At 44.4% G+C, this 144,179-nt stretch overlaps 1 protein-coding gene across 4 annotated transcripts; it reads right to left on the minus strand.

The window, feature by feature from the left end:
* Positions 1–1,238: 1,238 nt before the first annotated feature.
* GNE (glucosamine (UDP-N-acetyl)-2-epimerase/N-acetylmannosamine kinase) lies at positions 1,239–103,558 on the minus strand. Of its 4 annotated transcripts, none has more exons than XM_068234252.1 (12): positions 103,360–103,558; positions 48,092–48,294; positions 39,007–39,458; positions 34,349–34,501; positions 33,713–33,925; positions 26,687–26,774; positions 23,502–23,712; positions 12,149–12,278; positions 11,666–11,887; positions 10,250–10,432; positions 7,310–7,426; positions 1,239–5,382 (listed from the first exon to the last, which is right to left on the minus strand). In XM_068234252.1, the coding sequence occupies exons 1-12, from the start codon at positions 103,411–103,413 to the stop codon at positions 5,147–5,149; spliced, it is 2,262 nt and encodes a 753-aa protein (XP_068090353.1). In that variant the 5' UTR covers positions 103,414–103,558; the 3' UTR covers positions 1,239–5,146. The 4 variants fall into 4 exon arrangements, with proteins under 4 accessions (XP_068090353.1, XP_068090355.1, XP_068090356.1 ...); XM_068234254.1 differs by lacking the exon at positions 103,360–103,558 and adding an exon at positions 65,427–65,527; XM_068234255.1 differs by lacking the exon at positions 103,360–103,558 and adding an exon at positions 65,438–65,525.
* Positions 103,559–144,179: the final 40,621 nt, after the last annotated feature.

The raw sequence follows: 144,179 nt of genomic DNA on the forward strand, positions 1-144,179 counted from the left end.
TTGGAAAGCAAATCAAATATGTTGGAAATAATCGATCTGACAGTAAATCGACCAGAAAATCTCATAGTGTGTACCCAGCATTACTTACTGTACAGCCCTTCTACCTGCCTTTCTGGATTGGATACTGTGATGCAAGAAACTACAATCAGTTTTATAAATGGTGTTCAAGCTTTTAGGGATAACTGAAGCGAGAGGGATAGGGAGGCTGCCATATTTATATCCTTTTAAGCAATACCGGTTGCCTGGCTAGCCTGCTGATCATCTGCCTCTAATACGTTCAGCCATAGACCCTGAACAAGCATGCAGCAGATCAGGTGCTTCTGACATTGTCAGAGATGTGAAGATTAGCAGCGATGCGTACAGCATTGCACTGTTGCTGCCCATGGTGGAGTACTATTTTGTGTAATGTGGAAGGGTGGAGATGCCTAACAGATGTATCAAGATATTTGTTGCATGGAAAATAAAATATATTAAATATCTTACCTCTCTAGGTGACACAACCCAAACAGAAAAGGGTTTATATCAGGTAAGTTAATATAAGAACGATATAAAAAGACAACACGTTTCACGGGCCTCTGCCCGCTTCTATACGGTGGTTACAGGTTCTGCAACCCACCTTTGTGAGTAAAATTACTTGTCTACTTGCCTATCCAGTATCTTATGTTACAGCACCATTTGGCTCCTGGTCTCACAGGCTACCATGCTTCCCCTACAGTGACCGTCCCTTCTTGTAGCCTAATGCAATACAGGTGAGTGGGGCTGCCTGACTACACTGTGATGCAGACGCCATACAACCTGTTGCAGGAATGTCTCCTTATCAGTGAAGGGGGCGCTTCAGCAGCAGGCCCTTATTGTATCCACAGTATTACACTTCTGCTGCATGCCATTGGAAATGGGCTGAAGACTGAAACACTTAAGGCTAGTACACACTAGCAATTTTGATTGACCAATGATTGCTCAATTTTACCATCTCCATGTAGTATGAGGGCCAAAGAGATTTTCAATTCTATGCAGATTATATAGGTAAATGGTCATACTACATGGAGGTGGTAAAATTGAGCAATCATTGGTCAATCAAAATTGCTAGTGTGTACTAGCCTTTAGCTGTGGAAAGTTGATAAAAGCAAAGTATTATAAACATTTCTTGGACAGAAATCACCAGTTATGAGTAATGCTCATTGGGTACAGAGGACGTTTCAGTACCTCTAGTAGTACAACAGAATAAAATAGGCAACAAAGAATTTACAAGGTTATTTTACTGCCCTAGCTTGCAGGTTACCATTGACAGAAACATTTATAAAGGTGGGTCAGCCTTTACAGAACTGCAAATAGAAATAAAATGGTTCATAAATAATATATGTTTGTGAGGATTCCAAATGTACATAATAGCATAAATATTTATATCTACACTGTATTTATATGACAAGGTAAACAAATTATTGCACAATCCTGCCCTTACTGATCATGAACTTTGGAAAACACGGATATAAAAACAAAAAAACATTTAAATTTATACAATACATATAAATAGTATATTATACCAGAGAAACAGATATATTTCATTGGTTTGGTTAACAAAAAGGCAAATGTTCATTGAAAAGAAACAAGGGGGAAGAAGAAAAAAATAAGATACAAGAAAACTTTTCTCCTGACTTTTCCGGCAGATGGTTTCTCATCTTCACTACAAAATATTTTTTCAGCGTTTAGCAAGTGAAGAATTTCACTTACCTGTGGCTTCTACCGGGCCCCTGCAGACGTCCTGTGCCGGCGTCGTCACGGAATGATCCCCTGCAGTGGCCGAGTTACGTTTTCGGCGACTAAACCAGGTGGATGGCCACTGCGCCTACAAGGCCTTGGCTAAACACTTACTCGATCACACTCCCTTTACCAGGAGCATCCTGCGCATGCGCAGTACGGGAAAATCACTGCACAGGCGCAGTGGCCATCAACTAGTCTAATCGCCGAAAACTAAACTCAGCTGCGGGGGACCGGAAAATCGTTCCGTGACAGCACGGGCACAGTATAACTGCAGGGGGCTGTTAGAAGCCCCAGGTAAGTGAAACTTATTTTTTGCTTTCATTTTTAGGTTCCCTTCAAAAGGAACATAAAGTGGTAAAAAAAACCCAGCAGTTTAACTTACCTGGGCTTCTTCCAGCCCCCCTGCAGTCGTTCTGTGCCCTCACAGTGATCCTGCGACTCTCCAGTCAACTGCAGCATCACTCTGCCAGCTGAATGCATGGTTCAGGCTCTCTTGCCTCCTGATCACACTCCTGTGAACGAAAGCCCTCTGCGTGAGCAGAAGGGTAGCTCAATCAAGGATGTGTGCAGCCAGCGACTCGCCCAGCTGACAGAGGGAGGTGTGGCCGATTAGAGAATCGTGGAATAATGGTGAGGGCAAAGGAGGACGGCAGGGGACTGTTAAAAGCCCCAAGTAAGTTAAATTTCAGTTTTTTTCTGTTTTCTTTTCACAATATGTCCGTTGCAATGCAATGATATTCCTAAGGGGGTATCACATTAATAATCTTATTGTAACGCAACATGCACTTTGTGAAAGGAGCCTATGAGTACTTACACTAAGAAAAATCAAGAGAATAATTTACTGAATCAAGGACATAGACATCTATAGTGAGCAAAAAATAAATTAATAATACAGGGTGATAAGACACATGGTTATTTTTTAAACAGCCCTTGTTTCTTACTTGCCCCATTATTAGCCTGTCACTTCTGTGAAGTCAAGAAGCGACTGGGACAAAACCGTTTGCTGCAGGAGACACAGTCATGGTAATACCTGTCTTGTGATGTTTGCAGAGCAGTCTCCCCTGCACTCCACATTGTTGCAATACACAAGCCAATGTGTAACAATGCAATTAAATAGCTTTCCCTATTCAGTCTGCAGCTGCTTCAACATTCCTAGTAATCCTCCTGGAAATCACTGCAACATTATGTGGCTTGGTATAAAAGATAGAGAATTTGGGTTGTCTTTTTGGTTCACAAGTTTGCCAAAAGCATGAAGTAAAATGTATTGTATCCCCATGCACCACCACAGCTTTGCCTTCTTGAGTTTATTGCAATGACATTTATTCCAGGGAGAAATAGGAGTCCAGCACAGACAATGGGATGCTGGGTATGTGAAATATCCTTGCAGACTTTCCTTTTGATAATGCTGCTTGCCTGGCTGTTGTGCTGACCCTCCACCTTTAACACTTTCTGATTCACTGCCCTAAAACAAGTATGCAGATTATTGTTCCAGGTGTGACACAGACGTCACTGAGAAAGATTAGCAACCATGTAACTGGCACTTTAAAGGACACCTTAACTGAAAAGGATATGGAGCCTGCTAACGTTGTTTCCTTTAAAGGAGCCCACAGGTTTTGGGAAAGTACAGTTTACCCACGAAGCCAATGCATTATCAATATCTCCCAGGACAGTCCTGAAGAAGAAGAGGCAGCTCTCACCGAAAGGCAGTGATTGAGGACTGGCATAGCCTCAGTTTGAAATAGGAGGACATGAAAAACTTCTATATCTGTTCAGGGCTATTGCACAGCAGACATTTTATCACTGAAAGCTGCATTGTCTGAGTTGTGGCCTAGGGGGAGGAGGAGGTGTAGTGAGTGTGTCTGGTGTTTCACTAGCCCAGCAGTAGTAAAACATTATGGAATGCCCAGCAAACTTCTTCTAAAAGCATCCCTGGAGGACAGTGGATGGGATTGTCACCTGCAAGAAATAATGTAATCATCCTCACAATAGACTCAGGAGAAATGAAGGGACAAATTTGGTGAAAAGAGTAATGCTGGGAATACACGGTTCGTTTTTGCCTTCGTTTAAACCTTCGTTTCGATTTTGCCTTTTGTCCTTTTCGATCCCGAAATAATCGGTCTTACGGTTAATATCACCACCCACGGTTTCGTTTTTTTTTTCGATTCTGATGGTTTCGTTTTTCCAATAGTCGAAGGCTGCAAAGAAACGAAACGAAAATCCCTTTTTACAGGGACGGACTAGCATAAACGAATATATAATCGATCTGAACAGCCATCAAGCCTACCAATGGCTCGATTAGATGGATAAAGAGAGATAATATCAAACATGTTCGATCACTAGTCGTTCGTTTTTGGGGTCTATTAATCGAAACTATAATGAGATTATGACTATTTTCACATACGTTTTCAACACTCGATTCGTTTACCGAACGAATCGAAGGTTTAAACGAAGGCAAAAACGAACCGTGTATTCCCAGCATAAGAATAAACACCTATCTACAATAGTCACATGGGATATCAAGCAACTTTTTTCTTTTCTTATTACAGTGGTCCTTTGCAGTACTGATTAGAAACTAAAGCGTTAAATGACTTGCCAGCCTTTGGAATTATATGGACTGTGCTGATGGCATCTTCATTCACATTTCTGCTGAGTTTTGTCACTAGGTATGGTCAATGAGATGCAAATAATTTCTTCTTGCATTCAAAGTTCATGTAAAATATTATGCTGCTGGAACATGGGCCAATAAAAACTGACAGGAAGTTATTCCGATTGGTCTAATTTCAAGCTCTATATAAATTTCCATGAAATCTGAATGCAAGGAGGAATGCTTTGCTACAGTCGACTGCTCTCAATATGGAGACTCCATCACATTGTTCCGTCTTTTTGGATTTACACCACCACTTTTTGATGTACAACAGCCATGCTTGTGAGCTAGAGGCAAAAATCTCAGCAGGGGTATTTTGACAGCAGCGTTTCAGGGCAAAGGATAACAAAATGATGACCTCTGAAACATTATACATTTTGGGTAGACTTGGTAATTTGCATCGTTTCTGAAGAAACTGAAGTCCTCTTGGTTTCTTTCTTAAAGCAAGACACATATGGCAAAACATTTAAATACAGAAAGAGTCTAAATGTTGACGTGATCTTTTTCAATTACATATTACAGTTCAGTTTCTGCACTGCAAACTTAAAAATGAAAAAAATCCCATCAGTGTCAATATCACTTTTAAAATGTGAATATAAAAAAAATATTAAAAAGTCAGAGATGAATAAGTACACCAGAAATTAATAAAAAAAATGTCTGATCCCTCCCGATCAGCTTCCTTCCAACCAAAAATGTGAGCTTGCCCATCAGGGTGTAAAGTTACCAGGGTTAAATGCTGCAAGATCAGAATGTTCTACGAGTGGTATAATCTAACACCATGCTTGCTGCCCCCAGGAGGGCAGGATCAGATAAATTGGATACAACCACATCCACATCCTGGACCGATGCCAATCCTCTCTGACGAATCACTTCTTTCACCGTAGTGACATACTGGTTTGCCAGGACTCCAGAAAGCACGACTAGTGATGGGTTAAGTGTGTGCAGAATGTTCACAATGCCAATTCCAAGAGCTGTGCCAGCTATAGGGACAGAAAACAAGTTTATTTTGCAGTATGAGCACACATTAGCAATATTAATGATAAAGAAACAAACTGCTCACTAAGCACTGTTTGCCTTAACCTGCCCATGGTATATACAGAAGTGTCAAGAGAGGAAGCCCGTGGTAGGCAACACATCAGTGGGCACGGTTCCTGAACACCCGATGAGTGCGTGTTTCTCCCATACATTTTTATCATGCCACGTGACTGAATGCCACAAGAACTGTGGCAGTTGGGAGACCAGAGCCAGGATTAAAAGTGAAAGCTAACAAGCTAGAAGCAGCAAGTTGCCTAGAGTAAGGGCTAGGGTTGCCTCGGTATACCACAGTTTGATTGTGCATGGTAATCATACCATGCAAAATCTCGTTATATCAGTTTCCGCCATCGGGGAACACAGCAGAGGCGGGGTTGTGATGCAACGCGTGCGCAGTTCAACACATACTCACTTGCCAGGCATCCTGCGCCGGTACTACTTCTTCTTCCTTCCTTTACTTGCTTTACATCTCTCTGTAACAGCGTCCCCTGGGCGCTGTTACAAGGAGATGGAACGCAAGATCAGCAAGGAGGAAGAAGGAAGTACACGCGTGCAGGATGCCCGGCAAGTGAGTATGTGTTTAACCCCGCCGCTACGTCTCTGTCTCCCCCCCCTCAACTCCCCTATACCGCAGGCACCTATCCTGGCTACACCTATCCCTGGCTACTTATACTGCGGCCACCTATTTCTGGCTACCCTATCCCTGGCTACCTATACTGCGGCCACCTACTACTGGCTACACCTATCTCTAATGCCACCAGGACTTTTGCAGGAGCAGGGTGAGCTTTTTTACACCTTCACCCAGCGCCCCAATCCCCCGGTGGCTTAATCATATGTATGCCGAGGGTTGGGGCACCCCACATTGGGCTGTTTAGGGCGCACATTATTTAGTGTGTGTGTGTGTGTCGGGTCCAAATAATTGTATAATACCGTATACAATAATACTGCAGTATTAATTATTTTTTACGGTTATCATACCGAGGAATTTCATACCGTTGCAACCCTAGTAAGGGCCAATTTCCACTACGTCTGATTTGCAGAGTTTCCGTGCATGCAAAATTGGAAAGGGAAAATCAATAGGGTGCCATCTGATTTGCCTGAGTGGGGAAGGGGGTGGGGGAATTGGATGGCATACAGCAAAAATACATAGTGGCTGCTATCCTGTCTGGTTGTAATGACTAAGACATCTGTCCATTTCCACATTTGTTTCCAAGTAAATCCTGTACATGTTCGTTTTACACTCTTAACCTTTACCATTGCTTTGTGTAAATGTACTCTACATATAGTATCCCTCTTTCATTGGTTGATTTTAAGGTGATCTTTATATTCAACATAATTCTTGTTTGGCCTGGGTTTTTGTATTTTCCATGATCCAGCCATACTGGTCCAGAAGTGGGGACACAATTGACTTGTTTGGTCACTGAGGAAGTGTAGGCACGAAACATGCATCAGGCACTACCCACATATTGGCATTCTCACAATTAGTGTTATGATTATGTACTATTTTACCTCATAAAGACTTAGATTATTATATGTAAAAGTATATTTAAAGACCGTCAGGTTTAGAATTCTAATAATACATCATTTACAGACAAAGATTAACACCAAACCAACAGATGTTTAATCTGGTCATGGTCTTTGGAGTGATCTTACTTTCTTCCTTAGCATGTATTTGCACAAAGATCTAGTACACTAGTAATGAGTCCAAAAACCATGTTAATAATCCCAAAGCACTTCCAGCATGCATGAGCAATCTGTTGAGGTAATATTTCTGCTCCTTTATTCACAAGGAACCTCACTTATCAAGCAGGGAAAATCAGATCAAACAAAACCACTAAATGAAATATCAAATAGTAAATTGATTCATATCGGTACCTGTTTTGAGAACGTTGTTGGCTTTTGTGTTGCCGAGCTTTGCTGCTTGGATAAGATGAACAGCTGTAACAGTCTCATCATTCTTCATGCACATGCCTTCTACTAAAAGGGAATCCTCTGTCGAAACAAACATTAAAAGAAGAACGTGACTTTAGCAAAAGGAATGGCAATCACTCACAAAAAAACAAACAAATCCTGCCATCCCATGTTAAACCAGAGATTGGTAGGTTCCCTACCTAAAATGTACGCAGATACTACTTAGGTTTTTAAATAGAGAACAGATTTCTTTTTCATTATGCTGGATCCACAGTCCTACTACAGAGGTCTTGTAGAACAGCCTCTATAGCAGGGGTCTCAAACTCAATTTACCTGGAGGCTACAGGAGGCAAAGTCAGGATAAGGCTGGGCCGCCGCATAAGGGATTTCACAAAAAAAGTCAATCAGCAGCGCCTACCACCCATACCCCCTCCCCCCCCCCCCCTCGTCCCTTGCATTGATTTTTAATTCAAAATCAAATTCACACTGAAGCGACCTATTTTGCCTATTTTAGCTTATAGTTCGCTTCAGTGCTACCATTACTAGTAATCCGCCATGTCCCCGCCGCAAAACGAGGGCTGCAGACCCCCCAAATCGCCCGGGGGGCAATCCGCCGGCATTTCCTGGAAGGGGCAGAGCTTTCAACTTCAGCTCTGCCCCTCCTGATGTCAATCGCGGCACATCGCCGCCTCTCCCTGCCCCTCTCTGTGAAGGAAGAGTGAGAGGGGCGGGCAGAGGCGGCGATGCGCCGCGATTGATGTCAGGAGGGGCAGAGCTGAAGCTGAAAGCTCTGCCCCTTCCAGGAAATGTCGGCGGATTGCCCCCCGGGCGATTTGAGGGCTCTGCAGCCCTCGTTTAACGGATGTGATGTGGCGGATTACTTGGGAGCACTGAAGCGAACTATAAGGAAGCTTTTGCCGGCGTGGGCCACAAAATATTGTATCAAGGGCCGCAAATGGCCCGTGGGCCGCGAGTTTGAGACCCCTGCTCTATAGGAAGGTGCAACCGATTACATGCACATTCCTGATGTTACAATTTTTGTACAGTCAAATGGGTAATTCTGTAGATGTAACAGAAGTAGTAATGGGCGAAGAAACTGAATGAAACTTACAATAATCCACACATGTGGATTACAATAGTCCACACATATACAAATTAATGTGGCTGAGCCAATTAGGAATGAGAAGAAGGCCCTTAAAAACTAGAAAAACTTCCTAAATGTTGGGTCTCTTATTACTGAGAGGTGAGCTGTGAATCAAACAAAACTAGCAAGTGATTTAAAAAAAACACACAAAAAAAAAAAAACAACCACCACTTTCATAAACTTTAAACTGTAGGTTGTGAAGAAAGTATGCGGCTGAATGGTAGGTGGCTCTTACAGGATGAATGAGAGTGCTGTGCTGCCTCTTCACTGTAAGCAGATCTCAGGAATGTCACCTCAGACTGAGCTTAAAGAGAACCCGAGGTGGGTTTGAAGAATATTATCTGCATACAGAGGCTGGATCTGCCTATACAGCCCAGCCTCTGTTGCTATCCCAAACCCCCCTAAGGTCCCCCTGCACTCTGCAATCCCTCATAAATCACAGCCACGCTGCTGACAAACAGCTTGTCAGAGCTGGCTGTGTTTATCTCTATAGTGTCAGTCTGCTGCTCTCCCCGCCTCCTGCAGAACTCCAGTCCCCGCCTGCATCCCTTCTCTCCCTGCTGATTGGAGGGAAGGGATGGGGGCAGGGACCGGAGCTATGAAGGAGGCGGGGGAGCAGCCGAGACTGACACTACAGATGTAAACACAGCCTCACAGCACGGTTGTGATTTATGAGGGATTGCAGAGTGCAGGGGGACCTTAGTGGGGTTTGGGATAGCAACAGAGGCTGGGCTGTATAGGCAGATCCAGCCTCTGTATGCAGATAACATTCTTTAAACACACCTCGTGTTCTCTTTAAAGAGAACCAGAGGCGGGGTTCTGACAATGCAATCCACGTACAGAGGCTGGGTCTGCCTATACTGCCCAGCCTTTGTTGCTATTTCAATCCCCCCTAAGTTCCCCCTGCGCTCTGCAATCCCCCATAAATCACAGCCGCGCTGTGCGGGCTGTGTTTACATCTGTACTGTCACTCTGCATGCTCCCCCCGCCTCCTGCATAGCTCCGGTCCCGCCCACGTCCCTTCACTCCAATCAGGGAGCGCGGCTGTGATTTATGAGGGATAGCAGAGCGCAGGGGGGGGGGGGGGGGGGCTTGAAATAGCAACAGAGGCTGGGCAGTATAGGCAGACCCAGCCTCTGTATGTGGATTGCATTGTCAGAACCCCACCTCGGGTTCTCTTTAAGAGAGCTCAATTGAACAGCCATCTTAAAGAACTTTTCTATCAATTTTTTTTTATAGCAAAATGATGCATGAAGCTACACACAATTCTTTGAAGCCCACACATTTTATTAACCTTCACCCTTATAAATAATGCATATCAGATGTGAAAACATACCAGTACTCAAAAGTTTGAGTTAGGCCCGGTTCACATTAGTGTTAAAAAATGGTTTGTTAACCTTTGGATCCGTTCACAGTGGCCTGTTAAAACGGATCCATTCAGCACAATCCGCAGATTTTGTTCTGCAGCAATTTTTCCGGATCGCTGAGTCCAACAAAATGGAAATGGAAGCTCGTGGGGGAATTCGAAAACAGAACACTAGTGAAGAAACGGAACGTTCTAGCCAGCAAAGTTCACTTTGGTGATGGGAGTCTGGGGGAAACGGATCAGCAGAAGCAGCTGAAAGGAGTGAAAACTTATCCGATCGACCTGTAATAAGATCCGTTTTCACGGATCCGTTTGCCACTAATTGCCAGTGTGAACCAGGCCTTAAAGACAAAATGATATGGCGTCATAAATGTTACAGAAGAGGTGTATGTACCATCATGCAATTTCTTTGCTTCTCTCTGCAGGGCAATTCCTGAAGCATATGCTTCAATACAGCCACGACTTCCACACATACAGTCCGGTCCATCAAACGACACCATGATGTGTCCCAGCTCACCAGCACAGTAAGAACTGCCATGTATAAGTTCATTACGATGCACCACTCCTCCTCCAATACCTGGAACAATTCAGAAGAGAACATATTATTATTATTTATTGAATGTATAAAGCGCCAACATATTACGCAGCGCTGGACAATAAATATATACAATGATACAAGGATGACAGACATAAGGTTATACAACATAGAACAAAGTTAAACATGCAAATTGTTCAAAATACATGATTGTGTGATATGGGCTGGTTAAATAGGCCCAGTAATACCAGTACAGGCTGTCATAGGACAGGAGCACACAATCCTGTAGATTACACTAGGGAGTGGAGGACCCTGCCAGAGGCTTACAATCTAAAGGGTGGGGTGGAAACACTAGGTGGGGCTGTTAAATACTCAGAGAGTTACTGTGCGGTAGGAGGTGGGTAGGCCATCCTAAAGAGGTAGGTTTTAAGGGCTTGCTTGAATGTGTTGAAAGAGGGAGAAAGTCTGATGGGCGGTGGAAGGGCATTCCAGAGGGTGGGGGCAGCCCTTGAGAAATCCTGCAGGCGGGCATGGGAGTGTGAAATGCGTGGGGTGGTGAGGTGAAGGTCGTTGGAGGAACGGAGGGGGCGACCTGGTGTATACCTGTGAACAAGCTCCGAGATGTAGGTAGGGCAGGTTTTGTGCACAGATTTATACGCCAGGCATAGAATCTTGAAAGTTATCCTGAAACGGATAGGGAGCCAGTGCAGGGATTCACAAAGGGGAGATGAGGATGCAGAGCGGTGCGAGGAATGGATGAGTCTTGCAGCCGTGTTCATCACTGATTGAAGGGGGGCAGTGCGTTTCAGGGGGAGGCCAGAAAGGAGGGAGTTACAGTAATCAAGGCGGGTATAAAAATACAAATGTGCTGCAACAAGGATGTATGTGAAGGCTTCTGTGTAATTATTTTGGAGCTTCAGAAATGATTCACAGTGAAAAAAAACATTGAGGCTAGGTTCACAGTGATCTGTTGCATAACACACTTGTTAATACAAAGCCTGCATGCAGCAAGTGATAACACGATCAGTTACAACGCAGTACTGTGAGCACCATAGAGTTGTATGGGCAGTGAATTGACGTGCAGAGTTATTATGCAACACAACTGAGCACTGTGATCCACAGATGTGCGGTTGTGTGCGATCCACAAATGGCTAGCGATCAGATTTTTTAATCGCATTGCAGCTAATGGAAAAAGGCTCTTCGATTTTTTTTTGTGAAGCTTTTTTTATGCATTTGCTAGGTTATCAACTAAATTCTACACAACTGAAGGCATACCTGTTCCTGTAATAACCGTAACAAAATCTTCCACTCCTTTGCCTTGCCCAAACTTTCTCTCTGCCAGAGCAGCACAATTGCCATCATTATCCACCCACACTGGAAGGTGCAGTGTATCTGACAGCGGGGTTCTCAGGTCCACAGAGCTCCACTCTTGAATCAGTTTCGTGGAATGCAGAACAACACCTTCATGAGGGTTTACACGACCACCTGTCGAGATACCTGAACAGCAAAAAGGTAAGAAGAAATAGAAGTATTCATTAATTACAAAACTCTGCAAATGTTCCCTGCATAACATAGAACTCTGTATAATAGATCTGGTAGCTGTGATTATATATAATTGCATACTCTATACACACACACACACACACACACACACACACACACACACACACACACACACGCAAAGCTATTCTCGTCACATGCAGCTAGAAAGAAAAAGGAATTGTTAAATTACACGAATTAAAAGCACATGAAACCTACCCACTCCAAGTATTCTGCAATTCAGTGTAATGGCTTCTGAAGCGGCTTCCACACACATCTTTAGAATTAGTGTAATTCTATCCTCGTATGTTTTAGGATTGGGCTGCATATACTTCTTAAGGATTTCTCCCTGCAAAGAAATTAAATGCATGAATAAATCTTAATTTCTGTCACTGACCCTAAAATCTAGTTGGCTGGGAAGCTGAAAAGTAAACAAAAGCTAAAAGGATTCTACAACACCTGCAATGGCTACCCCTTCTTCCCTGGATCCATTGCATTTATCCTGTGAACATTTTGCTGGTCCTATCGTGCTACCAACCTGCCCTCCATGCAATGTTGCTCCTTCCTTATGAATGGCAACCAGGTTGTGGGCACATGTTCCTACCCTGGCAGCCAGAGAGTGTGCCACATGCAATGATGACATCGCACATACCTAGGACAAACTGAGTAAAGTGGAGTCCATGGACAGTTTCCTAGAATAACTCTGTGGCTGGGTGTGGATTCAACATCACCTACCCAAAAGACTAGCCACCACGAACCCATATTTATCAGCCTTGGGTACTTCATTTAGGGTTAGGCAACAGGAAGAGGCGAAAGTTAGGGAGGGAGGTTAGAGTTAGGTAACAGGAAGAGTATTGTGTTGGTACCGACTGGGATTAAGTAGTTGATGGAGAGATGGACCAAAAACAATGCATTAGTAATTGCTTTGATGAAACTGCTTATTGAAATTAGGTGCCCCAACTCACCACAATAAATTCATATGTACACCTTTGTTACATGAACCTCTCACTTTAGGTCTTTACACAACATTACAATTGTATTAACGTCAGATATTTGACGTCCTTCTCAGATCACTTTATTCTTATTTAACCATGCTTTAGTAAAACAACGTCTGTTTAGCATCGTTGCCTTGTTGCATGACTCATGGTTTCTGCAGATTGACTTTATAGACAAACATCTTGACAGTTTTCTTTACAATTATCTGGTTTAGTTCAGATTCATTGTTTCATCAATGACAGCAAGTTATCCAGGCCCAGATTCAGCAGAACAGGCCCAAACCAGAACACTTCCACCACCAGAATTCACAAATGGGATAAGGTGCTTATGCTGAAATACAGTACTTTTCTTGTATCTCCAAATATAATGCTCCTCATTTAAGACAGAAAGTTCTATTTTGGGTTCATCCATCCAGAAAACATTCTTCCGATATTCTCATGGTTTGTTTGTTTGGTTTTTGTTGGTTTGACTCTTAGCAAACTGTAGACAGTTAGGAATATTTTTGGGGGGAGAGCAGTGGCCTTCTCCTTGCTACCCTGCTATACACACCATAGCCAGTTCAAAGTTCTCCCGGTGAACATCTAATCAAAATTTGCTAATGTGAGACAATCCTTCAGTTTGTTTAAAAGTACCCTGGGTTCCTTTGTAACCTTTTAAGGCACGTACACACGCCTGGTTTATTCAAACAATGGGTTGTAAGACGCGCCCACGGAGCGGCCATTGTAGTGACAGCAGCCCTTATTCAATTCATCTTTTCTCCTAAGTTTTCTCCTGGGTGATAATTTTACATCTTATCAATAAAATGCCTTTTAACCACTGTATCCACCACTACAGTATATCTACGTCCTCTGTGACTCCATCTAAGCCACAAGTCAGTAGATATACAGTACAGACCAAAAGTTTGGACACACCTTCTCATTCAAAGAGTTTTCTTTATTTTCATGACTATGAACATTGTAGATTCACACTGAAGGCATCCAAACTATTAATGAATACATGTGGAAGTATAGTACATAACTAAAAAGTGTGAAACAACTGAAAATATGTCTTATTCTAGGTTCTTCAAAGTAGCCACCTTTTGCTTTGATTACTGCTTTGCACACTCTTGGCATTCTCTTCATGAGCTTCAAGAGGTAGTCACCTGAAATGGTTTTCACTTCACAGGTGTGCCCTGTCAGGTTTAATAAGTGGGATTTCTTGCCTTATAAATGCGGTTGGGACCATCAGTTGCGTTGTGGAGAAGTCATGTATATACACAGCTGATAATCCTACTGAATAGACTGTTAGAATTTGTATTATGGCAAGAAAAAAGCAGCTAAGTAAACAAAAACGAGTGGCCATCATTACTTTAAGAAATGAAGGTCAGTTAGTCCGAAAAATTGGGAAAAACTTTGAAAGTGTCCCCAAGTGCAGTCTCAAAACCCATCAAACGCTACAAAGAAACTGGCTCACATGCGGACCGCCCCCAGGAAAGGAAAACCAACAGTCACCTCTGCTGCGAAGGATAAGTTCATCCAAGTCACCAGCCTCAGAAATCGCAGGTTAACAGCAGCTCACATTAGAGACCAGGTCAATGCCACACAGAGTTCTAGCAACAGACATCTCTAGAACAAATGTTAAGACGAGACTGTGTGAATCAGGCCTTCATGGTAGAATATCTGCTAGGAAACCACTGCTAAGGACAGGTAACAAGCAGAAGAGACTTGTTTGAGCTAAAGAACACAAGGACAAGACAAATAAGACAAATCACATTTAAATTGCGCTTTTCTCCTGGCGGACTCAAAGCGCCACATTAGATCAGTGGAAATCTGTGCTTGGGTCTGATGAGTCCAAATTTGAGATTTTTGGTTCCAACCAACGTGTCTTTGTGCGACGCAGAAAAGGTGAACAGATGGTCTCTACGTGCCTGGTTCCCACCGTGAAGCATGGAGGAGGTGGTGTGATGGTGTGGGGGTGCTTTGCTGGTGACACGGTTTGGGATTTATTCAAAATTGAAGGCATACTGAACCAGCATGGCTACCACAGCATCTTGCAGCAGCATGCTATTTCGTCCGGTTTTCGTTTAGTTGGACCATCATTTATTTTTCAACAGGACAATGACCCCAAACACACCTCCAGGCTGTGTAAGGGCTATTTGACCAGGAAGGAGAGTGAGGGGGTGCTGCGCCAGATGACCTGGCCTCCACAGTCACCAGACCTGAGCCCAATCGAGATGGTTTGGGGTGAGCTGGACCGCAGAGTGAAGGCAAAAGGGCCAACAAGTGCTAAGCATCTCTGGGAACTCCTTCAAGACTGTTGGAAGACCATTTCAGGTGACTATCTCTTGAAGCTCATCAAGAGAATGGCAAGAGTGTGCAAAGCAGTAATCAAAGCAAAAGGTGGCTACTTTGAAGAACCTAGAATATGATATATTTTCAGTTGTTTCACACTTTTTAGTTATGTACTATACTTCCACAAGTGTTAATTCATAGCTTGGATGCCTTCATTGTGAATCTACAATGTTCATAGTCATGAAAATAAAGAAAACTCTTTGAATGAGAAGGTGTGTCCAAACTTTTGGTCTGTACTGTACATCTTGTAGCAGAAGCAGTGCTGTGCAGGATTGGGCTTACTCCTGTGCACATTTCTGGCACTATCTGATGCAGCACTAATTTGAGAACGGGAATATATGTTTCCTGAGCTAATGAGATTGATTACCATTAAAAATACTTCTATTTTCTCAGTTCATAGTGAAAAATACACACTGTAGCATTATTTAATAATCAAAAATCTTCACCATAAACTGTGACAGGAACATAATCTAAGTTTTGTAATAAGCGGTAAGAATAGCCAAACAAAATTTGTGTTTTTTTATCTACAGTAGCACTTCTTATTTTTAAACTTTTCTTCCTGAATAAAATGAGCCATAACTTACTTTTCTCCGATGTTGCTGTCACTTACAATAGGTAGTAGAAATCTGAAAGAACCGACAGGTTTTAGACTAGCTCATCTCCTCATGGGGGATTCTCATTATGGCCTTGAGGCAGGGAACACACTTGACTGTTTTCGTGCACGTTTTCTGCACAGAAAAACTGAGAACTCATGTTAATCAATGGGCTAGTCCACACTTAGGCCTCTTGCACACTGCAAGCAATTCAGATTCAGATTCCGCTTTTTAATCAGTTTTTACCTCCGATTCAGATTCAGATTTGCAGTGTGCAAGGAGCAAACTGCAAATCTGAATCTGAATCGGAAGTAAAAACAGATTAAAAAGCGGAATCTGAATCTGAATTGCTTGCAGTGTGCAAGAGGCCTTAACATGTTGTTCGCGCGCAGAAAAAAAAACTGACATTTTGCATCCTGATTCTGCACATTTTGTCAGTTTTCTCTATCAATTACATCAGCTGCTGTGAAAAAACACGTGCGTTTTCCTGCATAGAAACACACTTGGTGTGCAGAAAAAGTATGCAGGAAAACGCGCGCAGAAAACTGAAAGACAAGTGTGTTGCCTGCCTCAGTCTTTATAAAGACGCTCTCTGAAAAGGATTTATACAAATAGGCTGGCCAGCCTTCCTGCTTACCGCACACTGATTTGGCAGTTGGATGAAGCAACTGCCATTCAATAAGTGATTTTGAAAATAAAGAAAACCCTGAGAACTCTCCATGAGGAGATGAGCTAGTCCAAAACCTGTCGGTTCTGTCAGATTTCTACTACTTAAAGTTACAGCAACATAGGAGAAAAGTCATTTATAGCACATTTTACTTTGGGAGAAATGTACTTCTTATTTGTATAGGTTTACATGTACTTTAAATTTTACAATTTATTGAGATAGTGGTCCTTTAAGCCACCAGCAAGGAAAGAAAACACATAGAACATTTTTGACAGTACATTTTCAATTGCAGAGTGCTGAAAATTTATTTTAAACAGAGGAAGAAAAATTATCTACTAGGAGAAAGCTTAAAGGAAAGAGTGAATTGAATAAGGGCCAGCATCTCTACACTGATTGTGAGCTCCTCTGCAGGACAGTTAGTGACATGAATTATTCAGTGTACTGCTGAAAAGCTCGATATAAAATAGTAATAGCAAATAGTTTAGCAAAGTGCTATGAACTACCGTATTTTTCGGACTATAAGACGCACCTAGGTTTAGAGGACAAAACCCATGGAAAAAATTAATCTTAACCTGGTGCCTCCATGGTCCAGGGGCGTCTTGTGGAGCTTTTTTCAGCATATACAAATTCAGAGAAAAGTGGTGTGGAAAGGCAATCCAGTGACTTAGAATACAGGTGCTGCTTGTCTTTGTAATCTAAAGTGTAGAAGGTGACAAAAAGAGGGGGATTCTCACTATATGTAAATTAACCACTTAAGGACCGAGGTGATAGAGATCTACGCCCTGTTTTGATGGGCTCCTGGCTGGCAGGGCGTAGATCTCTATCACCGGCGCCGCCGCTCCCCGCCGCGATCGCGCGCACCGAACCGGCTGCACTTAGCTGTCTTATGACAGCTAAGGCTTCCGGGTATCGGCAGGAGCCGTCACTGATTGGCTCCCTGCCGTGTGATCGCTGTGAGCCAATCACAGCGATCACCCTCCGAAAGGCAACATAGTTGCCGTTCCGCCTTCCTCTCCGCCTCCCTCTCCCTGTCACTGTGGATCTTGTGTGACAGGGAGAGACGCACAGCCTGCAGCCGTGACAGGCTGTGCGATTTTAGTGTAAAAAAAATCCAGATCTCCCCCCCATGTATCCCTTGATCCCCTCCCAACCACCTATATATAGATATATATAGATCTATATATATATATATATATATATATATATATATATATATATATATATATATATATATATATATATATATATATATATATATATATATATATATATATATAGATCTATATAGATAGATCTGTATATATATATATATATATATATATATATATATAGATATATATATATATATATATATATAGATATATATATAGATAGATCTATATATATATATATAGATAGATCTATATATATATATATATATATAGATCTATATCTATATATATATCTATATATCTATATATATATATATCTATATATCTATATATCTATATCTATATCTATATATATATCTATATATATATATATATATATATATATATATAGATCTATATATATTTTACTGGATTGTGATTTTAACCACTTGCCGACCGCCCCTACCTAGGCGGCAAAGTGGAGCCCGCAACGACCGTAATACGCCGATCGGCGGCGGCTCGTTGCGGACTAGCTGGCCGGGGATCGCACGCTGGATGTGCCCACCCGCGACGTCAACCCTCCAGCCAATTAGCAGCGGCGGCGGGTTGTTAACCCCCGATCTGCCGCAAGTAAAGCGGATAATACGCTTTGTAATGTATACAAAGCGTACTATACAGGCTGCCTCCTGCCCTGGTGGTCCCAGTGATTGAGGGACCACCAGGGCAGGTTGCAGCCCTCCTTGTAAGTACCCAAGCACACTGATCCTGCCCCCTGATCACCCACTGCACCCATCAGACCCCCCCTGCCCACCCCTCAGACACCTGTTTGCACCCAATCACCCCCCTAATCACCCATTAATCACTCCCTGTCACTATCTCAACACTATTTTTTAGATTAGGTCCTAAACTGCCCCCTGGGGGCTCCTGAACACCCCCCCCCCCCCCCCACACCCTCAGATCCTCCCTAGACCCTCCCCCCTGTGTACTGTATACATCTATTCTTCCCTATAATCACCCACTGATCACCTGTCAATCACCCATCAATCACCCCCTGTCACTGCCACCCATCAGATCAGACCCTAACCTGCCTTTTGTGGGCACCTGATCACCCACCCACACCCTCAGATTGCGTGCAGACCCACCCTCAAATCACCTCCGACAGTGCATCGTTTACATCTGTTCTCCCCTCTAATCATCCACTGATCACCCATCAATCACCCCGTCACCAACTGTCTTTGCTACCCATCAGATCAGACACTAATCTGCCCCTTGCGGGCACCCAATCACCCGCCCACACCCTCAATTAGCCCCCCAGACCCTCTCTGATCAACTCGCCAGTGCATTGCTTGCATATATTCGCCTCTGTAATCACCTACTGATCACCTATCAACCACCCCGTCACCCCCTGTCACTGCTACCCATCAGATCAGGCCCTAATATGCCCCCTGCGGGCTTCTGATCACCCGGCCAAACCCTCACCCGCCCCACCGCAGTGACAGAATTTTTTTTTCTGATCACTGCTGGTACGACTTAATTGCCATGTCCAGGTCACGATTTGAGAACATTCCTGCACTTCAGTGCCAATACAACCTGTCATCTAAGAAGCCACCCTGCTTATTCCACAAAATTCGGCCCCTCATAGACCACCTGTCATCAAAATTTGCAGATGCTTATACCCCTGAACAGTCATTTTGAGGCATTAGGTTTCCAGACTACTCCTCGTGGTTTTGGGCCCCTAAAATGCCAGGGCAGTATAGGAACCCCACAAGTGACCCCATTTTAGAAAGAAGACACCCCAAGGTACTCCGTTAGGTGTATGACGAGTTCATAGAAGATTTTATTTTTTGTCAAAAGTTAGTGGAAATTGATTTGTATTGTTTTTTTTCACAAAGTGCCATTTTCCACTAACTTGTGACAAAAAATAAAATCTTCTATGAACTCACCATACACCTAACGGAATACCTTGGGGTGTCTTCTTTCTAAAATGGGGTCACTTGTGGGGTTTCTATACTGCCCTGGCATTTTAGGGGCCCTAAACCGTAAGGAGTAGTCTAGAAACCAAATGCCTCAAAATGACCTGTGAATAGGACGTTGGGCCCCTTAGCGCACCTAGGCTGCAAAAAAGTGTCACACATGTGATATCGCCGTACTCAGGAGAAGTAGTATAATGTGTTTTGGGGTGTATTTTTACACATACCCATGCTGGGTGGGAGAAATATCTCTGTAAAGGGACAATTGTGTGTTAAAAAAATCAAAACATTTTAATTTACAGAGATATTTCTCCCACCCAGCATGGGTATGTGTAAAAATACACCCCAAAACACATTATACTACTTCTCCTGAGTACGGCGATACCACGTGTGACACTTTTTTGCAACCTAGGTGCGCTAAGAGGCCCAACGTCCTATGAGTACCTTTAGAATTTCACAGGTCATTTTGAGGCATTTGGTTTCTAGACTACTCCTCACGGTTTAGGGCCCCTAAAATGCCAGGGCATTATAGGAACCCCACAAGTGACCCCATTTTAGAAAGAAGACACCCCAAGGTATTCAATTAGGTGTATGGGGAATTCATAGAAGATTTTATTTTTTGTCACAAGTTAGTGGAAAATGACACTTTGTGAAAAAAACAATAAAAATCAATTTCCGCTAACTTGTGAAAAAAAAATGAAATCTTCTATGAACTCCCCATACTACTAACGGAATACCTTGGGGTGTCTTCTTTCTAAAATGGGGTCACTTGTAGGGTTCCTATACTGTCCTGGCATTTTAGGGGCCCTAAACCGTGAGGAGTAGTCTAGAAAATAAATGCCTTAAAATGACCTGTGAAAATCCTAAAGGTACTCATAGGACTTTGGGCCCCTTAGCGCAGTTAGGGTGCAAAAAAGTGTCACACATGTGGTATCGCCGTACTCAGGAGAAGTAGTATAATGTGTTTTGGGGTGTATTTTTACACATACCCATGCTGGGTGGGAGAAATATCTCTGTAAATGGACAATTGTGTGTAAAAAAAATCAAAAGAAATCTCATTTACAGAGATATTTCTCCCACCCATCATGGGTATGTGTAAAAATACACCCCAAAACACATTATACTATTTCTCCTGAGTAAGGCGATACCACGTGTGACATTTCTTTTGCAGCCTAGGTGCGCTAAGGGGCCCAAAGTCCTATGAGCACCTTTAGGCTTTACAGGGGTGCTTACAATTTAGCACCCCCCAAAATGCCAGGACAGTAAACACACCCCACAAATGACCCCATTTTGGAAACTAGACACTTCAAGGTATTCAGAGAGGGGCATGGTGAGTCCATGGCAGATTTCATTTTTTTTTGTCACCAGTTAGCAGAAATGGAAACTTTTTTTAATTTATTTTTTTTGTCACAAAGTGTCATTTTCCGCTAACTTGTGACAAAAGATAAAATCTTCTATGAACTCACCATGCCTCTTAGTGAATACTTTGGGGTGTCTTCTTTCCAAAATGGGGTCATTTGGGGGGTGTTTATACTATCCTGGAATTCTAGCACCTCATGAAACCTGACAGGTGCTCAGAAATGAGAGAGATGCTTCAAAATGGGAAAATTCAATTTTTGCACCATAGTTTGTAAACGCTATAACTTTTACCCAAACCAATAAATATACACTGAATGGGTTTTTTTAATCAAAAACATGTTTGTCCACATTTTTCGCGCTGCATGTATACAGAAATTTTACTTTATTTGAAAAATGTCAGCACAGAAAGTTAAAAAAATCATTTTTTTGCCAAAATTCATGTCTTTTTTGATGAATATAATAAAAAGTAAAAATCGCTGCAGCAATCAAATAGCACCAAAAGAAAGCTGTATTAGTGACAAGAAAAGGAGGTAAAATTCATTTAGATGGTAGCTTGTATGACTGAGCAATAAACCATTAAAGCTGCAGTGGTCTGAATGGAAAAAAGGCTCTGGTCCTTAAGGGGTGAAAAGACTGCGGTCCTTAAGTGGTTAAAGGTGGCTATGGCTCAGTAAATAGACCTCACCTGATGAGGTGGGCTTTGCATAGGAGATAGCCTTTAGAGCTGTGTCTCAACTTTCAGATTCAGACTAGGCATGTGGCAGATCCAAAATCCATAGAATGCAGTCCGGGATCCTGTGGTACTGCCTGCCGGTCACCGAAACTCCAGGTAGTAGTAAAGCTGTTCTGCAGCTTTCATGATTTTCCTGGCTGAGGGTGACTGCATGGAAGTGTGTGAGCTGCCAGAAGAATGGGTGGGGGCTGGAGAGGCTACAATGGCTGCCAGGTAGTGTGGGCTGCACCTGAAGCAGCATGTGCCTGGATGGTACCCCTTGATCACTGACAGAAGGTGTTGTATCAACTAGAAGGGGAGCTGTATGCGTGGGGCTTACTGGAAGGAGCTAACGGCTGCATTCAGGGCTGCTGATAAGCAGTGTAGTGGAGGCTCACAAGTGGCAGTTCCAGCGTTAAAAAAGCCCCGTTATCCGTGTAAGGAAGTTCCCTCCCCGCAATCCCAGTACGTGTGGGGCTATCAGAGGAAGCCAACTGGGTTATGCTATGCAGAAGAGCAGAGTGGTGAAGACACACAGATCACGGTGCTCGTGGCAGCTGCAGTGTTAAAAAAAGCCCCGATAGCCGTGTAAGGAAGCTTCATCCCCCTCCCCACAATCCCAGGGTAGAGCGAGTACCTCTTCCAACAACGGAGATTTCCAAGACGAACCGCTCTGCAAAGTCGCGGCAACTACACCAAGTGCATCAGCCGCGGGTTCCGGTCTACTTCCGGTCTAGAAGAAGGGGCCTAAATTAGCGTCCACATGCTGCCTGCGCACCACATGTTGCCTGCGCAGGACTTTGCAGAGCGGTTCGTCTTGGGAATCTCCGTTGTTGGAAGAGGTACTCGCTCTACCCTGGGATTGTGGGGAGGGGGATGAAGCTTCCTTACACGGCTATCGGGGCTTTTTTAACACTGCAGCTGCCACAAGCACCGCGATCTGTGTGTCTTCACCACTCTGCTCTTCTGCATAGCATAACCCAGTTGGCTTCCTCTGATAGCCCCACACGTACTGGGATTGCGGGGAGGGAACTTCCTTACACGGATAACGGGGCTTTTTTTAACGCTGGAACTGCCACTTGTGAGCCTCCACTACACTGCTTATCAGCAGCCCTGAATGCAGCCGTTAGCTGCTTCCAGTAAGCCCCACGCATTCATCTGATAAGCTACATCTGACCGCACATTCGGACCATAAGACGCATTGCCTTTTCCCCCCCACTTTAGGGGGAGAAAAAGTGCGTCTCATGGTCCGAAAAATACGGTACTTAAAAGACAGCAGGGCTAGTGTACACGGGTGTAGCACTGTAGCAAAATCAGAATTAATTTTTCTTGCATTCACAAATATAACTATCTATGTGTTTCATTGGAATTAAATTTTCATAGGTTCACAGATATAAATTATATATATGCTTCATCAGAATTCATTTTTCTTGTAATGTAGCACTGCACCCAGATCCCCCCCATTTTCTCTAGGTATTGGAGTGTGCAGTCTCCTCCCCACTGACAGGTGTCCGCTTGGCCAGGACCACGGCACAGCTTTCAGTTCCTAGAATTCCTAGCTCTCCCAAGAACACTTGGAGAAGTGCACATGCATTGCTGATCATTAATCTATGGGGAATAAAATCAGGAAAATTGACCCAAGTCCTGGCCAAGGGCAGAGATGAACAACTGGCGGAGGATGGCTATACATACAAAAACTAATGACAAGGGGCTGTAAGTTGCAGGGTAGTGCTACATTAGTTAGCACTAGTCCTAATTTTTGTTTTAGCATTTTAATAAGGTGTTCAAGAAAAACAAATGCTATGACAAATATACCTTCATGCTGACAATTGCTACCCTGAGATTTGTTCCTCCCAAGTCAACAGCCAAGGCACTTAGAGTTTCCAAGATGTGATCAATGTCTTGAGAGATACTCTCTTTTACTGGAGGGAAGCAGAACTTCTTCTGCAGCGGTTGAGATAAGCTTATCGATTTGAGAAACTTCACAATTCTGGGCACAGAACTGCCATCGCCATAAATTTTTGAACTGTGGAAAATATAATCTAAGTAAATCGGGTGCTCTATTTGCTTCAGCATTAAAATGTCAGACAATCAAAGGTATAATTAAAATATTTAGTGCAGACTTAACAAATACGATATTACAATACATAGTAGACCAAGAAATTAATGTAAATGAAACAAGTTGATATATACGGTATGTAAACACACTGATTTTATAGACAGATAAGTGTTGTCTGATGAGAAATAGCGGCATACCGGTAACTAGTCACACAAGCTTTTTGTTGCCAATAAAGCGAGGTTTTCCCCAGCCTACAGCCCACCCACCTCCTCTTACTGCTGAAAAATCCTGAATAGCTATTTTTCAAATACAACTGCCCTGTATCTCAACGGGAAATTGCTTGATTGATTGATTGGATCTGTGGCTAATACTAGGTACACACTATGAGAATTTTCTGGCAGATTTACTGTCAGATCGATTATTTCCAACACGTCCGATCTGAATTCTGATCGATTTTCAAGCATTTTCAGATCGATTTCCGACCATTTTCCATTCACTTCAATAGGAAATCGGTCAGAAGATGCTCAGAAATCAGATTGGACATGTTGGAAATAATCGATCTGACAGTGAATCTGCCAGAAAATCTCATAGTGTGTACCTAGCATTAGAAGATTAGAGGCAGCTGCCAGGCAAAGTGCAATGTTTAAAAGAAAATAAATATGTCAGCCTTCATATCCCTCTCACTACAAGTGTCCTTTAAAGAGCACACAAACAATAAGGGCATATTAGCACTATGCACAAATCAGAGCCACATCTTCAACATTTCCCCACATACGAAAGGGGCGGGGGTAACACTGCCTAACTAGTGGCTTGCTGTCCAGATGGCACTGAGGTGCAAATCTGGGTGGCATGATGCGGCTGAATCCCTACAGCAGTGCATGGCATGGCTTAGCGATTCAGGCTGTCTATGCAGCAGGCAAATAATGGCCATGGATCCACGTGGAAACCGGCCCTTACTGTCGTCCACAGCTATTGGGACTTGATAGGACTATAGTTCTGGCTAACTAAAGTGCCAATAGACATGTTGCTTGGAGAAGGAGGAGGAATAACAATGATGCTGCACACAATAGAGTAGTATTTGGCAGGCAGAGTAAGTAGAGGAACAATGCACTTATTCATCACTGTCATTTAAAGATCTGGTTTGCCAGATCTTTAAAGTGTACCAGAGATGAAGAATAGTGAAAGTTTTATACACACCTGGGGCTTCCTCCAGCCCCATCCGCGCGAATCGCTCCCACGCCGCCGTCCTCAGTCTTCTGTAGCGCCGTTACCGGGTCCCGTAACTTCGGCCAGTCACAGCCAGTCTGAGCATGCGCAGTGCGCTCTCTCCGTCTCACTTAGGCGGAGAATAGTACTACACAAGCAGTATAAATCTTTCACTATTCTTTGTCTCTGCTTTTCTTTAAGCATCATCAGTGCAGTTGTACATCTAGATTCTTGGCTGAGCTAAACTTGAATGGCTACCTCAGTTGAGTTTTGTTTTAAAGCGTTTTAACTCAGAACTTCCTCTCTGCTCTAAAAGATACACAACAGCAATTCTTTGCTACAGCTGGTACAAATCCTAAAATAAATCTGCACTTTCTACTTCTTAATTCATGGAGACATATTGTTAACATCCTGTCCTTTCAAATGAGCTTATCTGCCTTATCTGCCATGGCAGTCATGTAACACAGGGGAGAGATCAAATTACAACTTGTGATTAGACACAAATGAGGGAATAAAACAGGCTAAACTCTAAATACATTGAACCTAAATGCCTAAAAAACAGGCTAAACTCTAAATACAGTGAACCTGAACTCTCGCACAGGACAGAAGGAAAACAGAGAAATGCACTCTGTATGTATTTAGAGTTTAGCCTGTTTCATTCCCCCTCATTTGTGTCTAATCACAAGTTGTAGTTTAATCTCTCCTGTGTCACCTGACTGCCATGGCAGAGATGGCAGATAAGCTCATTTGAAAGCACAGACGGTTAACAATATGTCCATGCTTCCATGAATAGAAGCAGAAACAGTGCAGATTTATTTTAGGATTTGTATCAGCTGTAACAAAGAAATGTTTTTGTTTAAAGGTTATTATGCTGTTGTGTATCTTTTAGAGCAGAGAGGACATTCTGCGTTCAAGTCCACTTTAAACAGGCTAAAGTCTCTAAATACATACAGGGTTTATTTCTCTCTGTTTCCCTTCTGTCCTATACAAGAGTTCAGGTTCACTTTAAGTGTGTACAAGGCTTTAGGCCTGCTATATAGATTTCTGTGGGATACTTAATAGTTAAAGATGTCTGAGAGTAGCTTAAAGAGAAACTCCGACCAAGAATTGAACTTTATCCCAATCAGTGGCTGATACCCCCTTTTACATGAGAAATCTATTCCTTTTCACAAACCATCAGGGGTCACTGTATGACTGATATTGTGGTGAAACCCCTCCCACAAGAAACTGAGGACCGTGGTACTCCTGGCAGTTTCCTGTCTGTGAACCTTGTTGCATTGTGGGAAATAGCTATGTCACTATGACTATGTAATAAATGTCAAATGTCACTATGTAATAAATGTCAGAATGTAAATAAGGGATTTAAAAGATTTTACAATGGGCAAAAAACGATCATTTATACATAATTATTGTAAAAATGAAGTACTTTTTATTACATTATTTTTACTGGAGTTCCTCTTTAAACCAAAGAAATACAAAAAAAAATAAGACTTAACAGAGCGGCAGTGGACCAGCAAATAAAAGATACATTTGATGCACTAGAAAGCAACACTTTTGACAATAAATTCTTCTGAAAATGGGTAATGTTACAGCAGTTTTAACATTGCTGAAGAAGTGTGCTCCGAAACATTCTACCACTCTGTAATATGAGCCAATCACTGGCTGTATTGGCTACAACTGGATTACAGATTTTAGATTTTATACTAATCACTGAGAGATGAAAATAGCCACTTACCATGGGTAACGTTTTCCAAACTGAAGCTGAAGTGCGTGAATTATTTTGTTTTCTGTGTCAGCATCTCTAACATGGAGAACATTCTCACCTGGCAATTCATAAACATATTACACAGTTACACATTTGTAAAAGATAGTAGAACTTAAAGCAAACCTATGAGGTTTGTCTCCGTGTATTTTGGATACTTCGGAGGCTTACCTCCCCTTACCCCCCCCCCCCCCATACAGCCAGGCTGCTCAAACAATGACTGACCTCCCCCCCCCCCCCCCAAGTGCTGCAAGAAGGCTTGCTTGTGCATGCACAGCCCCAATCAAGCGTGGCTTATTACCCTGAAGCCTGAGCGGGCCCGTGCTAGTGCGCAGGTTGTCGACAAGCAGCTTTTCGGAGTCCAAGCACTGAAAAGAGCCAGTGGAGGAGGACAGGAGAGAAGCCTCTCCAGGATCCAGAGGCTTCCCCCTCCCGAGGTGAGTACCCCGTGGGTACTAAACTACATGGGACATTAAACTATGAATATGGAAAGGGAAATTACATTGACGGACATGAACGTTTTTCTTTTTTTGTACTCTGTAAAGTGCTGCAGAAAATATGAGTGCTACATAAATGCATAATACTGGCTGTGAAAAATGCAGGCCTAGACTTCTACAGAAGCTAGGCAGACAAAGCCCAGCTAACTGGGAGGATTAATACCTCTGCTGGGTCTGGGTGAGAAGTTGCTGCATCTGACTGGGCCATTTCCAAGCGGCATATATTTGCATAAAATTAGCATGAACGCCTACTCTTGTGTTCTAAATCCCAGTACTTATTTGTAGAATTCAAAATTATACACTACTTACATTGCAGACTATTACATTGGTACTTTATAAAAGATTATGGGTGCGATCCAATTCACTTTTTCTCCCGAGTTTTCTCCTAGGTGATATTTTCTCATCTTATCAAAATACCTTTTAAGGGACAACTGAAGCGAGAAGTATATGGAGGCTGCCATATTAATTTCCTTTTAGTCAATACCAGTTGCTGGCTGAGCTACTTGGCTGCAGTAGTATCTTATTAACACACCAGAACCAAGCATGCAGCTAATCCTGTCAGATCTGACAATGTCAGAAACACCTGATCTGCTGCATGCTTGTTCAGGGTCTATGGCTAAAGGTACTAGAGCAGAGGATCAGCAGGATAGCCAGGCAACTGGTTATTGCCTAAAAGGAAATAAATATTCCAGCCTCTATATCCCTCTTGCTTCAGTTGTCCTTTAAGCTACCAGCAAGCAAGATACTCAATACTTGTATTGACAGTACTTTTTCACCTTTTGGTACTATTTCAAATGCTGAAAGTTTTTTTAACCACTTGAGGACCACAGTGGTAAACCCCCCTAAAGACCAGGCAATTTTTTTTCATAATTGGCCGCTGCAGCTTTAAGGTTAAGCTGCAGGGCCGCACAACACAGCACACTAGTTACACCCCCCCCCCCCCCCCCCCCCCGCCCCTCTCCCTATTTCTCCCTACCAACAGAACTCTCTGTTGGAGGGTCTGATTGCCCCCTTGTGTTTATTTTATTTTTTTTAAATAAATATTGTTTGAATATTTTTTTTACTATTTCTGTTATTTTTTTTTTTAATCCCCTCCCTCCCCCAGCCGGCCAATCCTGGCGATCGGCTGTCATAGGCTTCAGACTATGACAGCCAATCGCTCTCCTGTGTGGCGGCTGTGTCACACGGCTGTCCCCAGTACAGCACTGCTGCTGATCGCAGCGCATTACAGCATAATTACAGCGCATTACAGCGGTTTCGCTGACAAACAGTCTCCGAGCGGCGATCGCCGCTCGGAGACTGAAGGCGGGGCAGAGCTCCGCCCCCCGAGCAGGAGATTTGATCTCCTGCATTAGCTGGCCCCAGGACTTGACGCCAATTGGCGTCAGGTGGTCCTGGGGTTGCCGCCGCGGCCACGCCCATGGGCGTGGAGCGGTCTTTAGGTAGTTAAACAGAGATAAAAAACGATCTAGGGGAGAGCTTAACCACTTGAGGACCACAGTCTTTCTACCCCTTAAGGACCAGGCACTTTTTTTCCATTCAGACCACTGCAGCTTTCACGGTTTATTGCTCGCTCATACAACCTACCACCTAAATGAATTTTGGCTCCTTTTCTTGTCACTAATAAAGCTTTCTTTTGGTGCTATTTGATTGCTCCTGCGATTTTTACTTTTTATTATATTCATCAAAAAAGACATGAATTTTGGCAAAAAAAATGATTTTTTTAACTTTCTGTGCTGACATTTTTCAAATAAAGTAAAATTTCTGTATACATGCAGCGCAAAAAATGTGGACAAACATGTTTTTGATGAAAAAAAAACCCATTCAGTGTATATTTATTGGTTTGGGTAAAAGTTATAGCGTTTACAAACTATGGTGCAAAAAGTGAATTTTCCCATTTTCAAGCATCTATGACTTTTCTGACCCCCTGTCATGTTTCATGAGGGGCTAGAATTCCAGGATAGTATAAACACCCCCCAAATGACCCCATTTTGGAAAAAAGACATCCCAAAGTATTCACTGAGAGGCATAGTGAGTTCATAGAAGATATTTTTTGTCACAAGTAAGCGGAAAATGACACTTTGTGACCAAAAAAAAAAAAAAAAGTTTCCATTTCTGCTAACTTGCGACAAAAAAAAAAATGAAATCTGCCACGGACTCACCATGCCCCCCTCTGAATACCTTGAAGTGTCTACTTTCCAAAATGGGGTCATTTGTGGGGTGTGTTCACTGTCCTGGCATTTTGGGGGCTGCTAAATTGTAAGCACCCCTGTAAAGCCTAAAGGTGCTCATTGGACTTTGGACCCCTTAGCGCAGTTAGGCTGCAAAAAAGTGCCACACATGTGGTATTGCCATACTCAGTAGAAGTACTATAATGTGTTTTGGGGTGTATTTTTACACATACCCATGCTGGGTGGGAGAAATATCTCTGTGAATGACAATGTTTTCATTTTTTTTTACACACAATTGTCCATTTACAGAGTTATTTCTCCCACCCAGCATGGGTATGTGTAAAAATACACCACAAACCACATTATACTACTTCTCCTGAGTACGGCGATACCACATGTGTGGCACTTTTTTGCACCCTAACTGCGCTAAAGGGCCCAAAGTCCAATGAGTACCTTTAGGATTTCACAGGTCATTTTGCGACATTTGGTTTCAAGACTACTCCTCATGGTTTAGGGCCCCTAAAATGCCAGGGCAGTATAGGAACCCCACAAATGACCCCATTTTAGAAAGAAGACACCACAAGGTATTCCGTTAGGAGTATGGTGAGTTCATAGAAGATTTTATTTTTTGTCACAAGTTAGCGGAACATGACACTTTGTGAAAAAAAACAATTAAAATCAATTTCCGCTAACTTGTGACAAAAAAATAAAATCTTCTATGAACTCACCATACTCCTAACGGAATACCTTTGGGTGTCTTCTTTCTAAAATGGGGTCATTTGTGGGGTTCCTATACTGCCCTGGCATTTTAGGGGCCCTAAACCATGAGGAGTAGTCTTGAAACCAAATGTCGCAAAATGACCTGTGAAATCCTAAAGGTACTCATTGGACTTTGGGCCCTTTAGCGCAGTTAGGGTGCAAAAAAGTGCCACACATGTGGTATCGCCGTACTCGGGAGAAGTAGTACAATGTGTTTTGGGGTGTATTTTTACACATACCCATGCTGGGTGGGAGAAATATCTCTGTAAATGGACAATTGTGTGTAAAAAAAAATGAAAACATTGTCATTCACAGAGATATTTCTCCCACCCAGCATGGGTATGTGTAAAAATACACCCCAAAACACATTATACTACTTCTCCCGAGTACGGCAATACCACATGTGTGGCACTTTTTTGCACCCTAACTGCGCTAAAGGGCCCAAAGTCCAATGAGTACCTTTAGGATTTCACAGGTCATTTTTGTTTCAAGACTACTCCTCACGGTTTAGGGCCCCTAAAATGCCAGGGCAGTATAGGAACCCCACTAATGACCCCATTTTACAAAGAAGACACCCCAAGGTAGTCCGTTAGGAGTATGGTGAGTTCATAGAAGATTTAATTTTTTGCCACAAGTTGGCAGAAATTGATTTGAATTGTTTTTCTTCACAAAGTGTCATATTCCGCTAACTTGTGACAAAAAATAAAATCTTCTATGACCTCGCCATACACCTAATGGAATACCTTTGGGTGTCTCCTTTCTAGAATGGGGTCATTTGTGGGGTTCCTATACTGCCCTGGCATTTTAGGGGCCCTAAACCGTGAGTAGTCTTGAAACCAAATGTCGCAAAATGACCTGTGAAATCCTAAAGGTACTCATTGGACTTTGGGCCCCTTAGCGCACTTAGGGTGTAAAAAAGTGCCACACATGTGGTACCGCCGTACTCAGGAGAAGAAGTATAATGTGTTTTGGGGTGTATTTTTACACATACCCATGCTGGGTGGTAGAAATATCTCTGTACATGACAATTGTTTGATTTTTTTTACACACAATTGTCCATTTACAGAGAGATTTCTCCCACCCAGCATGGGTATGTGTAAAAATACACCCCAAAACACATTATAATACTTCTCCTGAGTACGGCGATACCACGTGTGACACTTTTTTTGCAGCCTAGGTGCGCTAAGGGGCCCAACGTCCTATTCACAGGTCATTTTGAGGCATTTGTTTTCTAGACTACTCCTCACGGTTTAGGGCCCCTAAAATGCCAGGGCAGTATAGGAACCCCACAAGTGACCCCATTTTAGAAAGAAGACACCCCAAGGTATTCCATTAGGTGTATGGCGAGGTCATAGAAGATTTTACTTTTAGTCACAAGTAAGTGAAAAATGACACTTTGTGAAAAAAACCCAATAAAAATCAATTTCCGCTAACTTTTGACAAAAAATAAAATCTTCTATGAACTCGTCATACACCTAACAGAATACCTTGGGATGTCTTTTTTCTAAAATGGGGTCACTTGTGGGGTTCCTATACCGCACTGGCATTTTACGGGCCCAAAACCGTGAGGAGTCTGGAAACCAAATGTCTCAAAATGACTGTTCAGGGGTATAAGCATCTGCAAATTTTGATGACAGGTGGTCTATGAGGGGCCGAATTTTGTGGAACCGGTCATAAGCAGGGTGGCCTTTTAGATGACAGGTTGTATTGGGCCTGATCTGATGGATAGGAGTGCTAGGGGGGTGACAGGAGGTGATTGATGGGTGTCTCAGGGGGTGGTTAGAGGGGAAAATAGATGCAATCAATGCACTGGGGAGGTGATCGGAAGGGGGTCTGAGGGGGATCTGAGGGTTTGGCCGAGTGATCAGGAGCCCACACGGGGCAAATTAGGGCCTGATCTGATGGGTAGGTGTGCTAGGGGGTGACAGGTAGTGACAGGAGGTGATTGATGGGTGTCTCAAGGTGTGATTAGTGGGGGGAATAGATGCAAGTAATGCAATGGCGAGGTGATCAGGGCTGGGGTCTGAGGGTGTGGGCGGGTGATTGGGTGCCCTAGGGGCAGATGGGGGTCTAATCTGATGGGTAGCAGTGACAGGGGGTGATTGATGGGTAATTAGTGGGTGTTTAGAGGAGAGAACAGATGCAATGCACTTGGGAGGTGATCTGACTGCGGGTCTGCAGGCGATCGGATGGTGTGGGTGGGTGATCAGATTGCCCGCAAGGGGCAGGTTAGGGACTGATTGATGGGTGGCAGTGACAGGGGGTGATTGATGGGTGGCAGTGACGGGGTGACAGGGGGTGATTGATGGGTGATAGGTGATTGGCAGGTGATTGACAGGTGATCAGTGGGTTATTACAGGGAAGAACAGATGTAATAAATGCACTGGCGAATTGATAAGGGGGGGTCAGAGGGCAATCTGAGCGTGTTGGCGGGTGATTGGGTGCCCGCAAGGGGCAGATTAGGGTCTGATCTGATAGGTAAAAGTGACAGGTGGTGATAGGGGGTGATTGATGGGTAATTAGTGGGTGTTTAGAGGAGAGAATAGATGTAAACAATGGATTTGGGAGGTGATCTGATATCGGATCTGCGGGCGATCTATTGGTGTGGGTGGGTGATCAGATTGCCCGCAAGGGGCAGGTTAGGGGCTGATTGTTGGGTGGCAGTGACAGGGGGTGATTGATGGGTGATTGACAGGTTATCAGGGGGGATAGATGCATACAGTACACAGGGGGGGGGGGGGTCTGGGGGGGGGTCCTGGGGAGAATCTGAGGGGTGGGGGGGGGGTGATCAGGAGGGGGCAGGGGGGGGGGGATAAAAAAAAATAGCGTTGACAGATAGTGACAGGGAGTGATTGATGGGTTATTAGGGGGGTGATTGGGTGCAAACAGGGGTCTGGGGGGTGGGCAGGGGGGGGGGGGGGTCTGAGGGGTGCTGTGGGCGATCAGTGGGCGGGGGGCAGATCAGTGTGTTTGGGTGCAGACTAGGGTGGCTGCAGCCTGCCCTGGTGGTCCCTCGGACACTGGGACCACCAGGGCAGGAGGCAGCCTGTATAATACACTTTGTATACATTACAAAGTGTATTATACACTTTGTAGCGGCGATCGCGGGGTTAACATCCCGCCGGCGCTTCCGTATGGCCGGCGGGATGTTACGTCGGGTGGGCGGAGCCAGTTGCCGGGGGAAGCGCGCGTCATCAATGACGCGATCACTCCCCCGGCATAGGAAAAGGACGCAACGCCCTAAGGCGTATTGCGGTCCTTAAGGCATCCACTTTGCCGCCGCCCATGGGCTGTGGGCGGTCGGCAAGTGGTTAAGAATAAAAGTGAATTGTATTGGGCCCACTGGTCCCTTTTCAAGTTCTCTCCTAAGAGATAATTTTTCATCTTTTCTTTACAATAACTTTTCAGCAGTCTGCAATTGAAAAAGTAGGAGCAAACGTACTGCCAAAATTATTCTGAGTATTTTCTTGCTTGCTGGTGGCTTAAAAGGCATTTTATTGATCAGGTGTGAAATTATCACCTAGGAGGAAACTTAGGAGAAAAAGTCAGCTGAATAAGAGCCAATGACTTACCTGTTTCTCTGCCCGTTTGACGTGTGCCCAAGTTGATGACAGGTGTGCCGAACGCTCCAGCCTCCCGCACACCACAGCTGCTGTTTCCAATCATACATCCAGCATGAGCAACTAGCTGTATGAACTGTTCAAAGGGAACATGCTTCACGGCACTGAAGTTGGGATGGTGCTCCACACCTTTCTTCCTTATTACTCGCACCATTTCTTTGCTTCCTGTAAGAGAATAGGCATGTCAAATCATGGTGCACTGTTTAAAGAAAATGCAATTTCCCTTCTGAATCCATAGCAGATTTGGCACGCCACAAGTCTCACTGTATTTGCTTGTGACCGCTAAGGGTGCGAAAAACCTGGTACACTCTTCACTTCTATGCAGCACAAGTATCTCTCGTACATGCAAGGAGAGGTTGTTACGAAACACACTGCCTTGCCTGTATTTTTCAGATGAAACCAAATGCAGAAACAGCAAGAAATTCATTACTCTTTTCATAATTGGACTTCCTCATGACCTCCATGACAGAAGGTTGACTGAGAGAAAATGCTCTATATTCACAACTAATATAGAACTCATATGTGCTTTTAAAATATATGGCATTAGGTTTGAACAAAGCGTATCACTATACTTATACAGCATCTCACCTGCATCGATGTTTGGAAAAAGCACCAGGGTTTTCTTGTTGAATGAGATAAGCGCATCCAGGGTGAACTCGAACATCTTGATTGAATGCTTGATATTTGTGGTGACTGGATGCTGGAGTGCAACAATGTATTCCCCAGGTTTCACATCATCTCCTGCAGAAAGAAGGAGAAAATTTGCCCATCAACATCTGGATTAAGGAGAAGCCCAGCTCAGACTTTATTTGCTCTGAATGGAACAATAGGTTACAACATATCTGTTTTTGGAATGCTGTATCAATATCATCTACTATATCATCACCTATTACATATGCCATAGCTGACTAGTGACCTTGTCACTAGTCAGCTATGGCATATGGCATATGTAACATGTCTGTTTTATTGCTTTGTCTCCGTGTTGGAAAGATTCTCCTACAGTTCCAGAAAAAGACCGTTGGAATCTTTACAACCTGGAGGCTGGCAGAGCAATAAAGGTGGTAACCTATTAAGTTTTTATTATGTGGTCAGGTTAGGGAGATTTCCTGTGAACCTGTGTTATCCTAAACAGCAATAATAAAAAAAAAAAAACTGAAGGGCCTGTTAGCATCAGGGCTGTGGAGTCGGTACAAAAATCTTCCGACTCCTCAGTTTCTGAAACTACGACTCCGACTCCAACTCCAACTGCGGGTGCCCAAAATTGCCCCGACTGACTCCTCAACTCCGACTCCACAGCCCTGGTTAGCATTGCTCTGCGATTAACGTGCAATGAAGCAGGTTTTCACTGCTTAATTGTGGCACGATTTCTGATGGAAAAAAAAAGCGGGAAAAGTTTTAAAATGAAAGATTGCAAGGCAATCGCGTAGTACCATATTTGCTATGCAATTTTCTTGTGTTACCATTGACTTAACCCAAACAAAGGAAAAATGCTGTGCACACTACCTCTATACTTGTGTGACAATCAAATTGCACCAGTGTGACAAGGGTACTAATGCTGGGGATACGTGGTACGTTTCTGTACCGTGTATCGACCAGCTGATCTGGCCAGCTGATAATATTCAGCTGGCCCGATCAAGCCGCTTGATCCGCGCCCGCTCGATTCCCGCCGGCGGACAATGGCAGGGAATCGAGCGGCTGATAAGGACCACCGGCGGGGACGAGCGGGAATCGATCCGCGCGGACGAGCGGGGATCGATCCGGCGGCTAATCGGCCGCCGGATCGACCCATGTATGCCCAGCATAAGATTACCATGGTAATCACAGTGCCCTTGTGATCAGCAAAAAAATTAAAACAGAAGCTCATGCACTGAAAGCTTGTTGAAACTGCACCCCAGCACCTTCTGCTTCTTTGTGTCTTATGCTGGGCATAGACGGGTTGACACCTCCTTATCAATCGAGCCGCTGATTGCTCTATTGATAATATCCGACAGGTCCGATGACCCGCCGGATCAATTCCCCGCTCAATCCCCGCGGGGACGAGTGGGAATCGATCCGGCCGGCCGCGGCGGGAGTCGATCCAGCGGCTAATCGAGCCGCCGGGTTGACTCGTCTGTGCCCAGCGTTAGTGCAGATTGAGCTGGAGGCAGATTCTCTCCAGGTTTCTGCTTTCAGAGTTCATACACTCCCATATTGCAACACTGTAATGGTGTAGATTGGTACTTCGGAGTCCTTGTTTCCATCTGTAAGCTTCTTATCAGAACATCAATGTTACAGATTGATACATGTAACTGAAAAACGAACAGAAGCACACAGATGGAAACAAGGCCTGAAGGAAGTAGAAAAGCTAGGTGAAAAAAAAATCTTATTCAGCTTGTTTCCACTGCCCTATAGAAATGAACACATACTAATAAAGTTCTGTATAACAGGGCTCAATAAGCAATAAAAACAGTAATTAAGAGAGTATTCATTAACAATGCTGTAATTACAACTAGGAGTATTAGATACAGAGTTCAAACAGAGGTTGCGACACTATCCAAAACTTGAATGGTGTTCTATGTTGAGGGAAGTTTAAATTACATTAAAGCGGAATATAACCCAGAATTTCTTCCTTGCTCTAAAACAGGGGAAAACAGGGGTAGGGAACCTATGGCTCGGGAGCCAGAAGTGGCTCTTTCGAAGGCTACATCTGTCTCCCAGAAAAATCAGTAGGGGTTGATTCACTAAGCTACACTGCTCAAGCAGCACAGCTTATTGTGGCAGCAAAAAGTAACATTTTCAAAGTAGTGCACGCTACTGCTGTAGCATGCACTACTAACTTACTCGCGCTACCCCAAAACGAACAGCTGCTCCGATTATCCCACTCTGGACCTTGTCAAGTCCAGTGACTTTGTAGAACGAGAGCACCGCACTTTGATTGGCCCAGTAGGCTGCCTGTCACTTGACAGGCAGCCTATTGAGCCAAAGTGCGGGGATCTCATTCTACAACGTGAATCAACCCCCAAGTCAGCTAGCTAATTGTACAAGCTGTGAATGGGTATTTCTCCTGTCTGGCTCTCGGAGAAATTTCTGATGTTGCTGAAACCCAAGAGAAGCTGAAGACGTATCTGACACTTCCGCTGCCCGGTGGATCAACTGTATACACATTACCATGGCAACAGGGACGTGAGCCCTGCTGTCCCAGTTTGAAACATATTGTATGGCTCTTACGGAATTACATTTTAAAATATGTGGCGTTTATGGCTCTCTCAGACAAAAAGGTTCCTGACCCCTGCTCTAAAAGATTATTTACAGCATATAATATACTAACACAATGTTTTTTTTTAGTAAAACAGCATTCAAAGGGTTACATCACAGGGCTGACTTTCTTCTGCAGGGAGAACCCACATCCGAACTGCTTATAATCTTATCTTGTGTACACATTCTTTACTTGATACATTTATGTAAACATTCTCTGGCTGTGCAGGACTTTAGCTGATGAGTGCTGAAGTGAAAAACAGATCAGAAATAACTGCTGGCAGCATTTTCAACAGAATGACAAGTTATAAATAAAATGCAACAGCAGCTTTCAAAGTAAATTAACTGAACTTTGGGAAGTTATAATATCTAAATGAATATTAATACTTGTGCACAAAAGCAAATATGATAATTGTATGGGCTATAAAAAGTGGGAAAACACATTTTTGTTGAAAATTTTGTCAGAGTTTTAAACCGCTTTAATAGAAATGAGGATAAGGGCTCGTTTCCACTAGGAGCGGTGCGATGCGGCTACATAGCCGCATCGCACCGCAGGTGTGCTGAAACACATGCACGCCAGTGGAACAGTTTTCATGGTGTGCGGAGCGGTATGATCCGATAATCTGCAGCATGCTGCAGATTTTCACACGCCCGCATCCGCCCGCAGCCGTGTCCCATCTCCTCAATACACTTCTGCATCGGAGATGCGGAAGTGATGCGGCCGGCGGCAGAAGTGATGTGATGCGGCTGCGTAGCCACACTCGCATCACTTCGCAAATGGAAACCCGCCCTAAGAGATTGAGAAGTTCATTTTACATTAAAAAAAACAACAGTTGGGGAATTTTGCAACGAGCCTTTATACTCCCCTACACAGCCACTATCCCCAGTTCCTCAAATCCATAGACTCAGCTGGAAAGTGCTTCTGACACCTGCATATTGCCCCACAATCTACTTAAAGGGGGGGGGGGGGGTAAGAAATATGGACACTATCATCTTCATTCTCCTTTACAAAGATGCCCATTGGCTGCCTACAAAGATGTCTATGCTTTTCTTTGGGAAATGTGTAGACCATTTGTGACTAGCAGCCCCAGGTTTACACTATGTTTCCATGAATGCGTGTCAATGTGGTAAAAGAGCCTAGTACTGAATAATCTGTGCGCAAACTGTTTTTGGAAGCGAACGTCCACCATTCGCTTTATCGGTTTTGAATGCAAGTTGTGTAATCTGCCCGTGTTTTGGGCTCTGCACATCTATGCAGCTGGTCAACTCTGGTGCAGCCTTCATTTGAAAGCACCAACATTTTCTCCTGTTGTACAAAAATGTAAGACTACTTGTGGCTAGCTGCATTCATGTGTATCGGTTTGCATTCAATTTAATTAGATTAGTGTTTAGTGCATAGCTTGCATCGGATTTGTATTCAAGGTGTGTATTGAATTCTCTGAAGGGTGCTGCACACCTCTGTTGGTTTAATTTCAGTTGCAGGCTAATTAGGAGCACTGCCAATTTTTTGCGGTTTTGTTGAAAATACCCATCTTTAGACTTTTGTATTTTCCATGACAAACCTGGAACAAGCATGCAGTCAGTAAAGTAAAATGTTAACATTTGTAGAGTGCTTTTCTCCTGTGTGATCAAAGCACTGTGCAGTACACCTGGAAAGCTGAAGTTCAGCATCCAAAGCGATGCTTGCTATGGGATTCTAATCAAAATTGTATTAACCACATTTAGGATAGCCCCAATTTTAACAATACTTAAAATTCAAAGCTCAGCCTACAGCAGCACTGCCTTTGCCGCCTGACATAGATAGCCCTGCGGAGGATCCCCCGATGCGCCCCGTCCGGGACAGAAAAACAAACTGAGGACTCAGGGTGAGTTACAGATATTTATGCTGCCTGCCTGTTATGCTATTTTTTTTTAATCTTTTAGCTTCCTGTCCAACTTGGGAAAGAGAGAAGTCTCAAGGAGGGGTGCTGTCCTGGGGAAAAAAAAAAAAGTTATTGCTGAATGACACATACCAAGCCACATCTTGATAACACTTATATAATCCTTGTTTTTCACATTGAGAAGCTTGTCATAAGAAGGGCATCCTGCCAGCAGGATGCGGTCATGGTCCTCACACATGGCGATCAGATGCTGTTCTGCACTCCGGGTGCAACATACGTGGTAATGGGCTAGTTTAGTAATGGCATGTCTGATTGAGTCATCTATGGTGCCACTGACTTCCCCTCCTTCTATGTGTAGAATCCTTATGTTCATCAACGCTGCAGTTGTAGCCAATGCCAAGGCATCAAATCGATCCCCGTGGACAACTATTATATCGGGTTTCAACCGGTTCAAAACATCCGGTAATTTTACCAAAGCAAGGCCTACAGACTCCACCATAGCAGCTTCATCTTCTCCCCTCACAATTGTATGAAGTCTGGCTTGGATATCAAAATCATCTTGTTCAATCATACGATATGTATTCCTAAACAAAGTAAAACGGACAGAAAATTCATATGAAGGGCAACATCTGAGATACTCAAACTAAAAACATTTTTTTAAATGATAAGATATTTATCTCTCTGTCTATCTCTCTCCCCATTATACACCTCTGCTCGGTTCTGCATCATGAAATACCCCAGCAAGCAGTATTACGGTTGGTTTGTTTTAATGATAAAAACATGTATGCATGCTCAGTTACTGTCACCTGTAATGATGTGGTGACAGTTTTGAAAATGAGCGCTGTACAAGCAGTAGATGAGCAGGACATGCTGAAAAACAGCACTCATCCAGAGTACTGCCAAGTAATGCTGTGTAACTTCTGTATAACGACGATCATAAATTGTCAAAAATCTCTACATAGATAAACTGTATGTGTATTTCTGTACACAATCATCTGTCTCTCAAAAGTGCATTGGAAAAACTGTACCGCCTATCTAAACATCTAGACATACTAATCTTGCAAGTGCAGCCCAGTGTACCTGCAAGTCATGCTGTAAGTTGTTAAAGGGAACCAAAACTGAGAAGGGTATGGATATTTTCTTTTTAAAGAGAAACGGTCATGAAAATCTTCCAATTTAAAACATGTACAAATAAGAAGTACATTTCTTCCAGAGCCATAAATTACTAAATTCTCTTATGTTGCTGACATTACTAACAGGTTTTGGGTTAGTCAATCTCTTCATGTAGTATTCTCAGCATGGCCTTTATCATTTATAAAGACATTCCCTGAAAAAGATTTATACAAAGATGCTGGCCAGCCTCCCTGCACACTTATTTGGCATTTGGATGGAGCAACTGCCATTCACTAAGTGCTTTTAAAAATAAAGAAAACCCTGAGAACCCCCCATGAGAAGATGGGCTAGTCCAAAATCTACAAAAATTATAATATACAACACGTGCTCAATGTGTAAAACTGACTTTTTATTTACTATAAATAAAAATGAATGTACATTTAGAATCTCTCATACGTTGTACGTCACACATCCACACTACATTCACAACTCGCTTTCTTCAACAGAAGGGCCCTTCTGACTAGTAGCGTTTTCTTAAATATAGTTCTCAATGCCTTCAATAGCCCATGGGTTTATAGCCCTGTGTTAGAAAAGCAAATTTATTTCATCTCCCACGAGACGATCCACCTCTCCTCATCAACCTTCCAACGACTGAGGATCTGCCTGCCTTACCAATAACTTTGACTCTACTATAGTCCGACATCATTCCGCGGACAGCCCTTAAAGGCTTCGGAAGCTAGGAAGCTTGCTGGTCATCCACAGGGAAGAAGAGAAGTCAATTCCTAAAGGTTTACTGGCAATATATGCCATTGCTTCTCCCTCCTAAGCAGGAACTTAAATCCCCACTAAAGTGGGATTCGTTACATGTGATGGAGTTAGTCCATCACTCACCTGTGATTATCTCTTATGCCTGCAAGTTTCTCAATAGTTATAGCAGTTATGTTGTCATTTTGTTCTTACGTTCATGGGGTCTTGCTCTCTCTATCTGGGTCCACATTACATTATCTTGGCTGCCACAGGTAGCTATTGTATGTCATCTGATATATATCTTATCTGCTTTTGCTCACCGACGCCTAAGGTTCCTATAGCATGAAAATTATATCCTGGAACGTTAAGGGACTACGCTCCCCCATAAAAAGGTCTCAAATACTCCGGCATCTAAAATCTTTAGACGCCGATATTGCCTTACTACAGGAGACCCATCTTGGCTCTTCCGAAATACAATACTTAAAAAAAAATTGGGTATCCCACTGCTTTGGAACACCCGCAATCAACAAAAAAGCCGGAGTGATAATCCTAATCAGCAAACACCTTAAAGGCGCCGTTGAGCAAACATATGCAGACTTATCAGGTCGATGTGTAGCAATCAAAGTTACGCTGCCAGGGGATGTCTTTACCATTTATAATGTTTATGGGCCACACGAAGGGAAAAAAAGCTTCTTCCAACACCTAGGTACTCACTATCTGAACCACAACATTTGATAGTGGGAGGTGACTTTAATGAGGTCATGCACCCCCTCGAAGATAGAAGGATTGAAGGCCGTGGGCCTCCCTCTCACAGAGCCCAAGACACTTGCCTTTCTCAATTTAGTACTCTCCTAACACTGCAAGATACCTGGAGATACCTCTCCCCGAGTGAAAGGGAATTTTCGTTTTATTCCCACCCCCATAGATCTTTCTCGAGGATAGACTATCTGTTCACCACTTCAGATTTTATCCCCAGACTATCAAAAGCCACCATACACGATGCAGTAATCTCTGATCATTCTACTATCTCAATAGCCTTTAACGAGACCACCCCTAGAGGCTCTGACTATATTTGGAGATTTCCGTCCCACCTTTATAGTGATGAGGAATTCCACCCTCTATTACAGAGCTGGTGGCTTGAATTCTGTGAGGATAACAAAATCCATAAAAATGATCCTCATCTATTCTGGGACACTGCCAAAGCCGTCCTTAGAGGACGCATTATAGCCTATGTTAGTTCCAAAAAAAAGAAAGTAGCAAAAGAATACTCTGCCCAGGTTAGGAAAGTTAGACAGGCTTTGCTAGAATATCAGAGCTCCCATTCACCATCTTCCAGAGAACAGTGGCTCAAGGCCAAAGTAATAGCAGACAAATGGTTCAAACAAAGAGAGCTTCTCACCCAACCTTACAAAAAACTACAATTTTTTAAGTTTGGCAATAAATCCGGCAGACTATTAGCCAGACTCGCCAAAGGAGGATACGATCCCTCCCTCATCTCAGGCCTCCAGAATGAACTAGGGGAAATTAAGAATCATCCAAAGGACATCAATGATATTTTCCTTTCTTACTATAGGAACCTCTATACAAATTCCCACACCTTTAATGAAATTAACAGTGCCAGGTGGTTAGACTCTGCTCCCCTCAAAAAGCTAAACGAGGAAGACCTTAATACCCTCAATGCCCCTATTACCACTTCTGAAATAACCCAAACTATCAAAAGTCTGGCCAATAATAAAGCACCAGGCCCTGATGGTCTCTCCTCAGAGTTTTTTAAAATATTACAAACGGAGATTTCCCCCTCCCTTTCTGAAGTCTACAACAGGATTCTGCGTGGTGAGCAGTTTCCGTCTTCTGGAAACGATACCTACATCAAAGTAATTCACAAAAAAACAAAAGATCCCTCATTAGCTGAATCATACAGACCCATCTCATTAATTAATCAAGATCTCAAGATCTTAACCAAATTAATGGCCAACCGTTTGGCCATCTTCATGCCTAAACTAATCCATCCTAATCAAGTGGGCTTTGTGAGAGGCAGGTCTGCGGTCACTAACATTCGGAAGTTACTCTTAATCCTAGAACAGGTAAAAGCGTACCCTGTCACTAACCAGCAGAGTGCGCTTCTACTACTCGATGCACATAAGGCTTTTGACGAAGTCAACTGGCAATGGTTGGACATGGTCTTATTAAAAATGGGCTTCACTAGTAGTTTTCTTAATCTTTTAAGACTAATGTATCAAGCCCCTAAGGCACGTGTTTACACTCCAGGTTTCTTATCCGCCTCTTTTCCCCTTCAAAAGGGAACAAGACAAGGGTGTCCCCTATCCCCCCTTCTCTTCAACCTAGCTCTTGAACCTCTTGCCAGACTATTAGACAGAGTGATCAGCGGAATTAGGGTGGGGGGTGTCAGAACCACTCAGGCTCTTTTTGCAGATGATATTCTGCTATTTCTTGATGATCCTTTGACACAAGTACCTAAGGTCTTACAGCTTATAACAGAAATAGGTAGAGAATCGGGTTTTAAAGTCAATAAAACAAAAAGTGAACTTATGTGTTTCTATCTAGCAAATGTAATCTATCAACAGATACTGACCTAAGGGTCAAGATCACCAAAGGACCAATCACATACCTGGGAGTGCAGGTGGGTAGAGACCCCCACTCACTATACAACCTCAACATAACTCCACTTATCCAAAAACTAGTCAACCAACTACACAGTTGGGAAAATCTTCCTCTTAGTCTCTCTGGTAGAGCAGCCTTATTTAAGATGATTACTTTTGGTAGGCTCTTATACCCCTTGCAAGTGCTCCCTTTTCTTCTGAAACATTCTGACATACAAGCGTTAAATAGAGCAACTTCGCTTTTCCTATGGAGAAACAAGCGATCAAGGATTAAATTAAGTAGACTTCAAATACCCAAGAGCCTGGGTGGTCTTGCCCTCCCTAACATTAGACTATACAACTTAGCCTGTATGATACGTCACATTCGTGACTGGGTATCCCAAACCTCAGGTTTCTCAAATTATAAGCTTGAGGCGGCCCTAGTAGAACCCTGGACTCCAGTGGGCCTGCTACACTCTAAATGGTCCACTCTCCCTGTTCGTCTCAAACACAACATTATAGTAAAAGACACCATTGCCACATGGAAAGAATGTAGGAAACTGTTTCACCTACCATGGAAGATCACTAAATACATGCCACTTTGGGGCGCCCCTGACTTCTCCCCAGGTATGCAACATGGCACTTTCCTTGGTTGGGAAGACAGGGGCGTCACTAGGCTTAGCCAGCTCTTCAACTTCAAAAGTAAACGTTGGTGGAGTCTATCAGAGCTACACACTCTATACAACATCCCTAAAACTGACTTTCTAGCCTATTACCAAAAAAAGTCTTATGTCAAAGCACACCTAATCAATACCTCCTGCCTAATGGAGATTACTCCATTTGACAGGTTCCTTAAACCAGGAACCGAGAGACTATCCCTTTCAATGTTACACAATGGCTTATTAACTATTAATGCCGGAAAAATAGCACAAGATAACTTTAAAAGATGGAGCAAATACTTTGAGATTCCTTCAATAGAAAAGCTCATTATAGAAGGCATTTCAACATATAGAAAAACATTATATGTGAGAGTTGGAGAGACTCTCACCTCCTCCTCCTCTTTCATGCAAAATATGCATTTAATATTAAATATTCCATTCCCCCCCAGGGATACTCCCCAGAATGCCCCAAGTGCAAACATCCCAACGCGGACATGGTACATTGCATATGGCAATGCCCGGCCATTTCTCACTTCTGGGATCAAGTCTCTCGCTTTCTCAAAAGGCTTAAATGTAAACACCCTGAGAAGGACCCCATGCTTTACCTATTTCATAACAGAACTCCTTCACCAACAATGTCAGATAGAACCCCCTCTGACTCTGATATAACACACGTGACACTTGCAGCAGCAAAAAAAGCCATATTAAATAGATGGATATACCTGACTAGCCCGACTATTCAGGATGTAAAAGATGAAATGCTAGATCTATATTCCATGGACAGATATGACACACTCCTTCATAAAGAAAAAAGAGCCAAACGCTTTTTCAGTAAATGGAAACCTTTTATTTTATGCATGTTTAGCCAGGAAGAAATCACCAATTTGGTTGAACCATTCAAATACTCTTCTTGGTACTGTAATGAGGATCTTTTTGGAACCCTGGGACCATTTAAACTTCATGCCTAAATTACCTAATAGTTTAATGTGAATTCCTGGCCTCCATTTCCTTAAAATCAGCTACGGCGGACCCAGAGGAGAGAGCACCCCTGGGGGAGGTGGGAGGGGGGAAGAGAGGGTGGGAATGTTGGGGGTTTAAAAGGTTTTATAGTGTTTAGTTGCTACTTCCTTACAATAGATTTCATCCGGACTCGGACACAAATAACCTGTAGGCCGGTACGTCACATGGCCTCCCAAGATGGAAGGACTTTCTACACTCTCAGGGGGGGGAATACCCTCTCAATCCTGTGATCCTGAGGTGATGTTGTTTATACCCCTTACATCTTGGTGTTATATGATGAATCTGTAATTTTGAGAAAACCAAATAAAAATTGTTTTAGAAAAAAAGAAAAGCAAATTTATGAAATGTTTCTTGTGAAAAAAAAGGCTCAATTTCTCAGCACTGTTTTTACCCAATAGCATCAATATCTCCGTAAAAGTTCCAATAGACTCATAATCTCAAATGTCTCTGTATCCTAGGAGTTGTATCTCTTAGGCCTCGTTCACATCAGGGCCGTTTCTGTGCGCTTTTTACAGCGCACTGCCCTGTGCGATCAGCAAGGTATTTACTTTCCCATGTAACTAAATGTAGCTGGTTCACATCTATGCGCTGCGCTGAGCAGCGTTACAGAAACGTAGGGTTGCATGCATTTCTGTGCGTTGAGCTGGAAAGCGCACATCAATGCAAGTGAATGGGTGCGCTTTTTTAGCGCATAGAAGCGCGTACAATCGCATATAAGCGCGTGCGTTTTTTACCCCTAATTGGAGAAAAAAATACATTTACATACAAAAACAAAGTTTTATTGACAACTGCTGCTGGTACAACAAGCAAAACGTGCTTTAAAGAAGCGCAGCGTAACGCACAGAAACGCGCACTAAAGCACGCACAAGCGCATGCGGTTTTTACCACGCGCTTTCACATGTTTTTCAGCGCAGCAGATGTGAACGAGGCTTTATCAACTAGTCTCTTTATGTGGATATTTGACTCACCATTAATTCTCCCCAAAAAAGCTGTTACCTGAGGTGGCTATCTTGGAGCGTTAGTCTCCACCGATCGTTGCCCTGCCTCTCACTGCCAGCTTATCCGTGACTCGGCTGCTCCACATAAAGAGACTGGTTGAGAAATTGAGCCTTTTTTTCACAAGAAACATTTCATAAATTTGCTTGTCTAACACAGGGCTATAAACCCATGTGTTATTGAAGGCATTGAGAACTATTTTTAAGAAAACGCTACTAGTCAGAAGGGCCCTTCTGTTGAAGAAAGTAAGTTGTGAATGTAGTGTGGATGTGCGACGTACAACATATGAGAGATCCTAAATGTACATTCATTTTTATTTATTATTATGCACCGTATGAATGCTTTTTATATTATGTAGCTCACTGCAGTACTGTATTTTTTGCCTTTGTCCACAGTTTTGTCCCCCGTTTTATTGCCTGATGAAGCGGGCTTGGTCCTGCGAAACGCGTTGCATCTATTTGGGTACTAATAAAGTGTTTATTTATGTCAGACTAGTAGTCTAGTCTGCTTTCGGAGGTAAGTCCACCACTGCCTCCCCAGCATATTTTAAAACTTTTAATTATTGTTTTTATTCTGCTGGCGCCTCTGTTCATCAAAGTCATTATAGGGTCCACCCTTGGTGGAAGGGGGACCCACCCCTACCTTTCGTCTATCTACAGAAAGCGACTTCTTAACCCTGAGTGAGGACAGGTCTAATCTCCTCACCTGCATACACAGTGGTTGCCTCAGCGGTAACCCTCGTTTGTGAGTATAACCTTCTCACATTACATTATTCACTATTGTCCTGAGCATACTACACCATATTGGGCTCTCGGTGTCTTTTTCTTATTCATTTTTATTTATAGTAAATAAAAAGTCAGTTTTACACATTGAGCGCGTGTTGTATATTTTAATTTTTGTGGAATAATCTTTGATTGGAGGGTTGAAGTTGTCCCTCCACAACACGCAGCTTGAGTATACCTACCAGCGCCATTTTGCCTATATATAGTCCAAAACCTGTCGGTTCTGTCAAATTTCTACTACTTACTGTACGTGACAGCAACATAGGAGAAAAGTAATCTATGGCTCATTTTACTCTGGAAGAAACGACTTCTCAATTGTATATGTTTACACGTATTTTAAATTTTACTATTTTTGCGACAGAGGTCTTTTAAATAATAGCAGTTACCTGACTCTCCTGCTGATCCTGTGTCTCTAAGGGCTCGTTCCCACTATCGCGAATCTGCATGCGTCCAATGCATGCGGATTCGCACATGTAATGCAAGTGGATGGGCCTGTTTCCACTGTAGCGTTGTTGAGGTGCGTTTTTTTCAGCGGTAAAAAAAACGCACAAAAGAGCCAACGAATTTGCCTGCGAGTGGAATGCATGCGAATCGCCGCTAATGTATTTAATAGGAAATTCGCATGCGGCTATGGTATGCGAATTTTCATGCGAATTCGCAAGCGAATTCGCATAAGGAACCAATGTAAATTCACACAGGCAGTGACATGGTTAAAATCGCATATACCTTGACCTATGCGAATTCGCATGCGAATTCGCGGCAAAAAACGCATGGGAAACCGCATCCGCATGCGATTTCATCAGCGGTGGAATCCAGGCGATTCCGCACCGCAATAGTGGAAACAAGCCCTCATACTTTTAGCCACAGCCCATCAACAAGCATGCAGATCAGGTGCTCTGACTGAAGTCGGACTGGATTAGCTGCATGCTTGTTTCAGGTGTGTGAATCAGCCACTACTGCAGCCAAAGAGATCATCAGGACTGCCAAGTAACTTATTGTTTAAAAGGAAACATCTATATCCCTCCCAGTTCAGGTTCCCTTTAACAGGGACGTACTACAGGCATTTGGCTCAAAGTTACCTCTGTGTGCTCAAGACATTAACAGTGTGACCCCATTGCCTAAAGTGAAACTGGCAGCTTGTCAGTTTTGCATATGCAGAGGTAGCTGTATGTTACCGATCTTTGCAAGTGGTCCCCAACTATGTACTATACGTACCAAATATTTTCAACATAACATTTTAAACAGCCATTTTTATTTGACACGGAATATAAAATTCAAAAAAAGTATGTAAGTATCTTACCCATAATCATCAATCAAGTGAGATCCTATGACCACTACACTCAAGTCGAAATGCTCTGGCTCTGCTTTGATGCCAAACATAATGGGAGCCAACTTGGAATAATCTGCTCTGTTGCAGGTGGCCACACATACTCGAAGTTTTCTTTGGTTGTCATGTTTCTCCATGTTTACCCTCTGCCTTGATAAATTCTCAAAATACTGTGCCTGAAAAAGACAACAGGAATTAAAAAAGTTTAAGCTTTTCTTAAAAGGATGGAACTAGATGGTCTATATATTGAAAAATACTTTGCATACCATCTTTCAAATAAAGCATTGGACACATAGTAAATGATATGTGTTTTGGCATTATATACAATTAACATAATAAGTGACAGTACTTAAAACAATACAAAAATCAACTGATCCAATCTTTTTCCAGTTGATTGCTACAATATTCCTAGCCTAGGGAGGGCTTCTGCTCATCCCCTTACCCCAGCAATGTACATCCCACCCAGGTCAACCAAATGTGTCTACCCAAAGGCTGATCTCTGCAGATAGTAAGTAATCAGCAAGGATCAAGAAGGCTGCCATCTTTATGTATTTTTTTTATTTTTTATGCCAGTTTGTAAACTTTCAGGTTAATCTTTTGACATCAGTAAAGTGCAAGTTGAACAGCTGGAACACGTGAGAACTGGGAGGTGTCAGGACAGCTGATTTACATACTTTTTTGTAATCTACAAACGTTTAAGTATGTCTGAATGCCTTATTTTTTAAAAACGTGCATCCTCTGGGCTACACGAGTTTGATAAAACTCACAGAAATTCTCGGTATGAAGTCTACGCATATCCACAGTCTCAATAACCGTGTAGCATGCTGTGCGATTGTTGCATTTCTTTTATACTTTTTACACATATTACCATAATTCTAATAGGTGCTTCAGTGACTCCTACAAAGCACTTTTTGGTGCAAGGTCTGCTTTAAAGAAAACTTTCGGGAATTGCATTGATCATGTTGCTTCAGTTACATGGTACCTGTTAATACCTCAGCTGTATTGCTGAGAGTTTTTGTGTGAGCAGAGGATCCTATGTGATATAAAGCCTCATACACATGTATGAGGACTGTCATTGAGTGACAGTTGAAGTCCAAGTGCTGTACTGGCGTGTTGCTAGCCTGCTGTTGACAGGGATTGTGGGATGGCAACATAGCCCATGAAGGCCGAGTGTGGAAAAGGAGGGTTGAAGAGGAGAGCTATAGCCTCAACCTGCGCTCAGGCAGGATAAACTATAACTAATGACTGGGGAATTATTTCCGTGGTCAGCGCACAAGATGTGCGCTGACACTGCGGAAATCCTCCATAAGCGTATAACACAACAGAACCCAGCTTTGGTGCAATGCACCTGTAGAGGGAAATTCCCACCGGCAGATGGAGCTCTGGAGTGCAGAGGAATAACCCTCTGCACTGCCACAGATGTCAGGTGGGAATTGTACGAGGTGAAGCAATGCAGAGTGAGCACAGGGACAGAATGTATGTGTCCACCAATCTAGTCGCCACCCGGCGACGGTGAATACACAACAGCGAAGACCAAGTGGGAACGCAATCGCAAGAATGGCGATTGCTATTAGCGACACAAGACTGAGCAAGACAGAGCAAAGGAACAGAATAAAGACAGAACTGATAAACTGATCCAACACACAGGAGCAGACAGGACTAACTACACGCGGTCACCACACGTTAAGCGCAATAGCGACAAAGCGCGTGTACGGCACGGTTGCCACACGAGAAGCGCAATAGCGACAATGCGTACCAACCCTGGCTAACCAAAGAAACACGAAAACAAAAGAGAACGCGAACGCTTGCTAAACGGTTACCTCACCGAGACGACAGCAAGCGTTCGTTCCAGACAGACAGATGGAGCAACCAGTAGCAACTGCTACTCTGGCTACACTCGTAAGGCAGAATACAGAAGGAACCACCGCCTCCACAGCTAGGGCGAATGCGATCCCAACAGACAGAACGATTTCCTGTTGACCGCCGCTGGCGACAAGATAATCGCAACAGATAAGAAAGAACTAGGCAATACAGATAATTAACAACCTAACTACGCTAGAAGGAATGCTAGTGCACTCCCAAGGATTATTCTAAGATAATCTTAGCAAACAATATGCAGAGGGCTGAGACTCAAGGTAAGTCTAGCAGGATCAAACCTTTATGACCAGCAAGGAATTCTGGGAGGAAATGGTATTTATACTGCAAGCTATCAAAGGAAGCAGCTAAGCAATTTGCATGCCAAGTGGATGCAAATTCCTCACCAGAGAAGCAGCTCAGCAAGTTGCAGAGTGAAGACAGGTCTCCTTTCCAGGGACCTGCAGCACTCAGACAAAATGGTCAAAAAGCTGTCTGCCTGTGCAGACAGCAGAGCAGATCATTACAATAACCTAATGGCACAAATGTTACTGTACTTTCTGGCTATGGCAAACAATAAAATATTGTGAACACAAAAGGTCCAAGATGGACAAACAGTGTCCTCCCCAGACATTTTTTCCAGCTAGGTGGCATGAACAATGAGCCGGGTGGCATGAAAAAGTAGCCGGGTGGGGAGAGATGAGAGAATGCAGGGCTGGTGCTTATGTGCGCACCTCTGCTTACAGCATAGGAGGAGGTGAGATGTTAAAAGCCGGGTGCTCACCAAAACTAGCCGGGTGGAGCACCCGGCTAAAAGAACCTGGGGAGAACACTGGACAAAGCATTTGATTTAGGTTTACTGTGCTAGTAATCTCCATGACTACTAGGCACAAAGAATACTAGAGCTAGGTAACAGGTAGGCAGACATAGCTTCTACAAGGACGCCTGGCCTGATTGCACTCTATTCAGCAGATTGGCAGCAGGCCTGGCCACTGCCATTATTTGTATTCCATAATCCTGTAACCAAGTTTAAAATCTGAGCTTTTAAAGCCCAGTTCCAGGTGAATTTGTCCAATGGTAACATTGGCAGGATTTAAACCATGGTAAAGGTTATGACAAAGAAGGTGAAACAAATGTGATCTAATCTTTCACCGATCCATTCAAAAGGGAAAAAAATGCTTTGGCACAAGTTGTTTACATATACATAAAAAATTCCACATATAAAACTTCCGTATTTGTAATGGAACTATGAATCATGTTGACTGCCAGGAAAGGAACTATTTACCCATATTTAAAATCCACACCCAAGATTAGATGTTTACGTAGGATAAAACCATGGCATCGCTTCACACTCTCATTCCACACAGCAAAATGTACTGGCACTCACTGACAGCCAATTACTCAACACAGTTACGTCCTTGCCATTGCTGCAGACATTACTTCATGAACCAGAACATTTACTTCACTGCTAAATGCAAGCAGATTATACTTAAATCAGGACAAATTCATCAGGAACAAGTCTGTCTGGTTAAGGAGCCATAGTAAATGTTTAGGAGTAAGCTCCATTAGCAACAATTAGACAACTGCAAAGCAAGTTGATGGTGTAGAAACAAATACAAGATGTTTGGCAAGAGACAGGACAGTGAATGGTTTGTGACATGTTGCTTTAAAAACTCATTTCTACCCATTGCTTCCAAAGAAAACAGGCGATGGTCTATTTACTTCTGCTGGCAGAACTGGCACTGCAGAACAGGAAATGAACAGTTCTTCAAACATGAAACATGATACTAATCATGGAGAAATATTGAAGGGGACATGAAGAAAGAAAAACATGGAGGCTGACATTTAATTTTAAACAATACCAGTTGCATAGCTGTCCTGCTGATCCTCTGCCTCTGATACTTTTAGCCATAGACCCTGAACAAGCATGCAACAGATCAGACAAGATTAGCTGAATGCTTATTTCAGGTATACGATTCACACACTACTAATGCCAGAATGATCAGTACAACTGCCAGGCAACTGGTGTTGCTTAAAATAAAATAAATATGGCAGCCCCCATATTCCCCTAACTTTAGGTTCCTATCTACCATGTTTTTTTTGAAGGAGGTCTACCATTCTGGCAGTGGCGCATCTGTTTAGGGGACACTGTGTTTGTATGAGGGATATTGGGGGATGGGGGGCAGGGGACAGTGATGCATTTCTTTTGGGGGCATTGTGTGTATATATTAAGGCAGCAATTGTTTTGGGGGTTACTATGGGAGCAGAGATGCATTTGTATGAAGGGACATTTATGGAAGTATGGAATATTAAGGCAGCATTTGTCTTTGGGGGGCTGTTATTGATTTATAACATGCTGTATTTATTTAGGGACACATGTTGGGGGGATAATAACTGATTGCAGACCATAGTCTCTGTACAGACACAATGTTACAGTCTGCTAGGGAGCCTGTTCTGTACTATGCAGAGGGGAAAGTGAGCAGGAGGTGCACCACTGCAGCAAGAACTGATCGGCTGAGTATTATTCAACTTAAGCTGGCCACTAACGGTCCAATTTCTAGCGAAAAATCGTTCGAGCGATCAGAAATTCTGATCAGATTGGTTGTAAATAATCTCCATTGGTGGACACAATCGATTATGAACGAGTGAAAAAAATGTCGCCCGAATGAATTTTCGTCGAACGAAAATTTGGATTTTCTTGGTGGTCGTGATAGATAGGAAGCAATGATTGGTTAGTTGATGGTGTAGTGAACGATTTTTCATCCGATCAGAATTTCTGATCGCTCGAACGATTTTTCGCTAGAAATTGGACTGTTAGTGGCCAGCTTCAGCAAATCATAGAAGAGGAGGAAGCGGACATTTGGGGATACCTGTACACATTACCAATGTTTTTCACAACAATCACCTTTCTTAACCACTTGCCTACCCGGCATCACTGGCCCCTTAAAGGGGTTCTGTGGGCTATTAAAAAAGAAAAGAAAAAGTGTCACTTACCTGGGGCTTCTACCGGCCCTTTTCAGCTATTATTATTGAAAATAAAAATATGAGACTAGTTTCTAATTTACTGCTTACCATTACAATTAACATTTTTCTGCCCAAAAAAAAAACACCTTTTCTCCCCCAAAAGTCTGTGTTGGGCAGAATCAGTGCGCCGTATGGTCCGAATTATACAATTCAGACCAGCACCAGGTGTCCCAGGTTTCCCTCCCACAAAAACATACAGCAGCGGTCTGCTGCTGCCCGACCTACCAAGTCTGCAAGTGGAAGACCCATCGTTTGCAACAGCCAATCAGTGCGCAGCTTCCCATATCACAGTGATCGGGACACTGAGCCTAACCGGTCCAGCCGGAGACACTGAACGGCTCTGATACCTCCGTGAGTGGGCCATAGATTGGTTGCCTCAGCCAATCCCCAGCCAGCAAGGGGTTGACAGCCAATCACCTAGACCCACCAATCACTTCTGCCTGATGCTCCATGCTATGACTGGTGCCGATGATCTCGCGGGCGGGACCACAGCACTGTCATTAGGGCAAATTGGTGCTGTGGTCTCACCCACAAGGGCTGACAAAGTGCTGGGTTGCTTTAGGTAGAGTACACACATCCAATTTTTATTGACCAACTTAACCTCTGTGTAGTATGGGAGCTTACCGACACAATCTGCTCATAGTATTCAAAATCTGTTGGCCCTCAAACTACATGGAAGTGGTAAAATTGGCCAGTCATTGAAAATTCTAAATTGGAAGTACACACATTCAATTTTGATTGGCCAATCACCGTGCACAGTTCTTTCGTCTGTTGAAACCAGCCATGTTTTTTCATAGATGATATTTCATGTATAATGTGCGCTTTAACGTGCAACCAAAGATCAGCTTGCAGCAGCTGATGTTCAGCTACAGAAATCGTACACAGTGAGCGATATCATGCTACAGGGTACCTTTTCAAGCAACAAAAACTGTATGGCAATTACCATGTGATTTCAGATGTGGAGAAATGCATGCAATTTCTTTAAGAGTGGTCCCAGCATAAATGAAAAATATCTGCAAGATCTGGTTGGTATATACGGCAGATAAAGATTCATTCACACTGTCACAAGCCTACACATCAGTCTCATTGTAATTCCAGTAGGTGGCACCATTAGTCAAGGAGAGTTGCAGTGGCAAGGTGCTCACCCACGTAGCAGTCTCAGCTTTTAACCTGCTGCCAGGTGAACAGAGAGCACATTATAAATGCATTTTACATAACAGCTCTGTACTAAATAGTCCATTGTCTCAGCATGTAGAATGGTAATCTAGATTTACTGGTCTAATTTATTCAGGTATGGTCTCTCTGGGAGGCCACTGGTAAATAGATATGTAAATAATAGATACATGTATAGATACCAGTAAATAGAAACACTAAACGCCAAAGACTAGGTCACACGTACAGAAATGTGTAGTAACAACCATGTCTAGCAAACAAGCACAATTGCTGCTATTATACAATGGGAGTGTCTATCTACTATGTCACATTAGCAGCAACTTCCATTCAAGCACAACTGCTGCTATTATACAATGGTACAATGCTCGTAATTTGCGAAATCAGAGAAGTGTCACAATTTCATTGCGATTCCTGGAGCGATCGCAATTTGGCTACTGTAAATACTGATGCGATTACTCCGTGATCTCTCCCAAAATGTGTTTTACAATTGCAAAACTGTTTGTGGAACCAACCCAACTGGTCTAGCACTTTGCTGATTGCCAGAAATCGGCAAGCACTGCAAAAGCACTCTCAGGGCCAGATTTATCAAAGCATTACTGACAGTTTTTTCTTCTTAAACTGTTCTAACTAGCAGGGGGAACTGTTCTGCATGATAAGAAACTTCTCAAATACTACATAATAGCAACAGTTTAAGGTGGATTTCTAGTGCTGCACTACAGTTAAGAAAAGTGCAAATCCATCCTTGAACTGTCACAGATTAAGAAGTGCTTAATAGCAGTTCTACAGATACTGCAGTAGTGCAGGCTAGGCATGTTTTGTTAAGTGCTCCTCCCTCTGCCGCTCGGTGTCCTGTGAAGCTGTTCAGTGCTTAACCCTTCCAGTGCTCAGTATTGATGCAATATAGCAGAAGTATTGGATACCTCGGCAACAGCAATTTCCCTCACTCACTGCACTTCCTAAAAGACCTTCCTAACCTCTTATTCCTAACAGTTCAAGAAGGAATCTGCACTAATTAGTGATTTCTTATGATGTCTGAGTCAATTCTGCTTGGATTTCTAAAAACCTACCAAAATTTTGTCTCAGACATTCTTGATAAATGTCCTCAGTGTGACCCAGGCCTAAGGGTGTGTACATGCCACAGCCATTGGACAAATAGTAAATTATTAAAGAGGAACTGTAGCGAAAAGGGGAAAACAAACCCATGCATTGCAAAATGAAGTTAAAAAATGGAAGAGATTAAAAAAAATAAATTGATATTTGCCATGTAATTTGTTCATATTATTTGATGCACAATGCAACACGGCTCAGAGACAGCAAACTGTCAGGACCTAGGTGCTGACATCACACCAGGGGTGGGGCTTTACCACAATACACCACATACACCCCCCCCCCCCCCCCCCCACGCCGATGATCTATTTGAGAAAAGGTAAAAAGATTTCTAATGGGAAAAGGGGTATCAGCTACTGATTGGGATGAAGTTCAATCCTTGGTTACAGTTCCTCTTTAAGATTCCAGTAACTTTTGATATGGCCTGATGTGACCCAGAGAAGAGCTATAAGCTTTGCTGCTTAGACAATATTTTCATTAAAACCAGGAAATCAATATCCCTTATGTTCTATGAAGACTTTAACCTTGGGAGAAGATACACTGTATCAGTTTCAAGCAGTAACAAGCTGAGTAGTAGAATATTGGACTTTGCTTATTTGAGAAAGTGGGCAAACAATTACATTCACAGAGTTGTAACTTTACTATGACCTTACTGTGGAAATATACAGCAATACTTTGAGTTTCCAGTGGCAGTAGTTACAATTAAGTGTCACATTACTGAGGGGCAGGCAACATAACAGACCAGGATATAAGTTTGAAATGTCCACAGAACTTTATGAAGAAGACAAAATACAGTACACAAAAAAGAAAATTTGGAGTAACCCAGAACATTTGCCCATGTTTGATTTTGAAGGAACATCAGATGGAATGAAATAAATAAAAAACTACCAGCATTTGCCTTATTTTACCACTTAATGTTGCATTGCAATATCCCTTTGGCTGAAAGAATGGCCAAAATAAATTAAGGGCCTGTTTCCACTAAACGCAGATTGGATGCAGAATGGATGCAGAAAAACTGACTCCAATGAATTCCTATGGGCCTGTTTCCACTAAACGCGATTATTCTGATGCAGATTTTCCCATAGTCATTCATTCGAGTCAGTTTTTCTGCATCCATTCTGCATCCAATCTGCATCAAATCTGCGTGTAGTGGAAACAGGCCCTAAGGGCCCATTCACACTTACAATCGCAGAACGCCGGCGATTACCGCCGGCGTTCTGCGGGAGTGATTTTCCCGCGATTAGCGCGGAAAAATCACTGGACACTGCGGCGGTTTTGGAGCGATCACGATTAGCGTGCTATGCACGCTAATCACGATCGCAAATCGCGGAACGCTCGTCGCCGGCAAACCGCTGCATGCAACGCGGTTGCGGTTATCGCTAACCGCAACCGCGGCAGTGAGAACACGGCCACTGGCTACAATGTGTAGCGGTTCTTGCAGAACCGCTAGCGGTTTGCCGCGAGCGGGAATCGTGCGATTCCCGCTCAGGTGTGAATGGGCCCTAAAGAGTACCTAAAGCCCAATTGACAAAGCCTAAAATGACAGGAGGTTTTCAAAGACCTTTGGCAGCCTTCGGAGAAACGTCCACTGCCGCACTGTCGGGGTGGGAAAGGGAGGGTGGGGGCAGAGCGTCGTCAGGACAGTACCGTATTTAACCCTGTGACCCCTACCCCCATGCAATTTCATTCAGACAGAGCCGGTCACTTTAACCTCAAGTACTCTTTAAATATAGTGATAGCCAGGCTCTCCTTAAAAAAGAAAAAAAAATCTCCTTCAAAAAACCCACCAGGGCTGTGGAGTCAGTACAAAAATCATCCAACCACCGACTCCAACTCCAGGTACCCAAACTGGCTCCGACTCCACAGCCCATCTAGTTTACTAAATAAAAATAATAAAAAGTACTATCAACATTATTTTGAGTTTGTTCTTGCTTGCTGGTGGTAAAGGGCATTTTATGACAAGATGTAACACTATCACCTAGGACAGTGCTGTCCAACTGGCGGCCCGCATCCGGCCCGCCAGGCCTTCTGCTGCGGCCCCCCTGCTGTGGCAGTGTTAGCGAGAGCTGAGGGAACTTTTTTTTTTTATATCTTTTGCCCCATGCCTCGGGTGCTATAATGTAAATTTACAGCCCCCCTCCGCTTCCCTCGTTCCCCCGATGCTGCTGCCGCCGACTCACCTCAGATCGGTGGTGGGCAGGAGATAGGAACCCAGCCACACAGGCGCATGGCAGCCACACGGGGGACTTTAAATGCTGGACGTGACCGATGATGTCACTTCCTGCATTTAAATTCACCGCGCGGCAGCCGTGTGCTGGTCTGGCTGGTTGCGATCTCCTGCCTGGTCCGATCTGAGAGGTGAGGTGGCAGCAGCAGCACGGGGGAAACGAGGGGAGGGGAGCGGAGAGGGGCTGTAAATATTACATTGTAGCAGTTGATCTGACTGCATTTTGTGGGCGAATCTACAGCCAATCTGACTGTATTTTGTGGCCGATCTGACTGCATTTTGTGGGCGAATCTGCAGCCGATCTGACTGCATTTTGTGGGCGAATCTGCGGCTGATCTGACTGCATTTTGTGGGCGAATCTGCGGCCAATCTGACTGCATTTTGTGGGCGAATCTACGGCCAATCTGACTGCATTTTGTAGGCGAATCTGCGGCCGATCTGACTGCATTTTGTGGGCGAATCGGCGGCCGATCTGACTGCATTTTGTGGGCGAATCTGCGGCCAATCTGACTGCATTTTGTGGGCGAATCTGCGGCCAATCTGACTGCATTTTGTGGGCGAATCTGCGGCCAATCTGACTGCATTTTGTGGGCGAATCTGCGGCCAATCTGACTGCATTTTGTGGGCGAATCTGCGGCCAATCTGACTGCATTTTGTGGGCGAATCTGCGGCCAATCTGACTGCATTTTGTGGGCGAATCTGCGGCCAATCTGACTGCATTTTGTGGGCGAATCTGCGGCCAATCTGACTGCATTTTGTGGGCGAATCTGCGGCCAATCTGACTGCATTTTGTGGGCGAATCGGCGGCCAATCTGACTGCATTTTGTGGGCGAATCGGCGGCCAATCTGACTGCATTTTGTGGGCGAATCTGCGGCCAATCTGACTGCATTTTGTGGGCGAATCGGCGGTCGATCTGGCTGAATTTTGTGGGCAAATCTGCGGTAAATCTGATTGCATTTTGTGGACAATCTGCGGCCAATCTGGTTGAACTTTGTGGGGAATCTGATAACACTCATTGCATTTTGTGCTAGATTTTTTTTCTTCCCCTGGGGTGGGGGTCCGGAGGTCTGCCGGCCCTCCACCATGTGGTCTGGGAAAAAAACGGCCCTCCATGCCCGCGAAGTTGGACAGCACTGACCTAGGAGAAAACTTGGGGAAAAAGTGAATTGCAAATGGGCCAGTATGTGAAAATGGAGAAAAAGACATAGCAATAAGAAACAGAATGAGTCCAGCCTTTAACCTCCGTGGCGTTACGCAGTTTCAATGACTGCGTCCGCGGGAGGATTTTTGCCTATAAAATGTTATTTATACCCTTCAGCTATTACTGCGCTACCTAAGTATGCCCCCAAGTGCCTCCGGTCCCCTCTGATCCCCCCGATCGCTGCCGGTAATATTTACCCATCCGCGATACCGCGAGAGCCGCAGCTTCACTGTCGCTATGGCGACGATTGGACATGACGTCATGCGCAGTCCCGATCCTCCCCATAGCGAAGCCGGGAGATGATTGGGAGGCTGCACCATCGCGGGATCCCTGGGGGGTTCGTATACCGGCGGCAATCAGCAGTGATCAGAGGGGACGGGAGGCACTTGGGGGGCATACTTAGGTAGCGCAGTAATAGCTGAAGGGTATAAATAACATTTTATAGGCAAAAATCCTCCCGAGGCCATGTGATCCCCTGCGTCGGCTAGCCCGACACTGTGTTAGGCTTACCGCCAGGGAGGTTAAAGAGAATCTGTAACTAAAAACAATCCCCTGGGGGGTACCCACCCGGGTGAGGGAAACCTCTGGATCCGATGGAGGCTTCCCCCATCCTCCTGTGTCCCACGCGGTTTCGCTGTGCCCATCCGAACAGCGGGGATGTAAATATTTACCTTACCCAGCCCAGCCCAGGATCGGCTCTCCACACGGAAATAGGCGAGAATAGCCGATCTCTGTCAGTCCGCTCTACTGCGCCGTCACAAGTCTCCTGCGCAGTAGAGAGGACCCGACAGAGATCGTCTATTTCCGCCTATTTCTGAGCAGAGAGCTGCAACAGCTCCCCCGCTGGAGCCAGAAAAAGTAAATATTGCCAGGGCTGTGGAGTCGGAGTCGAGGAGTCAGAGCAATTTTGGGTACCCAGAGTCGGAGTTGAAGATTTCATAAACTGAGAAGTCGGAGTCGGATGATTTTGTACAAAATCCACAGCCCTGTTAAGTATCAGACTAAGGAGTCGGAGAGTCTGAGCCATTTTGGGTACCCGGAGTCGGAGTCTGTTTCATAAACTGAGGAGTCGGAAGATTTTTGTACCGACTCCACAGCCTTGAATATTGCACAGCTTGACAAATTGTCAGCTGTGCGTTCCGTGGGCTGCAGCGAGACCGCCGTGGGACACAGGAGGATGGGGGAAGCCTTGACAGGATCCAGAGGCTTTCCCCTACCGAGGTGAGTAGGCCCCAGGGGAACTTTTTCCGTTAGAGCGTCTCTTTAAATAATCATTTAAAGGAAACTCAAAAAAGGTAGAATGACTTGCCAAAAATTCTATAATGTTACCTTCAAAATATTCAAAGACTATAGCACAGTTAAGGCAGAGGAAATGTTCAGCTCTATCATGTACGTTTTCAGTCGCTGTTATTCTGGTCAGCAGATGGGTTTTGCTCACAATAATAAAAATGGTATTCACTCTCCTGTATCCGGAGAGCAACATTCCTAAGATTCTTTTACAAGAGTTTCACTCTTGAAGGAGTTTTTTTTTTTTTTAAACTGCTACACAAGTTCTCTATAGAAATTGGACCAGTATAGGTTTCATTGTGAACAGGCTGAAAACTATTAAGCCTATTACAGGGTATATGGGATATTTTTATAAGACACTCCAATTAAAGTATTAAACAAAAACTGCCAATGACTTCGTCATGCCAACCTATACGTTACTAGCTACTAAATAAGCAGACGAGAGAAACAATGTGTACAAAAGGACCCTTTCTTAAAATGACTATTGATTCATAAAGTGCCACCATCTTCCAGATGATTCTCAGATTCTCCTGGTACCCACCATAGTAGTCCTGGAACCCTTGTGAATATGTTCTTGTGGACATAATACAATAAAATAACATTTCTATAGCGCTTTTCTCCCATAAGACTCAGTGCATAGGCTCTCTCAGAATTATTAGTTGGTAGTTGAAGTATTCACACAACAAAAGTTATATTTCTGCAAATGCCAAACTGAACAGGTGGGGTTTCAGTCTGGATTTAAACACGTCCAGTGATGGTCGTGGTAAGGAGTTCCAAAACATAGGAGCAGCATGACATAAGGCTCTGGGACCAAAAGTTTCCAAGTGGACTCTAGGTATGACTAGATTATTAGAACTTGTGGATCTGAGAATGCAGGGATTGCTACACAGCTGTAACATTTCTTTCATGTATCCAGGGCCCAGATTATTTAGTGATTTAAATATCAGTAGGCCAATCTTGAATAGGACCCTCCATTCTATAGGTAGCCAGTGAAGGGAGTGTAGGACTGGCGTTGTGTGGCAGTGACGGGGTTGGTTGGTTATTAGTCTAGCAGCAGTATTCTGTATCAGCTGTAGGCGGTACAAGTCCTTTTTTGGAAGGCCAGTGCATCTGTGAGCAAGCATGGCCATCAGGGCTGTGGAGTCGGTGTCGGAGTGTCGGAGTTGTGGAGTCGGGCAATTTTGGGTGCCTGGAGTCGGAAAAAAATGCACCAACTCCGACTCCTAATGAATTTGTAACTGTAATTAAAATAGAAAATATGATAAAGTGTTCTATTTCTCAGATAATAGTCATTAAAAATAATGTATATATACAGTAATAGCTGTGCTTAGTCCACAAAAATGAAATAAACCAATCAAAATTAGTTACTCGTGCTGCTTCAATAAAGCAGTCCCCGTATTTTTAAGGTCAGATATACATATTTGATTGTGACTGTATATATGATGTGTACACAGGAATCTTTTATATATACACTAAATAACATCTATGATGTAAGAATAAAGCCTGATATGTAGCTGTGTCACTAATAGAGATGGTCAATGAGATGGAAATAATTCTGCATTGATGCTGATTTATGCAAATGTATGCACTCCCTTTGCTGATGAAATCAAATAATTTTATATGTTGTTAAAATTTGGTTTGGTGACTACAAATTAAAGGGTAACTGAGACGGATGAAAAGTAAAGTTTTATACATACCTGGGGCTTCCTCCAGCCCCCTTCAGGCTAATCAGTCCCTCGCTGTCCTCCACCACCCGGATCTTCTGCTATGAGTCCTGGTAATTCAGCCAGTCAGCGCTGTCCAGCCGCATGCCGCTCTCACAGCCAGGAACATTCTGCACCTGCGCAATAGTGCTGCACAGGTGTAGTATGCTCCTGGCGGCGGAGTGTGTGCATGCGCACTACGCCCGACTGGCTCAAGTACCTGGACTCATAGCAGAAGATCCAGGTGGTGGAGGAGGACAACGAGGGACTGATTATCCTGAAGGCGGCTGGAGGAAGCCCCAGGTATGTATAAAACTTTAATTTCATCTGTATCAGGTTTACTTTGTTACACAGTAGTACTATACTCTACATATGCACTCCCCACAGAGCTGCAGGGAATCCACTGAGAATGCTGTGCACATTGAACACAGAGGTGTTGTCTGTCACCCATAAGAATGTGTGATAGAGGAAGAATCTCATTCCCCTGCACATCATTCTTACATGTACCCACACTTGCATTGCCTAGGGCCTGATAGATGTTCTTTGTTCCGGTTTGTACCTTTTACAAGTACTCTTACCAAGGACTAGTTTTAGTCTAAAGGGAATAAATATGGCAGTCTACATATCCTTCTCACTTCAGTTGTCTTGTAAAATTCCTAAGCGTTGGCAGTTAAGAGACGAATTTCATGTTACATACTTTTAATCAACAAAATTGTAATATGCAAATTAGAGGAGTCGGAGGAATCCTAAACTGAGGAGTCGGAGTCGGTGGATTTTTGGACCGACTCCACAGCCCTGATGGCCATACTGCATCTGTGCTAGTATGGTCACAGGTTTGCTTTAACCTATTTCGGACCGCGCTGCTCTAGCCCCTTAAAGGACAACAAAGTGAGAATGGAAGCTTCCATATTTATTTCCTTTTAAGCAATACCAGTTACCCGGCTATTCTGCTGATACTCTGCCTCAAATACTTCTAACCCTGCGCAGTCTGCTCCGGCCCACGTGGCGGTGATTGAAAGCGCCGCTCGCACAGGTGCAGTAGAGGTTGTCCTAACGTCATCGCTGTGGACCAGGGTGGAGCTGCGGCGAACGGCTGCGGGGAGAGCTGCGGCGAGGGACATGCTGGGAGCTTGGGGCTGGAGGAAGCCCCTGGTAAGTAGCACTTATTTTATTAAATTTTCCCTGATAACTCCTGTGGCATGCTAAAAAACAAACAAGCTGACACTCACCTGGGGCTTCTATCGGCCCCCTGCAGCTGTAATGTCCTATGCCTTCCTCTTACGATGCTCCGTTCCCAGCCGTGGGTCCAATATTCGTCTAAATAGATGATAGTGCTCACTCCCGCACGCGTCATCGGAGCTTACTGCGCAGTATGAAGTTTTCTTGTACTGCGTATGCGCAATAAGCTCCCGATGACACACGCACTGCCACAGCCGCAGTGTAATTACCCGCGTGATTAGACCGGGACCGGCGGCAAGGAACGGAGCATCAGAGGAGGAGGGCGCAGGACATTACAGCTGCAGGGGGCCAATAGGAGTCCCAGGTAAGTGTTGGATTTTGTCTTTTTAACCCCCTCCACAGAACTCCTTTATGTCTCTGCTCCTAATGTTTTATTTCTTAGCTGTACTACACATACAAATCATAACATCATAATTTTTTTCACTTCTGTGTCTCTTTAACCAGTTCACCCCCAAGGGTTTTTATCCTAACGGACCAGAGCAATTTTCAGTTGTCAGCGCTCCTCCCTTTTATTCCCTAATAACTTTATTACTACTTATCACAAGAAAATGATCTATACCTCGTTTTTTTCGCCACCAATTAGGCTTTCTGTGGATAGTACATTTTGCTAAGAATTTTTTTATTCTAAATGCATTTTAATGAGAAAAACAGAAAAAAAAAGAAAAAAAATCATTATTTCTCAGTGTTCAGCCTTTATAGTTTTAAAATTAAACATTCTCCTGTGGATAAAACAAACACGTTTTATTTGCCCAGTGGTCCCGATAATTAAACCGTTTAGATTATGTCCCTACCACAATGTATGGCGACAGTATATTATTTTGAAATATAAGTGGTTATTTTTCTGTTTGTTCTGGCCATAATTACAAGCCCCTATGTAATAAATTAAAATTAATTTTCCCCCATAAAATATAGAATAAAAAAAGCTGAGTCCCTAAGGTAACTATTTATTTATTTTTTTTAAGCTGATTTTTTTTTTTTACAAGTGTTTTTTTTGGGGGGGAGGGTTGGAAGTGTAATTTTATTAATGATGTGTATATACTTGAAAATGTATGTATTTTGTAAGTGTAATATACTTTTTGGCCACAAGATGGCGCTGGTGAACACTCATAGGACGTGTTCACTTTTTTATTTTTTTTTTTTTACACACTTTATTAAACTGTTACATTTCCTGTTTATGTGAATGGACGTAGCCGCTGTTCGCGGTCACGTCCATTCACTCCAGGCACTGCGATTGGGTAGAGGACTGTTCAGTCCTCTTCCCCAATCGCCCAGCACGGGATCCCGACGGTAATGGCGGCGGTAGCGGCGGACACACGGCGGTAGCAGCGGCGGGAATGCGCGACGTATTAAAACGTCATGTTGCTGTTAATAGCGGTAAGCATGACGTTTTAATACGTTAGGATGGCGGTAAATGGTTAAATGACTTACCGTAACTCATGCATTTCTCTCATTAAAGAGAAAGTCTAGGAACAAACAAAAAAAAATCCACTTACCTGAGGCTTCCTCCAGCCCCTGGCAGCCATCCTGTGCCCTCGCCGCAGCTCCCAGTCCCCTCCGTGCAGATGTCAACATCGCCAGGTCGGCATCTGCTTGCGCTTCACTGAGTCGCACTGACGTCATCCGGACTGTACTGCACAGGCGCAGAACTACGGTGTCTGCACAGTTCAGTCCAGATGACATCAGCATGACTACGTAAGCCGCAGGTTGGAGCGCAAGTGGGCCTCTTTACCCGAGGGGAGCCCGGGCTACCGGCGGAGAGCAGAGCTGCGGCGGGGGTACAGGACGGCTGCAAAGGGCTGGAGGAAGCCCCAGGTAAGTGGATTTTTTTTTTCTTCCTGGACATGTCCTTTAATTCATGATTTATCTATCCTTATGGTTAATCTCAAGAATGAGTTCTACTTACAGTTAAGGTGGCAATACATCAGGCGCTGTCCCCCCCTAACGTCAAATGTGGCCCCCATATGCACTATACTTTGTCTGACGCAAGCTGCATACCCGCACCCCACGTGGTTGCCAGTGTATACCCATACTAGCACAACTGCAAATTTTGCATGGAAACAGCTATTTAATGTTTTCTCGGATGTGGGAGGAAACACCAGCACAAGAAAGCATTCAAACTCCATGCAGTTGGTGTCTTGACCGAGATCTTAACTTATGACCCTACTGCTGCAAGATAGGGGTGCAATTTATTTAGCCTCAATTCTAATCAATTTATATATGTATTCGTTCCACTTAACTAAAAAGTATCGTAAATGAATTATAGAATGGATTTTTATGGCACATCCAAGAACTATTCTTATGACTTCACGAGAAAAAATGAGTAACATAACGTGAACTCTGTATAGTTTGATCAGCTACCATAAACAGGCCTCAGCATCCATACACACAACAGACAACCGCTCACACAGAATTGAGTAGTACATTCTATATGTAGAAGGAAGCTCGGTGACACAAGCAGCGGAACGCAGCACAGGCAACATACAAGTATGTACCGTCAGCTTACAGCCTCGTCCCTCTCCCCGGGTCTTGCAGTGACTACAGAGGCCGCGCTCCCGCTGATGACACACGGCGCCGATGGTGAACTGTGCGCGGGCACGACACTCAATTGCAGTACGAGAAGCGGGATCGCGCCTCTGCAGTGTGCTGAGTAACAAAATGGGCGGGACCAGAATCCACAACACCGCGAAACAGAAGGGTCGTACTGACAGCAGCAAACATGTCGTACGCTCCACGAATAGCGTCCTGCTTCGGAGCTGTAGGCGGGACTAGAGGATGACCTTAGCTACAAGCTGTGTGATATACGCTGGGCGTAGCCGTGTGACAGGAACAGTTCGTCACAGTCTGTAGTTTGAGGACATCGTGCGTTGTAGCTTGTGAAGCTCTGCTGAATACTGCTCACATATTTGTTTTGAAGTTATGCCAAGAGCGTGATTGGGTCAATGGCCGCTCGTTACCGCATTTGGTAAAGAAATGGCGAAACACAGGGGCGCCTCTAGTCATTTTGTCACTCCAGGCGAGAAAATCTGCGGCGCCCCCACCCCATGGCGCCCTTCCATGAAAATAATCGTAATGCAGCAGCGTTTCACCAGGAAATAATCATAATGCAGCAGCATTTTTCTTCAGAAAATTTGCAATGCGTGCAGTGTTTCACCAGAAAATACACGTAATGTAAGGCTGCAGAAGTGAGCTTACGGGCTGCAGGCCAGTGAACTGACGCGGCGTCTATTAGATGCCACAAGCCTGTTCACCACCTGGGGACACATCATCTGGCCGGGGGGGGGGGGGGTATGACCACTGTCCCCCCTGCACAGCACTCATGACCGACTGGTCGGCCTGGCACCCTCTACAATGGGTCAGAATGAGGCACAAAGGGGGACAGAAGGAGTCACAGGGGGACAGAAGGAGGCACGAAAGGGGAACAGAAGGAGGCAGAGGGGGACAGAGGAAGGCACAGGGGACAGAGGTGGCACATGGGGACTAGAGTTGGGCCGAACGGTTTGCCTGCGAACGGTTCCATGCGAACTTCAGTGGTTCGCGTTCGCGTCCCGCAGGTGAACCTTTGCGGAAGTTCGGTTCGCCCCATAATGCACATGGAGGGTCAACTTTGACCCTCTACATCACAGTCAGCAGGCCCAGTGTAGCCAATTAGGCTACACTAGCCCCTGGAGCCCCACCCCCCCTTATATAAGGCAGGCAGCGGCGGCCATTACGGTCACTCGTGTGCTGCCTGCGTTAGTGAGAGTAGGGCGAGCTGCTGTAGACTGTCTCTCAGGGAAAGATTAGTTAGGCTTAACTTGTTCCTGTCTGGCTGCATACCTGTGTTGTGAACCCACCACTGCATACCTGTGCTGTGAACCCACCACTGCATACCTGTGCTGTGAACCCACCACTGCATACCTGTGCTGTGAACCCACCACTGCATACCTGTGCTGTGAACCCACCACTGCATACCTGTTCAGTGAACCCACCACTGCATACCTGTGCTGTGAACCTGCCACTGCATACCTGTTCTGTTCAGTGGACCCGCCACTGTATACCTGTTCATATGTTGTGGTAGTGGTGAAGCACTCCTCAATATGCGTAGGTGATGTGCCACGGTGGAACCAGCTGCACACTGGCTCAATAGTCAAGTAGTAAGGATATATCCGGCACCATCAATAAAGTATATGCTCTTTTATTGGCAAAAAACAGCTGTCATAGCAACGTTTCAGGGCAACCGCCCCTTTGTCAAGCTAAGCTGTGAGCCATCAAATTCAAAATGACATACAAACCATCTTATATACAAAGCATGGCAAGCAGGTAACCAATCACAATATCCCTATTGCTACAACCAATCCTGCAGTCCGTCCTCAGAGCGGACCTAATGGGGAACTATCCTGGTCACCGTTCATAGGTACATTTAAAACATGTTCCCTCCCCGCCTCCCACACTCACCCATTGCAGCAGGGTAGAGACATGCCTCATGGTCAGGGCACGCTTGGCCGTTACCCCCAGCCGGCCGCCGTCCTGGCGGACCTGATGGGGAACTTGCCTGCGTGACGTTGGGTAGGCGGAGCAATCGCGCCGCCTCCCACGTTGCCCTGACTACGCTAGTGGGAGCGGCGGAAGCCCGCCGCTCACCACTGCGGATGGAAAGGGGGGCAGGTCTCTACCACTTCAGCCAATAGGGAAGCTCCCATCAATGTAAACATAGCCGCATGTCATGCGAACTCGCATGGCATGCGAACCCAAGACGTGGCCATAACTGTAAGGTTCACCTTGGAGGGGCAAACAGGGGAGATGAACAAGAGGAGAGAAATGTCGCATTATGGCTACTAATAGTACTCGTAATAGCAGAGCTGGCATATGGGGAAAGAGGGGAAAACAAACAGCCTAGAGAATCTAGTACCCATCTAGTACAGCCAATTGCTGTCACCCAGAGAGGCATGATGGACGCACAGAGATCTACTAAATAAAAGGCAATAAATCAAGCTCTCGATTTAAACCTCGAGGCTCCATAGTGTCAAGTTTTTTAATCCAAAATGCCTCTCTGTATAGCAGCCTCTTAACCCTATCGCCTCCTCTACTCAGAGGTGCAACATGTTCAATAATCATATATCTCAACTGACTAACCTGATGGTTAGTCTGTTTAAAATGAAAGGCCACAGCCTGGTCAGTCAACGATTCTCTAATCGCATGTTTATGCGATGATAACCTTTTCTTAATTTTTTGTGTGGTCTGCCCTATGTATAAAAGGCCACATGGGCACTTCAATGCATACACGACAAAAGAAGAATCGCATGTGAAACAATCACGTATTTTAAACTTCACACCAGAGTGTGGATGCTGATCATATTGACCCTTAATAACCGAACTACAATGGACGCAATTCATACATGGAAATGTGCCCATGCGATTAGATTTTGACTGACCTTTGCCTTTGTGACCCACATCAGCGCGGACCAATTGGTCTCGCAAATTTGGCGCTCTTTTGTAGGAAACAATGGGAGGGTGGCGGAATTGCTGAATATCGGGAAAACTATCTGAAAGTAGGTACCAGTGACGTTTAATGATCTTAGCTATATTTTCACTTTGCGTATTATATTTAGTCACAAAAGGTAATCTTTGACTCTCCCCACCGTGTCTAACCCTACCTTCTCCACCCCTCACTGCTCTATTACGTGCAGTCTGCACAATGTCTTCGGGATAGCCTCTCTGTATAAATTTAGTCTGCATCTCATCTAGTCTCTGCGTCCTGACCCCATCCTCCTCAACTATCCTACACACTCTTGTAAATTGACCAACCGGGACAGACCTCCGAGTAGCCCACGGATGAAAACTCCCAAAGTGTAATAGGGAGTTCACATCCGTGGGCTTAGTATAGAGGTCTGTAACCAGCTTCCCATCCCTGACACTAACTAAAGTGTCAAGGAAATTCACATGTTCCTTTGAAGTATGTAACGTAAGTCTGATGTCCCTACACTTAGACATCAATTCCTCAGTGAACTCGATAAGGGTCGAATGTGGCCCCGCCCACACGCAAAAAATGTCATCTATATAGCGAAACCACTGTAACGCATACTGTCTAAATAAAGAACTGGAGTAGACAAACATCTCTTCATATACTGCCATATAGATATTTGCGTAGGACGGGGCCACATTCGACCCCATAGCCGTACCCCTAATTTGCATATAAAATTGGTCTTCAAACCTGAAATAATTACATTTCAATACTATCTCCAACAATCTACCAATAAAGCCAATCTGTTGTCTAGACATATCTGAAGCTGTCTCCAAGGTATACTGTACCGCCTCCATCCCACCATCATGTGGGATGGAGGTGTACAGACTCTCCACATCCATTGTTACCAAAATGCATTCACTATTGATAGTAGGCATGCTCTTAAGGATGGATAGAAACATTTGAGTGTCCCTCAGGTATGATTTCATGGACACCACATAAGGTCTAAGGACTTGATCTAAATATTTTGCAAGTGGGGCCAGTACCGAGTCCACCCCTGCCACTATGGGCCGACCCGGTGGATTGTCCAATCTCTTATGGATTTTGGGGCACACATAGATGACAGGGGTCATGGGGTACGACTGTATCAAATACTGGACAAGTTTATCGTCGATCAGGTTGTCAATTTGGGCTTGTGTTATTAACTGTCCAATTTTATTTTGTATCTCCATCAGTGGATCCTTATCGATAGGTAGGTAGGTTGTAGTATCACGTAGTTGTCGTAGAACTTCAGTACGATACATCTCAGTATCCATGACCACGACCGCTCCCCCCTTATCCGCAGGCTTAATGGTAATAGCGGAATTGGAGGCCAACTCTCTAATAGCATTTCTCTCAGCTCTACTAACATTAGAGCGGATCTTCCATCCTGTCAGATTGGATTTTCTAATCAATAGATCCACCTCCTCCTGGACTTTCCTGGTGTAGATATCGATGATCTGACATGACGTGGGCTGGAACCTACTCTTAAGGCGTAGGTTGGCATCCTTCAATGTTAATATATCTGTGTCTACATCGTCTCGCTGTACGTCAGAGAATGGTCGTGGTATGGAAAAGAAGTATTTCAGTTTGATAGAACGAAAAAAGCGCTGTAGTTCCACATCGATTTCCAATGGATCCGGGATGTTAGTGGGAGAGAAGGACAGTCCATAGTTAAGTGCTGACAGTTGCGGTGGGGTCAGGACCACAGAGGAGATGTTAATCACAGTCATTTCCTTGGTTGTCTCGGTTGTCGAGATCGAAGACGATCTCTGATGCCGCCTCCCCCTTCTCCTCCTCCTGCCGCCCCTCCGTGTCCTTGCAGATTTGCTGTTTGATCTGAAAAACCCTCCTGAGAAGAGCTTGAGTATGGATCAGAAGAATCGGGTAATGCATCACCTCTGGGTCTTTTATCAGCAGGACCACCCTGTTTAGGTCTACGGGGCGGTCTAGGTCTGTGTATCGGTCTCTGCCACGAGTAAACGTAACCCTGGTTGTAATCATGCTCGTCACGCAGGAACTTGTCTCGTTTAGTTGCTTCAATTTGCTTTTGATGTGCTTCCAACATGGTCATTAATTCTGATGAAAAGAGTTCATAGCTCTCACCCGAGACCAAAGATTTCAACTTCTCTTTAAGGGCTATCCGCTGTGCGGTTAGCTTTGGAAGCTCCTCCTGGATTTTCTCTATCGTCAACGTCATGGCGTCAAACGAGGCCTTATTCCATATGGACATCCATCCGTGACAGAATGGTTTGTCTACAGGAAACATGATGGGTGCAACATTAGATCGCATCCCCCGTGGGATACGTTTAACACGGTGGTACTCCGCCAGCGTCATGGCGTGCAGTTCCAGTGTGGTATACATCTTTGCCACCTTAATGATATTCTTCCGAATATTTTTCTCATCGGCCACCGTCAAAATATACCTGTTCATTGAACCCACCACTGCATACCTGTGCTGTGAACCCACCACTGCATACCTGTGCTGTGAACCCACCACTGCATACCTGTTCAGTGAACCCGCCACTGCATACCTGTTCTGTTCAGTGGACCCGCCACTGTATACCTGTTCAGTGAACCCGCCACTGCATACCTGTTCTGTTCAGTGGACCCGCCACTGTATACCTGTTCTGTGAACCCGCCACTGTATACCTGTTCTGTTTAGTGAACCCGCCACTGTATACCTGTTCTGTTTAGTGAACCCGCCACTGCATACCTGTTCTGTTCAGTGGACCCGCCACTGTATACCTGTTCAGTGAACCCGCCACTGCATACCTGTTGTATTCAGTGAACCTGCCACTGCATACCTGTTCTGTGAACCCGCCACCGTATACCTGTATACCTGGGCACACCCACGATAATAAGGTCGTTGCCTCATTGTGGTCAGACCAAATTTGATCAGCTGGACAGTCACTGTTCTGTCATTCAGCTACATCAGCCAGGCGACCATATGGGCTGTAAAGCCACCAAAACCTGCACTCTCGCCATGGTGCGCACCAGTCCAGCACGGCCGTCACTACACAAACAGCTGTTTGCGGTGCGTTACACGGTGAGTTTGGTGTGTCAGTGTGAAGCAGTACCTTAATTACACTACCTGATTGATGTATACACATGCAAGATGTTTGAAAGCACTTTAGGCCTGTCATTTAGCATTCAATGTGATTTCTGCCCTTAAAACGCTGCTTTGCGTCAAATCCAGATTTTTCCCGGGGACTTTTGGCATGTATCCCACTCCGCCATGCCCCCCTCCAGGTGTTAGACCCCTTGAAACATATTTTCCATCACTTTTGTGGCCAGCATAATTATTTTTTTTTTCAAAGTTCGCATCCCCATTGAAGTCTATTGCGGTTCGCGAACTTTAACGCGAACCGAACCTTCCGCGGAAGTTCGCGAACCAGGTTCGCGAACCTAAAATCGGAGGTTCGGCCCAACTCTGATGGGGACTGAGGAGGCACATGGAGACAGAAGGAGGCACAGGAGAACAGAAGGAGGCAGAGTGGGACTGAAGGAGGAACAGGAGGGCAGAGGTAGCACAAGGGGACAAATAAAGACAAAGGAGACATAAGGAGGCACAGGGGGACAGAAGGAGGCACAAAGGGCACAGAAGGAGGCAGACATGGCACAAAGGATGAAAGAAGGATGCACAAGGCACAGAAGTGTCAGCTGCCTGCAACTTACGCTAAGTAGATGCAGCATAAGCAAGTAATAGAACACCCACAGGGGTGTGGCTTAATTTTGGGTGGGGCTTAATCCAGCAACATGGCGCCCCCCAGGACCAATGGCACTCCAGGCAATGGCCTGTACTGCCTATGCCTAGAGGCGCCCCTGGCGAAACATTACCCACCGAAATAAGACTATTTTAATATTTACACGTTTGGAAAAAGTGCAGAAAGATCGAGGAAAAAAGTGATAAAAGTGCAGTGACATGTCAGTAAAAAATAATTTTTAGAGATAAATTACGCAAAAATATAATTAATAATGACAAAATAAAGTAAAAAAAAAAAAAAAGATTTTTACTCACCTGGGGCATCCCTCAGCCCCCTGAAGCTGTATGGTGCGCTCGCAGCCTCGCTCTGATCCTCCTGTCCCCGGCGGCGGCTACCTCCGGGTTCGGTGACAGCCGCCAACAGGCTGGGAACGCGAGTGATTCTCCGTGTTCCAGCCGCTATATCACCCTCTATGCTGCTATAGAGGGTGATATAGCGGCTGGGAACGCGGAGAATCACTCGCGTTCCCAGCCTGTCGGCGGCTGTCGCCGAACCCGGAAGTAGACGCCGGTGGGGACAGGAGAATCGGAGCGAGGCTGCGAGGGCACCATACAGCTTCAAGGGAACCTTAACTGCCGTGGAAAAATAAATTCACTTACCTGGGGGCTTTCCCAAGCCTTCTGCAGCCGTCCTGTGCCCGCGCCGGTCCTTCGGTGCCCTCCGGTCTCTCTCCGCCGCTAAGTTTCGTTTTCGGACGACTGCCAGTCGTCCTCGGGCCACTTCTGCATTCCTCGTCGTAAACTGCAGTAAAGCGCGTCCGCATGACGCGTTTGGCGTCATGCGGACGCGCTTTACTGCAGTTTACGACGAGGAATGCGGAAGAGGCCCGAGGACGACTGGCAGTCGTCCGAAAACGAAACTTAGCGGCGGAGGGAGACCGGAGGGCACCGAAGGACCGGCGCGGGCACAGGACGGCTGCAGAAGGCTTGGGAAAGCCCCCAGGTAAGTAAATTTATTTTTCCACGGCAGTTAAGGTTCCCTTTCAGGGGGCTGAGGGATGCCCCAGGTGAGTAAAAATCATTTTTTTTTTACTTAAGTATCCCTTTAACATAATTTTTTGGCTTCACGTCTAACTACATGTAGTGGGTTTTTTTTCGCGTTGGTACTTATCCGTTAGCCGGGCGCATCCGGCAGGTGGCGCTGTTGCAGCGAATTTCGATGAGCTGTTGTATCTAATTCCATTTATACTTAGTGAACGTAGTACTGTGTGAATGGAAGCGCCGCAGGTGGCGCTAATTACATTGATATGCAACGTAACTATACAGTGTTAATGCCAACGAATACATTGTATTTGAAGTGGCCGGAACTGGCACTTAATGGAATTAAAATGAAGGCGGCGGCAATTTAACACATGAAGCCGCCACCTTCGTCTCTTTCACCCTTTGCCCTCTCGCTTCTATACAACACTGCCAGCTGGGGGGGGGGGGGGGGGGGAGGGGACCACAGTCGTTCGTCGCAAGGAAACAAGCAGGATTCCCTGCCGCGACGAACGACTCTGGGGGGACACGCATGTCCCCGCAGGCTGGCAGCATTGTATAGAATCGAGAGGGCAAAGGGGGAGAAGAAGAACAACAGACGAAGGCGGCGGCTTCATGTGTTACATTGCCGCCGCCTTTATTTTTAATTCCATTGCCGCCGCCTTTATTTTAATTCCATTAAGTGCTAGTTCCGGCCACTTCATGTAAGGATCTGCTCAGCTGGCTGCACAGGCAGACAGCTGTTTGACCATTCCTCTAGTCTGTGGGCTGCAGGTCTCTGGAAGAGAGACCTGTCTTTCCTTTGCAAGTTTCTGTTCTGCTCTGCTGCTGAGGAATTTGCATACATTGGTTATGCAAATCACCCAGCTAACTCCTTTGTAGGCTGGCAGTATAAAACCCCATGTTTTCCAAGAGTCCTTTGCTGGTCATTCCTTCATGGTTTGTTGAAACACTCCTAAGGCTCATACACACATCAGACCATAGTCTTTGGAAAATGAAAGATCACAGACCAATTTTACCCCCTTCCATGTAGTATGAGAGCCATACCTACACAGTCTATTCTATGGAGCTGAACTCCCCATCAGACAGAAATCTTTGCAAGATGCTGCACACAAAGATGCTGTAGACATTCAAAAGATCAGTATCTGCAAAAGATCTGTTCCTGCAAAAGATCCGTTCCTGCAAAATGCATTCATAGTCTATGATATCTGCAGATCATCATACACACCTTGTTTAACAGACATTCATCTGCAGATCAGATCCACCAGGATGGATTTTCAGATCTGCAGATGATTGTCTGATCTGCAGATGAATGTCAGTTAAACAAGGTGTGTTTGAGGATCTACAGATCTCATAGACTATGAATGCAATTTGCAGGAATGGATCTTTGGCAGGAACAGATCTTTTGCAGATACTGATCTTTTGTGTCTGTACAGCATCTGTGTGTGCAGCATCTCGCAAAGATTTTTTCTGATGGGGAGTTCAGATCCATAGAAAAGACTGTGAAGGTATGGCTCTCATACTACATGAAGGGTGGTAAGATTGGTTTGTGATCTTTCATTTTCCAAAGACTATAGTCTGATGTGTGTATGAGCCTCTAGAGTGTCAGCCGTGCTATTTCTTGTTAATGTTATCTTAGAGTAATTCTTGGGACTGCACTAGGCAGCTTTCCTAGTGCAGTTAGCTTGCTATCTGTTTTGTCTGTATTGCTTCTCTATTGCGATTGTCCTGTCCCAGCGGTGGTCAACAGGAAATCGTTGTTTGTCTGGGTGCTAACCGGAGCAGCGGTTGCTGCTGGTAGCCCCTTCTGATCTGTCTTGTCTGGATCGCACTAGCCCCTAGCGGTAGTGGCTGTGGATCCTTCTGATCTGTATTCTGGAGTTTAAGCTGGAGCAGCGGTTGCTACTAGCTACCTCATCTGAACTGTCCTGTCTGGATCGCACTAGCCTCTTGCGCTAGCGCTGTGGATCCTTCTGTTCTGTCTTGCCTGGATCGCACTAGCCTTGCGCTAGTGCTGTGGATCCTTCTGTTCTGTCTTGCCTGGATCGCACTAGCCTTGCGCTAGTGCTGTGGATCGTTCTGTTCTGTCTTGCCTGAATCGCACTAGCCTTGTGCTAGCGCTGTGGATCCTTCTGTTCTGTCTTGCCTGGATCGCACTAGCCTCTAGCGGTAGTGGCTGTGGATCCTTCTACCTTATTCCTGTTTCTCGTTTGTCTGTCTTGTCTGATACGAACGCTTGCTGTAGGCTCGGTGAGGTAACCGTTAAGCAAGCGTTCGCGTTCTGTTTCGTGTTTGTCTGTCGATGGTTAGTTAGGCATGCTTGTCTCTGTTGTGCTTAACATGCGGAGATCGCGCTGTAAATGCGTTCGCTGTTGCGAATGAGTGCGGTGTTCACGTTTAGTTAGTGTTTGTTATTTTCGTTATTTCTCATTGTCGTTTGCTGTGCCTTTGCTACTCTCGTGTTCTGTTCTGATCTGCCTTGTGTCACTTCTGGCGATCGCCTCTCTCGCGATCGTGTTCATACTTTGTTTCTGCGAATGTGTGTTCACCGTCACTGGGTGGCGACTAGATTGGGGAACACACATTTATCCTATCTCTGTGCTCTTCTCTTTAAGGGCTATCTTGCCCTGCATTGTTGCAATTCTGACAATTCTCATCTGGCATTTGTGGCAGTGCAGAGGGTTTTAATCCTCTGGACTCCACAGCTCCATCTGCCGGAGGGAATTTCCCTCTACTGGCGCTTGCACCAAAGCTGGGTACTCTCCTTCCCTACGCTTGTGGAAGACTTCCGCTGTGTCAGCGCACTCCTTGTGCGCTGATCACGGAGATAGTTCCACAATCGTTACACTTCAAATACAATGTATTCGTTGGCATTAACACTGTATAGTTACGTTGCGTATCAATGTAATTAGCGCCACCTGCGGCGCTTCCATTAACACAGAACTACGTTCACTAAGTATGAATGGAATTAGATACAACAGCGCATCGAAATTCGCTACAACAGCGCCACCTGCCGGATGTGCCCGGCTAACGGATAAGTACCTTCGCATTTTTACCTGTATTCGCTGGATTTTGGTATTTGGTACTTATACGCGGAAAACAATATTTTACGCATTAACTCTGCATTTTTACCGAACGTTTAACAACTGTGAAAAACAAATTATTTCACCAAACTTTAGATGCACTCTGTAAAAAAAAATTGCAATAATCAGATACCTCAGTAAGGCATGGAACCCACTAGAGCGCCTTTTTGAGTGTTTAGGGAGGGCTTTAAATAGCTAGTGATTTCCTTAAACGCTCTGACATTGTAAATAAATGTAACAAATTCCCCAGTAGCGATTGCGAGTAGCAAAATCGCAGGACATGCAGCATTTTGGTAGCGTTTGCACTTCAATGTAAAGTATTGAAGCACTGGCAAATCGCTCATGAATCACTACACATTTCGATTGGTGTGCGATTTTAAATTACTGCAAACTGTAAAAAAAATATAATAATTTGAAAGGACCAATCAGCATTAAAATCGATATCGTGTATACTTTTTAAAATCGCACCACAATAGCTGGAAAGCGCTCATGAAATCACTTACAAAACGCTACATTTGCGATTTGTAGTGGGTTCCAGGCCTAAAGGGATTAACCCCCCCTCCCCCCAGAACCTATTCAACAAAGGCTCTTCAAATAGTTTTGCACAGGCACTAGAATGGCACCATGCATGTACATTTTCCTCCGTGCTTTTCGTTATGTCACTCATGCGTGACTCTGTCCCTCCATTCCCCTAAATAGAAACAGGACACATAGCTGTGCAGTGTGGGCCTGGCAATGTTGCCTTAGGGATTGGGTCCCAATCCCCAACTAGCGACATCCATCTAGGCTTTAAAGTGAACCTAAAGCCTGGAAAAAAAATGAGATTAACTCACCTGGGGCTTCCCTCAGCCCCCTGCAGCCGATCCGTGCCCTCACAGCCCCGCTCTGACGCTCCAGGACCCGCCGGCGAACACTTCCGGTTTGGCCGTCACCGGCCGACAGGCATGGGAATGTGAGTGATTGTTCGCGTTCCCAGCCTGTATATCGCCCCCTATGCGGCTATTGCGGCCAGCCGCAATAGCCGCATAGGGGGTGATATACAGGCTGGGAACGCGAACAATCACTCGCGTTCCCATGCCTGTCGGCCGGTGACGGCCGAACCGGAAGTGTTCGCCGGCGGGTCCTGGGCCATCGGAGCGGGGCTGCGAGGGCACCGATCGGCTGCAGGGGGCTGAGGGAAGCCCCAGGTGAGTTAATCTCATTTTTTTTCCAGGCTTTAGGTTCACTTTAAGGAGTCATACAAACTAAAAGCAGAGCAGGACACATAGTTACATAGTTATTTTGGTTGAAAAAAGACATACGTCCATCGAGTTCAACCAGTATAAAGTACAACACCAGCCTGCTCCCTCACATATCCCTGTTGATCCAGAGGAAGGCGAAAAAACCCTTACAAGGCATGGTCCAATTAGCCCCTAAAGGTAAAAATTCCTTCCCAACTCCAGATGGCAATCAGATAAAATCCCTGGATCAACATCATTAGGCATTACCTAGTAATTGTAGCCATGGATGTCTTTCAACGCAAGGAAAGCATCTAAGCCCCCTTTAAATGCAGGTATAGAGTTTGCCATAACGACTTCCTGTGGCAATGCATTCCACATCTTAATCACTCTTACTGTAAAGAACCCTTTCCTAAATAAATGGTTAAAACGTTTTTCCTCCATGCGCAGATCATGTCCTCTAGTCCTTTGAGAAGGCCTAGGGACAAAAAGCTCATCCGCCAAGGTATTATATTGTTAATTAGATCCCCTCTAAGGCGTCTTTTCTCTAGACTAAATAAACCCAGTTTATCTAACCTTTCTCGATAAGTGAGACCTTCCATCCCACGCATCAATTTTGTTGCTCGTCTCTGCACCTGCTCTAAAACTGCAATATCTTTTTTGTAATGTGGTGCCCAGAACTGAATTCCATATTCCAGATGTGGCCTTACTAGAGAGTTAAACAGGGGCAATATTATGCTAGCATCTCGAGTTTTTATTTCCCTTTTAATGCATCCCAAAATTTTGTTAGCTTTAGCTGCAGCTGCTTGGCATTGAGTACGATTATTTAACTTGTTGTCAATGAGTACTCCTAAGTCCTTCTCCAAGTTTGATGTCCCCAACTGTATCCCATTTATTTTGTATGGTGCTAGACCATTAGTACGTCCAAAATGCATGACCTTACATTTGTCAACATTGAATTTCATCTGCCATGTATGTGCCCATATAGCCATCCTATCCAGATCCTGTTGCAATATGACACTATCTTCCTGAGAGTTGATGATTCTGCACAATTTTGTATCATCTGCAAAAATAGCAACATTGCTCACTACTGCATCTACTAGGTCATTAATAACACTATTGTGTATTGCCTCTTGCCTGCCACTGCACAGCCTTCCCCTCCAATCTACTGGAGCCATTCACATTGTACATAGCGCAGTGTGGCACTGGAAGAAAGAACTGTTGGGGCGCATTTTGGGGCGATTGTAATTACGGCCTTATTCACTTTTACTGAAGTCCGTGCGATACTGTGGCCAACATGAACACCACTCAGCACCGTTGCCTCTGTGAATAGGCCCTTAGGCCAGAAACCCTCTAGGACAGAGTTCCCCAACCCTGTCCTCAAGGCCCGCCAACAGTACATGTTTTTCAGAAAACCACAAACATTCTCAGGTGGTGTAATTAGTGTCTCAGCAGAGCTGATTAAAGTGGACCCAAATTAAAAATACAAGATTTCAGAAATAAAATCTATTTTCCAAATTATAATAATAAATAGCAGCCTTTTTTCAGCTGCATGATGACAAATATAAAATATTTCACACTTATTGGAGGAACCCAATTCCCTTTCTTTCATATTGTCGGGATTTTTCCGGCAAACTGGTGGAGTAGGTGGTGTCCAGCAAAGGAAGAATTGCTAATGGTTGCCACCTGTATAACTAGTTATGAAAAGGGAAGGGTGAAAAGCATGCACTGAAATGCTCATAGGCTTGAAGGAGTGTTTATTTATCTTTGTATGTGTCAGAGTGGTGCAACTAAATATTTTGAATTAAAAAAATGTTTGGTTTGGGTCCACTTTAATTACCTTTGTGAATTTCCACAAAACATGCACTGTTGGTGGGCCTTGAGTAGGGATGCTCGGTAAATTACGCGGAATTGTTAATTCCGTGATTCCGGCCGGAATTAGATGAATTCCGGTAGTCGGAATGGAATTGTTAAAGTTCTCAAAGGGAATTTCCGCGAAATTTTCCGGGATAACACAAAAAATTTCTCCTCCTCCTCTTCCTCCTACTCCTCCTCCTCCTCTTCCTCCTCCTTCTCCTCATCCTCCTCTTCCTCCTCCTCTTCCTCCTCCTTCTCCTCATCCTCCTCTTCCTCTTCCTCCTCCTCTTCCTCCTCCTTCTCCTCCTCTTCACCCTCCTCTTCCTCCTCCTCCTCTTCCTCCTCCTCCTCCTCCTCTTCCTCCTCCTCCTCCTCCTCCTCCTCCTCCTCCTCTTCCTCCTCCTCCTCCTCCTCCTCCTCCTCCTCTTCTTCCTCTTCTTCTTCCTCTTCTTCCTCCTTCTCCTCTTCCTCTTTCTCCTCTTCCTCTTCCGTATCATCCTGTAGGGAATTGCAGTTTTTCAAAACAGCTTACATACCTTAGCCAGGATTTGAACCCAGGTCTCAGTGTGTAATGGGTATCTGTCTTACCCCCTAGACCACCAACCACACTACATGCTAAAGCTGGCCTAGCATGTACCATTATGATCAATTCAATAGAAAAAGTAGCATGATTAAGGATTTGTACTTTTTTAAAAGCCAGCTTACATACCTTAGCCAGGATTTGAACCCAGGTCTCAGTGTGTAGTGGGTATCTGTCTTACCCCCTAGACCACCAACCACACTACATGCTAAAGCTGGCCTAGCATGTACCATTATGATCAATTCAATAGAAAAAGTAGGATGAATGGACACTTTGCTAAGAGGTCGGTAAAGTCAGCTGTTTTGAGCATTACTGCATGTGGGAATTCTTTATGGATAGAGGCCAATGGGCTCGATTCACAGCTAACTTAGTTAGCACGCCTAAAAGCTTTGGGCATGCTAACTACAGTGCTAAGTAGTTAGCAAAGCCAAAGGTTTTAGTTAGCGTGCACAAAGTTTAGCGGTAAAGTTTAAAGTTACTATGGCCTTTTAGGGCATGCTAACTAAGTTATCACTGCTTTGTGAATTGAGCCCATTGCATGTTTTGCGGGCTTGCGGCAAACAGCAAAACACAGTTATACAGGCTATTAAAGTAAATACCCTTGCAGGGGAAACGTGTGCTTTGCGTTCATGTTTGTTTTTTTTGGTACATGCTAGGCCAGCTTTAGCATGTAGTGTGGTTGGTGGTCTAGGGGGTAAGACAGATACCCACTATACACTGAGACCTGGGTTCAAATCCTGGCTAAGGTATGTAAGCTGTTTTGAAAAACTGCAATTCCCTACAGGATGATATGGATGGATGGATGGGGAGGAGGAGGAGGAGGGAGAGAGATTTCCGCCGGAATTCCGCGGAAGTTCATTAAATCCGGCGGAATTTTATAGCGACGGAATTTATCATTGACGGAATCCGTGAATTCCGGCGGAACGGAATTGGTTGGTTCCGATCATGCCTAGCCTTGAGGACAGGGTTGGGGAACACTGCGTCTAGGACACAGGTGTCGCACTCCAGGCCTGGAGGGCCAGATCCATGCCAGTGTTTAGGATGGACTGAGAAAGAGAGGAATGTGTTCTACTTGATGGACCACACCTTTCCTGATTCCGACCCCTCAGGTATTTTGAGCTGTGTAAAAAATGTGTGAGGACCTTGGCCCTCGAAGGGCCAGTTTGACATCCCTGCTCTAGGAGCTCGCCGCTTGCTTTATAACATTGATTTTTAAGTATTGTAAGCAGAAACTAGCTGGAGGGGGAGTCGGGCGACCCGCCTCCCCGCCATCTGCTGCAACCCCCTGTCCTGGATACGTTCCAAGATCTAGTGTGAACCTACTCTTATGCTGGCCATACACTAGTAGGATTTCACACCTATTAGATTTTAACCTGATGAGATAAAGGATTAGTATCCATCTGTGATCACACCCTGCTTACCCCATGTCCCCTGTGCTCAAGAGATGATTGAAAGAACAGCCTTTTTTAGTTGAAATGAAATCACTCTTTTTTTTTTTTTTTTTTTGCTCAATAATCGAGCAGGAAACCCCTAGCAAGAATAATAATACAGTAGAAGACCAAGTATATGATCTATGTCTACTTGGTATCAATGCTTTATCTGGTGTAAATCAGCAGATAATAAGCCAATGCAGATAGCTTTTGTTTAGCTTTAGTTCACACCCGTAAATTAAAATTGCATTTTGCATTACTTTTTTCGGCGATTGCGCTTTGCAACGCAATGGCCGTGAAAACGCTGCATGCAGCATGTTTGCAAAGGTGCCGCAATCGCTGCAGTGAGAGTAATCCTATAGGATTGCTTGTACAGCAGCACTTTGCTGATCACCGGCGATCAGCAAAACACGAATCACAGTAGAAAAGCACTTGAGTGTGAATGAGCCCTTATACTGCCCATTGCAGTGCAGTAATGTAGAAGCTTATTTGATAAGTATCTCCAGTATACTTTCCCCTTTACTATGACTGGATTTACTAAAAGCTTGTATTCTCAGGATTAGAGATTCTTAGCCTTTGAAGAGTCAGCTACTTGATCATGTGCACTAACTAAAATCACATGTGCTTAACGTCATTAGTTTCTGCCTCAGGCACCAGCAATTACAATGTCCTTTTTGGTTATATTCAAGTCCAATGCAAAAACAAAAACAAAAAAATCTGCTGAGGAAAAAAGGGCTTCTTCAGGCCTTCTTTACATCATGAATCGCAATCGCTGACGCCAGCGGTTTGCAAATTGTGCGCAATGTTTTTTTAGAGCCTCCCTGTGCATTCGCTTTGTTTGTACAGCGCCTTTCTAAGCGCTTTGTTTTTTTTTGACCTGGAAAATAAAAAAGCACTCGGAAAATCGCTATATAAGCGCTTTGCGATTTCCCTATACCTTCCATTGAGGCAAATCGCCCTGAAAATGGTACAGGCAGCGCTTTGGTGAGCGGATCAGAATGGAACCGCTCATATGTGAACACCCTTATCGGGAATCATTGCACAAGAACTTTTAGGGCGATTTTAAAAATCGCTGGCGCTTAAACAAAAACCAAAACGCCCTTAGTGTGAACAAGCCCTTCATGCATTTTTTTGAACAGCAAGCTATACATACACACCTCATGGCCAGAAGTATGTGGAATCTTGAACACTACAACCAATTTCACAATTCTGTGCCATTATTTTGTACTAAGCCGACATACTTTCAGAAGGCTGTACAGAGAACGTGAAACAATTTATGTTACAATTTTCTTAGTACAGTCTGAAGGCAATCTGAAGGGAAGGAACAGGTAGCACATGCAAACTTCATACAGGTAGAACCCTGGCCAGGATTCAAATGAAGCACTCTACTGCTACTATTATGCAAGCGTTAGCAATTTAGCCACCATGCTCTCTTTTAACTACTGTAACTCACAAGTGATATACACACACTCACATTTTTCTAAATATTTTATTATATCTTTTCCTGGGACAACACTGAAGATATGACACAGATACAATAATGTAAAGTAGTCAGTGTACAGATTGTTAAACGGTAAAATTGCCTATCAAAATAACTCATCACACACATTAATGTCTAAACTGCTGGCAACAAAATGAAGAATGTAAAAATTCTGCCCTTTGGTCTGCCCACCATTATTTTCTTGCATCTCCTTGATTACATTTTTCATTTTTTTTGTACATCAGATCAGTACATTCGATTAGCACCAACAGTTCCAGGTTCTAGATCGCTGCTAAATAAAAGTCCCTACTGTCTTAAATATAACCTTAAATAAATTATTCAGCACAGGTGAAATGGGAGGATTATTTTCAAAAGTATCACCCAAACAATTAGTCCAGCCAGTGGTAAACTTCGATAGTAAAAAGAGAAAAGGGAGGCCTACCAGCCATTATAACGCACATTATAAGGTTGTTATGTTAACATGTTCCACTAGGAAGGCGCAATCTCCACATCAATATCCAAACTCCAGGAACAGACTCCCATGAACAAAGATAGCTGATTCCAACAGACCAAATTGTAAGCGATTGATGACTAATATCCCTTAAGCCCCGTACTCACCGCCCAACAGGTCCTGCGACGTCCCTTGATGACGGTTGTCAAGCAAGGCTTCTACCTGCTGGCAGGTATGCACAACGTCGCGTGATGCTACACTTTGGGAGCAAACGAGACTTCGTGGTACTTTGCTTAGGGGTCGTTGGGGATCAGCCGTGATGATCATTATTTTTGCGCGACGATAAGCGACATTTGCGCGGTCGTGTGAATGCACCCACTTCGCGATATCGCGGAAATGACCACTCAGCTCTCAAAAAATTGTCGGTTGTCAGGTAAATCGTAACGTGGGTGGGTTTACAGCTTTAGTTTTGCTCTCAATCCAGAGAAGAACGTGTACTGCAGCAAGCAGTACAAAGCTTGCGGGTGTGAGGTTGGGAATACACGGTTTGTTTTTTAGGTGATTAGATGGTTCGATAGATAATTTACGATATGTCTGATCTCACTTTCGATCCTTTTGCCGCTCGATTTCTGATACAAGTGAATGGAAAAAGATAAGAATAATGAGCGGAAGATAAGAGAATTGACTGCAGAATCGAGCTGCAAAAACGATCGAGAACAGAAACGCACGGCAGAAACAAACGGTTTATTCCCAGCATGACAACGAGAGGGATATTCGATTAAATTTCTGCTGGGACCTGATCTACTGTCCAATAGCAAGGTGACAAACTCCCTAATGATTCTGGTCACGCTGTAATAGGATGCAGCCCTGAAGCACTTTGAGTCTGCTAGGAGAAAAGCGCAATATAAATTTTTTGTGTCTTGTCTTGATAAATGACTAATATCGGGTAGATACTGATCGTTTACAGCCGAGTGTGACGTCACGAGGGAGACGAGTGAGTGGGGAGAACAATGCTCTCGGCCAAAGCACTCCACCAGGCTGATCGCTGGCCCGGGGGTTTGTGGGCTGCTGGACGCATGCTGGATTTTCGGCAGGATTATCTGCCTCCATGGCCGAGTTTCATCGAGCTTGCGTCCACAGCTTACCACAGTGTTTACTTGGCATAGATGTTTGGCAAAGATCAAGGGTCGGTGTTTAGATATGTAAAAGTTAGAAATTGGGTAGGAACAAACCTTACCAAAATATCTGGATTCATTTGGTACTGCAATATTTTGTACCTACATTATACCGTGTTATGATACTGTTGCTGAAACACACTGCAATCAATTTTAAAAAATAAACTTGAAAAATAAAAAAAAATCTGAGTACTGTTAGCCATATATTTTATTTATCATTCCACTTCATTTGGTACACTGTAGTTATGTTCATAGTAATCTTCAGTACCCTATATAATATTTGTTGTGGAACCTGAAAGGGGAAAGGTCACCAAGTACTATTAACCTAAACAAAGACAATTTAGATTAGAGAATCTTTGGATTTCTGTACATTCAATCCAGTGAACAGTTTGCTGTAATGAAAAGGATTTGTGGCTTGCCTACAGATAACTAGGAAATTGGAGCTTTGCAAGACTACACTATAGCATGTATTAACTATTACTATGGTTCCAAATAGCAAGCCTGTCTTTCTTGTGCATGACCAGAAGTAAAATCCTGGAAAATCTCCACTAGATACTTTTAATCCTAAGGAATTTGGTAACATGAACAAGCTATAGTACATACTGTATGGTTTCACAGTAGCTTGCAAGCTAAAAGCTAGTCATTGATGGAAAAGTATCATTTGTAACAATGAAGTCATATAGAATTATGGCTATGATCACTTCTAATTATCTGAGAAAAATGATCACACAAAACGGATTTTCCATCACTCTGTATTGTGTGTTTAAAGCAAACCTAAAGTGAACAGGGTTCTTTACAGAAAGAGTGATTATAATGTGGAATGTATTACCACAGAAAGTAGTTATGGCAAATTCTATATCTGCTTTAGGGGGGCTTAGATGCATTCCTTGTGTTGAAAGACATCCACGGCTACAATTACTAGGTAATTCACAATGGTGTTGATCCAGGGATTTGATCTAATTGCTATCTGGAGTCGGGAAGGAATTTTTTTCCCTTTTGGTTCTAATTGGACCATGCCTTGTAAGGGTTTTTCACCTTCCTCTGGATCAACAGGGATATGTGAGGGAGCAGGGTGGTGTTGTACCTTACTTTCTGATCAAACTTGATGGACATATGTCTTTTTTCCACCCAAATGACTATGTAACTATGTAACAAAAATATATATGAAGAGGGAAGCTTCTGGATCCTCCCACATCCTCCTCCAGACCACCACTGCTACCCAGGACCCTCTTTTAGACTGCGGCCATGCTACTCTTCGCGCACATGCAAGACCATATTGCACGAGCTCGGGTGTGCCTGCACAGTAGCACGCAGCCGCTCTTGGAAAAGTGGGATCAACTTTCTTCATAAGTCACTGGCTGCAAGCAGAATGTCACTACTGCGCAGGCACTGTCACTGGCAGTATGTCGGCCAAAATGAGAATACATTATTGTCTAGTGTCTGTACAAATCTAGTGTCTGTGTGGTGCTTAACGTGAACCTGAAAGAAAGCCTCTGGATCCTTCACAGACAGGCGACTGTTATTATAATTGTTTTGGTATAGTCTGGGGTGCCAGCGCTCTATTGGGCTGACTAAGGAGGGAGGAGAAAGCCTCATTAAAATCCAGAGGTTTCCCTCTCCTGAGGGAAGTACCTGGTTGTTGTTTTTTTATTATTATTATTATTATTATTATTTACAATTAAAGATTCTCTTTAACCTTTTCGGGACCATGTTAATGAGATCCTACGCCGCACTTGTGGCTGTTCTAGCCTGATGCGGCGTAGGATCTACGCCGGCCCGCAATTTCCGCTCCCGACGCGATCGTGCGCACCCGGAGGGGGAGATTAAGCTGTCATATGACAGCCGACATCTCCCCCGAGTGATCAGCAGCCATCGCGTATGGCTGCTGATCACGTGATCACTACGATCGCCGTCGGATCGTAGTGATCAGTTTGACAGCTGCGGCGGCAGGGGGGAAAGAAGAGGATCCACTCACCTCCCTGCCGTTCCAGCGACGATCGGCACCCCCCTCCGCTCCGGCCGGCATCTCCGCTCCGTCTGACGTCAGCGCCGGGTCCCGGCTTGATGACGTCATCAAGCCGCGACCCGGAACTGATCTTCAGACAGAACGGAGATGCCGGCCGGAGAAGAGGGTCCCGTGCGGCTCATCGCTGGAGCCTGGAAGGTAAGTGAAGGCTGCGGGCAGAAGGGGGAGGCACAGGCCACCATGGGGGACACCACTCTAGCCAGCCACACACGGGATCCGGCCGCCTGACCCCCCCCAAACGCGCGCACCCCCTTCCCGCGCAAAATGCCTGGGCCTTAAGGGGGGGTAGGTGGCCGGTCCCGAAAAGGTTAAAATGATCTCAGCAGACTTTAAAGAGGAACTGTAACGGCAAAATGTCCCCTGGGGGGTACTCACCTCGGGTGGGGGAAGCCTCAGGATCCTAATGAGGCTTCCCACGCCGTCCTCCGTCCCTCGGGGGTCTCGCGGCAGCCCTCCGTACAGCGGTGACGTAATATTTACCTTCCTGGCTCCTGCGCAGGCGCTCTGACGGCTGTCGGCTCCGAAGTAGGCGGAAATACCCGATCGCCGTCGGGTCCGCTGTACTGCACAGGCGCAAGTCTCCGGCACCTGCGCAGTAGAGCGGACCCGACGGAGATCGGGTATTTCCGTCTATTTCCGAGCCGAAAGCAGCGAGACCCCCGTGGGACGGAGGACGGCGTGGGAAGCCTCATTAGGATCCGGAGGCTTCCCCCACCCGAGGTGAGTACCCCCCAGGGGATCTTTTTGAAGTTACAGAGTCTCTTTAAATTAAATACAGTGGTTTGCAAAAGTATTCAGCCCCCTTGAAGTTTTCCACATTTTGTCACATTACTGCCACAAACATGAATCAATTGTATTGGAATTCCACATGAAAGACCAATACAAAGTGGTGTACATGTGAGAAGTGGAACGAAAATCATACATGATTCCAAACATTGTTTACAAATAATTAACTGCAAAATGGATTGTGCGTACCGTATTTATTCAGCCCTCTTTGGTCTGAGTGCAGTCAGTTGCAGTTGTTTTAAAAAATGAGACTTCAGAGTCTCTTTAACCACTTCCCGACCGCCGTATATACAATTGGCGGCCGGGAAGTGGACCCCGCAAGGACCGCCGTATTGACAATTGGCGGCGGTCCTTGTAGGGGCATGGGCGGAGCGATCGCGTCATCAGTGACGCGATCCTCCGCCTGGCGCCGCTCGCCCGCCGCAACATCCCGCCGGCCATACGGAAGCGCCGGCGGGATGTTAACCCGACGATCGCCGCATACAAAGTGTATAATACACTTTGTAATGTTTACAAAGTGTATTATACAGGCTGCCTCCTGCCCTGGTGGTCCCAGTGTCCGAGGGACCACCAGGGCAGGCTGCAGCCACCCTAGTCTGCACCAAGCACACTGATTTCCCCCCCCCCTGCCCCAGATCGCCCACAGCACCCCTCAGACCCCCCCCTGCCCACCCCCCAGACCCCTGTTTGCACCCAATCACCCCCCTAATCACCCATCAATCACTCCCTGTCACTGTCTGTCAACGCTATTTTTTTTTTATCCCCCCCCTGCCCCCTCCTGATCACCCCCCACCCCTCAGATTCTCCCCAGACCCCCCCCCCCCACCCCATGTACTGTATGCATCTATCCCCCCTGATCACCTGTCAATCACCAGTCAATTACCCATCAATCACCCCCTGTCACTGCCACCCATCAATCAGCCCCTAACCTGCCCCTTGCGGGCAATCTGATCACCCACCCACACCAATAGATCGCCCGCAGATCCGACATCAGATCACCACCCAAGCGCAGCGTTTACATCTATTCTCTCCTCTAAACACCCACTAATTACCCATCAATCACCCATCAATCACCCCCTATCACCACCTGTCACTGTTACCCATCAGATCAGACCCTAATCTGCCCCTTGCGGGCACCCAATCACCCGCCTACACACTCAGATTGCCCTCAGACCCCCCCTTATCAATTCGCCAGGGCATTATTTACCTTCCCTGTAATAACCCACTGATCACCTGTCAATCACCCATCAATCACCCCCTGTCACTGCCACCCATCAATCATCCCCTGTCACTGCCACCCATCAATCAGCCCCTAACCTGCCCCTTGCGGGCAATCTGATCACCCACCCACACCAATAGATCGCCCGCAGATCCGACATCAGATCACCACCCAAGCGCAGCGTTTACATCTATTCTCTCCTCTAAACACCCACTAATTACCCATCAATCACCCATCAATCACCCCCTATCACCACCTTTTACTGTTACCCATCAGATCAGACCCTAATCTGCCCCTTGCGGGCACCCAATCACCCGCCTACACGCTCAGATTGCCCTCAGACCCCCCCTTATCAATTCGCCAGGGCATTATTTACATCTGTCCTTCCCTGTAATAACCCACTGATCACCTGTCAATCACCCATCAATCACCCCCTGTCACTGCCACCCATCAATCACCCCCTGTCACTGCCACCCATCAATCACCCCCTGTCACTGCCACCCATCAATCAGCCCCTAACCTGCCCCTTGCGGGCAATCTGATCACCCACCCACATCAATAGATCGCCCGCCGATCCGACATCAGATCACCACCCAAGCGCAGCGTTTACATCTATTCTCTCCTCTAAACACCCACTAATTACCCATCAATCACCCATCAATCACCCCCTATCACCACCTGTCACTGTTACCCATCAGATCAGACCCTAATCTGCCCCTTGCGGGCACCCAATCACCCGCTTACACGCTCAGATTGCCCTCAGACCCCCCTTATCAATTTGCCAGTGCAATATTTACATCTGTTCTCCCCTGTAATAACCTACTGATTACCTGTCAATCACCTATCAATCACCCATCAATCACCCCGTCACTGCCACCCATCAATCACCCCGTCACTGCCACCCATCAATCACCCGCTGTCACTGCCACCCATCAATCAGCCCCTAACCTGCCCCTTGCGGGCAATCTGATCACCCACCCACACCAATAGATCGCTCGCAGATCCGACGTCCGATCACCTCCCAAGTGCAGTGTTTACATCTGTTCTCTACCCTAAACACCCACTAATTACCCATCAATCACCCCCTGTCACTGCTACCTATCAGATTAGACCCCTATCTGCCCCTAGGGCACTCAATCACCCGCCCACACCCTCAGAATGCTCTCAGACCCCAGCCCTGATCACCTCGCCAGTGCATTGCTTGCATCTATTCCCCCCTCTAATCACACCTTGAGACACCCATCAATCACCTCCTGTCACCCCCTAACACACCTACCCATCAGATCAGGCCCTAATTTGCCCCGTGTGGGCTCCTGATCACTCGGCCAAACCCTCAGATCCCCCTCAGACCCCCTTCCGATCACCTCCCCAGTGCATTGATTGCATCTATTTTCCCCTCTAACCACCCCCTGAGACACCCATCAATCACCTCCTGTCACCCCCCTAGCACTCCTATCCATCAGATCAGGCCCAATACAACCTGTCATCTAAAAGGCCACCCTGCTTATGACCGGTTCCACAAAATTCGCCCCCTCATAGACCACCTGTCATCAAAATTTGCAGATGCTTATACCCCTGAACAGTCATTTTGAGAAATTTGGTTTCCAGACTACTCACGGTTTTGGGCCCGTAAAATGCCAGGGCGGTATAGGAACCCCACAAGTGACCCCATTTTAGAAAAAAAAGACACCCCAAGGTATTCTGTTAGGTGTATGACGAGTTCATAGAAGATTTTATTTTTTGTCAAAAGTTAGCGGAAATTGATTTTTATTGTTTTTTTTTCACAAAGAGTCATTTTTCACTAACTTGTGACAAAAAATAAAATCTTCTATGAACTCGCCATACACCTAACGGAATACCTTGGGGTGTTTTCCTTCTAAAATGGGGTCACTTGTGGGGTTCCTATACTGCCCTGGCATTTTAGGGGCCCTAAACCGTGAGGAGTAGTCTTGAAACCAAATGTTGCAAAATGACCTGTTAAATCCTAAAGGTACTCATTGGACTTTGGGCCCCTTAGCGTACTTAGGGTATAAAAAAGTGCCACACTTTTTTACACCCTAAGTACGCTAAGGGGCCCAAAGTCCAATGAGTACCTTTAGGATTTCACAGGTCATTTTGCAACATTTGGTTTCAAGACTACTCCTCACGGTTTAGGGCCCCTAAAATGCCAGGGCAGTATAGGAACCCCACAAATGACCCCATTCTAGAAAGAAGACACCCAAAGGTATTCCGTTAGGAGTATGGTGAGTTCATAGAAGATTTTATTTTTTGTCCCAAGTTAGCGGAAAATGACACTTTGTGAAAAAAACAATTAATATCAATTTCCGCTAACTTGTGACAAAAAAATAAAAACTTCTATGAACTCACCATACTCCTAACGGAATACCTTGGGGTGTCTTCTTTCTAAAATGGGGTCATTAGTGGGGTTCCTATACTGCCCTGGCATTTTAGGGGCCCTAAACCGTGAGGAGTAGTCTTGAAACAAAAATGACCTGTGAAATCCTAAAGGTACTCATTGGACTTTGGGCCCCTTAGCGCAGTTAGGGTGCAAAAAAGTGCCACACATGTGGTATCGCCGTACTCGGGAGAAGTAGTACAATGTGTTTTGGGGTGTATTTTTACACATACCCATGCTGGGTGGGAGAAATACCGCTGTAAATGGATAATTGTGTGTAAAAAAATCAAAAGATTGTCATTTACAGAGGTATTTCTCCCACCCAGCATGGGTATGTGTAAAAATACACCCCAAAACACGTTGTACTACTTCTCCCGAGTATGGCGATACCACATGTGTGGCACTTTTTTGCACCCTAACTGCGCTAAAGGGCCCAAAGTCCAATGAGTACCTTTAGGATTTCACAGGTCTTTTTGAGAAATTTCGTTTCAAGACTACTTCTCACGGTTTAGGGCCCCTAAAATGCCAGGGCAGTATAGGAACCCCACAAATGACCCCATTTTAGAAAGAAGACACCCCAAGGTATTCCGTTAGGAGTATGGCGAGTTCATAGAAGATTTTATTTTTTGTCACAAGTTAGCGGAAATTGATTTTAATTGTGTTTTTTCACAAAGTGTCATTTTCCTCTAACTTTTGACAAAAAATAAAATCTTCTATGAACTCACCATACTCCTAACGAAATACCTTGGGGTGTCTTCTTTCTAAAATGGGGTCATTTGTGGGGTTCTTATACTGCCCTGGCATTTTAGGGGCCCTAAACCGTAAGGAGTAGTCTTGAAACGAAATTTCTCAAAAAGACCTGTGAAATCTTAAAGGTACTCATTAGACTTTGAGCCCTTTAGCGCAGTTAGGGTGCAAAAAAGTGCCACACATGTGGTATCGCCGTACTCAGGAGAAGTAGTATAATGTGTTTTGGGGTGTATTTTTACACATACCCATGCTGAGTGGGAGAAAGATCTCTGTAAATGGACAATTGTGTGTAAAAAAAATTAACAAATTGTCATTTACAGAGATATTTCTCCCACCCAGCATGGGTATGTGTAAAAATACACCTCAAAACACATTATACTACTTCTCCTGAGTACGGCAATACCACATGTGTGGCACTTTTTTGCAGCCTAACTGCGCTAAGGGGTCCAAAGTCCAATGAGCACCTTTAGGCTTTACAGGGGTGCTTACAATTTAGCACCCCCCAAAATGTCAGGACAGTAAACACACCCCACAAATGACCCCATTTTGGAAAGTAGACCCTTCAAGGTATTCAGAGAGGGGCATGGTGAGTCCGTGGCAGATTTCATTTTTTTTGTCGCAAGTTAGAAGAAATGGAAACTTTTTTTTTTTTTCTCACAAAGTGTCATTTTCCGCTTACTTGTGACAAAAAATAATATCTTCTATGAACTCACTATGCCTCTCAGTGAATACTTTGGGATGTCTTCTTTCCAAAATGGGGTCATTTGGGGGGTATTTATACTATCCTGGAATTCTAGCCCCTCATGAAACATGACAGGGGGTCAGAAAAGTCATAGATGCTTGAAAATGAGAAAATTCACTTTTTGCACCATAGTTTGTAAACGCTATAACTTTTACCCAAACCAATAAATATACACTGAATGGGGTTTTTTTATCAAAAACATGTTTGTCCACATTTTTCGCGCTGCATGTATACAGAAATTTTACTTTATTTGAAAAATGTCAGCACAGAAAGTTAAAAAAATCATTTTTTTGCCAAAATTCATGTCTTTTTTGATGAATATAATAAAAAGTAAAAATCGCAGAAGCAATCAAATAGCACCAAAAGAAAGCTTTATTAGTGACAAGAAAAGGAGCCAAAATTCATTTAGGTGGTAGGTTGTATGAGCGAGCAATAAACCGTGAAAGCTGCAGTGGTCTGAATGGAAAAAAAGTGGCCGGTCCTTAAGGGGTAGAAAGCCCTAGGTCCTCAAGTGGTTAAGGGAATCACTGGTCGCATTACAGATCATAGCTGGATTGTGCTTTGAATGGCCTGACTATTTCCTAAAGTCTGTACACAGCTTTATTTAATCATGTTATTAGTTTGTCTGCTATTTAGTCAAAGTGACTGCAGTCTGGAGTTTGTGGAGGTCAGAAAAATATAAGCTTTTTCAGGCTTATTTCCTTAAAGGGATACTGTAGGGGGGTCGGGGGAAAATGAGCTGAACTTACCTGGGGCTTCTAATGGTCCCCCGCAGACATCCTGTGCCCGCGCAGCCGCTCACCGATGCTCCGGCCCCGCCTCCGGTTCACTTCTGGAATTTCTGACTTTAAAGTCAGAAAACCACTGCGCCTGCGTTGCCGTGTCCTCGATCTCGCTGATGTCATCAAGAGCGCACAGCGCAGGCCCAGTATGGTCTGTGTCAGCGCAGTACACTCCTGGTGACATCAGCGGGAGCGAGGACACGGCAACGCAAGCGCAGTGGTTTTCTGACTTTAAAGTCAGAAATTCCAGAAGTGAACCGGAGGCGGGGCCGGAGCATTGGGGAGTGGCTGCGCCAACACAGGATGTCTGCGGGGGACCATTGGAAGCCCCGGGTAAGTTCAGCTCATTTTCCCCCGACCCCCTACAGTATCCCTTTAAGTTTAAAGATTTACTTTTGGACTTGGCTTCACTCCCAGATAACTCCCTACCTACCTCTACTTTAAGTAGACTATAACTAGTTACACCAGAAATATTACCGTATAGTTTTTTCCATATAAAAGTCTGACACACAATAAGCAAATATCGCAAGTGATGGAATAGAGCCTAGTATTTTTTATGCTAATCAAGTACTGTATATAGCAGCAATTTAGTAGGAGAGTTTTGGATCTGAGAGTTAAACAGCTCTAGTTTTTAATATGTGGTTTACAGGAAAACAGAAAGGGACTTCAGACATTTTCTTCGTAGGACTAAGGCCTGGAACCCACTACAAATCACTATCGCTAATTGCAATCACTAGCGTTTTGTATGAGCGTTTTGTAAACGATTTTATGAGCGTTTTGCCAGTGATTGTGTAGTGATTAGCGATTTTATCTCTGATTGGTCCTTTCAATTCATTTTAATTTTTTTTTACACTGTGTAGTAATTTCAAAACTCTAGCAAAATCTCTCTGTGTAGGTTTGGACTAGCGATTACGCCAGTGTTTATATACAGTACTTTACATTGCAGAAAGGCTAACGCTAAATGCTAAAAATGCTGCATGTCCTGCATTTGTGATTTGGTAATCGCAATCGCTCCAGTGGAATTTGGCCCATCCATTAACATTAGCTGAGCATTTAGGGAAATCGCTCCCTAAACGCTCACAAAATCACTCTAGTGGGTTCCAGCCATTATACTAAATGTACCTGTGTTTATTATGTCACATCACTTAGGCCTCATTCCCAGTGGGACATTGTGTTTGATGCGACGTTAAAGTCGCACAACGTGCCCCTAATGCAACGCATGTTGGTTTTGAAGTTGGACGTTATTTTAAACTGCGTTATGTGTCTCTTGGTGCGCCGCTTTCATTGCATACTGATGGAACGAAAACGGCGCATGCGTCACGTTTAAAAAAATAACGCTTATAACGCACAGCATGCAGCACTTTCTAAATATTGCTACACGTTACACACAACGCAACGTGAGCACTGTGAATGTCGCACAGACTTTGTGTTGCTGTGCGTTAGTCTGCGTTATTACTTTTTATAACATGCGACTTTACCGTCCCACTGTGAAAGCAGCCATAGCATCTTCTTACCTTTTCTGGACTGCAAAGTTCTGGCCGGCTTGAGACCAGAGCTGTCCGTGCCCTTTTAAGTGATGTGATTGGTGTGATTGGCTTACAGCAATCATGGGGTCAGGAGACAATAAAATTGGCCTCTGACTGAGACACGGAAACTCTGCTGTCAGTTTGACAGCAGAGCAAGCAAGTACAGCAATGCACTAGAGCAAAAAGATGCAGAAATGAGGAGAGCGAGCAGACGGCGCGGGTGATTGAAATCTACACCCTGGCAGGAATAACAGCTTTAAAACAGGGCGTAGATTTCAATCATCAAGGAAGCTGTTAAAGAGGGATTATCAGCCATAAAATGAAAGTCTATTTTCCCCCTGCTCTGTGTTTGTTATGCAGCCTGCAACCTTATCCTGCATTGCACGCACTCCAATCAATTCAGATTTGTTTCTGCTTTAATAAATCTTATCTCAGTTAGCCAGGGCCTATTGGGTATATTACCAACAAGAAGGATGCTTGTCCTCACCACTCCCACATTCCTGCTCCTCACTGATTGGTTGAGGGAAGTTCAGTGTGCTGCTGAAATACAATTTATGCTGTGCTCACATGTTTACAAAGCAAGCTAGATATGACAAAGCAGTTCCTACTCAGGCAGAGGAGAAAAAAAAGGAGGAAATTACATCAGGATTGACTTCAGTAAGAGGGAAACAAAATGAAAAATGCCAGGAACCGTTTTCTCTTTAATTACTATATAAAATTCACAGAAATCAAAAAGTGGACAGTACAATACATCTCTTATGTAAGTAGAATAAGTATTTATCTACTTATATACTGTGTTTTTTTTCCCTGGTATAGTATGGCTGTCCCTCCTGCTTTAAGGATTCTGCTATCTTCGTTTTATCTCATAAATCAAAGATTTAACAGCCATGAGCAAAATGTTGTGTTATTATACCACCTAATTATGTGTATAAATTAATGCATTTGCATAATTTGCACATAAATACATTAAGTATTACTGAATGATTCATAAAAACTTTTTATCTGCCTCTCATGTGTGGTTTACAGTAAGGACTAGGTTAAAAACTGCATACGTTTCTGCAGCTTGAAACTTCCTGTTTTGTTTCACCAGGAAGAATTCTTCTGGTTATGGAGAGTGATTTGAACTCTGGTAATATTATACCTCATTGCCATCATTGTGTCAAGTGATAAACTGTGGCCAGTGGTGTGCTGGTGCTGTAATTAATGCAATTTCTCAATTCACTGCTGGGAAAGATGCCAGAGTTATTCACTGCTACGTGATTCCTCCGTTGAAAAAAAAAAATCCATGTCTGCAGATCAAGTTTTCTGCCAAGATTGATCATGCTAATAATGAAACACCTTCCATACAACAAATGGCCGGCTGTGTAGTGGCGATAGTGGATTGGTCATCGTGGGCCAGTTGAATGGCTCCCAAGGTCTCCTGATCTGACCCCCTTAGACTTATCTTTGGGGTCATCTGAAGGCAATTGTCAATGCTGTGAAGATATGAGATGTGCAGCACCTGAAACTATGGATACTGGAAGCCTGTGCTAGCATTTTTCCTGTGGTGTTGCTATCAGTGTGTGAAGAGTGGGAGAAGAGGTTGCATTGCCAATCCAACTCAATGGGCAGCACATTGAACACATTTTAGAAGTGGTCAGAAACTTGTAAATAACTCATGAAAGAATAAAGTTACAATAAAACCAAGCACACCATTGTTTTTCTTGTGAAATTCCCAATTAGTTTGTTGTGTCACATGACCCTCTTCCTATTGAAAAGACAAAAGTTGGATTCAAAATGGCCACCATGGTCACCACCCATCTTGAAAAGTTCCCCTCCCCCCCCTCACATATACTAATGTGCCACAAACAGGAAGTTAATATCACCAACCATTCCCATTTTATTAAGGTGTATCCATATAAATGGCCCACCCTGTTCTTTGCTCTATTCAGTTTGTACCCATTGTTTTAGATCTTTTTCTGCACACTCAGTATTAACTCATTCTTTGGTGCTTACTCTATTCCATTTTTTGTTGCTGGCTATTACTGAGGGTCTAGTTTAATCTGAGGGCATGTCTGGTTATTACTGGGGGTCTAGCTTATTCTGGGGGCAGGTCTGGCTATTACTGGGGGTCCAACTTATTCTGGGGGCAGGTCTGGCTATTACTGGGGGTCTAACTTGTTCTGGGGGCAGATCTGGCTATTACTGGGGGTCTAACTTATTCTGGGGGCAGGACTGGCTATTATGTGGGGTCTAGCTTATTCTGGGGGCAGGTCTGGCTATTACTGGGGGTCTAACTTGTTCTGGGGGCATGTCTGGCTATTACTGGGGGTCTAACTTGTTCTGGGGGCAGGTCTGGCTATTACTGGGGGTCTAACTTGTTCTGGGGGCAGATCTGGCTATTACTGGGGGTCTAACTTATTCTGGGGGCAGGTCTGGCTATTACTGGGGGTCTAACTTGTTCTGGGGGCAGATCTGGCTATCACCTGGGATCTAACTTGTTCTGGGGGCAGGACTGGCTATTACGTGGGGTCTAGCTTATTCTGGGGGCAGGTCTGGCTATTACTGGGGGTCTAACTTGTTCTGGGGGCAGGTCTGGCTATCACCTGGGGTCTAACTTATTCTGGGGGCAGGTCTGGCTATTACTGGGGGTCTAGGTTATTCTGGCAGCAGGTCTGGCTATTACTGGAGGGCTAACTTATTCTGGGGGCAGGTCTGGCTATTACTGGGGGTCTAGCTTATTATGGGGGCAGGTCTGGCTATTACTGGGGGTCTAGCTTATTCTGGGGGCAGGTCTGGCTATTACTGAAGGGCTAACCTATTCTGGGGCAGGTCTGGTTATTACTAGGGGTCTAGCTTATTCTGGAGGCACGTCCGGCTACTTATACTTCCTAATACTGGGGACACATTTGCTACCTGTACTGGGGTTGTAACAATTTGGAGGGGGGAGGGGCACACCTTGCAATCTCCGCCTCTAGTGTAGGAGAAACTTGTCTCAGCCCTGCTGTCTACTGTGTTTGAAATTGTATATGGTTGTCTTCATTTTATACTCATGTTTATTTAATTATTAATTTGTAGTCCAGTTTATGCTTGTTTTATTATCTATATTTCATATCTCTACTGTGAGAAGTTGTATGTGCCAAACCCAATTCCAGGCGCAAACCAGTCATGCTTGGCAAGTAAAATATTTCGGATTCTGATAAACAATATGTGAATCTGTTTCAAAAACATTCTAAGAAGTATACTGTACATAAACATATGAAACAATATGTATCTAAACCTAGGCACCAGAGAAATAAGTCAAAATGTTAAAGTGTTTAGCTGTTGACACAATATGTTTCCATTTAGAAAACTGGAAACAAAATTTGGCAATACAAGCACAATAATATGTTAAAATATATTTTATTCCCTAAAATCTGCAAATAAAAAGATCACCACCATTTCAGTGAGCCAGTCATTTTTCTTTTTCAAATTCAAATACAATCAGCAGCAAAACATGAACATATCATCCAGCAATAATGCTTCTTTCACGTATGTGAAAGCTAACCATGTCTTGTGCACTGACGCAGCCCCATACTATCACAGATGCTGGCTTTTTCACCTGTGCACAGATAACTATCTGGATGATCTTTCTCCTCTTTAGCTTAGAGAAAACATCTCTCCAAGAATTCTAAACAGAATTTCGTTGGACATTTCACAGTCAGACCACATACAGTTCTTTCTCATGAATGTGTTCAGAATTTTATGTACTTTAGCTGATCAAATGACCCAAATCTTTGAAATTTTATGTTGGGGAACGTTATTCTTAAATTGAGCACTATTTGCCAATACACTGTTTGCCCATCTTTACTCCTAAAGCTTCGTATAAACCTGGTATGTCACCCAGAGGGATAGAGACACGAGCGATAGTTCAGGGCCGAATTTTATACAAACGCCTTGCTAGCCTGTAGGCTAGCGACGTGCTTTTGTTATGGAGGGAGGGAAGAGTAGGGCAAACAGCGTGGCACATGAGGAAACAGCACTGAATGGGCAGTGTGAGCAGAAGAACAATTACCTCAGCCTTCTTTCGGCCAAGACGATCCGCTAGGCTGATTGTTTGGTGATGTACTGAGGGGAATTGGGGGCCACTGTATACACTCTAGGTTCTCAAACTGTTGCCCAAGGGATCGATTCCCTTTCTTTACACACAACAGTTGTTGTACAAGGCTTACCACTGAGTTTAAATCAATCAGAAACTGAACTCGATGGACGTATGGTTGAACTCGATGGACGTATGTCTTTTTTCAACCCAAATAACTATGTAACTATGAATACAAATGCAGCAGAAAAGAACATACTGAATTTAGAAAATGCAACACAGACAAAACGCAACTCTGAACACATCTTTAACGCAGGTCAACACTGCTCCAGAGATGTCATTTAAACTCTACATTTGATGGTGATGGGAAATCAATTTTGATTGTGAATCGATTCTATTTTTAGCATTCACTTGATTATTCCCTTCATTCACTTTATACTTTTACAAAAGTGTAAATTCAAATATCAAATGTGTAAGCTAGCCTGGAAAATTTACAGTCATTGTATGAATATCTGTCAAGTTTTCTGAGACCTCTCTCTTTCTGTTTATGATGAAATTGAGAAGTATGCACATGTTTACTTTTACTATACTTTTCTGCAGTATGATCGACTGCATTTACAGAATCAATTGTACATCAGTTGCCATGCAATATATTCATTTTTAGTTGATAGCTGATAATTTTATTGAACAAGTCGGTTGATTAAAATTCAATCACACTAAAGGTTGCCCCACACAATACAATTTTTCTGTTGAATTAAAATTCAATCTCACTAAAGGTGGCCACACACCATACCATTTTTTATTTATTTTGGGTTTGAGAATTAAGATCAACTTTTCCAATTATCGTAGTAATTTTTGAAGTATCTGAGCAGTATTTAGCATTTGTGAGATTTTTCCTCAGTTATGAAATTATCAAAAACACTGAAAAAAATGGATTGGGTCAATAAATCAAAAATAAATCAATAAAAATTACCATCTATCCTCCATCATTAAGTTCTCTAAAAAATAAAAAAATAAAGAATTTTTCACCACTCCTGATTATGTTATATTGGAAAATAAGACATTCAATCACATTTCTCGCTCAAGAAAAAAATGACATTTTTGATTTTTCTATACAACCAATTATTTTAACTGAAAAACAGGCAAATCAAATCTTTTTTATTGGATCATATGTGGACACCTCTTGGTTAACCTGTGTGTATTGTCTATGGTGTGTGTCACTTCCTGAGTTGCAGGTGATGCACAACAATACACTTCAACTACCTTACCAAGTGAATTATCCCTTTTTAGATAGTAACAGTTGGTTGCTTTTATCTGCCACACAAGATATTCTTTCAGTGTAATTTAAGGCGGGGGGGCTGAAATATTGGGAAATATTTTACACTGATGTTCGTATTGCTCACAAGTACACTTCCTGTCGTGTACAAATGCTTCTGCACTGTGCAGGGGCAAAGTACTACGCCGACACAGTAGCACAGATCCGCTCGTGCACATCTTTTTTTCCCCCATGCAGTTCGCAGACACCAGTAGGGATCGTGCCTGCGCTTGTATACAGAGGGAAGAATGGCTGCAAAGAACAAGAGGATCCCGCTCAGCAGCAGAGATGTCAGGGAGGATCGGAGGAAGCCTCTGGACATAAGTGTTTTTTTACTGTTTGCTTTTTTCATATCAAATTTGCATTAAACTCTTCTCTCCCTACACCAATTGTCATGTGACTGCAGAAAACTGGTAACTGTTTGTTCAGCAACATAGACATAAAGCACCCAATCCTTCCAACTTAGGTGAGGGTTGTCATGCTACTACAACAAAGGGATCGAAAACCTTGTAAATATATACAATTAATGCTTACATTGTAACTGAACAGAAAGTAAGTGCCCCTAGGGGGTACTTACCTCAGCAGGGGGAAGCCTCTGGATTCTAAAGAGGCTTCCCCCTTCCTCCTTAGCATAGCGGATCCATTGCTGGGACCCATAAAAAGTCTACCAACAAGGCTTGTCAGCAGTGCACACAGGCACAGTAGGGGCTTTCAATGGATTCCAGTGGAAATAGACAAACCCCATTGGGTCTGCTCTACTGTGAAGGTGCAGTTGCCTTGCTCCTGTGCAGTAGAGCAGACCTGATCAGGCTTGGCTATTTAAAAAAAAAAGCCCAAGACAAGTGTTTCTATAATACAGTTAAGTATGGTGGTAGGATTGTCATGGCTTGGGTGAGCCAGTGTTGCCGGCACTGGGGAGCTACATTTTATTGAGGGAACCATGGATGTCAACATGTACTGTGACATACTAAAGCATAGCATGATCTCCTCCCTTCGGAAAATGACCGCATTTCCCAATATGATAACAACCCCAAACACACTTCCTCCTCCAAGATGCCACTGCCTTGCTTAAGAAACTGAGGGTAAAGGTGCTGGACTGGCCAAGCACGCCTCCAGACCTAAAGCCTATTGAGCATCTGTATGGCATCCTCAAAAGGAAGGCGGAGGAGCACAAGGTCTCTAACATGCAGCAGTTTCATTATGGAGTAGTGGAAGTGGATTCCAGTTGCAACCTGTGAAGCTCTAGTGAACTCCATGCCCAAGAGAGTTAATGGGGTTCTGTGGCATGTTTAAAAAACAAAAACTGACATGGGGCTTCTATTGGGAGCTTACTGCGCAGGTGCAGTACAAGAAAACTTTGTATGACGCGCGCGGGATCGAGCATTATTCGTCTAGTTAGACGAATAATTAGACCGGCACTGGCAGCGGGGAACTGAGGATCGTAGGAGGACGGCGTAGGACATGACAGCTGCAGTGGGCCAATAGAAGCCCTAGGTAAGTGTCAGTTTTTGTTTTTTTAAACATGCCACAGAACCCCTTTAACCATTTGAAGACCCCAGAGTTAAACCCCCCTAGTGACCAGGCCATTTTTTACTAATTGGCCACTGCAGCTTTAAGGCCAAGCTGCAGGGCCGCATAACTCAGCACACAAGTGATTTCCCCTCCCCCTATTTCTCCCCACCAACAGAGCTCTCTGTTGGTGGGGTCTGATCGCTCTCCAGTTGTTTATTATTTTATTTTTTTATAAATATTTATTTTATTAATTTTTGATTAACTTTTACTATTTATTTATTTTATACTCCATCCTCTCTCCCTCCCCCCGCCAGCCAATCAGCGTAATCGGTTGTCATAGGCTTTAGCGTGACAGCCGATCACTTCTGATCGCAGCGCAGATTGCAGCTCTGTACAATGTTTATAGACGGCGGTTTCACCGTCTAACAGTCTCTGAGCAGTGATCTCCTGCTAGCCCCATAGAAAGCCATTCACGCCAATTGGCGTGGAGCGGTCTTGGGGCTGTCGCGGTGTTCATGCCAATTGGCATGGAGCGGTCGGCAAAAAGTTAAGGCAGTGCTGGAAAATAATGGAGGGCACACAAAATGTTGACACTGGGTAGATTGTTGACATTCCTCACTGAGGCGTGTACTAACGGTCGTTGCCAGTGGCATAGACATTAATGGCTGTGAGTTACTTTGAAGGGACAGTAAATTTACATTGTTATACGAGCTGTACACTGACTACTTAACATTGTATCAAAGCGTCATATCTTCAGTGTTGTCCCATTAAAAGATTGAATAAAATATTTTAAATTATGTGAGTTGTACTCACTTTTGTGAGATACTGTAGGTTAGTTAAGGGTTAGGCTAGAGATATTAAAAATTACTCAGTTCAGGGTTAATGTAGATTTAGATTTGCATTAGGCACAGCTCACGTAACCTTAACCATCCACATGACCCCATTTGTCGGAATGGAAAAGGTTAAAGTTAGGCACAGGGTTCAAGGTTTTCTTAGATGGGGGTGTTTGTCAGGAAGAATAAACAAAGGATAAGGTTGAGGTTAAGGGGTAGGAAGATTCACTTTGGGTTGAGGCACAACAAATCCTGAATAACTATTACCAGAAATGAACACTCAGGTGATGGTTTCACACATGACTGCTGTACAGACATGCTGCGAATGATCACAAATGTTTGGCTTGTGTGTCAAATATTTAGTGTGTGTACATAGCTTTTAGACTTGATTGGTGACTGTAATTACTAGAGGTTACACAGGGGCAGAGGAAGTCAGGAGATTGGGTTTGCATCCTGTGTCAGTTTACAAGGTACCAAGCTTCCAGGGCTGAATTTACATGCCTGTCCACCTCAATCAAGCTATCTGTTTTGGTGACCCTGAGCAAAAATCCAAAACTGATAAAAGAAAAATAAATCCTGCTTTTCCACTTGTATACACATACATTCATTGATCTAGTCAGATTATTCTCTGTTGTACACCATTCATCCATCTTTTCCTTGGTTACAAAGTAGCAAACCAGAGACAGAAAACAGGAAAAGACAAAAGCAAAGAGCTGGCAGCTTACATCCCCCTTACTGCAGAACTCAGAACAGAAGGACCCTCTTTGTCTCCCTTTTTAGAAAAAAAAAGAAGTATCTATTACACAGCCAGTCACGGACGTGGCTTGATGATCTCAGCAGGCTGTCTGCTATGCCAGCTCACAGACCTCTATATGTCTCGCACATCAGTCCTAGCACACAGTACACATGACAATCCACATTCTCCCAGGCCTCTGCAGCAGGGGAGGGTGGTGACAGCACACAGAAACACATGAGATGAGACTTACATGCGGACCCCGCACATTTCTGCTTCCATCTCGGTTATAGAGGCTGCTTCCCATCCTTGTGAGCCGCTCCGATGTAGCTAGATGAGGAAACGCTGCTCCCTTCTCTCCAGCCTCTAGTAATGCTTCCAGCTGAATGAATACACCCCGCTGCCCTAGTTGATGTAAAATGTACTTTCTCTTTGATTGGCATCAGCACTCCATTCTTAACGGTGGTGGACGTGGACCCGCCCATTATGCAAATCACACAGTGACTTTTTTTTTTTTTGCTTCGTGGTCTAGAGCTGCTCAGCCTATTCTCCCATCCCCTTTCCTCTTCCTTTCAAACTGATCTCTAGCTCTTTACCACTTACATCTTGGCTGACACAATTACTAGCCTTCTGTGCAGTGAGAATTATTGCTGTAGAGGTCCTCACGGAGAAACAGCTGGCAGGCAGATTCTGCAGATCCTCTGTGGCTCTCATCCATGTGCTAGCTAGGTGCTGATTGCTCTCCATTTCAGCGATGGTTTTAGGTAAAAAAAATAGGATCTGGACATTATGAATATAATGATGAATAGGAATCCTTACATTTGTATGTTGTAATATAACAAAAGTTGTGACTTCAACAGTCCCTGACTTCTTAACCACTTGAGTACCAGAGGTTTATACCCCCTAGTAGAGATGAGCGTAATGACCTAATTACGATTTTGCGAAATTTCGCGTAATTAGTGTAATTACGATTATGGCCGTAAGTACATAATCGTAATGAAGAAGGATTTCGCGAAATTTCGCGTAAGCGTAATTTTCGCGTAATTTTCGCATTACAGTCGTATCATGCCGTAATTTCGCATTAAACGCTACCGTAATTTCGCGTTAAACCGTAACGCTCCGTATAATATAAAAAAGCCGCCGACTTTGAACTTTAAGCAGGCTTTGCTATTAACCGTTAAAGTTGGCGGGTTTTTAAATGTATACATTTTTACTTTGAAACTTTAACATCGATTTTCTCAAAAACTATAAGGTCTTTTTAAAAAAAAAATGTTTTCCTCTTATTCCTCCTGATCTCCTTAATATATTCTCCAAATTTGAGGCTCTTAGCATTTAAGGGGGCTTTGCTATTAACCCTTAAAGTCGGCGGCTTTTTTATATTATACAGAGCGTTACGGTTTAACGCGAAATTACGGTAGCGTTTAATGCGAAATTACAGCATGAACGAAACGCGAAATTTCGCGTTGAAAATTACGCTTACGGTATTTTCAATTACGATTTTAAGGGCAATTTCGCTACGCTAATTTCGCATCGTAATCGCAAATTTCGCATGCGTAATTATAGTAATGCGAAATTACGAAAATTTCAGCTCAACTCTACCCCCTAGTGACCAGGCCATTTTTTACAATTCAGCACTTCACAACTTAAGAAAACCTGTAAAGAACACAAAAACCCTCTGGGTGATACTTACCTCGGGAAGGAGAAGCCTCTGGATCCTAACGAGGCTTCCCCATCCTCTGGTGTGCCAGCGATGCAGCCCCCCGAACAGCGACAAGGTAAATGATTACCTACCGCGATCCTGCACTAGCGGCTCTCCATTCAGGTTAAAGGGAAGGTTCAGCGACTATAAAAAAAAAAAATCCAAATCCACCTACCTGGGGCTTCCTCCAGCCCGTGGCAGGCAGGAGGTGCCCTCGGCGCCGCTCCGCAGGCTCCCGGTGGTCTCCGCGGCGTGCCCGACCTGGCCAGGCCGGCTGCCAGGTCGGGCTTCTTCTGCGCTCCAATCTGCGTCTCACTGGTGCGCGCTGACGTCATCGGACGTCCTCCGGGCTGTACTGCGCAGGCTCAGTAGATCGCCACCTCCCCCCGCAAAATCCACAACTTTCTTGGTCAGGGATTTTGCTGCCCCGGGAGGCAGAGCTTTCAGCTGTAGCTCTGCCTCCATGCACGTCAATCTGCGCGTATTTCTGCCTCTCCCCCGCCCCTCTCAGGGAAAGAAGACTGAGAGGGGCGGGCGGAGGTGGCGATCCGTGCTGATAGACGTGTGTAGAGGCAGAGCTACAGCCAAAAGCTCTGCCTTTCACGGAAGTGCTCCCCACAGTGCCCCGGGAAGTTTGGGGGGATTTAGTTAGAGTTCAGCCACGGTGATGCGGCGTTTTAGTTAGGGCTATCATGTTAAAGAGATTTTTAATATAAAAACATGCTTTTTATGAGACTTAAGTCTCTCATTAAAGATTTAGTTCTCTGTCATACAACATAGCACCCAAATGAACTTTACCCCCTTTTCTTCTCACAAATAGAGCATTGTTTTGGTGGTATTTGATTGCCGCTACGAATATATATATATATATATATATATATATATATATATATATATATATATATATATATATATATATATACCTACATTTAGAAAACAAAATCCAATTTTATTAACCACCACCAAAAAAAAAAAAAAATTGGCCCTGGACCAAGATACTTACACTACACTTACATACATAGACTTATGGCTATGGCAAGGATGAGATTGTTAGTCCCTCCGTGGGGCAGTGAAGTGACAAGACAATACTCTGTGCAGCGCTGTGTAAGATGTCAGTGCTATATAAATGATTAAATTGATTATAAATAAGATAAACAGACTGCCAGCACCGATCACTGGTTAGCAGGCTGAGCGCTGGTGTCCCCTGTGCACAGTGATGGGAGAGAGCGCTCCTGCGAACTCCCGTCAAATCTTGCTCCAAGCGAGATGACTCCATATGGCAGCGCGGAGGAACAACAAAGCCTTTCTGCTGCTGTTGATGTGCGTTAGGGGGTCGGTAAGAGGTTGAAGGGTACCTGCGACGAATTAGAAAAAAGTTTTATACATACCTGGGGCTTCCTCCAGCCCCCTTCAGGTTTATTGGCCCCTTCGCCATCCTCCTCCGGCACCTGGATCCTCTGCTAGGGGGTCTGGTATCTTCCTCCAACCCCTGAAAGCCTATGTGTCCCTCGCAGCAGCTCCACTCTCTGCAGTAGCGTAGCTAAGGAGCTATGGGCCCCGGTGCGAGCTTTACATGGGACCCCCCAAGTACTCTATACATCACATTTGATATGGCGCACCAAAACCTGCCAAGGTCAACCATAGTGTCAGAGGCGCAAGAAGGGAATGGGGAACAGTTTGTTAATGATTATTATCATTCAAAGCATTTATAGAAGTGATCATTACAAGCACAGGACCAAGAGCTAATACTGCAGTTGGGGAGGGCCCTACGTGGCCACTCTGGCCCAAGGGCCCCGGTGCCTTCAAGACCTCTGCAACCCCTATTGCTATGACACAGGCTCGCTGCCACTGTCCTGCAGTCCCCTTGCTAGCGGCTGCTGACCTGGTCAGGTCGGTGGCTTCTGTGCACGTGCCTGCACCTCCGGTATCCTTCTTCAGTCCTATACCAGCATCTCATCTCTATGACTCCCTCTAGTTGTGTTGTGTATTGAGAGACACCACTAGAGGGAGTCATAGAGCTGAGATAGGCTGACTAGGGATCCCAACGATGCTAACAGGTGAGTAACAGCTACAAGCACGCTCCCCTTACGAATTCTCTGCAATGGGGGGGTCAGGTGCCTCCAGAGCCTCTGCCCGGCCCTCATCCCATTGCTAACATGATGTAATTTATTGTAATGATGCTGTTCACTTTGACGGTAGTTGTGTGGTATGGTGGATCCATCGGTCCTAACATAGTGCAGTACCACATAACGGCCTCAATTCACTAAGCATTATCGCATTCGGTAATGCAGAAAACAGCTGATATTACCAATCACCTTTCCAAATGCCAATTCACTAAATGTATTACTGCACTGAAAAGCAAAATTACCAACTAGTGAGGTAAATTACAGACTTGTCTGGTAAATACCTGCAGAAATTGCAATTCACAAAGATTAAAGCATTCTGTACATCAAATAAAAATGTTCTGTATTTATCTCTGTGACAATCCAGCCCCGCGATCCCGTCGAGATCTGCTCCCGTTAGCGTACGCAGGAAGTACGGGCGCAGACGGACAACGAGACCGGTTGCTGGATCGTCAGAGGTAAGAAAGAAAAGGGCGACAGAGCGTGCCAATCCCGTCAAATCTGCTCCCGTTAGCATACGCAGGAAGTACGGTGCACAGACTGACAATAAAGATTGGTCGCGCAGCTGCCGACAATATGTAATGGGACAATCACTCACCAATCCCGTATTACTAGGCCACTGTTGCCATACAGGTCTCATGCACTAGAGACTGCTGGAGGCAAATTCACTGTGTGCGTAGTAAACGGTTAAGATTGGTTGGAGGTGCCCATACATGTACAATTTTGATTGTATATACAATCTGTAAACTAAAAATATCGATTTCGCGCTGGAAATCTGGTAAATACACTGCCACCACTGTCCGGTTGTATGGAGCGGACAGTCTCCAACGCTATCATAATACGGTAGCCAGCCCAATCACGTTCAACACGCTCAAGTCACCGTTCGGGGAATAATCACTTCCGACGGCTTAAAGACTGTGAGCAATGTAACGTTAAAGAAAGGTTACTGGGTCCCTATATGATGCAATCTCGAATTGTATTTATAATCGAGAAACGAAGTTATCGATTTCGCACAGGAAATCTGGTACTAGCTAATCCTAGAAGGAAGAAACGGTTATTTACAACCTAGCAAGCAAATCAACAATTTTTAAGCAAATCATAAACAATGCGGTAGTATGACTGACTCTTCAGAGGGCAGATTCGTTATAGCAGCAATCAGATGACCAGAACAGGCACAAGACTGAACGATAAAAATCGTTCATTTATTTCTAAACTACATACACACAGCTTATTTTAGAACAGATTGATTGACAGAGAGAAGAGAGGAAAAGGAACAGAATGTCTGAATATACACAGTTCAAATACCGTTATTGGTAGTCCATGCGGCAATCGCAAGTCTTTGGCGTAATGTCCAAAATGGCGGTTGCCATGCGGCCAACAGGCCTTTGTTAGAAAGTTCCAAGATGGAGGTTTTGGCCCGTGTCCTTGCGGGCTGCCAGGATGTTACTAGGCATCAGATTGAAGGTAAAGGACGCAGAGCCTTCTGGGCTCTCTCTGGTTATAGCCCCCACTCCAGCAAGGAGGGGTTAGGGGGCGTGGATCACACACCTCTTTGGAACAGGAGGTCTCTGCCCCTCTCATAGAGGCAAGAATTTACCTGAACCATGATAAGTGTGCTCATCTGCAAACCATACAAGTTATGTTAAATCTAGTAACATTTTTAGGTTTGTCAGAATTTATCAAGAACGTTGATACCAAACTTGGGGGATCAGACCCCTGGGGTATTAGAGGGTTATTTTAAAACAATCTTACCCTAGATCTGGCAGTCCAATTGGTCCGTAAACCTGTCAGAACCAGCGCCCTGTGGAATCCCATAACCTGTGCAGATGTCATGGGCAGGGAGATCTGCTATGCCAGGAATTATGAAGGAAATATGGAGAACATATGAATATTGGGATTCCTGAGGTCATTGAGAAAGCCAGCTGTAGTCTCTAAGTGGCTTCTGCAGGATGTTAGCAGGACCTCCTGTGGCTGCTCTTTTCATGTACGGAGCTGAGGAGCCACCAAGTCGGGGTTAGGCAGTGGAGGTGTGAGATTTCCCTCTTTCTGCCTGTTTGGGGGTCCCTGAATGCCCAGGACCCTTTGTCACACGGAGGTGCGAAAAAACTAGGTAATAAGAGCATTTGCTACATTTGACCAGGGAGAGGAACTGTTAACCCCAGGCTTCCCTGGTCTTTTTATAAACCAAGCCTTTCCCTATCTGCTGTCATTTTTTTAATAGTGGCAACAGGGAATATTTTATAAGGCTCTAACTACTTTTTTAGGACGAATAAACGTTGATTCGTCACACCTCCCCCTTTTAAGAGATTTGCTGGGGAGGAGTTAACAAGACTCTGAGTAAAGCAATCCACTGTCTGCTGGGTCTGGTACGCCACATCCGGAAAGGCTGATGTCTCACCTTCACCTGATGGATGAGGTCATAAACACCTCAGGGGGGTCCCCTGTGCTGGCAGAGAATCTTTTCAACAGGAGGCTAATTAACTGACCATGAAAGATTTCTCCAACCCTTTGGCGAAGGGAAAAAAAAGTGTATTTAAACCAAAAACTGTCAGTTTGGTTGATTTGCGAAGACTAGCGTTCGTAACTCCATGACGCATTCGATATGTCATATCGACGGCGTCACATCTCCCCCCTTTACAAGATTGGGGAAGGAGCGGTTAGCAGGACCTTGACTGAAGCAATACCAACTTGCTACTTGGGCTCAGTACAGCGGGGAAGCCTGGGTTCCACATGACCTTGGGGGTTGCCCTTTTTGTGTTGGTCAGTGGTTTAGCCAGGAGGCTACAGGGCTTCGCAAACGTCCTGTAGTATCCCGCTGTTCCCAGAGAGGCCTGTACCTCTGTCATGACAATCTGATCAGCATCTGGTTCAATGGTCAGATTGTCAGCTGACAGCTGTCCTAGTACCAGGGACGAGTGATTGCAGTGTTGCTCCCAAGTCGGGGGGAACACAGGGATGTCATCCGGGTACGTGACTGTACAACCGTGCTTGCTCTTCCACAGGTCGTTCCACGCCTGGAGAAAGGTGGCTTGGGCATTCATCATGCCAAAAGACATCCGCATCGAGGCGCTTAAGTCCAAGGGCAGGGTGAATGTGGATTCCAGGCGCGCCTCCGGCACGGTTGGAATCTGCCAGTATCCGTTGCTCCAATCCATGATCGTTAGGTAGTTGGCGGATGCCAGCCAATCCAACAGATCACCGAGGGGAGTCACGGGATACGCAAGAGTTACTGGGTTGTCGTCCGGCATCCTATAGGCCTCACAGAATCTGGTGGTCTGTGAGCTAGAGGATTTGCGGAGGACAGCCATCTGTAATATCTCCTCATACTTCATCTTTACTTTGGCTTGCACCTCCGGAGAGGCGCTGTAGGGGATCTGCCGTAAGGGCTTGTGAGTCCCCGGGTCCCTTCTGTGAGCTGCTGTATCCTGCCCAGGGTTGCTGCGAAGATTTCGCTGTGGGGGAGCAGTGCGCTTTAGCAAGTCCTTCTGGGAGTACGAGAGGTGGGGGGTGACTTGCACATCATCCGCCAATTCTCGTGTGGGAGCTATCAAGCCTGACAGGGGACCTGTATCTTCCTGTTCTAAGTGGCCGTAATCTCCTAGAACTAACTGCGTTCTGTCTGACTGGGCTTCTAACAGATCCACATGGACCGTGCTTTCACCTGGGGTGTCAGTTACATGGGGAATGGGTTCACTGGAGTAGTTACCATTCTCCCTGTACACCTGTAGTGGAGCTTCCACTGCTGGCGGCTTAGTTGGCTGGCCACTAAGTACACCCAGGTTGGAGTCGCTCTGTAGTATCCTCACGGATGCGGGACTACAAATCTCAGCCAGCTGCCTAGTGCGATCTGAGGTCAGCTGCTGAAAACCAAACTCTCTGGGGTCAGAGCTGACAGGAATGCCTGCAGGCTCTGAGCTCAGGTTACCAACAGTACTGGGTGTGTCTGTCTGCACAGGTACACCACAATAAACATCACCTTTTGGGTACATCAAAATCACGTCAATATTGACATTGGTCTGGAGGTCAGAGATATCAGGGGAAGTCCAGACTGCCGGGGACACTGAAGTTGTCACCCAGCGTACTCTCACAAACATGCACAACATTATCAAAAGCATTTGCATAACATGATATGTCATTTTTAGCATGAGTGTCACCCGCCTGAAAGTCAGAATTGTCAGAGGGAATCCCTGCTGTCAGCTCTGAGTTCATGGGGCTGGCCATAGAGCCTGTAATGGCCAAAGAATGTACAGCGTTTCTATCACAATTATCACTGACACATGCAATTTCATTAGTAATAACAGGTGCAGAAAGGGATAAATGACAGTCAGTTGCTGGTACATATAAATCTGAGGGTACCTCCCGCCCAGCGGCGTTAGGTACAGTAGCAATAGCAGGTAAGGGTTTGACATCTCCCTGTTTTCCCAAAGGCTTGTACAGTACCTGGTGGTCAGGGAGTCCTGCTGGGAACTCCTGCATATCAGCAGAAAATTCCGAAAGGCACACAAGCGTGCCTAGATCAGTGCCAAGCACAGGAGGAGAGGGAAACTCAGCAACAGCCCGCTCTGGAAAACCCACCCCCCATCCGGCCTTCTCGGGACCTGGGATAACAGGGTTGTGGTGGTTGGGCCTGACTTCAGTCAGGGTGAGGAGCTTTTGTGGGAGAATATCTTCCTCTGTGGCAAGGTCGGAACAGACCAAGGAAACATCTGCTTCTGGAGCACTGGAGCAAAAGATGATCTGGTCGTCCACTGGAGCACTGTGACGATTTCCGGAACCGTAGAGCATCTCTGACACGCTGACAGGCAGTGCAGAGGGTGATGCAGGTGACGGATCAGGGTTGCTAGCCATCTTCGGGCTAGGGACGGTCGTTCTCTCCCTCTTGGGACAGAAGAACTTTATGTGGCCGCTTGAGCCACAAAGATTACACGTGCGAATGGCAGGTGTGTCAGACTGGGATGCAGCAATAGCAGCAGCTGCAGGTTTCAGTGGCACAAAGCTCACTGGACCAGGAGGCGTGAATGCAGTAGGCTCACCTCCTTCCAAGTCTTGGGACAGTGTTCTGTGACTGTCCGGCACCAGGGTTCTCTGTCAAGTACAGGAACCTGATGGTACGCCCTCTCAGAGGTGCGCACAGGAAAGTCTCGTTCCGTGCCCTCTTCCATGGCAGGAAGTTTTGCTGTGGGGGTCACGGGTAGAGGTTCGCTGCTCTCCACCGAACCACATAGTGAAGAGTGCTGATTCGATTGGGTTAGCTGGGCCAACTCCAATTCACGCTGGAGCCGTAGCTCTTTGTCCTGGAGATCCCACTGGCGCAGGCGCGCTTGGTGCTCTGCTTCACGCTGGAGCATCCGTTCTCGGAACTCCTGGTACATGCGCAGATCCTCGCCGGTCAGATTTGCCAACCACTCCGGGGGTATCAGGACTGCGGTGTATGGAGGCATTAAGCAAGGGGGCGACAAGGATTCCATCTCTGGAGTAATGCCACCAGCTCAGCCTTGTCTGTGCTGCAAGCAGCAATGCCGTGCGATTCGCAGAGGGCTTGCACGTCAGGAACTGACCAATTTTGGTGAACCTGAACTGAATCAGACATTCAGAAGAGAAGAGTATAAGAAAGAATAGGGTATAGCAAAGAAAAGGTTAGGAAATGTAGACCAATCTATTCGCTATCAATGTGTACCGTTTTGTGCCCAGAACTTCGGTTCTGCAAGACAGAATACTTAGCGACCACTGTCTTATTATTCTGGTTGCAAAGACTGAGTTTGTCAGATCTTTGCGCTCTGATTTCCCAAAAGCTGGCTATGCCTGGTTTTGGGGTGTGCTATCACCACCACTGCCAACCAATGTGACAATCCAGCCCCGCGATCCCGTCGAGATCTGCTCCTGTTAGCGTACGCAGGAAGTACGGGCGCAGACGGACAACGAGACCGGTTGCTGGATCGTCAGAGGTAAGAAAGAAAAGGGCGACAGAGCGTGCCAATCCCGTCTAATCTGCTCCCGTTAGCATACGCAGGAAGTACGGTGAACAGACTGACAATAAAGATTGGTCGCGCAGCTGCCGACAATATGTAATGGGACAATCATCCACCAATCCCGTATTACTAGGCCACTGTTGCCATGCAGGTCTCATGCACTAGAGACTGCTGGAGGCAAATTCACTGTGTGCGTAGTAAACGGTTAAGATTGGTTGGAGGTGCCCATACATGTACAATTTTGATTGTATATACAATCTGTAAACTAAAAATATCGATTTCGCGCTGGAAATCTGGTAAATACACTGCCACCACTGTCCGGTTGTATGGAGCGGACAGTCTCCAACGCTATCATAATACGGTAGCCAGCCCAATCACGTTCAACACGCTCAAATCACCGTTCGGGGAATAATCACTTCCGACGGCTTAAAGACTGTGAGCAATGTAACGTTAAAGAAAGGTTACTGGGTCCCTATATGATGCAATCTCGAATTGTATTTATAATCGAGAAACGAAGTTATCGATTTCGCACAGGAAATCTGGTACTAGCTAATCCTAGAAGGAAGAAACGGTTATTTACAACCTAGCTAGCAAATCAACAATTTATAAGCAAATCATAAACAATGCGGTAGTATGACTGACTCTTCAGAGGGCAGATTTGTTATAGCTGCAATCAGATGACCAGAACAGGCACAAGACTGAACGATAAAAATCGTTCGTTTATTTCTAAACTACATACACACAGCTTATTTTAGAACAGATTGATTGACAGAGAGAAGAGAGGAAAAGGAACAGAATGTCTGAATATACACAGTTCAAATACCGTTATTGGTAGTCCATGCGGCAATCGCAAGTCTTTGGCGTAATGTCCAAAATGGCGGTTGCCATGCGGCCAACAGGCCTTTGTTAGAAAGTTCCAAGATGGAGGTTTTGGCCCGTGTCCTTGCGGGCTGCCAGGATGTTACTAGGCATCAGATTGAAGGTAAAGGACGCAGAGCTTTCTGGGCTCTCTCTGGTTATAGCCCCCACTCCAGCAAGGAGGGGTTAGGGGGCGTGGATCACACACCTCTTTGGAACAGGAGGTCTCTGCCCCTCTCATAGAGGCAAGAATTTACCTGAACCATGATAAGTGTGCTCATCTGCAAGCCATACAAGTTATGTTAAATCTAGTAACATTTTTAGGTTTGTCAGAATTTATCAAGAACGTTGATACCAAACTTGGGGGATCAGACCCCTGGGGTATTAGAGGGTTATTTTAAAACAATCTTACGCTAGATCTGGCAGTCCGATTGGTCCGTAAACCTGTCAGAACCAGCGCCCTGTGGAATCCCATAACCTGTGCAGATGTCATGGGCAGGGAGATCTGCTATGCCAGGAATTATGAAGGAAATATGGAGAACATATGAATATTGGGATTCCTGAGGTCATTGAGAAAGCCAGCTGTAGTCTCTAAGTGGCTTCTGCAGGATGTTAGCAGGACCTCCTGTGGCTGCTCTTTTCATGTACGGAGCTGAGGAGCCACCAAGTCGGGGTTAGGCAGTGGAGGTGTGAGATTTCCCTCTTTCTGCCTGTTTGGGGGTCCCTGAATGCCCAGGACCCTTTGTCACACGGAGGTGCGAAAAAACTAGGTAATAAGAGCATTTGCTACATTTGACCAGGGAGAGGAACTGTTAACTCCAGGCTTCCCTGGTCTTTTTATAAACCAAGCCTTTCCCTATCTGCTGTCATTTTTTTAATAGTGGCAACAGGGAATATTTTATAAGGCTCTAACTACTTTTTTAGGACGAATAAACGTTGATTCATCACAATCTCCAGCTCTGACCAGCCAGTAACTCACAATCTCCATGCAGTAAAAGTTGACAGATGTAGCAGACGCATACATGTAAATACGGTACCAGGAAAAAAGGGTGCAGGGGATTGCCGCTAGTAAAATATTGATAAACTTAGGGATATTCTACTATCGCATTTTGCATCTATAAAATATATTTTACTTTGGCGAAACGTAACCCTACTCTCACACAGGACCCTTCCCTGGTGGTGCCTAACCCTAAGGCTGCTTTCACCCAGGGACGTTACAGGCGCACGTTAGTGCGCCTGTAACGCTCCCCCAACGCACAGCAATGTAACACAAGTGGGCTGTTCACACAGCCCACGTTGCGTTACATGTAACGCTGCACGTTGTCGGGAAAATGCAGCATGCTATGGCGTTACAGCGGCTATAGCCGCGTTAGACTGTTTGCACATGCTCAGTGGGGGGCAGAGAGGAGGCGGGAAGAGCCAGCTACAGTAGCTGCGCACATGGCTACTTAATATTCACTGCACTGGCGGCCGCTGATTGGCCGGCGGGACCACGTGATGCGGAGTGTCTCGCTCCGCATTACGTGGTCCCGCCGGCCAATCAGCGCCACTCTGGGAGACCTTATAGGGATAGAGCCGCCTAACGCGGCTCACTCTACCGTCCTCTCTTGCAGCACCATACGATGCGTTAGGTGCACGTTATGCGACCTTAACGTGGCACCTAATGCAACATCTTGGTCTGCAAGTAGCCTAAGTCCCCCCCCCCTGGTGGTACCTAAGCCTAAGGCCCCCCTGGTGGTGACTAAGGGCCCTTTTACACTTAATCAGTTGCTCTCAGTTATAACTGAAAGAAAACTGATTTTCAAAGTAATGCCCATGTTTTTCTATGGCACCTTTCACACTTAAAGAGGAACTCCAGTGAAAATAATGTAGTAAAAAAAGTGCTTCATTTTTTACCATAATTATGTATAAATGATTTAGTCAGTGTTTGCTCATTGTAAAATATTTCCTCTCTCCGATTTACATTCTGACATTTATTACATGGTGACATTTTTACTGTGGGCAGGTTATGTAGCTGCTCCTAGCTGTTTTGGCTGTTAGAGACAGCTGTAAACAGCCATTTCCTGTCTGTGAACATTGTTACATTGTGGCAGTTGGCCCAGAGTACCGCGGTCCCAGAGCTTCTTGTGAGAGGGGTTTCAGCACAAAATCAGTCATACAGCGCCCCCTGATGGTCTGTTTGTGAAAATCATTATATTTCTCATGTAAAAGTGGGTATCAGCTACTGATTGGGATAAAGTTCAATTCTAGGTTGGAGTTTCTCTTTAAAGAGACACTGAAGCGAAAAAAAATATATGATATAATGAATTGGTTGTGTACTATGAATAATTACTAGAAGATTAGCAGCAAAGAAAATATTCTCATACTTTTATTTTCAGGTATATAGTGTTTTTTCTAACATTGCATTATTCTATAATATGTGCAGATTACACAACACTCAGCATTCAAAATGATTCTTTCAGAGCAGTCTGTGAAGTAATGACATCTCCTCTGGCAGAGGAAAAGTAAATAGTCCAGGAACAGTTGAGATAATAAAAGTCAGATAACAGCCCTCTCCACGACTAAAGGTGCCCATACACTCGTCAGATTGGCAGCAGATAGATAAGAAATGCATCTGATGATCTATCTGATGCGTTTTTAGAACATTTTTTACCAGGATAGAATTCCAATAGATTTCAGTTTGAAATCTATTGAAATTCGATCTGATGGCATTTTTTTGCCATCAGATTTCCATTAAGGCCAATGCAAAATGATAAGCAATCTCATCAGATCGACCTAAATTTTCCATCCTGCCAGTTCGACAGAAATCCATCGAAATCGATCGAAATCGGCCATCGATCGGTCGATTGGCCAACCGATTTTCAATCGATCAATCGATCGATCGATCTGGATCGATCGGTCGGCCAGAAAATCGGCTCAGTGTATGGGCCCCTTAAGTCGGAGAGCTTAATGGCTTGTTTGCATAGAGATAACAACTGGAGTTTCTCAACTCTTCCTGTACTGGAAACAATTAGACTGATGTATCTGATCTTAATGTTTTATTTCTTAGCTGTACTACACATACAAATCATAATTTTTTTTCGCTTTAGTGTCTCTTTAACGCATTTTAACTGAAATCTTCTTCCCAATGCACTGCTATGGAAAAAATGCGTACTAACGCAATCTAACGCATACCAACTGGGGCCTAAAGGGGCCCATACACTCAGCCGATTTTCTGGCCGACCGATCGATCCCGATCGATCGATTGATCGTTTGCAAATCGGTTGGCCAATCGACCGATCGATGGCCGATTTCGATCGATTTCGATGGATTTCAATCGAACTGGCAGGGTGGAAAATTTAGGTCGATCTGATGAGATTGCTTATCAGTTTGCATTGGCCTTAATGGAAATCTGATGGCAAAAAAATGCCATCAGATCGAATTTCAATAGATTTCAAACTGAAATCTATTGGAATTCTATCCTGGTAAAAAATTTTCTAAAAACGCATCAGATAGATCATCAGATACATTTCTTATCTATCTGCTGCCAATCTGACGAGTGTATGGGCACCTTTACCCTAAAACGATGACTAATTTGATGATGACTAACCCTAATAATAGTGCCTAATCTTAAGAAACCCCCCCCGGTGGTGCCTAACCCTAAGCATCCCTCCTGGTGATTCCTAAACATAACCCCCCTGGTGGCGCCTAACCCTAAATCCCCCTGCTAAAGCTAACTCCCCCCTTCTGCAAAGCCGCAGTATGTGGCTATAAAGGTAAATGTCGGTGCCCGAATAGCGGCAAAAGTGGACAATTTCTGCAGACGGGCTTATGGAAATGTTTTTCACTAACCGGGCACATTGCCGCATGTCATGGCTATTTTAAAAGCCACAAGTTGCATTAAAGAATCCGCCCACTAGCAGATGCAGCTGGGTGCCCAGCTTTCTCTATCATGCCACAAAATGCAGCTCTTATTATGAGCGCCTATGGCAGCACCATTTTTGCTGAAAGGGCTCCTGTGCTCTTTTTTCCTGCTTCAGTAGCAGACAGCCAATAGGGAGAGCCAGACAGCCAATAGAGAAAGCCATAGAGCTCTGCTTCTCATGCCATTTGATCCAATACTCTGGCGGGCTGGACTTCAGAATGGTAGAGCAGGAGAAGGAGATGCTAGGGATGCACTGGACAGAAGCAATGTCCATTTGTTGAAAAACACATGCAATTTTGCACAATGCAAAATCGCACATAATGCTTTTAAATGGCTACGTGCACGTTTTCCAGGCTGCAATTCACACAAGTAAAAAAAATAATGATTCCCAGCCGCATGAAATCGAAACATACGTTCAATTCCCATAGACTGCTAGCAGGTGCCGGCAGTCTATGGTGGATGATGCGTGCGCAACAACGCAAAAAGGACATTAAACATTGACCGTAGGAAAACGCCAGTGTTTTCAGCAGGCACAAGTGTGGCCTCTTTCTTACTGTCTCTCTCTCACAGCAGTTCTCTGTTACCTCACATCTGTGTTTTGAGGTGGCAGGAGCTGCTGTGAGGGTCACCTAAATTTGGACGCAGTCCGCACTGATAAATTTGGGTGCCGCCATTTGTTAAGCATAAACAAGACATATCTATAATCGCACCTTGAGGAAAAATTGGCACAAAAATTACAGGAATGGGCATAAAATAACAGTAATAGAATAGCAGTAATTTTACTGATATTCTATTATCCACTATAGTAGAATATCGGTAATTTAACCGATATTATGCTATCACCCATTTTACCCTAACTCTCACCTGAACACTAAGCCTTACTTTAACCACCCCTCAATTACTCCTAATCCTAACCACCCACCACCTACTCCTAACACTAACCAGTCCCTATCTAAAAAAGCCGTAGGCGCACCCTGAGAATAATGGATTGCTGTTCATCCAGTTTGTTATCAAATGATGTATATGTGACCTCCTTTTAATCATAATGAGTTGTAGAATAAATGTTGATGTGTTTTATAGCTTGGGCCAATGTCACATAAAAAATACATAGGGACAAACTCAATCCATTATGAAAAAAATATGTAATTTTCAAAATTATGATCAAACAGAAAGCAAAGTTTCTGCAAAACTACACGAGTCAGTTTCTTACAAAATACCCACTTTTGAATAGCCCTGGTTGTTAGCTTTCCAAAATAGTGACATTTGTGGCCTTTTTTTGATGTCCTGACTTTTCTGCGGCAATGAAAAGAGAGAATGAATGAAACAATAAGTGCAAAAAAAAAAATGGCTTGCAATAAAGCCATAGGCGCACCTTGAGAATAATGGATTGCTGTGCATCCAGTTTGTTATCATATGACGTATATGTGACCTCATTTCAATCATAATGAGTGGTAGAATACATTTTGATGTGTCTTATAGCTTGACCCCCCCCCCCCCCCCCATCACATAAAAAATAGGTAATGACAAACTATCCATTATGAGAAAAAAACGTTATTATTAAAGTTATGATCAAACTTGGGAAACTTACAAAATTTGAATAGCCCTGTGTAACGAACGGTGAAGCACAGAGAGGATCTGATTACCGGTGATCTGCAGTATCACTGGGAATACAGATGTATACCAGATTATAAGTGATCTGCAGTCTCACCGATAATCCGATATACCAGCTAACCTCGGTTCACCTGAGTAGAGTGTAGTGTTTGGTGTAACAGTAACACTTAGAGGACTGGCCTCAGTGCAGTGAGGAGTACTGCACGGCTTCCTTCCGAAGACCTGAACTCTCCAAGGCGGGAGGAGTCAGGCTGACAGTAGGAAGGTTAGTCTGAAAGTGACACTCAGGAGGTAGTGTCACTAACAGGACGGGGAACCGCCTCCAATAGTAAGGTCGGTTCTCGAGGTCAGACAAGCCAGGTTGTAACACACGGACAGATAAAGTACAGAATCAGAAGGCAGAGGCGGAGTCTAGGTACAGGCAGGGTTCGGCAACAGGGTATCAGAAATATCGAGGTACAAGATCAGGAGGCAGAAGCAGAGTCTAAGGACGAGCCGGGGTTCGGCAACAGAGTATCAGAATGGCAAGGTACAAGATCAGAGTTCAGGAGGATAGTCAGGCAGGCAAAGAGTCATAACAGATAATCACAATCAAACTAGTACTTTAAGCTATCAACAGAATCTAGCTAAGTGTAGGATTACAGCTCCAGCTGGTCCCGGCACACTTAAGGATCTGGCTACAGGTCTGAGTGCTCCCACGTATGTGTTTGCAACGCCAGACAAAGAGCAAGTGAACAGCCAGCAGTATATATACACAAGGACCTCTCCAGGACCTCCCTAATTGCTGGACCAATGAGAGTAGTGGAAAATGTCAGCTGACCCGCCTGGTCAGCTGACCCCCTTCTGGCTGTTATTTAAGCTCTGCCTCTGTGGGCGCGCGCGTGTCACTCTGAATCTAGGTGGACTATCAGTCCCAGCCACACCAGTACTGTTTTGCAATGTATCCAGTGAACTGAGTGCGGGAGCCGCCTCTAATGCGGATTCTGCCGTTACCAATGCGGATTCCGCCGTTCCCAATGCGGATTCCGCCGCTCTGCCTATGCGGCATGCAGCGTTTTTTCCGCGTTGTGACGCCCTGCTGGACGCGGAAACAGCCGCCTCACCTTGAGAGGCAGCGGCTTTTCTGCGTTTCATCACACCCTGGTTGTTAGCTTTCCATAATGATGACATTTGTGGCCTTTTTCTGCTGTCCACACTCTTCTGGGGCTTTGCTTACAAAGTATGGCCCTAAAATACTTGGTGGAAAAAATTGGCCTGTTCAAAGCCAAACGGACACTTTGTCGTTAATGGCATGCTAGATGCCGAGATAGTTGATATCAGATGACAAATATGGGGTATCCTTTTAACCCTGACAAGTTGTAGATTTTAGGGTTTTTTTGGGTTGAGGCCTGTGTCTTGTGAATTACTTTTAGTAACAAACTGAATCAAAGGCAATATTTTTTTTAATTTCATATATTTAGTACCAAAATAAAAAGCTTGTAAAAATAAAACACAGTGACAGAATTTAAAACAGAATACATTAAATGTCACCTTAAGGACTCAGCTTTTTTAATATGTGTGCCATGAGGGTATATTAATGTTATTTTTCCAAACGATGGCTTGTAATTATTGCTAGGAAAAATTGTAAAAACAAGAAACAACACAGAAAGAAATACACCTTTAGGCTTCTTGCACACAGGGACGTTACAGGCGCACGTTAGTGCAGCCTGTAACGCTCCCCCAATGCACAGCAATGTAACACAAGTGGGCTGTTCACACTGCCCACTTAGCGTTACATTGTAACGCAGCAAAGTGCTGCATGCTGTGCATTCTCAGCGGCTAAGCCGCGTTAGACTTTTTGCACATGCTCAGTCATGTTGGGGAGGAGGGGAGAGCGGCCGGGCACATGGCTAATTTATATTCACTGCACTCAGTGACGTGCAGTGTTTACTTCCTGGAAGTGTTTATTTACGGTAGTGTTGTTTATTTTGCAACCATAGTGGATGGAAATGGAGAAAGAGTGTATCTTTTAATTTTTTCCTTCATTTTTCCTTTTAAAATGCATAGAAAATAAAGCAATTACGAAAAACAAATACCACCCCCAAAAAGCCTAATTGGTGGCGAAAAAAACAAGATAGAGATCATTTAGATGTGATGACTGAGGAGCGCTGAAATGTGAAAATTGCTCGGATGCATAAGGTGAAAAAACACTAAAGGCTGAAGTGGTTAATTATTTTTACTGAACTGCCCTTAGTGAATTGAGGCCAATGCGCACGTTAACAATGGAAGTGAAGCATTCTTTTCATTGTTTGTATGCAATGCAATGTGCGCATAACGTGCAATGCAACTTTTCCCTTAAAGAGAACCTGTACTGAGTAAAAATATTTAAAATAAACACATGAGGTAACTTCAAATGAACTGTAACGATCGGTGTAACACAGAGAGAATCTGATTACCGGTGATCTGCAGTATCACCGAGAATGCAGATATATACCAGATTATTGATGATCTGCAGTATCACCGATAATCAGATATATCTCTAACCTCTGGACACCTGAGTGATAAGAGTGTTTTGGTACAACAGTAATACTTTGAGGATCGCACCTGGAGGACAGGTGCAAGAGCAGATAGGAATACTGCTCGGCAACTGGTTCCTTCCGTAGTCTGGACTCTCTACGGGGAGGAGTAAGACTGCCAGTGGGAAGGACAGAACGTGAGTGACACCAATGGAGAAGTGTCACTGACAGATCTGCGAGCTATCTCCTAACAGGAGAGATAGTTCTTGAGGTCGGACAAGCCAGGTCGTAACCACACGGACAGATAAGGTACAGAGACAGGAGGCAGGTGCAGAATCCAGAGACTAGCCGAGGTTTGGCAACAGAGTATCAGAATGACAAAGGTACAAAATCAGAGATCAGAAGAATGGTCAGGAAAGCAAAAGGTCATAACAAATAATAAACAATGTCTAAGCTAAGGTGTGAGTTCCGTAGCCGTCAACACCTTGGAAACTGATCTAGAATATAATACAGATAATAACAGACTTCCTAGACTGAGGTGTGAGATCCTTGGCCATCAACACCTTGGAAACTGATTAATAACACAGATACAGACAAGGTCTGAGTGCTACCACGTAGTGATCGCAACGGCAGACAACCAGAGAATGACCAGCACCCAGTATATATAGCAAGGCGCTCTCCAGCGCCTCCCCTAAGTGCTGGACCAATGGAGGTTGCTGAAATTGTCAGCTGACCGTCTTGGTCAGCTGGCTCCCTTCTGACTATCATAAAGGCCCTGCCTCTCTGCGCGAGCGCGTCCTCCTGAGCCAGTGTGGACTATCAGTCCCAGCCACACCAGACATGTGTAGTAATGTCTCAGCCTGTTCGAGCGCGGGGGCAGCCGCAGCGCCAACCGAGCACGCGGCGGTTTCCCCGCGCTCAGCCACTGTGTCAGTAGTAGGCCTATGCGCACCGACTGCCGCGTCGGACGCAGACTCCGCCGCCCTGACCGCTGGGCACGCGGCGGTTTCCCTGCGTTCCGTCCCGCCAGTGGATGCGCGCCTAAACACTCCAGATGCCATGCTAGACGCGGAATCAGCCGCCCCACTCTGAGTATTTGCAGCGGCTCTTCCGCGTTTTCTCACATGAACATTACATAGTTACCTTGCCATCAGTTCCTCTCAGAAGCTCACCATTTTCTTCTGACAATTATCCCTTCCAGTTCTGACAATATTTTGTCAGATCTGAAATGTATCAGTTGCTGTCAGTAAAATATCAGTTGCTGTCAGTTATAGCTGAGAGGAAAACTGATGTACCAGGTAATGTCCATGTTTCCCTATGGCTCAAGTGGGCGATGTTACAGTTTAACTGTGTGCTGACCAGAAAGCTGTTATGGGTAATGGCCATTTTCAAAATGGAGGACGGAAAATTCCCTTGATCACAGTGAACAAACAGGACGCGGGACAGGAGAAAGACACTGAGGAGTAGACTACATGGAAGGTACGTATGACTTGTGTATGCTTATTTTGACTTTTAATTTTCAGTTCAGGTTTTCTTTAAAGAGAAACTAAGACCAAGAATTGAAGTTTATCCCAATCAGTAGCTGATACCCCCTTTTACAAGAGAAATCTATTCCTTTTCACAAACAGACCATCAGGGGGCGCTGTACAACTGATATTGTGCTGAAACCCCTCCCGCAAGAAACTCTGAGGACCGTGGTACTCCTGGCAGTTTCCTGTCTGTGAACCCTGTTACATTGTGGGAAATAGCCGTTTACAGCTGTTTCCAACTGCCAAAAAAGCATGCAGCAGCTACATCACCTGCCAGCAGTAAAAATGTCACCATGTAATAATTGTCAGAATGTAAATCAGGGATTTAAAAGATTTTACAATAGGCAAACACTGACTAAATCATTTATACATCATTATTGTAAAAATGAAGCACTTTTTTATTACATTATTTTCACTGGAGTTCCTTTTTAAGTCATCCATTTAATCTCTTGAGGACCACAGGTTTTTACCCCCCTAGTGACCAGGCCATTTTCTACAGCACTTCACAGCTTGAGGCCTCTTTCACAGTGGGACGTTGAGGTTTGATGCAACGTTAAAGTCGCACCGCAAACTTATAACGCAACGCGCCTAAAAAGTCGCACCGCAACGTTATCAACGCATACAGCATATACAGTAGAAAATACAGGCAATGAAAAGTATGTCTCCACTCTCCAAGTCATTACTGAGCATGTGCAAACAGTCTAATGCAGCTGATAACGTGTATAAGGCCCAGTTCACATTAGCTTTTTTTGCGGAGCCTGCCGTACGGATCTGACCATCAGGATCAGGAAAAACTGTCAGTTTTTACAGCCAGTGTGTTGTAAACTGTCTGTTTTCCATTTGTTACTATGTAGCTGCAAAACAAACGTTTCCGTTCCGCTGAGCAAAGCGGTCCGGAAAATTAAATCCTGCAGCATTTTTTTGTCCATTCAGAGGAACGGACCACGGAACCGTACGGCCGGTTCCGTTGGGAAACGCAAATGTGAACCGGGCCTAACACATAGCATGCAGTACTTTCACTTAACGTGCAGCGTTAGTCACCAACGCAACGTGTGCACTGTAAAGGGGGCATTGATTTTTCATTGTAGTGCGTTATTCTGCGTTAAATGTTGTTTTAACGTGCGACTTTAATGTTGCACTGTGAAAGAGGCCTTAACAGTTTATTGCTCGGCCATACAACTTACCACCCAAATGAATTTGACCTCTTTCTCTTCCTACTAGTAGAGCTTTCTTTTGGTGGTCTCTGATTGCTGCTGCAATCTTTTTTTTATTATTATTAATAATAAAAGATTATCTTTTTTTAATAAATCCCTATTTCTTTGATTCCGACTAAATTAGCCCTAGACTGCGACAAATGCACTACACTACCCATATATAGGAATCAGCCTAGGTATGGGATTAGATTGTGAGCCATTGGGAGGGACAGTTAAGTGACAGGGATATCCCCTGCACTAGGTTGCAGCGCTGTACACATAAATATTTGCTTTTTTATTGTTGGTGGCCATGCAGTGAATGATTATTTCCATTGATATCTGTCCAATCCAATGACTTGATTGCACTTGCTAGAAATCAATGCCACAAATGAGTCACAGTCAAGTGATTTTCAGCCTGTATTGATCAATTCGGTTTATAGCACCAAATGGAAGATATCACTCGACCGGCAGTGGGTCAGGAGTGCATCACTAGCAGCATTTGATTTTGTGATCTGTCTGCTGGCGCTTTCTCACGTGTCTTCTCTCCAATGATGGGAGCTCTTTTCTCCTGTGGGGCGCCTGTTTCTCGTAACAAACACTAGAGGCTTCTAATGGTCAGGTACATGCCATGGGACACGCACCCTGAGAGAGAAGAGACAGTGAGGGCCCTTTCACACCGGGGTGGTGCAGTATTTTTACTGCACCCCACCGCCATGCAATGAAAGTGTATGCAGACTTTCATACTGGGACATTACGGCGCGAGGCGACGGAAGTAACGTTTTTGCCGCATCCCCAACACAGGGCCAGAACTAAGTTACCGTGCGGCTTCTGCGCCGAGTTGTGGCGATCTGCGTCAGCCTGGAAGTCATGTTAGTCTATGGCAACGTGTGAATATGTAAAAAATCATGGTCGCGACATCACGGCAGACATGCACGAAAGTATATTTTAACAATACGCTTCTGTGCAGTTCCGCATACCCGAAGCTGAAAGTGGCGGCAAGCACACATCACTTCCTGCTTGGCTGGTGGCCAGACAGGGAACACCGCGCGGTGTTCCCTGAAGGCCTGTTTTTGCTGCAGTGCGTTACCTCTAAACGCACACGTTACCAGGTACAGGAAAGCATACTTTTCATTGCCTGTATGCTTTACTGTACCTACTGCATGCGACGGTAACACAGTGTTAATCTGAATTATTTTTTTGTTGCGTTGCATTGTAATGTTGCTTTGCAACTTTACAACGCAATGTCCTACTGTGAACCTAGCCTAAAGGACAGCTGAAGTGAGAGGTATATGAAGGCTGCCATATTTATTTCCTTTTAAGCAATACCAGTTGCCTGGCTATCCTGCTGATCCTCTGCCTCTAATACTTTTAGCCATAGACCCTGATCAAGCATATGCAGATCAGATGCTCTGACTGAAGTCTGACTGGATTAGCCACTTGTTTCAGGTGTCTGATTCAGACACTACTGCAGCCAGAGAGATCAGCAGGAAATCTGCATTGTTTAAAAGGAAATGAATATGGCAGCTTCCATATCCCTCTCACTTCAGGTGCCCTTTAACTGGAATAGTCAAATATGTTTTCACATTTAAATATAGGTAGAAAAAAAAACTTGTTTGCTACTATCACATTTAAATAGGAAATGAAGGGCCTGATACATTAGTTACCAAATTTACCTCTGCACAACAAAAACAATGTAACAGCAAATGGGTTATCATTCAGTAAGCTGCACCTAATAAGCTGCACTAGTGATCCCTGTGGCAGTGCACATGATGCATTGTGCACCACTAGAGGGCATCATAACGAAGAGACTGCCACTGACTGGCTATGGAGGAGACAGCGGCGCGGAGGGGTGATTTAAGAACCACATGGAGCGCTGCATTTGCCACGGGGTCAGACTTACGGTGGGATAAATCTTTGCATATAGCGGCGGGACGGATGTTTGTAGAAGCCTGCAAACATCAGGGGACAGATGTCACAAAAGCCTGCGGGGGGACAGACGGACACAGAGCTCTGTATACAGGTATGCCGGGGGGGACACAGGGCTATGCATATGCTGGGGCGATGGACGGGCACAGAAATGTACAAAGGTATGCACATTCGGCTTCAGAGGGGGCGGGAGGGGTGGGGGGAAGTTGGGCGGACAGTGGCTGGTGGACGACAGGGAATCATCTAGTCGCGGACTCGAGTATAAGCCGAGATTCCCACTTTTGAGACAATTTTCTGGTCTCAAAAATTCGGCTTATACTCGAGTATATACGGTACTTTGCAGCGTCAATTATCACGAACACTGCCCGCTTTTATGCTTTTGTTGACAAGTAATGGTCACTAATTCATGGGTCGTTGTGCTATTTTTTGTGCTGAATGGACTGCATATCATTGGTTCTGTGTTTGAACACTGCGACACAAATGCTGCTTTACTAATAACAAGCTTTTCTTGCAACTGCTGTCTAACTTGGCCTGATGAACATCTTGCATACCGTTTGCATGCAGTTTTTGTCTTTGCCCTCCCCATCTATTAGTGATTGATGTTGGTACCATCATATCCATGAACTTTACAAGCTGCTGCTGTGACTTCACTTTAAATAGTCAGTTATATTGATATCCATAGATGCCGGCATGTGACTGTGGTGTAGTGTGGTGATTGATGCGGTTGTGTTGTGACGGGGTGGCCATCCCATGTATTTTTATAGTATTTTAAAAAAAAAGTTTTGTCCTTTATGAAATAATAAACTGATATGACCTTATCATATAGTCGCTTTTCATTTTTGTATGATTTGGGAGTGCATGCCCCACCATCTAATGTTTACACTGCCACAATTGTGATTATTCATGTATTTTTGCATGCTTTTTTTACAGATGCCACACACCTCCCTATGCGAACACATGCGGTCATTGCGGTGTCCCAAAAAAAATAGTGCAGGCTGTTAAAAATATTTATCATACGTGAATGAAAAATTGTATGTTATGTTGACCGTTGTGAACAACCGATTTATTAACATTTTAGTACTCTTTCAATTCCTGAGCGCTGAGAATTTACTTTTCGAAGAAGGGAGAAAAAGAGAAAAATATTACTAATATTATACTATTAGAAAGGTTATGTTCATGTCATACTCCTCTCCTAATCCGTTCTCTCACTAATGCCGTTACACCAAACACTAACAACCCTCCTGCTGAAGCTTGACCTAACGCTAACCATGCTGTTCCCACTACAGCGACTACCGCTGTGCCTAACATTGATCACACTATTGCGGTGCATAATACTAACCTCACTACTACTGTGTCTAACGCTAACCTCACTGCCGCTACACCTATCACTAGCCTCACTACTGCTGCACATAACCAGGGCTATAGAGTTGGTAGAAAAATCATCCAACTCCTCAGTTTCTGATTCCACCGACTCCTCGAGTCTGACTTCTCTAATTTGTATATAAAAATCTTGTTGATTGAAAGCATGTAAAGGAATGTCATCAATGCCAAAGCTTAGGAATTTTAAAGCTATATTAAGAGGGCATCCGCTTTCGGGAACAAAAAGCCCTCCCAGCCTGTCATTGCCAACATGAATGCTCCAGCATGTCGTCTGTATTAGATATCACGTTCCAGCATGTAGCCCTGCAACCTTGCAGAAAAAGGCCTCTGCCTTTTATATAGAAAAGGCCAGGGCCATATTCTGCAAGGTGCAGATCTATGCACCGGAACCCAGCTGATGCGGGGTTCCAGTGAAACTTAAGAAATGAACAGACAATGTGTTGGGACATTCTAACTTCAAAGCATTAGCGTACCTCTGTGTTTTTTGTATGTACACCAGAGATGTAGAGTTCTAGTACTAGACCTTGGTAAGAGTACTTGTAGAGGGTGCAGACAGGAGCAAAGAACATAGGTTGGTCCCTAGGCAGTTTAACTGTGGGTACATCTAAGAGTGATGTGCAGGTACTGTGCAGGAGAATGAGGGGATTCCTCCTCCATTACACATTCTTCATGCACCATCTGAACCAGGTTAACGGGTTATACACAACACCTTTCCATTCAATGTGCACAACATTCTCAGTGGATCCACTCTACAGGGAGAGCATATGTAAAGTATAGTACTACTATATATCCCCAAATTTACCAACATATCAAATTAATTGATTTCATGAGGAAAGGGAGTGCATAAGTTTGCATACAAAATTTGCATAAACTTGCATCAACAGAGAATTGTTTGTATCTCATTGACCATCCCTATTAGTGACATAACTACAAATCTTACAGCCGAGAAGTTATTTATTATACAGAAAAGATTCTTGTGTACACAATATATAGTCACAATGAGATAGGTACTGTATATCTGATTTATAAATACGGTGATGGCTTTATTGCAGCAGCACAAGTAGCTTGTTTATTTAATTTTTGTGGACTAAGCACTGCTATTAGTGTATATTTACATTATTTATGGTGACTATTATCTGAGAAATAGAAAATTGTATCATATTTTCTCCTTTAATTACAGTTTAAATTTATTAGGAGTCAGAATTCGTGCAGTTTTTCCTGAATCCAACTTCAGGTACCCAATAATTGTTATGACACCAACTGCTTGATTCCAAATCCACAGCCCTGCCCCTAACACTAACCCCACTTCCGCTATTTCTAACACTAACCTCACTGCCTCTATCTCTAATACTAACCTCACTGCCGTTCTCTCTAACACTAACCTCACTACCACTATGCCTAACACTAACTTCACGGTCACTACACCTAACTCTAACGTCACTGTCGCAACGCCCAACACTAAAATCACTATGGGCACACTTAACACAAACCATTATTCCGCTACACTTAACACGAGCTAGCAATCGAGTGTACCTTATCATTCGTCACGTTTGCTGAATATACATACTCGCCACTTGTTTGCGTGTTACAGCCATAGCGCCATCGCTTGCCAAGTCACATCAAAACTAAATACCTCGGCGCACTATTCCTTAATTAACATTGCTGGCTATAGTACTGCTGAGATGCAACCTGCGTCAACATTAAGCACTTTGCTTTGTGTCTGAATCTTCAACCTTTTTTCTGTGTTGCCTGACCCTTAGAAACCATCACCATGGTACTGCTTTCATCCCATTTGTGTCATGATAATCATTCTTGAATATCATGCAGGAAAACAGAGGCTCCAAAAGGATAAAAGGAAGCTAAATGAGCTTAAAATCCAAATTCTTGGTAAATAGAGGAGGTAGTGGTGGACTTACCTCCTCCAAGTAGACACACAATGACTGTAGTAAAGACAGTCAATATATTTTATTTATGAACTCCAAATATGCAACGCGTTTCACAGTTTTGATCCCGCTTCATCAGGCAATAACAACGGAGCAATAGCACCTCTGTGATTCTCGAATATCAATAGGTTGTATGAATTTGTTGGCTTTGGGAACAATCCAGTGTGCATTTTTCCATCTTTGTTACTAATGCATTCATTAAGATAACTATTTCTTTCCTTGCATGTCTCAGCAGTAAATCTTACAGTATCATGACCTACATTAGTCTCATTACTCATCTCTGAGAACAATCCTTTGACCCAACCCTTGACAGCAAAACCTCATCCACACATCTAGCATATTCAACTAAGTTATTTTCATATTTGGAATTCTTCAAAAAAATTATTTTTAAAGGACATATGAGGTGCCCCTTTAGTTTTATTTACCTGGGCCCCCTAGCAGTCATTTTTGCTTCCTCGATGCAGCTATGGTCCTCCTAGGTGTTCGTTTGCTGCTCATAAACTAAGCTGACCCGCCAGTGTCAGGCACAGGCACCACTTTGCTGAGCGGATTAGAAACAAACCGATCACTTGTGAACTTTCTCATTGCGCAAGCATTTGTGGGTGATTTTAAAAATTGCCTGCGCTTGAGAAAAAGGCAGAAAACGCCCCTCGTTAGAGTGGGCCCTTAGAGTGCCTGCACAGTGCTACTGCACGAGTGCTCTCGTATGCGCAGAAACGCTGACCCACCGGCGGGTCAACGATCTTTACACTCGGCCTGCGAGACACCCAGGTGGACCGGATCTGGGGCAAGGTAGCAAAATGACTGCTAGGGGCAGGAGGAGAGCCCCAGGTAAGTAAAAATAGATAAAAGGCGCACCTCGTATGTCCTTTAAAAATAGATGTTTTTCTGAAGAATTCCAAATATGAAAATAATTTAGCTGAAGCATGAATAAGAGCTGTTTGCCAGAGACAGAGTCACAGGTGAGTACACATTGGCTCCTTGTTTCTGTATAAAAACACTTGAATGTGTTGGATAGCTGTAAATAGATCCTGAATGTCTAAAGAGCAGAAAATCATTCCATCCAGTATTGTCTTTATCCTTGCCAATCTATATAGTGAATCATATTTATTTTTCAAACACACAAAATGGGGCCCTGACACATCAAACAGCGTTTTGCGGGTCGGCTTCCTTTTTTTAAAAAACACCTCCATTGACTTACTTTAAACTCTCGGCAAAATTTCAGCAATCGTGATTTTTTGAAAAATTACTGTATCAAAGTTACGGTGTTTTGACTATTTTCTTGCTTGCTGGTGGTTTAAAATACATTTTATAACATGGGCCCGTATGCAATTCCCTTTTTCACCTGAGTCTTCTCCTAGGTCATATTTTTAAAATGTGTAAATAAAATGCATTTTAAATTCCCAGCAAGCAAGAACATACTAAAATAATTTTGAAAATAGTTTTCTACTACTTTTTGGTACTTTTTTCAATTGGAATGCTGAAATGCTGAAAATTTATTTTAAATACAAGATAAAAAATTTTCTCCTAGGAGAAAAAGTTAGTTGCATAAGGGCCAAAATATTCATCTATCTGTATGCATCCTCTTATACTCACTGAAGAATGATAAAATTCCTTGATGTGTAGTGTGACTATTCTTCTAATCGAAGATCTAAAGCCAGTAGAGGGACTTCTGAGTATTTTTGTTTTTGTGTTGAGTGAAAATTGCTGGAGCAACTGACAAGCTTCCTGGCCTCATGCTGTCACAAGAAGATGTATATATTTTCTAGGAAGTTGATCCTATAGAAAAAAGAAGACTCATTTGTTGTGGTAAACAAGTAAGAATTTATTAAGCAACATGAACTAATCTTACTGTATCAGCTAAAGCGTATAATGGAGGGAAGACCACTAAACACCAGGGAACAGAATGTGGGACGGAAGTAGGACCACTAAATACCAGGAAATTGTATGGTGAGGGAGGACCACTAGACACCACGGAACTGCGTAGGGGATCGAGAGGAAGCATTAGACATCATCAGGGAACTGTATTGAACAGGGAGGGAGGGGAGCCACTAGACATAAGAGAACTATATAGGGTAGAGGGGACACTAGACACCAGGGAACTGTATAGGGGAAGGAGATTGAGCCATTAGACACCAGGAAACTTTACAAGGGAGGGAGGTGGCCATTAGACATTGAGGTTGGCTCGCAACATGGTCCTAGTGTTCAATTTTTGCCCAATTTGTATTTGAGAGTTGACACCCCTGATCTAAAGAGAATGTGTGGATGAGAAAACAACACATATGACTTCTTCTGCGATACACAGAATGTGATAATGTATGCCAATAATTATATTTATAAAAACAACTGACCTGCAACAGTATAAAACTAATACAACAGAAATAGGTAAACAATGGAGAGCAGAAGTAAGAAGTCCTTAGGATCTGTGAAATAAAACTTTTTATTGTCAGGATCAAGTACAGTCACAACAACTTAAACTCTATCATTCCTTCCGGGATTTGCTAGTCCCCCAACTTTGGTCAGCCTATAAGAATTCAGAATAACTCATACGCATTAACCATAAAATTGTGCAGTTTAGATCTGTGTCACTGCTACTAATGTAGAAACTGAATGGTTTTGCTAGGTGCTGATTCTATTCCCTTGAACAAATGTCATTTGCAGATCACAGATTCCTGTTAACTCGTCTTTGTTCTACAGGAAGCAACAGCCTAGCAACAGCTTGTAGGCAGAATAGTACACTTCTGGTGTTTGCTTTTGTTCTGTCATGCAAAGAGGAGTCTAATGGCTCATACACACGGGCTACGGCTGTTGCCGCAACCACGTGGCACGGGCGTGTTGCGACGACAGGTCGCCCGTGTGTGTGAAGCGCGCGCCCCGAACCGTCGCCCGTCAGACCTGTCGCCAGGTGATTGGTGCGGCCAATCGCCTGCAACAGCTGTCGCTGCAACTTCACCGCAACTGTCGCTAGTCCGCCGTGTGTATGCAGACTAGCGACAGCAACCCACACACAGTGAGCGGAGCTTCCGGCGGGGGGGAGGGACCTTCGGCAACAGCTTCCGCTGCATCTCTGTCCCTCTGTGCGGCGTGTGTACAGCTGCAGCACAGAGGGACCTGGCGACGAACTGTCGCTGCTTTTTTTTTTTTTTTGTCGCTTGCCTCCTTTTGTGCCTCGTGTGTATGAAGCTTAAGTCTCTTGATACAATTCATGATATCCGAAGAAGCTACATAAGCTGAGATCCACATTAACTTCGGCAGCTTACATAGAAGGTCCAGCAACTCTTAAAAGTAGTCTGATGTCATTCTGAATGGATGTTTCAGTCCCACCTCTAATGGCTGTATTTTGGGAAACCAAGATATTGTTATAGGTGGCAGGGTGGTATGGTGGATAGCACTCTTGCCATGCAGCCTTGGGTCCCTAATTAAAATTGGCCAGGACACTTGCAGTTGGGATTACAAGCTACAATCTGCATGGAGTTTGTATGTTCCCCCCCATATTTGTGTGGGATTACTTCAGGTACTCCGGTTTTCTTCTATATTCCAAAAACATACAGGTAGGTTGATTGGCTTCCCCCAAAATTGGCCTCAGACTATGCCAGGGACACATGACTATGGTAAGGAGTAAATTGTGAGCCCCTGAGGGGCAGCTAGTGAACAGACTATACGTGTAAAGGGCTGTGGAAAATGTCAACACTATATAAATACTAAGTTAATAAATAAATAAAAAATATTGAAACTCTGTCTAATTAAATCTTGTAGAAAATGTGAGGCAACAGAGGGGACATGAAATAGCATAGCAGGGATGACAAGGCATTCCCTCCAAGAATTCTCTGACCATACCCTTGACACAAAGTCTTATGATGGCCATACATGGTACAATTTTTTCATCCAATCTTACCATTTATATGTAGTATAAGGGTAAATTAACCACTTCCCGACCGCCGTATTGACAAATGGCGGCCGGGAAGTGGACCCTGCAAGGACCGCCGTATAGACAAATGGCGGCGGTCCTTGTAGGGGCATGGGCGGAGCGATCGCGTCATCCGACCGTGACGCGATCCTCCGCCTCCGCCTGTCGCCGCTCACCCGCCGCAACATCCCGCCGGCCATACGGAAGCGCCGGCGGGATGTTAAATAGACGATCGCCGCATACAAAGTGTATAATGCACTTTGTAATGTTTACAACGTGTATTATACAGGCTGCCTCCTGCCCTGGTGGTCCCAGTGTCCGAGGGACCACCAGGGCAGGCTGCAGCCACCCTAGTCTGCACCCAAGCACACTGATTCCCCCCCCCCCCCGCCCCAGATCGCCCACAGCACCCCTCAGGACCCCCCCTGCCCACCCCCCAGACCCATGTTTACACCCAATCACCCCCCTAATCACCCATCAATCACTCCCTGTCACTATCTGTCAACGCTATTTTTTTTTACCCCCCCCCTGCCCCCTGCCCCCTCCTGATCACCCCCCACCCCTCAGATTCTCCCCAGACCCCCCCCCCCCTGTGTACTGTATGCATCTATCCCCCCTGATCACCTGTCAATCACCTGTCAATCACCTGTCAATCACCTGTCAATCACCCCCTGTCACTGCCACCCATCAATCAGCCCCTAACCTGCCCCTTGCGGGCAATCTGATCACCCACCCACACCGATAGATCGCCCGCAGATCCGACATCAGATCACCACCCAGGCGCAGTGTTTACATCTATTCTCTCCTCTAAACACCCACTAATTACCCATCAATCACCCATCAATCACCCCCTATCACCACCTGTCACTGTTACCCATCAGATCAGACCCTAATCTGCCCCTTGCGGGCACCCAATCACCCGCCTACACGCTCAGATTGCTCTCAGACCCCCCCTTATCAATTCGCCAGGGCATTATTTACATCTGTCCTTCCCTGTAATAACCCACTGATCACCTGTCAATCACCTGTCAATCACCCATCAATCACCCCCTGTCACTGCCACCCATCAATCACCCCCCTGTCACTGCCACCCATCAATCAGCCCCTAACCTGCCCCTTGCGGGAAATCTGATCACCCACCCACAGCAATAGATCGCCCGCAGATCCGACATCAGATCACCACCCAAGCGCAGTGTTTACATCTATTCTCTCCTCTAAACACCCACTAATTACCCATCAATCACCCATCAATCACCCCCTATCACCACCTGTCACTGTTACCCATCAGATCAGACCCTAATCTGCCCCTTGCGGGCACCCAATCACCTGCCTACACGCTCAGATTGCCCTCAGACCCCTCCTTATCAATTCGCCAGTGCAATATTTACATCTGTGCTTCCCTGTAATAACCCACTGATCACCTGTCAATCACCTGTCAATCACCCATCAATCACCCCCTGTCACTGCCACCCATCAATCACCCCCTGTCACTGCCACCCATCAATCAGCCCCTAATCTGCCCCTTGCGGGCAATCTGATCACCCACCCACAGCAATAGATCGCCCGCAGATCTGACATCAGATCACCACCCAAGCGCAGTGTTTATATCTATTGTCTCCTCTAAACACCCACTAATTACCCATCAATCACCCCCTATCACCACCTGTCACTGTTACCCATCAGATCAGACCCTAATCTGCCCCTTTACGGGCACCCAATCACCCGCCTACACGCTCAGATTGCCCTCAGACCCCCCCTTATCAATTCGCCAGGGGATTATTTACATCTGTCCTTCCCTGTAATAAACCACTGATCACCCATCAATCACCCCCTGTCACTGCCACCCATCAATCAGCCCCTAACCTGCCCCTTGCGGGCAATCTGATCACCCACCCACACCAATAGATCGCCCGCAGATCCGACATCAGATCACCTCCCAAGTGCAGTGTTTACATCTGTTCTCTCCTCCAAACACCCACTAATTACCCATCAATCACCCCCTGTCACTGCTACCCATCAGATTAGACCCCAATCTGCCCCTAGGGCACTCAATCACCCGCCCATACCCTCAGAACGCCCTCAGACCCCAGCCCTGATCACCTTGCCAGTGCATTGCTTGCATCTATTCCCCCCTCTAATCACACCTTGAGACAACCATCAATCACCTCCTGTCACCCCCTAGCATACCTACCCATCAGATCAGGCCCTAATTTGCCCCGTGTGGGCTCCTGATCACTCGGCCAAACCCTCAGATCCCCCTCAGACCCCCTTCTGATCACCTCCCCAGTGCATTGATTGCATCTATTTTCCCCTCTAACCACCCCCTGAGACACCCATCAATCACCTCCTGTCACCCCCTAGCACTCCTATCCATCAGATCAGGCCCAATACAACCTGTCATCTAAAAGGCCACCCTGCTTATGACCGGTTCCACAAAATTCGCCCCCTCATAGACCACCTGTCATCAAAATTTTCAGATGCTTATACCCCTGAACAGTCATTTTGAGACATTTGGTTTCCAGACTACTCACGGTTTTGGGCCCGTAAAATGCCAGGGCGGTATAGGAACCCCACAAACTGACCCCATTTTAGAAAAAAGACACCCCAATGTATTCTGTTAGGTGTATGACGAGTTCATAGAAGATTTTATTTTTTGTCAAAAAATGTGAAACAAAATTTCTCAAAATGACCTGTGAAATCCTAAAGGTACTCATTGGACTTTGGGCCCCTTAGCGCAGTTAGGGTGCAAAAAAGTGCCACACATGTGGTATCGCCGTACTCAGGAGAAGTAGTATAATGTGTTTTGGGGTGTATTTTTACACATACCCATGCTGAGTGGGAGAAAGATCTCTGTAAATGGACAATTGTGTGTAAAAAAAACTAAAAAATTGTCATTTACAGAGATATTTCTCCCACCCAGCATTGGTATGTGTAAAAATACACCCCAAAACACATTATACTACTTCTCCTGAGTACGGCAATACCACATGTGTGGCACTTTTTTGCAGCCTAACTGCACTAAGGGGTCCAAAGTTCAATGAGCACCTTTAGGCTTTACAGGGGTGCTTACAATTTAGCACCCCCCAAAATGTCAGGACAGTAAACACACCCCACAAATGACCCCATTTTGGAAAATAGACACTTCAAGGTATTCAGAGAGGGGCATGGTGACTCCGTGGCAGATTTCATTTTTTTTTGTCGCAAGTTAGAAGAAATGGAAACTTTTTTTTTTTCTCACAAAGTGTCATTTTCCGCTTACTTGTGACAAAAATTAATATCTTCTATGAACTCACTATGCCTCTCAGTGAATACTTTGGGATGTCTTCTTTCCAAAATGGGGTCATTTGGGGGGTATTTATACTATCCTGGAATTCTAGCCCCTCATGAAACATGTCAGGTGGTCAGAAAAGTCATAGATGCTTGAAAATGGGAAAATTCACTTTTTGCACCATAGTTTGTAAACGCTATAACTTTTACCCAAACCAATAAATATACACTGAATGGGTTTTTTTTATCAAAAACATTTGTTTGTCCACATTTTTTGCGCTGCATGTATACAGAAATTTTACTTTATTTGAAAAATGTCAGCACAGAAAGTTAAAAAAATCATTTTTTTGCCAAAATTCATGTCTTTTTTGATGAATATAATAAAAAGTAAAAATCGCAGGAGCCATCAAATAGCACCAAAAGAAAGCTTTATTAGTGACAAGAAAAGGAGCCAAAATTCATTTAGGTGGTAGGTTGTATGAGCGAGCAATAAACCGTGAAAGCTGCAGTGGTCTCAATGGAAAAAAAGTGGCCGGTCCTTAAGGGGGGTAAAGCCCTAGGTCCTCAAGTGGTTAAGTGAATATACTGAAAGGATAATTTAGGAAGTTCCCTTATATTACATAGAAATGGTAAGATTGAATGAAAAAATTGTACCATGTATGGCCACCATTAGTTTGTGCTGACATCTATGACACAAACATGTCTATTAGTCTCTAGGGGTGTGGTCATCTAACTCACTGGTCTGGCCCATAATATAAAAGGCTGCCAACTAAATCTGGAAGGACAATGACCTCTTCCAAATGTCTACAATTTCTAGACGCACAGCAGAGGACTTTGCCCTACCCCTGCAAGATAAAATAATACATTGCTGTGCAATTGTCTCATAGTGTTAACACCAGTTTGTACAAGTGCCTCTTGGATAATAGGTTGAGCAAGGACCCCATTACAGATTTTAGTTCTAGAAGAATCCAAATGGATGGATGGGTATTAAATGTCCCCTGTCTGCGAAGAGAAACATAACTGTAATAACAAAGTTCAGAGGATCTTGTGTGAACAAAGGGGGATGGTGATGAAGAAGGGAAAGAATGGGCAACAGTGCGTAGTGGATATGACTTTACACGGGAGCCAGGTGAGTGGAGAGAGCAACTTGCAAAGCCAAAATCCTGGCATCTTTTCCTATTTTTTAAAACTTTATTTTATGTTCAGAGTGTGGGAAATTTTTTAAAAAATGACGTGGGGTCCCCCCTCCCGAGGATCTTTAAACCCTTGTCCCCATGCAGGCTGTGATAGCCAGAATACGGAGCCCCAGCCGAGTGGGGCTTTGCGCCCTGACTATACCAGCCCGCATGGTCCATGGTATAGGGGGCTCCGGGGGAGAGGGGCAGCCAAGCCTCCCCCCCCCCCCCCGGAGCCCTGTCCAATCCATGGACAAGGGGCTCTTTCCCACCTCTAGCACCCCAGGAGAGGATGGGGGTGATGACTCCCGGGGGGGGGGGGGGTTAATGGTGGCATCTGGGAGTGCCCTTTAAGAAGGGGAACCCGGATGCCCACCGCCCTCTCCGCCGGCCGCCGCCACACACGCCGTCCCATTGCAGCTCTCAGCTATACTAAGAATAGCTGAGAGTGCATCCTGTACGGACATTATACTGCCAGCTCCCGCGGTCCTCCCTGCCTCCCACACCTGTCGCCCACACCCATGCTGGCACCCAATGCACCCATGGGCCAAGCGGCTGCTGGAGAGATATGTACTTCTTTTACGTCAGACTGGAGCCGATTGACGGAAGTGCAGGGACCCAGTACCAAAGCTGTGGGCAGTGGAGGACGGCGGCGTGGGAGCGATCTGAGCATGTGGGGCTGGAGAAAGCCCCAGGTATGTATAAATCGTTTGCTTTTAGTGAGCTCTGGTACGCTTTAAGCAACACCCAAATACACTTCTCCAAATTTAGATGAGCGGCTCACCTAGCTTATATTCTGTACCAGACCTACATGACCCCAGCTAGGCTTCATAAAACAAACAATACCAGACACCTGCCCTAAATGCCTTTCGCCTACTCCCTCCTTTGTTTACCTTCTGTGGGAGCACTCCCCTGTGGCTGAGTCCTGGAGGCAAATAGTGAAGTTCCTTCATGATGGAATAGGATGTCCAATGCCCAATAATTTTTCATAAAGTGAACACCACTGCATCCCACCAACCTCCACAGTGCACGACCTGGTTAGCAAGTCCAGAAGTCACAGGCAAAAGAGAAAAAGGGTCCGCACATGTCAGTGAAGATTTCCTTTATTGTTGGACTTATCCAAAAACATCCAGGGCAAGCATCAGATCAGCTATCTGATGCTTGCCCTGGATGTTTTTGGATAAGTCCAAGAAAAAAGGAAATCTTCACTGACATGTGCGGACCCTTTTTCTCTTTTGTCAATGCCCAATAACCCACTACAATGTATTTTGAGAGAGTGTCCTGGTGAAGGTATCCAGGCACTGCCAAGGAGATTTATGTCAGAGAAGCTATTTGCGGCCAGACAAAAGATAGCTATACAGAAACTGGCCTTAGCCCCCCCCCATAGCTGAATGGGCTAAGCAAATTGACTCCGGCCTGATGTATAAAAAAAACTATATATGCTCATAGAAATGCCTTCCCCAAGTTCCACCTGATAAGTGGTGCAAACAATAAGTGCTCCTTTTATTAGTGATGCATGCCTGGATGCTTTCCTCTATGGTTTGAGGGAAAATGAGCCAAATAAAATGGCTGGCTTATTAGACGCTTACTGAATAAAGATATGTCTTCCATATAAAGTTCTCTTTTCTGGAATATGAAGAACCTCACAATGCACTCATATTACAATGTTTCTTTTTGATATGTGAGATAGGGCATTGTGTCTGCGGCTTTTATTTGCACTCGATCACCCTTGACTGATAATAGTAGCGTTAGCTTCCTGAAGCACACCGTGCTTATTGTATATTTACTACATGTTATGCAAAGCTACACTGGTGTATAATTTGCTCTTTTTCCGAATTACGCATGTAGGAATCACTGTACTCTGTATTTCTTTTTGTCCTTCAATAAACTTATTTTTTGTTGGAAAAAAAGGTGGAGATTAATGTGCTCAAGGGTCGCTGTACAGCGAGCTCAGGGGACACCTGTACACATGCTCAATTCTCAGCCAAGGTGGACATGAACAACTGCCTAGACCGAGTTCATTCCAGTGTATGTACACACCATTAGTTAGCATAAATTCTAAATCTTACAAAGCTCTGTAGTTTGCATTTCACTTACATAACTGGGCTTGTTTCCAGATCTCATCCAAAATAAGATGACTGTAGATGATGACAATGCACTAGTATGAAAAAGTTGAGTTTTGAATGTGATACTCTTTCTACTTGCACTAACAAATTTCATTTATGGATTAGGGTTCGGTAGTAACTTTCTTTGACAGATGATCTGATAAAGGGAGTGACTCGAAAGCTAATCCTATAACATAATTTGTTAGTACACATAAAAAGAGTATGAGATTCAGTACCCAACCTTTTTTTTTCTTGACAAATACTAATTGAAACATAACCTTTGATTTTCCACTTACATTATTTTCTCTTCCTGTTTAGCCAAGCCACCTCTCATCATTTCACTTACAATATTTTTTCTCTTTTCTTTTTTTGAACTTCCTTCCATAATCTGTTTGCCCCTCGCACTCCTTTGATACCTTCATGTGTAGCCTAAAACTTATCTTGTCAGTCTAACATGTAAACTAGCGGACACCACTTTAACCAATTGCCATTTTGTGATCATAAGTTGGCTGTTGGGCCTGCTCACACATAAGGCATTACAAATTCTGCATTGTGAAGTACTGTATTTTGCAGCTTTTCAGAGGAGTGGCAAGGTCCATAGGAATAAATTTAAGCTTTACAAAAATTCTTAAAAAATGCTTGCCAGACCTGTTTGAGGTATTTGGAGCATTACAGCCTTGTTCAGAAATAGCATTTAATTAAGCTTCGAAATGGCCCACAGATCTGTCAGATCTTTGAAGCATTTTTAATATCTTCATAAACTCCTGTGGTTCTCGCTGCTCAAAAATACTCCATAATATATTGTTTTTTGTTAATGTTTAGAATTTCAAGAGGCACATTTTTATTTAGGTATACAGGTGATACAAATAAAGCATTGACTTTTTGCATGCATTTTTTTTGTTTATGATAAGGCATACATCTTATAAGGAAGTATGATACAGTACATACAGTGGGTTGCAAAAGTATTCAGCCCCCTTGAAGTTTTCCACATTTTGTCATATTACTGCCACAAACATTAATCAATTTTATTGGAATTCCACATGAAAGTCCAACACAAAGTGGTGTACACATGAGAAGTGGAACGAAAATCATACATGATTCCAAACATTTTTTTTACAAATAAATAAATGCAAAGTGGTGTGTGCATAATTATTCGGCCCCCTTTGATCTGAGTGCAGTCAGTTGCCTATAGACATTGCCTGATGAGTGCTAATGACTAAATAGAGTGCACCTGTGTGTAATCTAATGTCAGTACAAAAACAGCTGCTCTGTGGGGGCCTCAGAGGTTGTCTAAGAGAATATTGGGAGCAACAACACCGTGAAGTCCAAAGAACACACAAGACAGTTCCAAGTCAGGTCAGGGATCAAGTTATTGAGAAATTTAAAGCAGGCTTAGGCTACAAAAAGATTTCCAAAGCCTTGAACATCCCAAGGATGTTCAAGCGATCATTTAGAAATGGAAGGAGTATGGCACAACTGTAAACCTACCAAGACAAGGCCATCCACCTAAACTTACAGGCCGAACAAGGAGAGCGCTGATCAGAAATGCAGTCAAGAGGCCCATGGTGACTCTGGACGAGCTGCAGAGATCTACAGCTCAGGTGGGAGACTCTGTCCATAGGACAACTATTAGTTATGCACTGTACAAAGTTGGCCTTTATGGAAGAGTGGCAAGAAGAAAGGCATTGTTAACAGAAAACTTAAGAAGTCCCATTTGCAGTTTGCACCAAGCCATGTGGAGGACACAGCAACCATGTGGAAGAAGGTGCTCTGGTCAGATGAGACCAAAATGGAACTTTTTGGCCAAAATGCAAAACGCTATGTGTGGCAGAAAACAAACACTGCACATCACTCTGAACACACCATCCCCACTGTCAAATATGGTGGTGGCAGCATCATGCTCGAGGAAGGGGGGGGGTGCATCTCTTCAGCAGGGACAGGGAAGCTGGTCAGAGTTGATGGGAAGATGGATGGAGCCAAATACAGGGCAAACTTGGAAGAAAACCTCTTGGAGACTGCAAAAGACTTGAGACTGGGGCGAAGGTTCACCTTCCAGCAGGACAATGACCCTAAACATAAAGCCAGGGCAACAATGGAATGGTTTAAAACAAAACATATCCATGTGTTAGAATGGCCCAGTCAAAGTCCAGATCTAAATCCAATCGAGAATCTATGGCAAGATCTTAAAACTGCTGTTCACAAACGCTGTCCATCTAATCTGACTGAGCTGGAGCTGTTTTACAAAGAAGAATGGGCAAGGATTTCAGTCTCTAGATGTGCAAAGCTGGTAGAGACATGCCCTAAAAGACTGGCAGCTGTAATTGCAGCAAAAGGTGGTTCTACAAAGTATTGACTCAGGGGGCCGAATAATTACGCATACCCCACTTTGCAGTTATTTATTTGTAAAAAATGTTTGGAATGATGTATGATTTTCGATCCACTCCTCACGTGTACACCACTTTGTATTGGTCGTTCATGTGGAATTCCAATAACATTGATGCATGTTTGTGGCAGTAATGTGACAAAATGTGGAAAACTTCAAGGGGGCCGAATACTTTTGCAACCCACTGTATGTCATGTTCCTGACACAATGACAGTATCTTTAACATGGTAATAATAAACTAGATGTATGATAGTATCATTAATATGGTAATGATAAACTAGATATGAGTTCAAAGTCCATTCTGTTGATAGAAATAAACCGGACCTAAGAGAGATTGCAGTTTCAGGCTACAACATAATTATTACCACAGACAGGAAACAAAAACACTGAGGTGTGAATTAGAAATGAAAGTTCGATGAGGTACAGTATGTATCCAGGGCCGGATTACCGACCAGGCAACAAAAGCAGTCGCTTGGGGCCCCATTCAGAGTAAAAGGGGCCCCATCAGCACATAAACCAGCCCTCGCCATCCTGTCAGCGGTGGCTTGATGGTATAATGGTTAAAGGGACTCTGAGCAGTGCAGTAACTATGGAAAGATGCATATCATTTTAAAGCTCTCTTTCTCCTCTTTCCAATGCTATATAAACCGCCGCCCTATGCCTTTTAGTTTTCGCTATTTTCATGATCGAAATCGCGGCCACAGCAATTTTGATTGCGAAAATAGCGAAAACTAAAAGGCGTAGGGTGGCAGTTTATCTATCTTTGGAAAGAGGAGAAAGAGAGCTTCAAAATGATATGCATCTTTCCATAGTTACATTGTATTACACAGGACGACTTTTCTCCAAAGTTGGCAGCTCGATTCAGCACAATGCAATGAAATATAAGGAACCCAGGGGGATATAATTACAAACATAATGCTGGTAGGTGTGAGGATGTAATTAATTAGTTGTGGGTATGCTTAAAGGCATACCCACAGGCACTGCTTGGAGTCCCTTTAAGGGCTCTGCCTCTGACACAGGAGACCAGGGTTTGAATCTTGGCTCTGCCTGTTCAGGAAGCCAGCACCTATTCAGTAGGAGACCTTAGGCAAGTCTCTCTAACACTGCTACTGCCTATAGGGCGTGTCCTAGTGGCTGCAGCTCTGGCGCTTTGAGTCCGCCAGGAGAAAAGTGCGATATAAATGTTATTTGTCTTGTCAAATGATGCCGTGCGCTGCTGATTGTCTTCAGAGCCAGGCTCTCCTCCTAGGTCCCCCTCCTGCTACTGTGCACTCTGCCGCTGCCCACACCTCCCTCCCTTCCCACAGAGAACCACAGCTGCAGCAAGAATGATAGCAGCAGATGGCAAACGCTCACTCACCTATCCATGATCCAATCGATAGAGATCCCGTCATCTAAAACCCATCTGTCTCTTCTACAGTGCAGCCGCTCGCTCTGAACTTCCTGATTCTCAGATTAGACAGGAAGTAGGAAGTAGTAATAGTAGTAGTAACAGAGCGACAGTATTCTAGAGGAGACAGATGGGCTCCTCTATTGCTTGGATCGCAATAGGTGAATGTGAGTCATCTGGTGCTGTCATTCTCCCCCGCTGCGGCTGCCTTCTCTG

Source organism: Hyperolius riggenbachi, chromosome 1 (genome assembly GCF_040937935.1).
Source record: "Hyperolius riggenbachi isolate aHypRig1 chromosome 1, aHypRig1.pri, whole genome shotgun sequence".
In the NCBI taxonomy this organism is placed as follows: Eukaryota; Metazoa; Chordata; class Amphibia; order Anura; family Hyperoliidae; genus Hyperolius; species Hyperolius riggenbachi.

Excerpts from the sequence above, each read along its gene's own strand:
- GNE (XM_068234252.1), bottom strand. The coding sequence starts at position 103,413 with ATGGGAAGCAGCCTCTATAACCGAGATGGAAGCAGAAATGTGCGGGGT. Across the intron at positions 48,295-103,359 it reads GAAATGTGCGGGGTCCGCAT|GCACAGTATTTTGAGAATTT; the intron begins GTAAGTCTCATC and ends TGTCTTTTTCAG. Across the intron at positions 11,888-12,148 it reads TTGCAGAATACTTGGAGTGG|GTATCTCGACAGGTGGTCGT; the intron begins GTAGGTTTCATG and ends TTTGCTGTTCAG.